Below are 144179 nucleotides of genomic sequence, written 5' to 3'. Positions count from 1 at the left end.
GGCAACTACAGGATAAAGATTTGAGGTGAAAACATATGGCCCATAAGAAAGTAGTGTTGCCACATGGCTACATTGGGGATGAAAAGGTTAAGAGGTATTTCATGAGTTTTGTCACCTCAGTATATGTTTCGTGGTAAATGTGTGACACTTATTGTGAAATCCATTGGTACCCCTAATTTGATAAGAAACATTCATTTAGTAACCTTCTACGGGCATGGGCAGATAAATGGAAACAATAAAAACAAAATAAATACAAACAACAATAGGGTGTCGGACACTGAGCGCTAAATTAAGAAACCGTGAGGCCAAGCGCTGAGCCACTGTTTTGTCTAAGGACGTCCCGCGGCTTACTTCGAGAACTTTGACGGTCGCTTTTTCAGAACCGCTCCAGTATCTGCGGATAAGTCGGAACACGTGTTCACATATTTTGATTCCTTATCTTCAGAGCGCAAGTCCTTTGAAATGGGGTGATGGCACTAGCCGTTTTCTTCTCGTGAATAAAAAAGTTGGGGAGTGTTGGTGATCCAACACGTTGCTTTACTGACCTGTTCAAAGTAATTTTCGGATGTCTTTCGAACAGTGCACATTACTTATCTGTCTCTACTACTCTCTTCAGTCACTCTAGTCTTCCAGTCTTGATATGGTAAGCTGAAATCTCCACCTAATACTCTAACATGACCGGGAAATCTATCCGAAACTTCTTGAAGTTTTCCCTGAGATGTTCTGCCATTAGTGCTCCTGAAGCAAGGGGTCCATAACAGCACCCGACGAGAATGTTTGACCATCCATTAACGCATATCTTCACCCTGATTAGTTCGGATTCGGAATTTGTGCTAACCTCACTAGGTATTATAGTTAGAGTACAGGAAATGTAATCGAAAGGCAGCGCTAGAGGCCAGATGTTGGTGAGTTTTAAAGAATGAAACATGCGCCTTGGTGCCCGAATACATGCAGTGACTAGCATAGCTGATGGGGGTCGAAGAGCGTATTTAGAATATGAGGAAACCTCATGCCCCATGAAAAGTAGAAAACATGAAAGACAGAAGAGAGGTGACTACAGAGAGCAATACAAACTACTACATTAATATAAATGAAGAAGTACCCATCCATGGTCTTTTTTTTTTTCAACATTCTCATGAACACTACTTAACTCACGAACGAATTGTAGAGATACACGTGTAACTCATTCGTATCTTCTGGTGAGGCTACAAAGATTTCTGTTCAAAATGGTTCAAATGGCTCTGAGCACTATGCGACTTAACTTCTGAGGTCATCAGCCGCCTAGAACTTAGAACTAATTAAACCTAACTAACCTAAGGACATCACACACATCCATGCCCGAGGCAGGATTCGAACCTGCAACCGTAGCGGTCACGCGGTTCCAGACTGTAGTGCCTAGAACCGCTCGGCCAACCCGGCCGGGAAAAGATTTCTGTGAATCTTGTTGTGATGGCTAGGATTTAACTTTTTCAGACATAATGGAAACCGTGTATAGAGAGAGTAAGGTGGAAAAATTGAGGCTAAACATTGTAAGAGTGAAGCTGAAGTGAAATAGAAGATTTCCATAGAGAGACAGCGGCATGACCAAACAGTAAGGCATATCGTATACCCTTTATGCTCATAAAAGTAGCTAACATGTGTTCAAATTATTATTCTTAAAAACGATAGAAAACCAAAGGCCTGTCCCGTTTTACAAGTTTCTACACTTTGCCATCATTTCCAATTTTAGAACAGCTGGACTGTAACGAGCTGCATCGGTTCTATAGATGCAGAAAGAATTTGTTAGCTCCTCTACCGAGGTAAAACTCTTTGACCTCAGCCCTATTGCAAATAACCAGTTCCAGACACTAAAACATACCGAACATATCTAGCACAGTTTGCTGAAAAATAAATAATAGGGACGATATCCACAGATTACTGAATTAAATGGCACCAGGCAGTACAGAGCTCCCGACAACAAATATAATTACTCATTTACCATATCAGTATGCTTCGACACTAGTATCGTCATCTGTGGGATACTGCATAGCAACAAACATAATAAACCAACGGTATTCAACAGACACAGAGTACTTGAATAAGTTTTGACTCATCTCAAACGCACAACCGTCGATCTTTACACATAAAAACATAGTTGTTAAACCCGTCCATAACTATTATTTGTACAGAGGAATATACATAGTCTCAAACAGACATGAACATGGAGGTCATGTTAAGCAGTAGTTCTTCATTTTACCTCGGTGAAACGGTCCTTCCATGATTCGTCGTTGCTTCCATGGCCTCGCACAAAGTCGCACTCGCAGACGGGCCAGATACACGCACCCTTGACGACCAGCGACGCGCGACGCAAATTACTCGGCGTAGAGCTATGCAAATTTACACGTCGACGTTTATTGGCGGAACTGGAGTAATTCTCTGCACTGCTGCTCCTATGAATTCAGTCTAATTAAAGGTCGCTAGACTTGCTTTGACGTGCGACACGGGGTTAAACTTCTAACGAAGCCTAAGTCAATAATTAAAGTCTTGCAGATATCCAACTACTCAGCAAGATTCGCAGATTCCAGCACTGGACTGGAATACGTTCACCTCTGCTTCCCATCAACTGCCGCACATGATCTCTATAACTATAAAACAGTAGTAATGTGTATAATCCATAAGGAAGAAGTCACGAAAAACACAACAATCAAATTTCCATGGAGACAAATGAAATGTATTTGCTTCAATTAAACCTCGCCAAGCCCTTTTCATTCATTTAATGCCACATCCATCAGTCTACTGTATCTCGGTGGCTGGCGGAGCATACAGGGTGGTCCATTGATAGTGACCGGGCCAAATATCTCACGAAATACGCATCAAACGAAAAAACTACAAAGAAGGAAACTTTTCTAGCTTGAAGGGGGAAACCAGATGGCGCTATGGTTGGCCCGCTATATGACGCTGCCATAGGTAAAACGGATATCAACAGCGTTTTTTTAAAAATAGGAACCCCCATTTTTATTACATATTCGTGTAGTACGTAAAGAAATATGAATGTTTTAGTTGGACCAATTTCTTCGCTTTGCGATAGATGGCACTGTAATAGACACAAACATATGAAGACGAACAGCTGGTAACAGGTAGGTTTCTTTAAACTAAAATACAGAACGTAGGTACGTTTGAACATTTTATTTTGGTTGTTCCAATGTGATACATGTAACTTCGTGAACTTATCATTTCTGAGAACGCATGCTGTTACAGCGTGATTACCTATAAATAACACATTAATGCAATAAATGCTCAAAATGATGTCCGTCAACCTCAATGCATTTGGCAATACGTGTAAGAAATTCCTCTCAACAGCGAATAGTTCGCCTTCCGTAATGTTCGCAGATGCATTGACAATACGCTGACGCATGTTGTCAGGCGTTGTCGGTGGATCACGATAGCAACTATCCTTCAACTTTCCCCACAGAAAGAAATCCGGTGACGTCAGATCCGGTGAACGTGCGAACCATGGTATGGTGCTTTGACGACCAAACCACCTGTCATCAAATATGCTATTCAATACCGCTTCAACAGCACGCGAGCTATGTGCCGGACATCCATCATGTTGGAAGTACATCGCCATTCTGTCATGCAGTGAAACATGTTGTAGTAACTTCGGTAGAACATTACATAGGAAATCAGCATACATTGCACCATTTAGATTGCCAACGATAAAATGGGGGCCATTTATCCTTCCTTCCATAATGCCGCATCATACATTAACCCGCCAACGTCGCTGATGTTCCACTTGTCGCAGCCATCGTGGATTTTCCGTAGCCCAATAGTTCATTAATGACGCTTGGTCGCTAAATAGAACGCGTGCGAAAAATGTGTCATCGTCCCGTAATTTTTCTGGTACCCAGTGGCAGAACTGTACACGACGTTCAAAGTCGTTTCGTGTAGTACGCAGGCACGAAGCATACTGATATGGTAAGTATATTTGTTGTCGGGAGCTCTGTACTGCCTGGTGCCATTTAATTCAGTAATCTGTGGATATCGTCCCTATTATTTATTTTTCAGCAAACTGTGCTGGATATGGTCCGTATGTTTTAGTATCTAGAACTGGTTATTTTCAATAGTGACCGGGCCAAATATCTCACGAAATAAGCATCAAACGAAAAAACTACCAAGAAGGAAACTCGTCTAGCTTGAAGGGGGAAACCAGATGGCGCTATGGTTGGCCCGCTAAACATTGAGGGTAAACATTGTACGAGTTAAGCTGAAGTGAAATAGCAGATTTCCATAGAGAGACAGCGGCATGATCAAACAGTAAGGCATATCGTATACCCTTTATGCTCATAAAAGTAGCTAACATGTGTTCAAATTATTATTCTTAAGAACGATAGAAAACCAAAGGCCTGTCCCGTTTTACAAGTTTCTACACTTTGCCATCATTTCCAATTTTAGAACAGCTGGACTGTAACGAGCTGCATCGGTTCTATAGATGCAGAAAGAATTTGTTAGCTCCTCTACCAAGGTAAAACTCTTTGACCTCAGTGGTCAAGGGTGCGTGTATCTGTCCCGTCTGCGAGTGCGACTTTGTGCGAGGCCTTGGAAGCAACGACGAATCATGGAAGGACCGTTTCACCGAGGTAAAATGAAGACCTACTGTACACGACGTTCAGTCATCGCCATGCGATGCCTGGTGTTTAGAAATATGGTACGGGTGCAATCGATGTTGATGTAGCATTCTCAACACCGACGGTTTTGAAATTCCCGTTTCTCGCGCAGTTTGTCTGTTACTGATGTGCGGACTTGGGCATCATCATTTGTTGCAGGTCGTGGTTGACGTTTCACATGTGGCTGAACACTTCCTGTTTCCTTAAATAACGTAATTATCCAGCGAACGGTCCGGACACTTGGATGATGTCGTCCAGGATACCGAGCAGTATACATAGCACACGCCCGTTGGGCATCTTGATCACAATAGCCATATATCAACACGATATCGACCTTTTCCGCAATTGGTAAACGGTCCATTTTAACACGGGTATTGTATCACGAAGAAAATACGGTCCGCACTGGCGGAAAGTTGCGTGATATCACGTACTTATACGTTTGTGACTATTACAGCGCCATCTATCACAAAGCGAAAAAATTGGTCCAACTAAAACATTCATATTTCTTTGCGTACTACAGGAATATGTAATAACAATGGGGATTCGTATTTTAGAAAAACGCAGTTGATATCCGTTTTACCTATGGCAGCGCCATCTAGCGGGCCAACCATAGCGCCATCCGGTTTCCTCCTTCAAGCTAGACGAGTTTCCTTCTTGGTAGTTTTTTCGTTTGATGCTTATTTCGTGAGATATTTGGCCCGGTCACTATCAATGGACCACCCTGTATATGTAGATGTATGTAGATATAAGACCTTTCAAGGTACAGTAGGGAAGCGTCTGTATTTTACAGTGTCCGTATAGTTCGATGCAATATTCTTTCGGATATGCGCCTGTGTCCAAAGAACATTGCATCGAACTATAAAGACGCTGTAAAATACAGATATTCCCCTACCGTATTTCATGCCACAAAAGGAAATCTGACTAGCAAAATCAATGTCCCTCCCTGTACGGGAATCACACGATTGATAATTCTTATTTTCGTGCCTGGTAAGAAAAATTGGATGAGAAGTTCCGCCTTATGCAAAACACTTTTGGAGTTTTATTTAAGCCAGATATGTTTCAGTATTTTTGTGCTATCTCCATTGGGTTACTTTGTTTCCTTTCTATTGAATGTTGGTAGCTGTGAGTCTGCCACCCAACCCACAAGTTGTCATGGCCGTGATGCTGTGGTGTTTGTTTCGTTTACTTGTGGTGCTGTAACGCGCTGATTTCTACCACTTTTGTCATTTCTGCGATTTTTCGAATTTCAGCAGTGTTTGCGCCGTCATTACGTGTCGTAGCTGTGTAGTACTCCGTGTACCACACAACAAAATGGTTCAAATGGCTCTGAGCACTATGGGACTCAACTGCTGAGGTCATTAGTCCCCTAGAACTTAGAACTAGTTAAACCTAACTAACCTAAGGACATCACAAACATCCATGCCCGAGGCAGGATTCGAACCTGCGACCGTAGCGGTCTTGCGGTTCCAGACTGCAGCGCCTTTAACCGCACGGCCACTTCGACCGGCACTACACAACAGCAACACATAATGGAGGCGTTGTTGTAGGTTTTGTAAACCCTCGTAGCGAATTTCGTAAAGCCTCGTCGCTATTGCTGTGAAGGCCGAGTTGCCATCGTTGTTACGGTAGGCCGACTCTGCAGTACACTACTAAGACAGTTTCTGCCTGCCACATTTATACAGTTACGCCCTAGGATCACGTATTAGGATATGAGAACAAAGGTTCTGGAACACTCCAACAAATTAGCAACAAAGCCACACAAATAAGTTAAAGACGTTTACTTATCTCTATGACTTCTCGAATAATTAAGTCTGCAACACTGCGTGTGACATAAAACAAAAAAGGCCCTCAATGGCTAAGTGCAAATAATCGTTGGTAAGTTTCACAGTACCAGCAAATGAAATTAATAACAATTGTCTGTTCACTTCTAAGAGTTCACTAAACGACGTTCCTGTCTAAGTCAGCTCTGCACGGTGCTTTATAAAAAAGTGAGCGAGAGCTGCTCTTCTATCTTCCGAGTAGGCTTCTATCCGCCGTCGTCTGGACATTGACGGATTGTACTCGCCCAGCAATTGGCAGAGGCCAAGTCAATATCTTCACCCTCAGCGCCACCGGTGGCGCTGCTGGAACTCGCTGGAACTCGCACAGTCCCTATGGCACTGGCACCAGCTCACATCTTCGCGCATGTGGTTTTCCATGGCTGTGTCTTGTTCGGACGACACAGCAGTAGGTTGGGTAGCAGATTCACAGTTACCAACATAAACATTCAATAGTTTCACGTAAGAAAGGAAATACGTAACCCACTGAAGATAGCACAAAAAGTGCTGAAACATATCTGGGTAAAATAAAACTCGCAAGGTGTCTCGCATAAGGCAGAATTCCTCATCCAATCATGAGTCAGGTTGCTTTTTTTAATTTTATTTTTATTTTTTGGTGATCCGTCTTCTGACTGGTTTGATGCGGCAAGTCACGAATTCCTCTCCTGTGCTATCCTCTTCATCTCGGAGTAGCACTTGCAACCTATGTCCTCATTTATTTGCTGTATGTATTCCTATCTCTGTCTCCCTTTACAATTTTTGTTCTCTACAGCTCTATCTCTTACCATGGAAGTCATTCCCTCATGTCTTAACAGATATCTTATCATCCTATCCCTTCTCCCAATCGGTGCTTCCCACATATCCCTTTCCTCTCCGATTCTCCTCCTTCCTTACCTTACTTGTCCACCCAATTTTCAACATTCGACTGTAGGACCACATCTCAAATGCTTCGATCCTCTTCTGTTCCGGTTTTCCCACAGTCCATGTTTCACCACATGTTTCATTTATACATTAACTATGCTGTACTCCAGACGTACCTTCTCAGAAATTTCTTCCTCAGATCGATATTTGGCATCAGTAGAGGTCTCTTGGCCAGGGATGCCCTTTTCGCCATTGCTAGTCTGCTTTTGATGTCGTCCTTGCTCCGTTCGTCATCGGTTATTTTACTGCCTAGGTAGCAGAATTCCTTAACTTCATCGACTTCGTAACCATCAATCCTGATGTTAAGTTTCTCGCTGTTCTCATTTCTACTACTTCTCATTACCTTCGTCTTTCTTCGATTTATTGTCAGTCCATAGTGTGTACTCATTAGAGCAGGGCCGCACAAAGTGCATGCACCGGTGCATCGCACAGTGCAGAGTGCAGAAGACGGCTGCGCTATGTTGACGACGGTGCAGACCCCCCACTCCTCGGCTTTGAGCAACAGCGCTGCCTCTCACTTCCTTAGCTTGTGTCGCTCGCGCCGCCTGTCTCGACCTGTTTCAAAGCTTTTACCCTGTTGTCTTCGTCATTGCCAAATACTAATGTACACTAGGCGGAGAGCTTGCTTTGATGTACCGGTACAAAAGAGATTTATATAATAACTGTAATGGTAACAATTTTAAATTTGGTTTCAACACAAATGTATCTTCCTATGTGCTCTTTATTTTATTTGCAATTATGCTACTAAGATCTCGAACGAGAGATTGGCTGACAGCCATTCTGAGAGAATATTTTAAATTAAAATTAGAAATACTCGAAAGTAATCTAGTTTTTCAAGACAAAACAGAAAAAAAACCTTTCACATACACAAGTGGAACCAAACCTAGAAATAATCTACGCTGCTTCTCAGTGTAACTTGGGAAATTCTTCCTTCGGAAAATTCTGGTAGAATTGGAGCAAACCTTTTGTATTGTAAAACACATCCTTTCGGTGAACATCGCTTTGCAAATCTATTAGTTCGAAATGTAAATCTGAAGGTGCACTTTCAATATCCATCGAAAAAAGTTTCACAAAAACATCGAGAATTGGCAGCAGGTAGGTAATATCCTGAAACAATAACAAAGCCAATGTTAATAAATGAAAGTAATGTAAGCCGTTGTTTCGAAGTACTAAAATGCGATAGATTTTAATAAACATGTAATGTGTACTATTGGTTTTAATGTAATATTACACTTGCATATGTAACGCAATCTCCTTTATTTAGCTGTATGTCATATACCGGCACATTACCTGGAATCGGTCGTTAAACGCATTTTCAAGGGATTGTAGCACCTCGACGTAATTTGCAAAGCGCGTTCCTTCCCGCACAGATGCTGTCAAACAAAAATATAGTACCGTTTTGATTAGAGCGGTTGTAAAAATCAGGCTGTTTTAATAAAGGTACAATTTATATCTCGCTTACCTAGCTCAAAAAACTGTTGCCCATTTTTCTCTGAAAGGTTGTTTTTGAGGAGCTTCAGTTTATACAGGAAAGCGTTTATTTTGCTGATCATATCGTTGATGAGATTGTTTTCTTTTTGGAGTTTCAGACTTAAATCACTTAGGAGAGCCATGATGTCTGCTAAAAATCCTAAATCAGCTACCCATTCAGGGTCACGAAAAAGTGGCTCCGGACGTCCTTTGCTCTCCAAAAACTGAGCCACAGTGTGAAGTAGTCGAAAAATTCGGGAAATCACTTTCCCTTTGCTCAGCCAGCGCACTTCAGCGTGGTAGGCAATATCTGGATACTCCTCTTCAAAGGAAATCAAAAATTCTTTGAATTGACGATGAGTGAGTCTATGACAACGAATGTAGTTCACGATACGCACCATTACCTTCATCACATCTTGAAGACCGTTAACTTTCACACAAAGAGCCTCTTGGTGTGCAAAACAATGAACGGAAGGTAAATTCGGCATGTTAAGTTTTTTCCGCAATAGGCCAATGAACCCTTTTGCTTTACCGCACATTGCTGGTGCCCCGTCTGTGGTTACGGAAAACAGCTTTTCCCAAAGGAGGCCTATTCCTTCAGCTGCCATTTCAACAGCTGCTAAAATATCCGCCCCTGTAACAGCGTCCTTCAACGAAATCATATCCAGGGGCTCTTCCGTTACATGTAGGTCGTCGTCCAAGCCATGCAAAAATATTGCTAACTGAGCCGTGTCGTTAACATCCGTAGACTCATCAAGTGCGATGGAGTACGCTAGGAAGTTTTCAATTTTGGCTGCCAGTCGTTCACGCAAATTCTCAGCAATGTCGTTGATTCTCCGATGTATTGTCATTCTGGAAAGTGGTGTTCTGCTGTACGCGGGAGCTAATGTGGGATTCATTGTCTCTACTACGTCCAGCATAATGTTTTTTATTAATGGCCCGTCCATAAATGGCCTCCCAGCTCTTGCTAAACGTAGAGAAACTTTGTAACTAGCTCTGAGAGTTCTTTCGCAACACCCCTCACCTTCTTCACCATAAAGTAGAGAAAAAAAGATATGTTAGAAATAATTTATGCGAAAACGAAAAATAAGGAATCTAAACAAATGTTATTTCGTTTCGCATGACCTTTAACCAAAATATACGATACATGCTAAAGTACTTGCAACAAACCTCGTTTGTAGATACAGAATTCTCTTCTGCAAGAGTTTGCAACCTCCGTAATTCTTTCTCTCTGGCATTCCCTGTTACATCACTATATTTTTCTGAATGCAATTTGCTGTAGTGCCTTTCAATAGACGATTTTCTGAGACACGTAATTAGTGTACCGCAGATTAGACATTTGGCTTTATCGTCACAACGCACAAAAAAGTAGGAGAGTTCCCATTCCGGTTTAAATGGACTTTCAGCAGTTTCCCCTTTTTTAGGAGCAGATGGTTACATTATTCCGGTAATTGTCTTGCGCTTACGTATTCCAATGTTGACTAAGCCGTCTGGCAGCGCATTCGGCAGGGCACAGCGTCGGCCTCAGCCAGCAAGCCGAGTTGAGGCGAAGTACACCGAGTGGAACCGATGCACTGTGCAGGCACTCGCTGCACCTCGCTTTGCCGCGTGCGGTTTTCTGTGTTTGTGCGGCCCTGTATTAGACTGTCCACTCCGTTCTGCAGATCATGTAATTCTTCTTCACTTTCACTCAGGATAGCAATGTCATCAGCGAATCGTATCATTGATATCCTTTCACCTTGAATTTTAATTCCATTCCTGAACCTTTCTTTTATTTCCATCATTGCTTCCTCGATGTACAGATTGAACAGTAGGAGCGAAGGGCTACATCCTTATCTTGCACTCTTCTTACTACCAGCACTTCGTTCTTGGTTGTCCACTTTTATTATTCCGTCTTGGCTGTAGTACATATTGTATATGATCCGTCTCTCCCTATAGCTTACCCCTACTTTTTTCAGAAATTCGAACATCTTGCACCATTTTCCATTGTCGAACTCTTTCTCCCGGTCGACACATCCTATGAATGTGTCTTGATTTTTCTTTAGTCTTGCTTTCATTATTAACGGCAGCGTCAGAATTGCCTCCCTCGTGCCTCTGCTTTTCCTGATCGTCATCTAGCGCATCTTCAATTTTCTTTTCCACTCTGCTGTATATTATTCTTGTAAGCAACTTGGATGCATGATCTGTTAAGCTGACTGTGCAATAATTCTCGCACTTGTCAGCTCTTACTGTCTTCAGAATTATTTGGATGATGCTTTTCCGAAAATCAGACGGAATGTCGCCAGACTAATACATTCTACACACCAACGAGAATAGTCGTTTTGTTACCACTTCCCCAATGATTTTAGGAATTCTGATCGGATGTTATCTGTCCCTTCTGCCTTATTTAACCTAAACTCCTCCGAAACTCCTTTCAATTCTGATTCTAATACTGGATCGCCTATCAATTCTAAATCGACTCTTGTTCCTCCTATCACATCAGAGAAATCTTCCCCCTCATAGAGGCTTTCAATATATTCTTTCCACCTATCTGCTCTCATTTCTGCAATTAACAGTGGAATTCCCGTTGCACTCTTAATGTTACCAACCTTGCTTTTAATCTCCCCGAAGGTTGTTTTGACTTTCCAGTATTCTGAGTCTATCCTTCCGACAATAATTTCTTTTTCGATGTCTTCACATTTTTCCTGCGGCCATTTCGTCTTAGCTTCCCTGCACTTCCTATTTATTTCATTCCTCAGCGACTTGTATTTCTCTGTTTCTAAGTTTCCCGGAACATTTTTCTACTTCCTCTTTTCATCAGTCAACTGAAGTATTTCTTCTGTTACCCAAGGTTTCTTCGCAGTTACCTTCTTTTTATCTATGTTTTCCTTCCAAACTTCCGTGATGGACCTTTTCAGAGATGTCCATTCCTCTTCAACTCTACTGACTACTGAGCTATTCGTTATTGCTGTATCTATAGCCTTAGAGAACTTCAAGGGTACCTCATCATTCGTTAGTACTTCCGTATCCCACTGATTTGCCTATTGATTGTTCCTGAACAATGTATTAAACTTCAGCCTATTTTCCATCATTACTATATTGTGATCTGAGTCTATATCTGCTCCTGCGTACGCCTTACAATCCAGAATCTGATTTCGGAAGCTCTGTCTGACCATGATGTAATCTAACTGAAATCTTCCCGTAGCACCCGGCCTTTTCCAAGTATACCCCTTCTTCCTGTGTTTCTTGAACAGGGTATTCGTTATAACTAGCTGAAACTTGTAACAGAAATCAGTTAGTCTTTTGTTGTATCCTAGCCAGTAATGCCACCCGAGCCCGCTGCCAAAAGGTTGGCAGCATCAAAGTACGGACGCCGTCCGCATAAGCAGCGCCAGCGATACAGGAAATCGCCGCAAGTCTGCGCGCGCCACCGCTGGCTTCTGGCTTCTTAAGCGCTGGAGTCGCGAGCGCTAGGACAGTTCTGTATTCGCCGCTCAGTTGTATACTCGCCTCCGAATTGTGTACTTGGTAGTCAGTTGTGTGTTCATCGCAGCAGAGTTGTTGTTTGTCGTCAGCCGACGCTGACCTAGCCGCTCCGACTCGAACTAGACAGATTTCTGTAGAGACAATGTTCACCACTGTGCTTCTGTATCTTCGTAATAAAGATAAGTACCGACTTTCATTCAGTCCGAGTGTTTGGGTTTTCATCTTTCTGTTCACTGTTCCAGCGGACCGGTCGGCCCGCTATTAAAAGTGTGGCGGTGACTTCGTAAGCCATTTCTACAGCCAAGTGTTTGTCGCTACAAACACCGCCACAAAACTGGCGACGAGGACTTCCGAACTCGTGTGCAGGGCTGGTTCAACTTGTTCTTGTTATACTACTTATAGCGATAAACTTTTGGGGGCTGGTTTCATTTATGTTCACTATGTCTGCCGATTTACAACAGTTGATCTTGTTACAGAGTCAGCAAATACAAAGTCTGGTGGAAGCAATCGCCAAACAAGCGGCTAATCCTCCAACACAAAAGGAACAAGCACAGGCAGCACCACCGTTCCGGGCTTTTGATGAATCCAGAGAAGAATGGCGAGAATATTTCGCGCAGTTGCAGGCGCATATGACAGTCTACAAAATCACAGGTACTGAGCGGCAGCTTTATTTAATTTCCACTGCAGGCGTGGAAATCTATCGACTCCTTTGTAAGTTGTTCCCGGAATCCCAGCCAGAAGCTTTAGACTATGCCATTGTTGTTAACAAGCTTGCTGAGTATTTCGAGTCGCGAGTTCATGTGGCAGCAGCCAGATTCAAGTTCTTCAGATTAAAGAAACTGCCACATCAATCTAATAAACAGTGGTTAACAGATTTACGGGGCCTCACCCGTCAGTGCCGATTTAATTGTGTGTGTGGAGCTTCCTACAGTGATGTCATGTTACGAGACGCTATTACGCAAAACGTTGCAGATTCTCGTATTCGTGCTGCTATCTTAAAGTTGCCTGACCCGTCATTAGAGACTGTGATGAACATCATTGAAGCCCAAGATACTTTTGACTATGCTGAGTGTGAGTTAGATCAGCCATGTATTTCTAAAATTGCCTGTGCTAAGCAAGTTCTGTCACGCCCGCGGCCCCACCGGCAGAGTCAGACTGTAAACACTAGCCGGCCGCGGCCTGTTAAACACATTCGTCGGCCGCGTGTGCAAAATAATAGAGTTAAGTCTTGCCCTAAGTGTGTTCTGGCTCATCCTCGTGAACGTTGCCCGTTAAGAAACGCGGTTTGTCACTTTTGTCAAAGGAAAGGACACATCCAGACTGTTTGTTTGCGTAAACGCAAGAACAATTCTAGTGCTGCCCAGCCCATGGCTATTCATGTTCTTCAAAGCCAGCCCGCCCAGAACGTCGCGTTTAAAGACTCTTCCACGGTTCGTGTGGGTAATAAACTTGTTCGCAATAAGCCACCCACCCAGCCCTCTGCTATGCGACCCAGGCGTAATTCAAACGCTGTAAAAAGTAATGTACAGATTGCAAGTGAAGCGGGAGTTGTTGTTCCACCCGCCCAACCCACGAGATGTCGTAAGCAGCGAACACGCGCTAAACGCGCTGATTTTGTGTCTTCCGCCTCCACTGCACCGATCCAGAGACAGTGTAATAAACTATTTGTGAAGCTACGCATCCAGGATAAGACCTTCAATTTTCAATTAGACACTGGTGCGTCTGTGACTCTCATAAATAGTGCTACGTATGCGGCTATCGGCCGCCCTAAACTTTCAGCGGCAAAACATTCTTTGGCTACTTATAGTGGAGAACAAATTCCTGTGTTAGGTGTATGTAGCGTGCCAGCCACATTCCGTGGCAATACAAAAACAGTTTCATTCACAGTGCTCCGCGCTACGGACAGTGTAAACATTTTCGGATTAGACTGTTTTGACTTGTTTGGCCTGTCTATCCAAGACAATGTGTTGCAAATTAATTCTGTTGTTGTTCCTCAAGACAGCATAACCGATTTGTGTAAACGATACAGTGACATATTTAAAGACGAACTAGGTTGTGCTGCGAACTTTGCCGCTCATATTACGTTAAAAGATAATGCACAGCCTCGATTTTGTCGTGCTCGTCCAGTGCCTCACGCCCTCCGGGCACGTGTAGAAGATGAACTTCGTCGTTGGCAAAACAACGGTGTTATTCAACCCGTTTCAGCGAGCCAGTGGGCTTCTCCCTTAGTTATTATAAAGAAACCGTCTGGCAAGTTACGTTTGTGTGCTGATTTTAAGTCGACAGTTAATCCTCAGACTGTCATTGATTCTTTTCCTTTGCCTAGACCGGACGAGCTGATGGACAAGTTAGGGGAAGCTCGTTTCTTTTCCAAAATTGATCTCCGGGAAGCATATTTGCAATTGCCCCTCGACGAGCAATCACAACAGTATTTTGTCATAAACACGTCGTTGGGGTTGTTCCGTTTTCTGCGTTTGCCTTTCGGTTGTGCGTCAGCTCCAGCTGTTTTTCAGCGTTTTTTGTCACAACTTCTGGCTAATGTGCCATCGTGTTGCAACTATTTAGACGATATTGTTGTGTCCGGTCGGACGCCTGCTGAACATTTCCGTAATTTGGAGTGTTTGTTTAAAGTGTTGTCTCAGCCAGGCGTACGTTGCAACATCGATAAATGTTCATTTTTCATTACGGAGCTGGAGTATCTGGGACATGTTATTAATGCTCAAGGCATTCATCCCTACCAGTCACATTTAGCAGCTATTCGTGATTTGCCCGCCCCTCGCAATCTGCGTGAATTGCAAGCGGTTCTTGGCAAATTGACGTATTATATTAGGTTTATACCTAATGCATCACAGATTGCTGCACCGTTGCATCGTCTCCGCCGTAAGAATGTTCCGTTCGTGTGGTCAGCTGATTGCCAATCAGCCTTTCAGCAGCTTAAAGAGGCTTTATTGAATGATCGTTGTCTGGTCCATTACGACCCTAACAAGCCTCTGGTGTTAGCTTGTGATGCCTCTTCTTACGGCCTCGGTGCTGTGTTGTCTCACCGAGTCGGTAACACCGAACGTCCTATTGCGTTCGCATCTAAATTACTCAACAAAGCTCAGTGTAATTATAGCCAATTGGACAAGGAAGCGTTGGCTATTGTGTTCGGTGTCACAAAATTCCATCACTACCTCTATGGTAGACCATTCTATTTAGTAACAGATCACAAGCCCCTGACGTCACTGTTTCATCCGTCTAAACCAGTTCCTCAGCGGACAGCTCAGAGACTACAACGTTGGGCTCTTTTGTTATCACAATACCAGTATGAGATACTGTATCGCCCTACAGCTCAGCATGCAAACGCTGACGCGCTTTCTAGATTGCCGATTGCTGCGGATGATGTCTTCGATTCCTCTGAAGATTCTTGCCATCAGATTGACGCCGATGAGCATCAATCCCTCCGAGATTTTCCGATTGATTATCGTCAGGTGGCACGTGAGACAGCTACGGATCCTCATCTGAGTTTACTATTACGTTTTGTTCAACGTGGTTGGCCGTCCAAGGCAAAGGACATATCGGATCCTGTGGTTCGTCGCTATTATCCGCAACGTCATCTGTTGTCTGTTTCGCACGGAGTTTTGCTGTTACGCACCGAGAATGACCAGCTTCGTGTAGTGGTTCCCCAAGTGCTCCAATCAAAGGTCCTCGACTTGTTGCATCAAGGTCACTGGGGAGTGGTCCGCACCAAGCAGCTTGCCCGCCGTCATTGTACATGGATCGGCATTGATAAGCAGATTACGCAGATGTCTACAGATTGTTCGACGTGTGCCGAACACCAAGCTGCTCCACCTCAACGCTATTTTGAGTGGGCACGCCCTGCCGGTCTCTGGCAGCGAGTACATATAGATTTCGCTGGTCCATATTGGAATTCTCGTTGGCTCATCGTGATAGATGCATTTAGTAATTTTCCGTTTGTTGTGCCCATGCAGTTTACAACGTCTGCACAAACTATACAGGCGTTGACTTCAATTTTTTGTATTGAGGGTCTTCCAGAACTTTTAGTGTCTGACAATGGTCCACAATTTACCTCTGCTGAATTTGAAAGTTTTTGTTCTGCCAATGGCATTCGCCATGTTCTTACTCCGCCGTTCCACCCTCAATCGAATGGTGCAGCGGAACGTTTTGTACGCACATTCAAGGATCATATGGACCGCCTTCGTGCTACGCACTCTCGTCAGCAGGCCCTCATCACGTTCCTGTCGTCGTACCGGACCACGCCACGCGACGGCCCTTCGCCTGCGGAGCTTCTCCACGGCCGTCGTCATCGCACCCTACTACGGTTGTTGCACCCCCCGGATCGACCCGCCGCTTCTGAGCATCGCACGCGTTTTCAGCGCAACGACGCCGTTTTTTTCAGAGTTTATCACGTTCGCCGTCGTTGGGAACGTGGTACCGTGATAAGTGTCCAGGGTCGCGGTTTTTATACTGTTCAAGGTGCTACTGGGGTGCACAGGAGGCATCAGAACCAGTTGCGCCGCGCTGGCCGCCCGGATTCTGCCGCTCGTTCTTTGTCCACAGATTTGGTCGCGGCGGGTTCCAGCCGCGCCTTCCGACTTCGCTGCCGCCCTCAGGGCAGCAGCAGCAGCAGCAGCAGCCGTCGCCGCTACCACGCCGACAGCCCGTCCCGTTGATGCCTCCCGCGCAGCTTCATTCGGGAGCGCCCCAGGTGGTCGCCCCGGCGCCTGCGGTCCCTCTTCAGTCGCCACCGCCTTCGGAGCTGATGGACGTCGACCCCTCAGCCGGGCCGCCTTCCCAAGCTGTGCAGCCTGTCCTGCAGCCGCTTTCCTTGGGCACCCCCAAGGAGTCTGACACCGCAGCGCCTTGTCCGGCGCCCGCTCAGCAGCCGTCGACGCAGCGTCAGGAGACGCTGCCTCTCTTCGTGGGTCCCGACGCCCCGTCGCGTCCAGTACCAGAAGCTGCGCCCGTGGTCACAGGCGTGCACCCTGACCTCGGTTTTCAGTCGGTGTTTCCCGGGGCCCCGCGCAGCCAATGCTGGGGTGCGGACCGGGGACTGCCACCGACAACAGTCTCCGCCCCGGTCTCTTCTGCTACGCCTGCGGCCGGACCCCTCCCCCGCCGTCGACGCTCGCCACGTCATTATTCAACGACGGTGCGGCGATTTGGGGGGGGGGAGGAGTGTTGTATCCTAGCCAGTAATGCCAACCGAGCCCGCTGCCAAAAGGTTGGCAGCATCAAAGTACGGACGCCGTCCGCATAAGCAGCGCCAGCGATACAGGAAATCGCCGCAAGTCTGCGCGCGCCACCGCTGGCTTCTGGCTTCTTAAGCGCTGGAGTCGCGAGCGCTAGGACAGTTCTGTATTCGCCGCTCAGTTGTATACTCGCCTCCGAATTGTGTACTTGGCAGTCAGTTGTGTGTTCATCGCAGCAGAGTTGTTGTTTGTCGTCAGCCGACGCTGACCTAGCCGCTCCGACTCGAACTAGACAGATTTCTGTAGAGACAATGTTCACCACTGTGCTTCTGTATCTTCGTAATAAAGATAAGTACCGACTTTCATTCAATCCGAGTGTTTGGGTTTTCATCTTTCTGTTCACTGTTCCAGCGGACCGGTCGGCCCGCTATTAAAAGTGTGGCGGTGACTTCGTAAGCCATTTCTACAGCCAAGTGTTTGTCGCTACAAACACCGCCACAAAATCTTTCTCCTTTCTCATTCCTTGTCCCAAGCCCATATTCTACTGTAACCTTTTCTTCTACTCCTTCCGCTACAGCTGCATTCCCCCTTTATATACTGTACTACACTTTCAATATCCTCATAAACTTTCTCTATTTCTTCATCTTCAGCTTGCGACGTCACCATGTATACCCGAGCTATCGTCATCGGTGTTGGTTTGCTATCGATTCTGGTAAGAACACCCCTATCACTGAACTCTTCACAGTAAGACACTCTCAGCCGTACCTTCCTATTCATAACGAATCTTAATCCTGTTATAACATTTTCTACTGCTGTTGATATTAGCCTGTACTCACCTGAACAGAAATCCTTGTCCTCTTTCCACTTCGCTTCACTAAGATTGAGCCTTTGCATTTCCCTTTTCAGATTTTTTAGTCCCCTAACACGTTCAAGCTTCTGACATTCCACTCCACTACTCGTAGGACGTTATCCTTCCGTTGAGATTTCAATCTGTGTCTCACGGTAACCTACTCCTTGGCAGTCCCCTCCCGGAGATCCGAATGGGGGACTACTCCAGAATCTTTTGCCAATGGAGAGATCATCATGCCACTTCTTCAATTAGAGACCACATGTCGTAGAATGCAGTGGTTTCCACTGCCTTCTGCAATCATTGCTCATTCTTCCGTCTTTAAGGGTAGTTTCCCACCTCTAGGACAAGAGTGCCCTCTGTCCGCTCCTCCGCCCTCTACGACAAGGCCTTTGGCAGAATGAGGGTGACTTGTTATGCCGGAAGTCTTCGGCCGCCAATGCTGATTATTAATCAAAATTTAAGCAGCGGAGGGATTCGAACCCAGGACCAAAGACGTTTTTATTATGATTCAAAAACGTTACCCCTTTTTTTGCATTTTTTTCGTTGTTGATCGTTATGTTTGGTCGTTGTGGACGTCACATGACATCCATTAAAGTTAGTTTTTTGATCCTTCCACTCATCTTTTTTTTTAAATTAAGCGACATGCTACGTTCTGTCTGCAAGGTAGTCTTGTATCCAGTCGCAAATCTCCGATAGTTGGTAATCTTTTTTTTATTTTTTTATCTGAATGACTTTGTACTATCATGACACTTCAGTAGACCACAGTCGAATCATCATGGGAGAAAAAATTAATTATGATAACAGAATAATAAATGAAAGGAGAAAGGAAAAAAAACGAGAACGTAGCCGACAAACCACCACCAAGCTCATACGATATGTATCAAGAAATATTTTTATATTTTCTTAGTAATTTTTTAGTTTTTTTAATTTTGTGTTTTTTATATATTTTTATATTTTGTAATAGAATATAAAATTACAAGAAAAAACGAAACCTGATTACATTCGAAATAGCAAACTAAGAAAAATCTCAATTTGATTGCAAGTATGTGTATCTATACTTCATCCATACACATTCTAAAATAGAACTGAAGCGATGCCAAGACGAAACACAAAACAAAACAAACAGGGAAACCGGGATAGGACAAGCCGAATCAATCAGATGGGATTATACATAACAAAGAAAAACACTCATCATCAGAAAAATTAAATTAACCAACACTTTGCCGACGAAAAACGAGATTCAACATGTTGCCGAAGAGGTCTAGATTTCGAGACATTCGCAAGCATGTCCAGTAGGCAGTGATTATGTACTGCATGAAGTTCATGTGATCTTCCCCCTCGCCTTCTCCAACATAATGAACTAAGTGTCCCAGCAACCACATGACGGTATGGATTTTCGACCGTGGAAAGAAAGAAGAATTTGGGCGCAATATGATGTCCGTAGTGTATGCAGTCTTAGAAGATAGAGTAAGGAAGGTCAATTGTGTCTTTATCCAAGACCTCCACATGTAAGGCGATGTCGTATCGTATCTGAAGACATACAACGACTACATAAATCCCTGTCACTAACCCCAATACGGAAAATCGCTCGTTCGTTGGAATCAAGTTATTTACTACCCCATACCACGAGGACGCTATGCGCATCGGCAAAATAGGAAGACTGATATTGAACCAAACTGTTGTCCAAGTCGTTTGCAGCGATTCTCTTTCAACGAGGTTCGGGCAGTGACTGCTTTCCAACCAGTCTATAGGAATTTCATGGTGAGGTCAGGTCTCCATGAGATGTCAGCCCATAAATACACTATTGACCATTAAAATTGCAACACCAAAAATAAATCAAGATGATAAACGGGTATTCATTGGACAAATATATTATACTAGAACTGATATGTGATTACATTTTCACGCAATTTGGGTGCATAGATCCTGAGAAATCAGGACCCAGAACAACCACCTCTGGCCGTATATAACGGCCTTGATACACCTGGGTATTGAGTCAAAAAGAGCTCGGATGGCGTACACAAGTACAGCTGCCCATGCAGCTTCAACACGATACCACAGTTCATCAAGAGTAGTGACAGGTGTATCGTGACGAGCCAGTTGCTCGCCCACCATTGACCAGACGTTTTCAGTTGGTGAGAGATCTGGAGAATGTGCTGGCCAGGGCAGCACTCGAACATTTTCTGTATCCAGAAAGGTCCGTACAGGACCTGCAACACGAGGTCGTGCATTGTCATGCTGAAATGTAGGGTTTCGCAGGGATCGAATGAAGGGTAGAGCCGCGGATCGTAACACATCTGAAACGTAACATCCACTGTTCAAAGTGCGGTAAATGCGAACAAGAGGTGACCAAGACGTGTAACCAATGGCACCCCATACCATCACGCCGGGTGATTCGCCAGTATGGCGATGACGGATACATGCTTCCAATGTGCGTTCATCGCGATATCGCCAATTACGGATGCGGCCACCATGATGCTGTAAACAGAACCTGGATTCATCCGAAAAAAATGACGTTTTGCCATTCGTGCACCCAGATTCGTCGTTGAGTACACCATCGCAGGCGCCCCTGTCTGTGATGCAGCGTCAAGGGTAACCAACCGCAGCCATGGTCTGAGAGCTGATAGTCCATGTTGCTGCAAACGTCGTCGAACTGTTCGTGCAGATGGTTGTTGTCTTGCAAACGTCCCCATCTGTTGACTCAGGGATCGAGACGTGGCTGCACGATGCGTTACGCCCATGCGGATAAGATGCCTGTCATCTCGACTGCTAATGATATGAGGCAGTTGGGATCCAGCAGGGCGTTCTGTATTACCCTCCTGAACCCACCGATTCCATATTCTGCTAACAGTCATTGGATCTCGACCAACGCGAGCAGGAATGTCGCGATACGATAAACGGAAATCGCGATAGGCTACAATCCGACCTTAATCAAAGTCGGAAACGTGATGGTACGCATTTCTCCTCCTTACACGAGGCGTCACAACAACGTTTCACCAGGCAACGCTGGTCAACTGCTGTTTGTGTATGAGAAATCGGTTGGAAACTTTCCTCATGTCAGCACGTTGTAGGTGTCGCCACCGGCGCCAACCTTGTGTGAATGCTCTGAAAAGCTAATCATTTGCGTATCACAGCATCTTCTTCCTGTCGGTTAAATTTCGCGTCTGTAGCACGTCATCTTCATGGTGTACCAATTTCAATGGCCAGTAGTGTAGCTCACTGCAATATAGAAGTCACGAATGTGTTTTAACTTATAATTTATGCGACCAACATCAATACGGGGTTCAAGACTACCAGGACGGTGACAGAGAAATAAATGCGTAAGACATATGTATCCAGTATTCGGACTTTCTATAGCAGAGTAAGAGAACGCCTTTTATGCCCTAGTATCGCGCCCTGAAGTTTTTCCGCAACAGACTTCCATTTGAGCGCCGCCATTTTGAGTGGACAACGATCGATGATGACACCGGGAGACGTATGCCGATCCACCGCAGTAGCCCATGAAACAACGGAGTCATCAAAACCTCGTATGGGAAGAAGTTTGCATTTACCTTCATTAAGGGGACAGGGTGGCAGTCTTGTACTGATATTTTTGTAAATCCATATCTTTCTCATTTTTGTTCAATCTCATTGAAGTTTTGCACATTTTTGTATAGAGACCTAATATGATTTTTTTTTTAAATCAGAATTTTTAATAAAAATCTCATGCAGTGAGATAATTTTGAATTTTTTATTGCATTATTATTTTAAGGTACACTTTTTCATAATTTCGAGGCAAATTTGGCAATTTTTAAATGGTAAAATAATCTACACTAATAGAGGTACAATTACGTGCAGTAACTTTTTGGTAAATCAATGCTATTATTTTCTGTGATATTTTGGATTCGAAAATTTTTTAAAAGCAAACTTTTCAATAATTATCAACCACAAAACTCTTATAATTTCTCGATTAAAATTTTGTTCCACTTAAATATTGCTTCAAAGTAAAAGAATAGGTGTGCCAAATTTCATTGCAATCCCTCAAGTAGTTTCTGATATATGTGTTCCTGAAAGCAGGAAACCTTAAGTTACAGAAAAATCATTCTAAATTTTGGATGAAATGTAAAAAAAATATCTATTATACCTTAGCTAAAACTGCCCATATCCTTATTCCATTTCTTCCTCATCATCCTCAACAGTTTTTTTAGCTTCTCTGCTTCTTTGCCTAGCAATTTTTTGTATGTTCTTGACTGAAGTCTTCTTTGCTTATCGATGATCTGCAGTATCTGCTCAGTGAAGACTCCAGGTGTAAAGCCCAATTTGATGAGGATGTGAAGTCTTGCCACATTCCCATCATTAAACACTGCTGCACCTTCCAAAGCAGAAGTCTTCACCACCAAATTGGAAACAAACACAGTCTTTGGACATATTTTCCAAATAAGAACATTGGAACTTTCATTTGGGTCCTGTGTTTTCCCATGCAGACATTTTTCTAGCAGTTCTGGTGAAGCCAGTGCTCTAAAAGTTGGTGTAATTGCTATTGAAACCTCATAAGAAAGGTTATGTTTATGGGTATAAGCTTCCCCACTTTCCTTACTTTTCAAAAATTTGCACCATTCATTAGAACAGAGGCCATGTTGAGGTGTAATGTCTGTCAACGAGTAATGAAACCAAATAGCCCATACTGCTTTCCTCATACTGTCCGAGCTTGTGACGTTACTTCTAAGTGCAGCACCATAATAGACTTGTAGGCTGTCAATTCTCTTCTTTGTTAGTCTGTTTTTACCTCTCAGTGGCTTCCCATCCTCTAGTAGCTTGCCTTTATTGTCTGCAACTAGTCTTCGGAGTCGTCCACCCATCCTCTTCTGAATATGGCCTAAGCACTCCAGTTTCTCAATAGTGCAATCTTTTCCATAAGGCTGACTTTCAACTACATGTTTGAAAGCACTAGAGTCTCCACCTCCTAAGTACTGTACGTATCTTACTCCATACTTTTGCGAAGATCTATGGAAAATGAATTTCGTACCTGCAGCTTCCATGCTACAAACAGCTTTATGGGCTTGTTGCCATTTTGTTTCTTTACCTGCATCAATATATTTCTTGTGCAAGGAACATGTAAAACAATATTTAGACACCACCTCTAAGTCTAACGCTTTTCCAGCGTCGACACTAATGATTGTTGAACCTCCATGCATTGAAGTATGCCCCCTCTCCATCCAGGAACTGTCACAGGAAACTGCTATATCGTTGCTATTAGGTGCTTCACAATTTTCTTGAATTGCCCCCAGGACTGCCATTTTCATGCTCTCTTCACTTACTTCTGCAACTGCATTGAGGAGAGCAGTATTCATTGCAGAAAACTTTAGGGGAGGACCAGGCATGTTCATAATACCACATAAAAGGTTTCCACCATCTCTTCCAATCCTTATACATCTTAGTCCATAAGCAAATCTCATATTGGCTTCATAGATTCTATTACAGATCTTTGATGTCTTGAATGGTCTGTCAGCATCACAATCTTGACACAAAATGTGCAATGTGCAAACCAAACCTTCTCTCTTTCCATCATCAACCAAATCCACATTTCCTCCACAAACACAGCAATTGCAGGCTTTTCTAAGTGCTTCTGCTACCATTTCCAGATCCACAATTCTGAAACCTGTATTTCTGTCATGATTTCTTTCTTCTGACACAATCCCTGTACCAAGTTTTATTTTAGATGCACTTGGATACAAGCTAATGTTTGCATTTGCAGGCCCAACCCTAACCTCAATGTCAGTTTTTCGCTTTATATTGGCATTGTAAAAAGGGATCAACAGATTCAAACTCGCACAAAGAATGGCACAATAAATCAAGCGTCACTCGAATTCCACTGAACTGCACAAAACCTGTTTACAACACTCTACAGCCTTCTATACCACACTGATTGAACCAGAAAATGGCTCTACAGCCTTCTTTACAACACTGCTGTTATGTATACAAAAAATCACAGCCTTCTAAAGCTATATTTTCTAGGTTCACAGGCCAAATTCTGCAATAAAATTTTTGCTCCATTTGGTGCACTGAAAAGCGGGCTTCGCGCATTACACTGCTTAGGGTTTTAATTTTTTATGCCATTTGTAGTTTGAATTTCAAGGAAAAAATTTGGGATAATAATCTCAATTATATTTACTATCAAATAAGCAAATAAAAATAATTTGTAAGTTTTTCATTATTTCTGCCACCGTCTCCCCTTAAGTTTTGCACTTGAACTCCGACAAGAATCATCGATTACAGCATTTAGTAGACGTATCTCAGCAGGATTGCGAAGAAGAACCATAACGTCATTAGCGTATGCATGAACAGCTATAGTCCCAAAGGAAAGCGTCCAACCTGTCAGCTGGGATGCTAGCATCCGAAGTAGGGGCTCCAGGAACAACACAAACAAAGTCATTGACATCGGGCTTCCTTTAGGCACTCCTCTACAGATATTCGATGGAGGCGTCAATTGGCCGAAATACCCGTAAACAGATTTGAGAGCATTCGCCATGTGTCAAAAGTAAAACCAACTGCCTCCAGAATTCGAAGCAGAAAGTCGTGATTAACACTATCAAATGCCCTATCGAAGTCTAGAAAAGCAAGGGCACAAGGGACGGACGTTTCAACAGCAACCGAAACCATATCACGACACTCGACTATTGGCGTAAGAACGTTACGACCAGGTACGCAGCTTTGATGTTTTGCAACAATCGTCTCCATCAGAGCCGACATCTTACTATTAACTACCCTCGCCACAGTCTTATAATCAAAGTTTAACAAAATAAGTGGGCGAAAGCTATCAGGGGCAGCCGGTCCACTGAGTTTCGGGATTAAAACAATTTTTCCCACTTTGAACGAGGTCGGCACTACTCTGGTCTGGAACACTTCATTCAAAAGGGAGGTAAAGGTAGCATCCAACAACGGCCAAAAGCGCACGTAAAATTCCTTCTGAAGGCCATCTAGACCCGCGGACGTTTGAGAAGGCGATCCCACAATAAGTAAATCCTCAGGATGAAAGGCAGCTAAGAGCGTTGCATTATGTTGAGACGTAATTGTCGTATCCAAAACGCTGATAAGTGGGTCGTAAAAGCTATCGGTGGACTCATGGATGTCGTTGATGTCTACATAATACTGGTGTAAGATACGCACTATATCAGCTTGCGCCATCGTGATAGGTCCATAATTTGTCGTGATAGAATGAATACAAGCGCGCCGGCGACGGGTCTGATGCCGTAGCAAATCACATAAGGAAGTCAGTTCTTCCATCACCAATGAACGCAGTTTAGATCGGATTTTCAAACCTTCCATTTGTATTCTCTTCAAGGTCAACTGTTTTGCCTTTACTCGCCTAACATTCACAATTCTCAGACGGGCGTGATCCAAATCAGCATAAGTTCACGTAGGATGGAATAATAATATTCGTGAGTTCTCCGAAACTCTCGCCCTTTGGCAGCACAGAAAAGTATCAGAATTTGCTTGAGCCTAGCTAGCTAGCAGAGTCCACCAGTCAAGGGTGGAAGAGTATTTCCCAGTGCGCCGTAGAGCACACTACTCGCGTCACGTCATCGAGAGAGGGGTTAGCAAGGTGAACGATGTTTAACATCCACGGGGGTCGAAACAATTTGACTGGTTGCCGTTCAAAATTGAGAGCTGTGGTCACAGCACAGTGATCCGTAAAGGAATCTGGGATGACTACAACATTAAGAATAATATCTCTCAGGCAGTCTCATAAGTAAACGCTATCTAACCTGCTACTAGAAGTCGCAGTAGGGTGGTAAATTTAACTAACTTCGGGTATTTACATATCAAGACGTCTTTCAGGCGTAAGCAGCGGACCAGTTCATGTAATTCATGAGATTAATTAAAATTTGGAGACTGATCAGCAGGACGCAATACACAGTAAAGCCACCACCCAACAAAATACCCGGAAGACTCTTACGCAACAGATAAACAATATTCTCTTTATAAAAAAGTGAACGATCCACTGCGGGACCAGTGCCAGAAGGGTCATATAAAAGGACGAAGGTACGATTAAGAAGCTGACAACCTATGCCCCTGCCAGAATCCAACATATCCATATCACCAATAGGAAAACCTTCACGAAAGAATAAGGCGGTCCCTGTAGAGTATTCGGGTGCTACATGAAAGATCATACGAAAACCAGGTAAGGAGAAATTACTATATAAAACCTCCTCTAAGAAGACTATATCCGCATATGAATCATAAATGAACTGACGCAGCTAAGCCGATTGCAATTCTGATTTCACACGATGAACATTTAAGGAAAGGAACGTGTTAGCTTAGGTCATTGATCACAGCTATACAGGGATGTACGGAAGGTATTGAGCAGACTTAGGTAGACAGCTGAACATCAAGGTCCATTGCGGAGTCAACAGATGAGTAAGACATCTGGGAACAGAATCCCATTATCACAAGCTTTTTTCTTAGATTTCTTACATGCCACCACACGGTCAGGTTGTATACACAGCTTCTGTCGACTATGTGGCATGGCGGTCTCGAGGTGTGGGAGGGGTTTTATAGGCACAGCCTCCTGCTCCTCAGAACAAGGGTTCAGGTCCAGCTACTAAGGCGGAAGCATTCTATGGAACCACCAATACAACGGGTGATACTTGGTCGGGTGATACTCAGTGCAGCTTACTCCCTTTGAAGCACCATGAAATTTTCGCATAACTCGACATTCAACACTGAAGTTCGGTTTTAAGACCAAGTATGTGCGACGAAATGAATCGGAAATTGACTAATTTTTATGAGATCATCATGAAGTAACAGGGATTCAGCCCTCCACCATGAGTAGCGTAGTCTACGTGAAACTAGTGGATGATGCGCGGATTCTCAATAAGACAAGCGACCTTCGGTTCAGACATTCAGATGGACACACTGACACTGTAAAACTGGTGCAGGTCTCGGCCAGAGAAAAGTCCGTGTGTTCGAAGTTGCCGTTTGCGATGGCAACTTCGAACATGGTGATCACAGCCTTGAGACCCTACGGCAGTTTGATAAGCCATAACGCAAAAAAAATAGCACAATTTCTCATGTACCCAGATCTGAATGGGGTGCACCAGGTTCCATCTGATCAGCTGTCGATTGAAGCGTCGTCCTTCAGTCGAGTCTCAGCAGCCTTCGACGTGGGGGCAGGGCACTACAAACAGACACTCTCCACTGCCCCCCCCCCCCCTACCCTATGGCATTGTTCTTGCAATGCAAAGGGGGAACAGCCCCGTGGGAGAGGTTGTCCACTGCAGACTTGGTGGTGAGAACCAGTGTCCTTGGGGCAACGACCCCTAGTTGTTGTTGGATACCGACACTCGTCTCCAAAACAAGGGGCTCCAAAGCGATGGAAGAAACGTCCACTGGCTCCACTCTATACCTGCAGGATGGTGCCTTAAGAAGCCAAAGATCTCGACAATGGCGACCATCCCTAGCAGGATGGTATGATCATTGGTTCCCCTTATGGGATTGGACCAGCAACGGATTCGAAGGAGATTTCTGACAGCGACTCCCTTCTCGATAATCGACAGCGGATGAATATAGTGTCTGCCCCAGCTCAGACGTGCTGCAACATTCAGCCAACCCGTTAACTCTGAGGGATGATCGCAGCACAAGTCTGCATGGGCCGACCAAGACGAGCACGTACGCCTGCAGCAGCAGCTAAAGCGGTTGCAATTGCTTCACATCATGACAGCTGAATGCTCTTGAACACAGGAGGGGACCTTTTGTTGACGGTGTGACCCTCTTGAGGTCTCCAACCTCCACCTCTCCCAAACAAGCGCTAACAGTAACGCCTCCCTGTGCCTGCCCTACCGGATAATGGATGCGACATGGCCATTCTTGCGAAGAAGGTATCGCGGTCCATTCTGTGATCTACCTCCCATCAGCACGAGGACTTTGTATCACATAGGGGGCAACAGGATTGTGAATGTGTACGGGCCTTTGATACGAATAACCAGAGAGACCATTCGAGGTTTTATACGGAAGAGGTCGCGCCCTTATTCTCCTACTACTATCATGTCATCCTAGGGAGCGACTTCGTTTCCTGCCATCGCATCGTCAAATATCACACTTTAGCACGTCATTGACACCTGGCAGAGTATTCACGCTACTGACAGGGATACACATATGTCATCGGACATTAAGCTAGTCGCATTGACAGGGTCTGTGTCTCCCAGGGACTTACAGCAATGACATTTGACGCTGACGTGTGGCGGACGACATATTTTTTTCTTTGAATCATCAGTTTTCTGACTGGTTTGATGCGGCCCGCAACGAATTCCTCTCATGTGCCAACCTCTTCATCTCACAGTAACACTGGCAACCTACGTCCTCAATTATTTGGTGGATGTATTCCAATCTCCGTCTTCCTCTACAGTTTTTGCCCTATACAGCTCCGTCTACTGTCATTCCCTCATGTTTTAACGGGTGTCATACCATCCTGTCCCTTCTCCTTGTCAGTGCTTTCCATGTATTCCTTTCCTCTCCGATTCTGCTCAGAACCTCTTCATTTCTTACGTTATCAGTCCACCTACTTTTCAGCATTCGTCTGTAGCACCTAATCTCAAATGCTTCGATTCTCTTCTGCTCCGGTTTTCCCACAGTCCACGTTTCACTACCTTACAATGCTGGTTCCAAATGTACATTTTCAGAAATTTCTTTCTCAAATTAAGGTTTGATACTAGCAGACTTTTCTTGGCCAGGAATGCCCTATTTGTCTGTGATAGTCTGCTTTCAATATCCTTCTTGCTCCATCCGTCACTGGTTACCTTGTTGCCTAAGAACTAAAATTCCTTAACTTCGTCTGCTTCGTGACAATCAATCCTGATGTTAAGTTTCTCGCTATTCTCATTTGAGCTGCTTCTTATTACATTCTTCTTCCTTCGATTTATTCTCAATCCATATTCCGCACTCATTAGACTGTTCACTCCACTCAGCAGATCATGTAATTCTTGAAACTTCCTGGCAGATTAAAACTCTGTGCCAAACCGAGACTCAAACTCGAGACCTCTGCCTTTCGCGAGCAAGTGCTCTACCATCTAAGCTACTCAAGCACGACTCATGACCAGTCCTCACAGCTTTAATTCTGGTAGTACCTCGTCACCTACCATCCAAACTTTACAGAAGCTCTTCGGCAGACCTTACACAACTAGCACCCCTGGAAGAAAGGATATTGCGGAGACATGGATTAGCCATAGCGTGGGAGGATGTTTCCAGAATGAAATTTTCACTCTGCAGCCGAGTACTGGCTGAATTAAAGTTGTGAATCGTGCTTGGGTAGCTCAGATGGTGTAGCACTTGCCCACGAAAGGCAAAGGACCTGAGTTCGAGTCTCAGTTGGGCACACAGTTTTAATTGGCAGGAAGTTTCACATCAGCGCACATTCTGCTGCAAAGTGAAAAATTCATTTTGGCATATAATTCTCCGTTCCTTTCACTCGGGATAGTAATGTCATCAGCAAACCGTATCACTGACAATCTTCATCACTGCTTCTTCAATGCATAGATTGAACAGTAGGGACGACATACTATTTCCCTGTACTACACCCTCTTCAGTCCGAGAACTTCGTTTTTAATCGTCCACTCGTACTATTCCCTCTTGACTCTTGTACATATTGTACACTACGCTTCTCACTATAGGTTACCCCTACATTTCGGAGCATTTCGAACATCTTGCGCCATTTTACATTGTCAAACGCTTTGTCCAGGTCAACAGTACCTATGAACGTACCATGATTTTTCTTTAGTCTTGCTTCCTTTATCAACCGCAGCGTCAGAATTGCCTCTCTGGTTCCTTTACCTATCCTGAAGCCAAACTGATCGTCTAAAATAGTTTTCTCTTCCATTGCTTTGTATATTATTCTTGTAAGCAACACGGATGCATGAGCTGTTAAGCTGACTGTGTGATAATTCTCGCACTTGTCAGCTCTAGCAGTCTTCTGAATTGTGTGGATGATATTTTTCCGAAGGCAAGCTGGTATGACGCCAGACCCATACATTCTACTCACCAACATGAATAGTCTTCTGGTGCCATTTCCCCCATGATTTTAGAAATTCTGATGGAATTTTATCAATCCCTTTGATACGCCCTGCTAAACAAACAGGACAGGACAGGTAGTTTAAATTCTAGAAAGGGGTCAAAATAAGCGGCTGTCAGTTACACTTGAACATACAGCTTTATTCATTTGACCAAACGTTACAAGAGCCAAGAAAATGTTTTTAAAAAACACAGCACTAATTTTTGGAACTTAATTACCGGCTGAATGCGCCATTCAATCTCACGCCTTAAGGGCAAGACCACTTTAATTTAAAATCGGCTGAAGGCCAATAACTTAAGACTCAAACTGAAATCAGAAATTTAATAGGCAGAAGGCCTTATATTAAATCAGTTCTTTCAATTAGGCTGAAGGCCCAAACAATCTCACACCTTAAGAGGAAAACAACTTTAATTTAAAAAAAAAATCGGCTGACAGCCCATCTCTTAAGTCTCAAACAAAATAAGTTTTTAAAAGGCCAAAGGCCTTACGTTAAAACAGTTCTTTAATTAGGCTGAAGGCCCAAACAATCGTAGCCTTAAGGGCAAAACAACCTTAATTTGTAAAAAATCGGCTGGAAGCCATACAAATACAAACAACAAGAACAAATAATAAAAGGCAGTACACCCTATGGCGCTCAGGAGTTTCCGAGGGTCGGCATGGAATTCAAAAACTAATGCTCGCTTAGGTGAGACAAGCAGTCAGCCTAACCACTCTCGATCCGACGACAACCCAACTGACAGACAGGCAACATACCCACTGACGAGATAACTTCCACTCCACCCGATCAGCACACAACAGGGAGTTCAATGGAACAACGTAGAAAGTATTGGCGCCTACAACTAATAATACATTGTGCTGTCAAACTACACACCATGCTGGACAGCCACAACATGATGAGGAAAATACACTGCCTGAATTTACGTCAATGGCCAGGACAGATAACCGGAAAGTTAACGGCCACAAAGCAGAAGATTCCGCTGGTGCACTTCAATTCCAAATAACCAAGCACAGTTAAACTCCCCCGGAGGGTGGCTAAATTTTGCCAACCTGAAAACACACGTTGTGCTCGCGGGAATGTCCCAACAGCCGACAACGAAACCGGAAAGACACAATGTGAACAGTCATGACTTGCTGGTAGATTAAGTCAAAACTCAACTTTCGTGTCCAGGATCGGTGTGCCACGGACGTCGTAGCAATGAGAACAGCACACACTCTGACTGTGCGTAGACACCGCCAGTCGTCCCGGCCAAACTACGCGCTTCAAAGATTTCCTCGCTGCTCCACGCCAACTGACCAACTGCCCAGGCCCAGAAACGATGAAAGGACGAAGTATACGTTGGCTGATGAGACGACCAATCGAACGACCAACCAACGGTCGTCCTGCTGCAATTCCCCCCTCCCCCCCCTCATCGGACAGTTCATGTGTGACGCCAGCGGTCAGCGAGCACTGGCTGTCGGCGCCTCACCAGCGCTCCATTCCCCATCTTTACTGCTGCTTCGTCCCGACTGCACTGCTAGTCCGTCCCGAACAAAGTAGTCAGACACATGGCGACTGGAAATACTATCGGTCGCTCCAAAGATAGTACGACAGTGTGCTTATCAAAACGTGCTGCTGCTGCCGCTCGTGGGCAAGTAAAGCAGAAAGTTGGTGATGCCAGTAAATGGAATAAGAAAACGAGGCGGCAGTACTGCAAATGAAGATGACAAACAATAAATGGCACGGACACGAGCCGTGCACGGCTCACCCTTCTGCCTAATTTCATCTTAAATGCTCCAAAGCTCTTTTAAATTCCGATTCTAGTACTGAATCCCCTTACTATTCTGAAACGTCTCCTGTTTCTTCTTCTATCACATCAGACAGATCTTCCCCTTCATAGAGGCCTTCATTGTACTCTTCCCACCTATCCGCTCTAGTCTCTGCATTCAACAGTGGAATTCCCATTGCACTCTCAATGTTACCACCCTTGCTTTTAATTTCGCCGAAAGTCGTTTCGACTTTCCTGTATGCTGAGTCAGTCCTTCCGACAATCATTTCTTTTTCGATGTCTTCACATTTTTCCTGCGCCCATCTCGTCTTATCTTCCTTGCAGTTCCTATTTATTTCATACCTCAGTGTCTTGTATTTCTGTATTCCTGAATTCCCTTGAAAATTTTTATAGTTCCTTCTTTAATCGATCAGCTGAAGTGTTTCTCCTGTTACCCATGGTTTCTGCGCAGTTACCTTCTTTGTACATATGTTTTTCTTTCAACTTTCGTGACTACCCTTTTTTGAGGTGTCCATTCCAACTGTACTGCCTACTGAGCTATTCCTCATTGCTCTATCTATATTCTTAGAGAACTTCAATCGTATTTCGTCATACCTTAATACTTAAGTATCCCACTTCTTTGCGTATTGAGTCTCCCTGATTATTCTCTTGAACTTCAGCCTACTCCTCGTCACTACAACATTGTAATCTTAGTCTGTCTCGGCCCCTGGGTAAGCCTTGCACTCCAGTATCTGATTTTAATGGTTCAAATGGATCTGAGCACTATGGGACTTAACATCTGAGGTCATCAGTCTCCTAGAGCTTAGGACTACTTAAACCTAACCAACCTAAGAACATCACACACATCCATGGCCGAGGCAGGATTCTAACCTGCGACTGTAGCGGTCGCACGGTTCCAGACTGAAGCGCTTAGAACTGCTCAGCCACACCGGCCGGCTTACCTGATTTTAAAATCTCTGTCTGGCCACGATGTGATCTAATTAAAATCTTCCCATATCACCCATATCAAACATAACCCCTGCTCTTGTAATTCTTCAGCAGAGTATTCCCTATTACTTGCTGAAATTTATTACAGAACTCTGTTAGTCTTTCTCCTCTCTCATTCCTTCTCCAATTCCATATTCTTCTGTAACCTTTTCTTTTACTGCTTCCCGTACAACTGCATTCCAGGCCCAATGACTATTAGATTTTCATCTTCCTTTACATTTTAGTATCCTCACACGCTTTCTCTATATCTTCATCTTCATCTTGCGACTGCAACACGTATATCTGATCTATCGTTGCCGCTTTGCTGTCTATTCCTACAAGAACAACCGTATCACAAAACTGTTCACAGTAACACACTCTCTGCCCCACCTTACTATTTTTCCACTCACAACAAATCCTTCTACCGTTGTACCATTTTTTTCGCTGTTGAAATTATCCTTTATTCATCTGACCAGAATTCCTTTTCTTCTTTCTATTTCACTTCACTGACCCCTACTATATCTAGATTGAGCCTTTGCATTTCCCATTTCAGATTTTCTAGCTTCCTACCACGTCAACCATCTGACATTCCACTCCCCGACTCGTAAAATTGGTGTGTAGAATTCGTTGGTAATGCAGTCTTTCTCTCATGGTCACCTTCCCCTTGACACTCACTTTCCGGCGATCTGAATATGGGACCATTCCAATTTTATTTTTAAATAGAGAGATCATCATGACATTTTCCAATTACAGGCCACGAGTCCTATGGATACCCCTAATGCAGTGTGTTCCATTGCCTTCCGCATCCTCGTGCCGTTAATCATTGCTGATTCTTCCACCTTTAGTGGCAGTTTCCCACCCTAAGGACAAGAGAGTGTCCTGAACCTTTGTCTGTTCCTCCGCCCTCTTTGACAAGTCGTTGGCAGAATGAGGGTGACTTTTGCCGAAAGCCTTCGGCTGCCAAGGCTGATTATTAATCAAAATTTAAGCAGTGGCGGATTTAGAATCTGGGACCAAGAACGTTTTAATTACTAATCAAAGAGGCTACCCCTAGACCACAGCCTCTACCAGTTATAATGCCTACCTCTACACTACCTCCGTCCCATGACAGAGGGTTGTGGAGGAGCAGGAGATGGTGGAAAAAGAATGTTGCAATCCTTTGGGATACAGACTGTCGGCAGTGGATAGTGGAGATCTGGAGGAACTGTGAGAGGCGGCATTTGACGTTTCCTTCCATGATCCGGTGGTGGCTCTATTGCATTAAGCATGCACTGCGGCATGTGATGATGCATTGCGGTCGAGAGGCTATGTACTGGCAATGGCGCACCATGGAATATCTCTTTATGTTACAGCAACCAACACCAGGACGTCAGGCTGAAATTCGCCGACTAAATTCAGAGAAAAACCACTTTGTTTACATGACGCCATCCTCAAGGCGCCCTTGTGTATGCACATACTAAAGACCGAATCAGGGCCATACGCTGCATTATCTAAGAAGGTCGCAGGTGTCTAAGAATTTTGATCCTCGTGCTGGATATAGCAGATGGCCCAAATGGATATCGCCAACACATTCTTTGATCATTCAGGTGGTTCTACGCCACAGAAGACCATGATGTTACTCAGACAGATGAAATCCTCCACTTGCTGCCTCAGACCCTCGATGGGATACAGTGGCGACCCTCACGATCTCCATAACAATGGAGGACGTCGCCGACGTCCTCGGTAAATGGACGACCAACGAATCGGTGGGCCTAGATGGTCTGCTGATAGCGTTTTATCGTATGTTCCACGATGTTATGGTGCCGTGGTAGGTTATGATGTGCCAAGAGTTGTTGAACCTTGCAGTGCAGATGCTACCTGCCTTTGTTGACAGCATTCTTATATTGGCTCCCAAGGTGACTGCTGAAAAGGGATTTCAGCATTACCAGCCTCTTACGCTGTTTACTGGCGATTTCAAGATGTTTACGAGAATTCTGGCAGCACCAATTCGTCTCTACGGCCAGAAATGTCTCGGCTGTAACAGCAACATCCAAACAGCACTCAGTGATTACCACAACGGCATCGCACTGGCAGAGGCATGTCGTGTGTGTATGGCCTTAGTGTCAGTGGACTTCGACCATGCTTTCGATAGGGTATGTCACGATTATCTTGAGAAAGTACTGCAGCAGCTGTCCTTCCCCCACTCCTTCACAAACGCCATCAAGCACCTTCTGCATGACATGGCTCCACAGGTTACAATCAGAGGATGCACAGTGGGCAAGAGCACTCTTTCCCAAGGTTGATCCCTGTCGCTAGTTATATATGCCATTGCTGTGGAGCCATTTTTACACAGACTACAATGCCGGTTACAGGGACTTATGTTGAAAAACTGTACCTTTGTCCGCCACATGTATGTGGGTGATCTGCTGTTTTGGTGCATATGCCAGATGGATTGAGCTGCTCAGTATGGTGCAGTCGCCAGAAGCCGCTTGACAAAGCGTACTAGTAACGTGAAGTGAAAAATTTTATAGCAAAGACTAAGTTAAAAAGCAGATTATCTCTCAATAAACGGTTTTACATGTGAAATGTACGCAGAGTTTCAACTTCAATGCAATTATCATGTGGTATACGTCGGATTCTGTAAGGTCCATTGTACATCAGAAAGAATTTGTGACTCAAGTGTTTCTTCTTATGTGACAATGAATGAGCTTTAATGAGATCTTTCTGACCACTATATAATTTCATTGCATTTGCTTTACCGTGTAGTTTTCTCCTTTTGTCTGCTGCAGATTTTATATTTTTAATAGCCATATCAATTATGTATTTGTGTCGAAGTTTATGTGTATTTGGAAAAGGTACAAGCTCTCTGATTCTGTTCGGTGGTTCTTCATTCTTCAGTACAACAATGGGTGGTAAAGCAGTGGAGTCATAAGGCATTTCATTCAGCACATTTTGAAATAATTGTAAATATCTGTCCCAATACTGATGCTTTCTGTGACAATAAAGTCGGCAAAGCTTATTGATTTCTTTCGTAATCCTTTCAGACGGGTTACAATGTGGTGAGTACAATGAAATAAAAACAGGTTTGAATGTATGATTCCGAAGCATGTGTGACCAAGTAGCAGATCTGAATTGCGGTCCGTTATTTGAAATGACTTTACTAACGTGTCCAACTTAACGTAAGAACCGAGCGAGGTGGCGCAGTGGTTAGCACACTGGACTCGCATTCGGGAGGACGACGGTTCAATCCCGTCTCCAGCCATCCTGATTTAGGTTTTCCGTGATTTCCCTAAATCGTTTCAGGCAAATGCCGGGATGGTTCCTTTGAAAGGGCACGGCCGATTTCCTTCCCCATCCTTCCCTAACCCGAGCTTGCGCTCCGTCTCTAATGACCTCGTTGTCGAAAGGACGTTAAAACAACACTAACCTAACCTTAACGTAAGAAATTTTTAACAAAGGCGTTGCATACAGACCGTCCAGTGGCTTTATGTAAAGGTGTGAAAGAAACAAATTTTGAAGTAAGTTCAACAGCGAGTAGAACGTACGAAAATCCATTCAATGTTCTGACAAAGGGTCCCAAGAGATCACCAGAAGCAAATTCTTTTAATTTAGAAGGAATGATAGGAAACAACGGAGCACGATATGAGATTGTAGTTAGTTTAGCTTTTTGACGAAGTTTACAAATAGACAGGATTCTACGAATTCTCTTTTCCATATTGTTAAAATAACAAGTCGTCCGAAAATATGAAAACATTTTCTTGGACCAAAATGTGCGTAGCTGAAATTAATGTACCAGATGAGCTTATTAACAAAGTCGTCAGGAATGCAAATTACACGTAGCTTGTCACCAACAGTGCAGCGTTTGAAGAGTACGTTGTTTCTAGCCAGATAATAATGCCGAATCTCTGTGTGTGTCTTTTCATGCCATTTACTTTTGATGTCTTTCCAAATCGGATCTTTATCTTGTTTATGAGCAATGTCCTTTAAAGATGTGGTGATGAAGTTTTGAAAGGCGACTTTCTGAATGTAAAGAATACTGAAATTTTCTCGAGGTTGCCTTCTGTGTTACTTTTTGCCCAGCCGGTGCGCGTGACAGTGCGTCGGCAACAATGTTATCCTTTCCGGGAATGTAGACTATTGTGAAGTGTAATTCTTGCAGAAACAGTGCCCAACGTTTTAACCTGTCATGATTTAATTTTGAAGACATAAGAAATTGTAATGCACGATGATCACTGTATACTTTTACGTGCTTACCAGAAAGAAAGAAACGGAATTAGTTAAATGCCCAAACGATAGCTAAAGCTTCTAATTCAGTAACGGAATAATTTTTTTCAGATTTTATTAGCACTCGGCTAGCAAAAGCAATGGTTTTCTGAACAGTTGTATCATTTTCTATGGCTTCTTGAAATAAACGGGCACCAAGACCGATCCGTGCTAAGGCAGAAATCTTGTGACAGATTTGGATGAGCTAGTATTGGCGCGTTAAGTAGTACTTCTTTCAAAGAATTGAATTCCAACTGTGCCAGTTCGTCCCAGTTAAAAATAGTATTTTTTCCAGTGAGAGAATAAAGTTTTGGTGTAACTAGAATTTGCATATTCAGAAAACGACGATAAAAATTTACGAGACCTAGAAAACTGCGGATGGAACTGGAATGGCTCTGATTGTTTCTAACTTTTCAGGATCCGGCTGAATGCCTTCAGCAGAAATAATATGTCCCAGAAATTTCACCTTTGACCTACCGAATTCAGACTTTTCCAAGTTAACTTAATTCCAGATTCTGCAAAAATACGTAACACACTGTTGAGAATTCGATTATGTTGTTCCCATGACGCTTCTGCTATTAGAATATCGTCCACATATAAGGTGATGTGAAGTTTTGAGAACTCAGGTTATATGGAATTTAGCCCACGAATGAATGCTGCGGAAGAAATGTTCAAACCAAAAGGAAGTTTCTGAAATCGATAACAAACGCCGAAACAAAGAAAAGCTGCGTATTTTCTACATTCTGGACGAAGTTCGATCTGATAAAAGCTGGATCTGAGATCAATAGATGACAACACTTTTACACCTTTAAAATTTTGAAGAGGTTCTTCGAACGTTTGCGGCCTGTCTGTTTCAAGAATGATGATAGTATTGATTTGTCTCGAATCTAAGACAAGCCTGATAGATCCATTTTTCTTCTCAACAACATGTAATGGATTGTTGTATGGGCTTACTGCAGGCTCAATAATGCCCTCGTCAAGCATGAATGTATTTCTGTTCTAACACAGTCCCTATAATGTGCCGGAACTACGTATGGTCTAAGACAAAATTTAATATGCTCACGAACACAAAATTGGTGTTGAAATCCATTGATTGTTCCTGTTTTGTGAGTAAAAATTGTGGAACGTGCTTGTAAAATCTCAAAAAGGTCCTGCCTATCAGTGTCATTACAATTCTCAATTGTTTGAATTTTATTCTGAATTAACTCATTAGTATCAAATACGCCGTCGATATCATCCCTCTCAGTACTTACGGAGTGATCGTTAGTATCAAGTTCCGTCGAAAATTCCGAACTGTTGTCTAACAGGAGGTAAAGCCGATTAATTTCCTCGTCATGGTTTGAGAGCCAATCTTCAAATTTCGAAGCTATTGACTTACCTTCTTTCTCTAAACTTATTTCAGCATCGTGAAAGTTTAAGATTGCTTCGTATTCACTCAAAAAGTCTACTCACAATATAATTTCTGTTGACAATAATGGAACGATAATGGAGTTCATAGAGAAACTGTGGCTTTGACAAAAGAATTCTAAGTTGGTTTGTTGGCATACATCTACGCTTTTACCGAAGATTGCACCTTGTAATTTAATCTTACGTAACGGAAGTGTGGGGCAATCATTCGATTTGTTGCATTTGCTAAAGACTGTTTCACTAATTACTGATATTGGAGTACCGCCGTAAATTTTACATCATTTACTGTAATGTGAATTACGGGATATGCAATGTTATTATGTTTTACATCGTGTTCCTGGAGTAAGACGTCCCTAATGTCTTCCATTTTTACGTAATTACTAGCCACAGCAGCTACATCGTCAGCTTCATAAGTGCGTTTTGTGGCTGCCAGCGGTGTGAGTCATTGCCTACTTTCTCTTTGTTGGCGCGCGTCGTTATTGGGATTAGGAGACCTAACTTCTATAAATTCACCTTGCCGAGAGGGCCCTGCCCTGTTTGAATCCCGCCAGTTCTGATGAAATTCCGATCTGTCGTTGTGATTATATCGTCTGTCGTCATGTCAGTAGTTTCCATAGTTTCTTTTTTGTCGGTCATGTAGTGGAGAATTTCTCCCGGAATCGTAACTGCGTGGTGGACAGTTGCGCCTGAAGTTATTCTGTCTCCCTTGATACTAATTATTTTAGCTCCCGTATTGTCTGTTTCTCTGATTGTCTCTGTTACAGTCATTACTGCGGGGAGGTGATCTTTCCCTGTAATTATTATTACTCTGCCAACGGTTGTCATATGGGTGGTGTTTGTTTTTGTCACGATTTGCATTGTAAGAATAGCCTTGTCATGTCCAGTTATTATGTCTGTCATCGTGGAATTGTGATGGATGTGACCTGTAATTGTTGTGTTCCTGTTTTCGCGTCCAGCGATTGTCAGTGTCAATTTCCAATTATTGTAACAGTCTCTGAAAAGCTTCGATGTCGTCTTTGGAACGTCCTGCCAAAATAATATGTCGTAAATGTTAAGGCAATTTGATTAAGCAAATGCGAATAAGTTCTGAGGGGCTGTATGGGTTTGACAGATACTGATTCTTGTGCAATATTTCTTCAAAATATTTGACAAGACGAAAATTCAGTATCTTCTAAATGTTTCATCATTATGATGCTATGTTTTATGCGATCTTGAGTAGCTTGAGACCAGTATGCTGAGAGGAAGGCATGATAAAATTCTCCTTCACTGTGACAATCGTGAATGACCGATCACATTCTTACAGCTGGTTCGTTCTCTAACGAGCCACACATAAATTCTAGTCTGTGCTCTAATGACCAGTTGGGAGGAAAACAATGAGAGAATTGATGAAGCCATGCTTGTGGATGAATGTCGTTGCCAGAGTTCTTAAATGTTTTGAATTTACGTGTAGTAATAAACAGCTTATAGTCAAAAACATCATGTCAGCGAGTCGCATATCGGTCATTGTTCCGTCGTTTCGGGGGTTCCATCTCAAAATTCGGTGTACCTTGCCAATTTCTTTCATAATTTCAGAAGTGCCCTGCGTTGTGGGTGTTCCGTATTTTTATATGCCTCTTCCGTATTGGAGCACGAATCTCCTCTGAAATATGTAAATCTTGTATTAATTGTGCCAACTGATCCTGTACTTCCCGGATTTCTCTTTTGTGTTGTGTATTAATATGATTTTGATTTTGTTTAAATTTCTTAATTTGTTCATACTCTTTTGTGTCAGTGAAGCCTACGGGTCTTGTGTCATTCAGATCATCATCTACCTTTGTAGATAAGTTAGTGAACTGATCCGAAAGTTAGGCTATTTTCTCCGATAATGAACTGATTTACTCTGTGTGTTTTTCTGAACCAAGGTGCAGAGTGTCCATTTGTGTTGAAAGCGTATCTACTGGGTCCTTTAAGTTTTCCTGAGTTTTTGCAAGTTGCGTAACCTAATCGGTAGATGCAAGTGAGTCAATTTTAGCTTGCAAGGTGTCGTGATTTTGATGAACAATAGTTTTCAGCTCTTTTATGGCTGCTTCGTGATCCTGTAATGCATTTTCATGACGCGAAAAAATAGGTTGAAAATGCTCACAAGTTTGTGTTTTTACGTCATTAGAGACTTTGTGACATTTCGATTCGATGTTATGTAGTTAAATCTTCACGTGTTTGTTGAAGTGTTTCTTTAATTTGTTTCTGATTTTTGTCCATTTGTTGCTGTGTTTGTCTCTGATTTTGTTCCATTTGTTTATGATTTTGTTTCATTTGTTGCATTAATTGCGATAATAATGTGTTAGTGTCTGCAATCTGTGCATTTGCACTGGCAACATTGGTATTTTGAAAAGCAGAAAATGTGTCTTCACTTAACTGAGAAAAAGGTGAGGCCGCAAAACCTGAATCTACGGTATTTTCAAGATTGTGTCCAGTCATTTCGGGTTCCTGAGGTGAGCTGTTGCCGACCGATCGATCGACAATACTACCATGTTCATTAGCTGTTTCACTGTCTACACGATTATTTATTGCCTGATCCATTCCCCTACATACAACTACCAAATTACTATGTTGAACATTAGTTAATTCATTACACGGTGGCGCTAACACACTACTCTCGTCTTCACTGTCATTTCTCAATTTACTTTGGAGCCTAGTATTATGTTTTTCACACGCCATAATTGTCACAATATTTCACATGATAAAACAGATAAGCACAATTTGAAGAGCAAAATAAGAAAACACATTAACATAGCACTGAAAATAATATCTAGTTAATTGCAAGCGCAGCTGCGAAATACTTGATGCAAATCTACAAGCACGCCACAAGTGTTTTACAGTACAACAATGAGAAACTACAACTTCAAAGGAAATTCTCTCTACAATTACGCGCTAGCAATAAACAATAGCTACACTAATTACACAAACTACAAGAAAAAATCAAAAGATTCCAGTGAGGTATCCTCGGCTAAGGGTCGACATATGAAACGTCCTCTTTTGACAATTTATGAATGACTGTACGTTATTTGATTTTCAAACAGCCGAGCAAAACTGAACGTACTCAGACATTTCTCTCTTTACTTATTCTGATCAACAGTAAACTGATACACAATATATTTTTTATCGCAACGCAATCTGACTTACAATAATCCCTATAAAAGAATGGCCCTGAATAACAATAACCTATACCTTTCATGAATCTCTTACCACGCAAAAATCTTCGTTACTCGAACTACTGCAATACAGCGAGCGCCAATACTGCCAGCTAAATAAAAGATTCTAACTACGGAAGGCACTAACTACTGATAGGCATAGTCATCAAATGAAACATTTTGATAGAGAATAGACAACAAACAATGTAGTTACCAATATATATATATATATATATATATATATATATATATATATATATAAATATATAAAAAGGAAATTTGTAAGACTGGACATCATGAACTGATATATATATGTGTCCAGATATATATATATATATATCTGCACACACACACATATATATATATATATCTGGACACACACATATATATATATATATATATATATATATATATATATATATATATATATATATATATATATATCTCTGGACACATATATATATCAGTTCATGACGTCCAGTCTTACAAATTTCCTTTTTCTATATATATATATGGACCCCCCCTATGAACCATGGACCTTGCCATTGGTGGGGAGGCTTGCGTGCCTCAGCGATACAGATGGCCGTACCGTAGGTGCAACCACAACGGAGGGGTATCTGTTGAGAGGCCAGACAAACATGTGGTTCCAGAAGACGGGCAGCAGCCTTTTCAGTAGTTGCAGGGGCAACAGTCTGGATGATTGACTGATCTGGCCTTGTAACATTAACCAAAACGGCCTTGCTGTGCTGGTACTGCGAACGGCTGAAAGCAAGGGGAAACTACAGCCGTAATATTTCCCGAGGACATGCAGCTTTACTGTATGATTAAATGATGATCGCGTCCTCTTGGGTAAAATATTCCAGAGGTAAAATAGTCCCCCATTCGGATCCCCGGGCGGGGACTACTCAAGAGGACGTCGTTATCAGGAGAAAGAAAACTGGCGTTCTACGGATCGGAGCGTGGAATGTAAGATCCCTTAATCGGGCAGGTAGGTTAGAAAATTTAAAAAGGGAAATGGATAAGTTAAAGTTAGATATAGTGGGAATTAGTGAAGTTCGGTGGCAGGAGGAACAAGACTTTTGGTCAGGTGATTACAGGGTTATAAATACAAAATCAAATAGGGGTAATGCATGAGTTTAATAATGAATAAAAAAATAGGTGTGAGGGTTATCTACTACAAACAGCGTAGTGAACGCATTATTGTGCCCAAGATAGACACAAAGCTCATACCTACTACAGTAGTACAAGTTTATATGCCAACTAGCTCTGCAGATGATGAAGAAATAGATGAAATGTATGACGAGATAAAAGAAATTATTCAGGTAGTGAAGGGAGACGAAAATTTAATAGTCATGGGTGACTGGAATTCGTCAGTAGGAAAAGGGAGAGAAGGAAACATAGTAGGTGAATATGGGTTGGGGGGAAGAAATCAAAGAGGAAGCCGCCATGTAGAATTTTGCACAGAGCATAACTTAATCATAGCTAACACTTAGTTCAAGAATCACGAAAGAAGGTTGTATGCATGGAAGAATCCTGGAGATACCTTTTAGTATCAGATAGATTATATTATGGTAAGACAGATATTTAGGAACCAGGTTTTAAATTGTAAGACATTTCCAGGGGCAGATGTGGATTCTGACCACAATCTATTTGTTATGAACTGCAGACTGAAACTGAAGAAACTGCAAAAAGGTGGGAATCTAAGGAGATGGGACCTGGATAAACTGAAAGAACCAGAGGTTGTAGAGAGTTTCAGGGAGAGCATAAGGGAACAATTGACAGGAATGGGGGAAAGAAATACAGTAGAAGAAGAATGGGTAGCTTTGAGGGATGAAGTAGTGAAGGCAGCAGAGGATCAAGTAGGTAAAAAGACGAGGGCTAGTAGAAATCCTTGGGTAACAGAAGAAATATTGAATTTAATTGATGAAAGGAGAAAATATAAAAATGCAGTAGATGAAGCAGGCAAAAAGGAATACAAACGTCTCAAAAATGAGATCGACAGGAAGTGCAAAATGGCTAAGCAGGGATGGCTAGAGGACAAATGTAAGGATGTAGAGGCTTGTCTCACTAGAGGTAAGATAGATACAGCCTACAGGAAAATTAAAGAGACCCTTGGAGAGAAGAGAACCACTTGTATGAATATCAAGAGCTCAGATGGCAACCCAGTTCTAAGCAAAGAAGGGAAGGCAGAAAGGTGGAAGGAGTATATAGAGGGTTTATACAAGGGCGATGTACTTGAGGACAATATTGTGGAAATGGAAGAGGATGTAGATGAAGACGAAATGGGAGATACGATACTGCGTGAAGAGTTTGACAGAGCACTGAAAGACCTGAGTCGAAACAAGGCCCCGGGAGTAGACAACATTCCATTAGAACTTCTGATGGCCTTGGGAGAGCCAGTCATGACAGAACTCTACCATCTGGTGAGCAAGATGTATGAGACAGGCGAAATACCCTCAGACTTCAAGAAGAATATAATAATTCCAATCCCAAAGAAAGCAGGTGTTGACAGATGCGAAAATTATCGAACTATCAGTTTAATAAGTCACAGCTGCAAAATACTAGCGCGAATTCTTTACAGACGAATGGAAGAACTGGTAGAAGCGGACCTCGGGGAAGATCAGTTTGGATTCCGTAGAAATGTTGGAACACGTGGGGCAATACTAACCTTACGACTTATCTTAGAAGAAAGATTAAGAAAAGGCAAACCTACGTTTCTAGCATTTGCAGACTTAGAGAAAGCTTTTGACAATGTTAACTGGAATACTCTCTTTCAAATTCTGAAGGTGGCAGGTATAAAATACAGGGAGCGAAAGGCTATTTACAATTTGTACAGAAATCAGATGGCAGTTATAAGAGTCGAGGGGCATAAAAGGGAAGCAGTGGTTGGGAAAGGAGTGAGACAGGGTTGTAGCCTCTCCCCGATGTTATTCAATCTGTATATTGAGCAAGCAGTAAAGGAAACAAAAGAAAAATTCTTAGTAGGTATTAAAATTCATGGAGAAGAAGTAAAAACTTTGAGGTTCGCCGATGACATTGTAATTCTGTCAGAGACAGCAAAGGACTTGGAAGAGCAGTTGAACGGAATGGACAGTGTCTTGAAAGGAGGATAGAAGATGAACATCAACAAAAGCAAAACGAGGATAATGGAATGTAGTCAAATTAAATCGGGTGATGCTGAGGGAATTAGATTAGGAAATGAGACACTTAAAGTAGTAAAGGAGTTTTGCTATTTAGGGAGTAAAATAACTGATGATGGTCGAAGTAGAGAGGATATAAAATGTAGACTGGCAATGGCAAGGAAAGCGTTTCTGAAGAAGAAAAATTTGTTAACATCGAGTATAGATTTAAGTGTCAGGAAGTCGTTTCTGAAAGTATTTGTATGGAAGTGAAACATGGACGATAACTAGTTTGGACAAGAAGAGAATAGAAGCTTTCGAAATGTGGTGCTGCAGAAGAATGCTGAAGATAAGGTGGATAGATCACGTAACTAATGAGGAGGTATTGAATAAGATTGGGGAGAAGAGAAGTTTGTGGCACAACTTGACTAGAAGAAGGGATCGGTTGGTAGGACATGTTCTGAGGCATCAAGGGATCACCAATTTAGTATTGGAGGGCAGCGTGGAGGGTAAAAATCGTAGAGGGAGACCGAGAGATGAATACACTAAACAGATTCAGAAGGATGTAGGTTGCAGTAGGTACTGGGAGATGAAGAAGCTTGCACAGGATAGAGTAGAATGGAGAGCTGCATCAAACCAGTCTCAGGACTGAAGACCACAACAGCAACAACATATATCTGGACACACGTCCAGATCGCCCGACAGCGCTTAACTTCGGTGATCTCAACGGGAACCAGTGTATCCACTGCGGCAAGGCCACAGCCTATACATTTATAGAAAATAGTAATTATCCACTCTTGTGTTTGAGGTTCCGCGTAAAATGACAGCAATGACTATTGAAACCGGCAACCTTAAATAAAGAATTTTTTTGTACGATCTTGGCTTTTGAATGGTTTTTAACAATTAAAACAGATAGTCCTTCTGTACTCTGAAAATGAGAAAATTGGACAAGTTGCTTTATGTTTTTAAATATTTTAGCGATGACAAAACGTTTATAATGGACAGAGTTTTATCCACTTGATATCTTGCACGTGAGGTTCAGCGTAAAATAATCAGTTTGCAACAAAAGGATGTTAACGACCTGGAGATGACAGCAATAATGGTTGAAAATGGGCGTCTTTAATTAAAAAAGATTTATACGATCTTAGTTTTTGAATGGATTTTTTTAAATAGTATAACCGTTGTACAATCGTACTTGCAAGTTGCAAATACATTTGACAGCCTAGTAAGATTTCTGCTAATTTTTAAAAATGGGTTACATGTGAGAGTAAGTCCGAGTATACCTTGAATCAGACTAATAACGCAATCTAACTGCAAACAGTTTGTGAACAATCACCTAGGCTGTGAACAGCACCAATTTGCGCAACGATTTACAATGGACGTAACAAAACCTAACAGAATACAAGTGAAACAGAAAAATCCCAAAAGACATCTCACCTTACGTGAAACATGCATAAGTGCTTGCTATAACCACGTTCAGCGCTGGAGACACGGGGACCCAGTCGGTTAAAATAGCTTACAATTACAAGACGCCACATGATCTTACTTTACGTCGAACGAAGAACTGACACTCTCTCAGTTGCGTCATCTTCAACATCTACCCCTTCAAAATGGTTCAAATGGCTCTGAGTACTATGGGAGTTAACATCTGAGGTCATCAGTCCCCTAGAACTTAGAACTACTTAAACCTGACTAACCTAAGGACGTTACACACATCCATGCCCGAGGCAGGATTCGAACCTGCGACCGTAGCGGTCGCGCGGTTCCAGACTGAAGCGCCTAGAACCGTTCGGCTTCAACAGCCGGCTCTACCCCTTCGATAACCTCAGTCCACCTGTGTTCATGGAGCAGTTACTCATAAAAAGCACTTATAATTCACATGGAAATAGTTCAGCGCACAAAACCCTTTCCAGACAAGATATTGGAATGAGAGTTGCCAGTAAGCATCAATCAATACACAGTTCGGCGCTACTGTCGAGCACTTATTTATATCACTAGTTTCTCATTTTCCTTTTTATTATTCCGTCCTCCACTTCTTTCAGTACTGGTGATATTTCTTCAGTTTCCGATGATCCACAACGTACTGCCATGCAGAACAAAGGAAACAACTTCCTTTCCAAGACAAATTTCCTTAGAGAGGACAAATATGACCCTTGGAAAAACAGCCAATGTTTCTGGAGGGGCAGAGCTGACGTCACAGTGCAACGGTCGGCACCCTAGCAATGGCTGCCGCGTCTGCGACGACAGATAACCAGGAGGCAGTGACAATCTGAAGCGAGCACAGCCGGATCGTCGCTAAGGTCAGTACCAACTGCGTTCTGTGCTTGTAGTAAGCTGATACAGTGCTGACGGACACTGGGTATTTTCTTTTATACAGGCACTAAGGGCGAGAATACGTTCTTACATCCTGATTAAGTGTAAAATGGGAGAAACTCATTCTACTCAGGGAACCGCCAAGGACAAGTGATGTTATTAGACTAATAGCCGATGCACATGTGTACACGGCATCAATGGGGAAACGGGATAAGTTTTACTCAGAAACATCAACCATAGAGAAATCTAATGGCTGAAATTGCACGAAAGATTTTGTTTCCATATACAAATAATCATTTCTAGTCTCCACAGTCTGTATTATTTACATTGTAGACATCACCCTTGCTTTAATAAGTACAGTGGCGAACTATTTGCAATTAAAAACATTAAAATACTCTCTGCCTGACTGCCAGTTTGGGTTCCTCGATTAGGACAGAAACGCTTAGCAAATTCATGAACATGAATCTAAAGCACACAACGAGAAAACGCATCCGGCGCGATTCCGTTATTTTCGTTATGTACTAATAACCTATTGCGTACCGAAGTTTTATCTTGGAGTTATGCTGTATTTACACTGATACGCTACAGCATATAGCAGCAAATACAACTAGAGGGTTATATCTTTCGAGAGAGCGTCATAGAACTACACCCTGCTCATGAATGTGGCTCTACGTGTTTTTATTGCTTAGTTGTTGTACGCTGTTCGAAGAAAGAAACGTTTTCCTGTAAGAAAATGTTCTGTACATTCCCCCTTGACAAATTGTAAAAATGTTATATGTCCCTCCGAGAACAAATAGCTTTAATTTGTTGACAAGATTGATTTTGAACAAAATCCTTTCGGACATACCGCTGCGTCATTTTCATACATCTGCTCTCCACAAGCCACGGAACACTGGGTGACTGAGTTTACCTACACGATACTGTTAATCCTGATTCCTAATGCCCTAAACTATTTTATTCATATTGATATTGGCAGCAAACCAAGCGGCACATACACGAAGAGTTAGTCGCTTAGAACACTTGTCCCACAGTATACAGTTATCATATGTTTCTTTTTTTTTTAAATTTCCAAACACGTTCACAGGGATAGATGTAGTTATAGTAGCACCGAAAATCGACAGGAAATCATTCCGTCAAAGTGACAAAACTAGTTTAAAACCCATGCGAACAATTTCAGAGGAAACCCAACTCTGCAGCTCCAGAACGTAGAGAAACGTACTTTACTTGTAGTAGATGACGCCACGCAGCTCGCCTCAGTCGGCGCTTAAGGTCAGAGGTTATCAAGAGCTACTTCTCGCGTCCCCAACCTCAGGAGGCGAACCCCCTCTCGGTTGGCAGAGGCTTTAATTACCGCCTGGAGCGTCAAGGTGGATTACTGATTAGAAACCAATGCGGCAAAGGGCTCTCCTGTTCGACACTCATCTATTCATTCAGGAGATGAATGTTCACAGTGACTTGATCTATCGGTATTGTTTAGCCCCGTAGACTGTAACGTTCTTCTTCTTCCTCATCAGCTTCTTTGCCTTTTTCCCGTTTCTCTGTGGCGTCGACATGAGATGCAGAAATATTACATTTGATGGCCAGATGCCCTGACGTCAGCACTGCCCCACCCATCACCGCCCCCACACCAACCCTTCCCCACGACAGAACCTGTGTAACCCGCCTGTTTGCGTCCAGTGCAAATCTCACGTACAAGTTGTAAGTAGGCTGTTTAGGTTTTATATTGGTAACGCCACATAACGCTCTATATGAAAATCACTGGCTGTGCTGTGGGCAGTCTGTGGCTGGTTGGCATTATTGTAATATTCGCCACTATAGTGTTGGGCAGTAGGCTGTTACCAGCGCGTAGCGTTGCGCAGTTGGAGGTGAGCCGCCAGCAGTGGTGGATGTGGGGAGAGAAATGGTGGAGTTTTGAGAGCGGATGATCTGGACGTGTGTCCATCAGAAACAGTAAATTTGTAAGACTGGATGTCATGAACTGCTATATATATTATGACTTTTGAACACTAATAAGGTAAATACATTGTTTGTTCTTTATCAAAATCTTTCATTCGCTAACTACGCCTATCAGTAGTTAGTCCCTTCAGTAGTTAGAATCTTTTATTTAGCTGGCATTAGTGGCGCTCGCTGTATTGCAGTAGTTCGAGAAACGAAGATTTTTGTGAGGTAAGTGATTTGTGAAAGGTATAGGTTAGTGTTAGTCAGGGCCATTCTTTTGTAGGGATTATTGAAAGTAAGAATGCGTTGCGCTAACATATATTGTATGTCAGTTTACTGTTGATCAGAATAGGTAAAGAGCGAAATGTCTGAGTACGTTCAGTTTTGCTCAGCTGTTTGAAAATCAAATAGCGTAAGAGTTTTATCAACAGAGTAATTCATTAATTTTTCTAAGAAGATGTTTCAAAGTGTGAGAACGTTTTCTAAATATTTGCATAGAGAGTATCTGAGGCGGGACGTGTCATCGAGGTATTCACCTAGATACATTAGGAATCCACCTGTATACGACATCCAGACTGGCTGGCTCGCCAGCTATTACCATTAACCCGTGAGGTTAATTCGATTCGTGTCATGCTCGCCTTCCGAATTTCGAACGCTTTCGGGTATCTGAGCGGATTAAACCTGCAACTTCAGAGAGGGTAACAAATAGCAGATTTTAACTTATTGTGTGTGTGCAGTATTGTAGAAAGAACGCATGAATAAATTTTTACGTGATTTGGGCGTTTGCACATGCGAAATTAAGGACTCACAGCTGCCACCTCTGGCAACACCAACGGTTCTAACATGGCAGGGCATCGAGTCGAACTGGGTCTGGCTGACATATACGAGTCTGTCCTCATATGGTGCTTCAAAACTACTCATGAGCTGTGCAGTGCCTATGTATGATTGCAGGTGCAAATATTCATCCACCAAATAATTGTTACAAATTCAAGGTGAAACCTTCGGCTGTCTTTTATTTCGCACAATTCGCTACTAGTATCGGTCAATGACCATTGTCAGGCATAGCTGGCATAAACGACAGCAAATTTACACCATAGTTTGAAAAAAAAAGTAATTTTCTCTTTTGAGCCAACCATAGTACGTAAAAAATTGTCACTATCATAACTGTGTAGGATTATTTTCGTCAAAGCTTCTTGATTTTTTTCGTCACAGCTTCTTGAGAAAATTATCGTACACAGTTATTGTGAAATTTTTTTTACGTACTATGGGGGGCTTAGATTAGATTTTAGATTAGATTAGATTAGATTAATACTAGTTCGAAGGATCATGAATATGATATTTCGTAATGATGTGGAATGAGTCGAATTTTCCAATACATGACATAATTAGGTTAATTTAACAACATACTTAAGTTAATATAACAACTTTATTTTTTTGTGTTTTTTTGGTTTTCTTTATTTTTTATTTTTATTTTTTTTATTTTTTTAATATTTTTGTTTTGGTTTTTTTTCTTTTTTTCTTAATTTATATCTAAAAATTCCTCTATGGAGTAGAAGGAGTTGTCATTCAGAAATTCTTTTAATTTCTTCTTAAATACTTGTTGGTTATCTGTCAGACTTTTGATACTATTTGGTAAGTGACCAAAGACTTTAGTGCCAGTATAATTCACCCCTTTCTGTGCCAAAGTTAGATTTAATCTTGAATAGTGAAGATCGTCCTTTCTCCTAGTATTGTAGTTATGCACACTGCTATTACTTTTGAATTGGGTTTGGTTGTTAATAACAAATTTCATAAGAGAGTATATATACTGAGGAGCTACTGTGAATATCCCTAGATCCTTAAATAAATGTCTGCAGGATGATCTTGGGTGGACTCCAGCTATTATTCTGATTACACGCTTTTGTTCAATAAATACTTTATTCCTCAGTGATGAATTACCCCAAAATATGATGCCATATGAAAGCAATGAGTGAAAATATGCGTAGTAAGCTAATTTACTAAGATTTTTATCACCAAAATCTGCAATGACCCTTATTGCATAAGTAGCTGAACTCAAACGTTTCAGCAGATCATCAATGTGTTTCTTCCAATTTAATCTCTCATCAATGGACACACCTAAAAATTTGGAATATTCTACCTTAACTATATGCTTCTGATTAAGGTCTATATTTATTAATGGCGTCATACCATTCACTGTACGGAACTGTATGTACTGTGTCTTATCAAAATTCAGTGAGAGTCCTTTTACAAGGAACCACTTAGTAATTTTCTGAAAGACAGTATTGACAATTTCATCAGTTAATTCTTGTTTCTCAGGTGTGATTACTATACTTGTATCATCAGCAAAGAGAACTAACTTTGCCTCTTCATGAATATAGAATGGCAAGTCATTAATATATAATAAGAACAACAAAGGACCCAAGACTGACCCTTGTGGAACCCCATTCTTGATAGTTCCCCAGTTTGAGGAATGTGCTGATCTTTGCATGTTATGAGAACTACTTATTTCAACTTTCTGCACTCTTCCAGTTAGGTACGAATTAAACCATTTGTGCACTGTCCCACTCATGCCACAATACTTGAGCTTGTCTAGCAGAATTTCATGATTTACACAATCAAAAGCCTTTGAGAGATCACAAAAAATCCCAATGGGTGGTGTTCGGTTATTCAGATCATTCAAAATTTGACTGGTGAAAGCATATATGGCATTTCCTGTTGAAAAACCTTTCTGGAAACCAAACTGACATTTTGTTAGTACTTCATTTTTACAGATATGTGGAGCTACTCTTGAATACATTACTTTCTCAAAAATTTTGGATAAAGCTGTTAGAAGGGAGATTGGACAGTAATTGTTGACATCAGATCTATCCCCCTTTTTATGCAATGGTATAACAATAGCATATTTCAGTCTATCAGGGAATATGCCCTGTTCCAGAGAGCCATTACACAGGTGGCTGAAAATCTTACTTATCTGTTGAGAACAAGCTTTTAGTATTTTGCTGGAAATGCCATCAATTCCATGTGAGTTTTTGCTTTTAAGCAAGTTTATTATTTTCCTAATTTCAGAGGGAGATGTGGGTGAGATTTCAATTGTATCAAACTGCATAGGTATGGCCTCTTCCATTAACAACCTAGCATCTTCTAATGAACACCTGGATCCTACTATATCCACAACATTTAGAAAATGATTATTAAAAATATTTTCAACTTCTGACTTTTTGTTCGTAAAGTTTTCATTCAATTTGATGGTAATACGGTCTTCCTCTGCTCTTGGTTGACCTGTTTCTCTTTTAATAATATTCCAAATTGTTTTAATTTTATTATCAGAGTTGCTGATTTCAGACATGATACACATACTCCTGGATTTTTTAATAACTCTTCTTAATATAACACAGTAGTTTTTATAATTTTTGATAGTTTCTGGGTCACTACTCTTTCTTGCTGTCAGATACATTTCCCTTTTCCGGTTACAAGATATTTTTATACCCTTAGTAAGCCATGGTTTGTTACAAGGTTTCTTACGAGTATATTTAACTATTTTCTTGGGGAAGCAGTTTTCAAATGCATTTACAAAAATGTCATGAAATAAATTATATTTTAAATTGGCATCAGGTTCACGGTACACCTCATCGCAGTCTAACTGCTGTAGGCTTTCCCTGAAATTTGCAATTGTTAAATCGTTGACTGAACGTACTACTTTGGAGGACTGTTTAGTATTGCTGAATGGAGCTATGTCATATATTGTAACTAGCTGTGCACCATGATCAGAAAGACCATTCTCAACAGGCTGAGCATTTATCTGGTTAAACTTATCTTGGTCTATAAAGAAGTTATCTATCAGTGAGCTGCTATCCTTTACCACCCGAGTAGGAAAATCAATAACGGGTGTCAAATTGAAAGAACCTAGTAATACTTCAAGGTCATTTTTCCTATTACCCTCTTTCAGAGAATCTACATTGAAGTCCCCACACATAATAATTTGCTTCCCCCTGTCTGACAGATAGTGTAACACTACCTTCCTTAACGGACGTAGGTTAGCTATATAAAGTCTGTACTGTAATAAGTTCACGGGCTTCACATTAGTTGACCGCGTGTACCAAATAGAAGCAAGATCAGACTTATCTTCAGTCAATAACTGCAGTGATGCATCAAGCAAATGTAAAGTATAATTGCTCTTTCGCATGGACAAGAAGTACACACAGTAGGTGCTACCTATAATTAACAATTCGGTCGCCAGCCTACTTAGGCAATTAGTGAGTTTTTCCTTGTACAAGTGGGTGCATGTACAAGCATAGTAACACGTAGTAATGATGCGTTATATGGCAAAGTTTGGAACTCGAAAAATCCACTGAACTAAAGTTTTCTCTTTTTGTACTAATTTGGACGAACTACATTTACACAACACCACACAGTAATGATTACTACTAACTGCATTTTGTATGTTGAGCAGACTGAAATCGGGCATAGATTACCCTATAATTAGCGGTTTTGAAAGCACATATACAATGTCACTATTAAAGATGGAAAAACACTAATACACTTAGGTATAATATAGAATTTAGCTTTACTGGTCAAATCTGAGCAGTACACATCAAGGTTTGAACGAATGGATAAGAGAAAAAGGGGGGGGGGGCCTGAAACTGTTATGGTCGTTATACTGACACTGTTAAGTACTGAAGGCAAATTAACGCTCAAGATTACCAATCTATGGATAACTACTCTTTTGTCTTACTTCTGAATAATTTAACTGTCATTCTTTCTGTCTCAAATTAATTAAATAACATCGCAAACTCAATTAAAAAAAAACTCTTTTGTTCTTTACCAACATTTGCAACAACACACAGAACTTTAGATCCCTTTATGGCATAGATTACTCTGCTGATAATTTTCAATAACACAAACATTAAACTTTCAGTTTAGGACACTCGGATTGCACAATACGAGGTAAGGATCCTGTCTAGGTCAGTGATCAGGATAAGTCATGGCTAAAGCAATTCTGGTAAAAGTCACGTTATTATTGAACCATTAGAAACAGTTTCAACACTGGTCCACACAGATACACTTCTAAAGATGAAATAAATGTTTGACCTGTGCAAGTCGGTGCGGCGGTTGGCGGGCAGCGAGATAGCGGGCAGCACGGCACACATACAAGCACGGCTAAGGCTCACACACCATCGGCACTTTCCATCTTCTTAGCGTCGTAATTTTTCCAATTTTGTGCCTCAGAATATAACCATGCCAAGTGGTTGTCGGAATCGGTTCATCCGAGGCTCAATGGAATCCACTTTTCCTGGGTAGCCTCCTCGGTACAGTACGTGTACTTCCGACTGTTGCTCGCCTCCGACTGTGTTACTGAGCCCGTTGTGCCGAACCGCGCCAGTGTGCGTTTTTCCGCCTCGCTGCCTCCACCTTTTCCCGCTCCCCTACAGGTAGGGTATTCACCAAAGGTTTTCTACTACACATATCCTAATGCATTACCTACGTATGGACCAAGTGTATAAATTACAATTTTCACATCTTACAATAGTTTTAACATTAAATACACTTTCCTTTGATTACCACATTATTTGAAATCTAACATAAATAATAATATTCGTTTCAAAAGTTACTCACAGTTTCTTTAACATGACATTAAAAGAATCGAAAAAGAAACTCAACACATTGCTATTATTAATTTATCTAAATTCATACAGAAAAAAATTATTATATGTATAATTCTCGTTACACATGCCCCTGTTTCCAGAAAATTTTCTTAAGTCCAAATTTTATGGGAACACTAAATCTTACAATTATACAGTGATTCCGAATCTTTACTTAATTATCCAAAAAGATTTACACTACATATTTCCTTTTGCTCACTGTATATAAGTTTACACTTTTTAAACACTTCAAGAATAACTACTTGTCATTTATTCAAGTGCCTTTTTGCACAGTCCAACTTCCCATCATAACCTCACTAAAATAGCAATTTACTCATTTTTTCTAAATTTCTCAAAGAAATAATTTAAAATTCTGGAATACAAACATTTAACTACAAAAACAATTTCATATTTTGTATACACTATAAGATAATTTGTCGCTGCTTGCTTTGCATAGCAGTCCATTTTCTTAATTACTAAACAAAACACACACACATATATTCAGAAAATTAATTACACATATTTGCTGCCTATTATGCGGATTTAGGCAGTACTTCTCACTTCATATTGGGACATCTCCTGGATCACATTTACAATTTTCCATCGATTATTTATCTGCCCTCATTGGTATTTGGCAGTCCTTCATATTATGGATCATACAGTGCCCATTTTCACTTTGACAGTCCCATCTTTTATCTGGCTGATAGCATTTATCCTTTCTTTTCAGTCCTTTTCTCCATACATTTTTATAGTTACAGTTCAATTGGTAATCTGAAACTCACATAACTACATTAGCACACTTTCAAGGGTATACAGACATTTACAAAGATTAGTTACATTTAGAATAATTTGGGTTCAGCATAAGATACAGCACATTTACTCGTTCCTAGGAACATACAGTTTCAGGTCCACAATATTTCTTACACCTAAAGGTCTTTTGGATTTTGGGTAGATCAGGTAGTAAGCATTGTCGTGTGGAATATTCTGTATTATATATGGTCCATTATAAATATATTTAAATTTTGAAATTTCATGGTTTAGTTCACTAGACTTTTTGTGGGTTTTTAAAAGAACATAATCTCCAATTTTAAATTTTGAAACTTTTAAATTTTTGTTGTGTCTTTTACATCTAGATTCAGCTTTTTGCTTTGCCCTTTTTATCACCAATTCTTTCTTTTGATCCAATCCCAAACTTGTACAAGGTGGAAACTCTAGTTTTTCTTCAATTAAACTTTTACTACTTCTGCCTAACAAAATTTCTTCTGGTGGGAATCCTGTAGTTTCATGATGTAATGTGTTCATGACATTCTCAAAATCCGATATAAACCTGCCCCAGGCTCTATGATTGTGACTGCAGTATGTTCTACACAATCTCCCGATTTCTCGCATGTACCTTTCAACCGGGTTGCTAGCAGGATGATAAGCTGAGATATATTTAACCTCCACACCATTTCTCTCCATTCCTTCTTTCCAAATTTTGGATATGAACTGGGGTCCATTGTCAGATAGTACTGCTTTGGGTTTCCCGATGGTCCTAAAGTATTCGACCATCCTATTAAATAAAGCTTTTGCTGATGCTTTTTTCAAGGGGTATAATTTCACAAATTTTGAAAATACTTCCAATATCACCAAAATATATGCACAATTCCCCGAAGTTTTTGGGAGGGGACCATATAAATCTACCGATAATAAGTCTAGGGTGTCTTCAGGCAACGTACTTTGCATTGGTCCCCTACTAGTTTTGTTCGGCACTTTGGCTTTTTGACAGACATCACATGACTTAATTCGTTCCTTTACCTTCTTACTGACACTACCAATAATCACTACTACATTATTCAATTTATCCAAACACTTCTTTGGCCCACTATTCCCCAATGCTAAATGAAAATAATCTATGACCTCGGTATCAAACTGGTGTGGCCAACATACTCTCCGTTCCTCAGTGGCTAAATCTTTCCTCCTATATAAAATGCCTTTATAAATTTTATAATATTTCTTAATTTGAGGATACTGTACACTGTCAAAATTTACCTTCACTGATTTCCAGGTTGAATCCTCATTCTGATGGTATCTCATATTTTTACATATCTGCTCCATTTTTCTCTTTCCTGAAACCTCTTTCATATACCTTATCTGAAAAGTACCCTCTTCACCATTTTCATTTGGCACTTCACTCATACCATTAGGCAATCGAGATAAAGCATCTGCCACATAATTTTCAGTACCTTTAACATAGTAAATATCGTAATCAAATTGTTGTAGGTACAAAGCCCAACGAGTCAGCCTACCATTAAGTAACCGGCAATCTTTAAGAAAAGTTAAAGCTTTGTGGTCAGTATGTATGATGAGCTTATGGCCCCACAGATAATTTCTAAATTTCTTTAGCCCCCATATAATGGCTAAAGCTTCCTTTTCCGAAATAGTGTAGTTCCTCTCGTATTTTGTTAGAGTTCTACTTGCAAATGCGATAGTCCTGTGTTCGATTTCTTTGTCATTACAGATTTCTTGAAAAACTTCTATACCAATTCCATAAGCACTGCTGTCAGTACTCATATGGAAAGGTTCTGATAGTATGGGGTGATGCAAAATATTGTCATTCAAAAGTTCGTTCTTCAATTTTTCAAAATCTCTCATGCACCCTTCAGTCCACACAAAAGCACTATTTTTCTTAAGTAAATTATTCAGATGAGGACTATTAAAAACTTGCCCCTTGACGAACTTTCTATAGAACCCACATAAACCTAAAAAGGCTTTCAACTGTTTTCTATTTCTAGGAGCCGGACATCCTGATATTGCACTTAACTTTTCCGGATCCTTGCCAATGCCGTTTGCAGTAATAATGTGCCCCAGAAACTTTATTTCCGATTTCACAAATTCACATTTCTTCCACTTAAGCGTCATGCCCCCTGTTTGTAGAGCACCAAAAACTTTCCGCAACAACTCGCAATGCTCTTGCCATGCTTCTGTAGCAATCAGTAAATCGTCGACATAAATGGTTAGCTGGGAACTCAGTTCTCTCCCTAACACCAAGTCCAGTGCCCTAATAAATACTGCCACAGAAGTGCTAAGCCCAAACGGCACTACTTTATACTGATAGCATTTCCCAGCGAATAGAAAAGCGGTATATTTACGGGATTCTTTACTTAATGGGATTTGCCAGTATCCGGCTGTCATATCCAGACTGGTTAAATACTTCACGTTATAAAATTTTTGGAGCATTTCGTCCAGATTTTCAGGTCTGTCTATTTCCTTCTCTACAATTTTGTTCAAAGTTCTGGCGTCGATAACTACTCTCACTCCCCCATCCCTTTTGTTCACTATGATAAGGGGACTATTATACTCGCTACTACTTCGTTCAATTACCCCCCACTCTATCATTTTATCTATTTCCGCTTGAACAGCCTGCCTCTTTGATATGGGTATCGAAAACGGTCTTGCGAAGAAAGGTTTATGCTCTGTGGTCTCAATCTGATATTCAAAATTCTTAACTAGGCCAGGTTTGTCCGAAAATACGGGGCGGTTACTATCTAAAATTTCAAGTAATTCTGCTTTCTGTTCGGGGGATATTTCCTCTAAATTTTCCACCATTCCCTTAAATTCCTGCCCCTGCTCGTCACTCTCATTTAATATTCTCTGGACATGGTACACCTCGTACTTGCTTGTCAACCCATCCTTCCCTTGGTCGATCTCCAACAACAAAGAATCGATTTCTGAATCAAACACTTCCCCACTTTCCTCAAAAATTAATTCCAAATTCCTAAATGTACTATTTATTTTGATCACTCCCTGGCTACAGTCAATAATAACCTTTTCTTTATCCAACCAATCTATCCCCAAAATCATTTGAGTACTCAAGTCTGGCACAACCAAAAAATCGTGTTCAAAGTTTTGTCCTTTTATACTAAATTCAACCAAAATCTGGTTCTTTACCGGCTTGCTAGCCTTACCAGTTGCACCAACAATTTTTACACCTGTCACTGACATAATTACTATCCCAGGCTTATCACAAATATGTTCGAAAAATGACTGAGAAATTGCACTTATCTGAGACCCAGTATCAAGAAGTACTTGCAATTCCACGTTATAAATTTCAATTGGTATTATAGTTTGTTTAACCGTCGAATGTTTTTCATTACCGTGGTCTTCCTTGAGCAAATCCGGGTCGACAATAACATCGTCCCAAGATATGCTTTTAACATTCATTTCACATATATCTGGCGGTTTCTTGGGTTCCGGAAGTTCAAAGTTATCAATTACCAGAACTCTTCGCGAAATAAACCCTGAGTCGTCCGGTGGCTCTTTCTTTCTTTGTTCGGTCTCAACGTCTGGATTTTGCTTTGAAGTTTCTTCATCATTAGGTACAATGCCACAATTAACTGCATCCCTATTATTTTCACTGATTTTCTCATACCCTCTTTCAGTAAAAGTATATTCATTTTCCTTTACACCTGAAAATTCATCTTCACTAGATTCATCACTACTCTCTTCCTCTACATCAGATTCACTTAAGCACGCTACTTTTGCACAATAGGGAGCGTTAGTACATTCATTTTCGTCTGTATTTGCGTATCTTTCATCATCTGAACTATCGTCGGAATCCGACCATTCCGGATCGCTTTCAGGTTCTAACATAAAAGCTTTTCTGAGACAGGCACTAAGTTCTTCCTCTGTATTGTCGTCAGGCTTAGATTTTAATTCAATCTCCTCTTTTGGCAAAACGGCCTCATCCTCAGCTTTATTCACATCCACTGTGACTTCATATTCAGTGTAATCCTCGTGGACTTTAATTACTTTCAGGTAATCATCTACCCCTTCTCCACGGTGCCTCTCGGTAGCAGCTTGTACTATTGGCGGACTGTTAGCAGAAGTTATTTCTTCATCAATGCGGAGGATTTCATCCTCCAAATCCTTCCTATCATTAACCTTCATCCTATTGGCAGCACGCGTACTTTGCGCGGCGCTATTTATTCTCCCCTCTTCAAATTTGGGCCACGTCACTTTATGGACGTCCCTACTATCTCTCTTTCCACCAACTAATTTCTTCGCCTCATACTCCCTTTTAAAATCCTCCCACTCACATTGCTTTAGGCCCTTGTACAGATCATCGATCTGCACACGCCAATCAGTTACTTCTGCTAATTCATCCTCGCCTTTTATCTCATTGCAAACACTGCTAACCGCACCTCTCTGTGTATTCACAGTTTCATTTATTGTTTCCTTTGCCACGGAATTGTCACTCGTAAAATTTTCATTAGCTCTGACTGCTACGTTCGTACCTACTGCTGCCGTATTGCTAGCGGCTTCTTTCCGAACAGATGTTCCGCTAGGCTGGGCCGTTGCCCTCTGATGCTCCACTCGCCTGTTAACATGTATCGCTCTGTGCGGCAGCGATGATTCATTCTGGCTCGCACCTGACGCTTGTTTCGCCACAACACGTCGCGGCGTTCCATGCTCGTCCCTAGCCTGTCTCATTACATTACGGTCGGTCCGATATCTTTTCTTGAATCGGGGCCGGTATGTATTGTCCGCTTCCGTTTGGCCCGCAACGTTCGCGGAAATTAGTTTCCCGCGTCGTTATTATTTTGCGCGGTATACCCTCTACCGCGACCTGGATTATTTCCTCTGCCTCTTCCTCTTTGTATTACATTGACGCGAAATCCATCGCCATCGTTTCGTTCGTCATTACGTCGGTTATTATGGTTACCAAAATTTTGATAATTGGCACGACTTTCGCGCCAATGGTCTTCATCTTCGACCCTTTCTAGAAATGCTTGGAAGCTACGATGATTGCTTCCTACATACCTCTTGGAATCCTCCGGAAGCTTTTTATATAGCTCCCAGATAATTTCTGAATCTGATCTTCTACCTCTTAAATGCGTCAATTTCCGGTACCAATGCTCGCAGAAATCTTCCAAAGAGTTCCTGCCCCTGTTATCATGCTGTTTGGCCATGATGAACTCCCGCCATAAATGGTCCTGCTTTTGTTCAGACCAATATTCTTCCGTAAATCTCTGCCTAAATTCCTCGAACGTCATTTGTTCGGTATTTAAATTTATTCCCCAGCGCTTAGCATCACCCGCTAAGGCGCTAATTACAACATTTATCTTTTCCTGATCAGACAAGTACTCAGGAAATACTCTCTCGCAATTTTTGATAAAATCTAACGGATGCCACCCGTTATGTTTCTTGGCTGGATCGAAGCGTTCCTCGCCTTCTAACAGCTTCGTAATTGGTGTGCCATTACAGACAACACCAGGCCTATCTTTAATTTTGCTCTCCAGATCGAAAATTCTGCCTTGAATTTTCGTAGTATTTTGTTCACAATTTTGAACACATCCGCATACTTTTTTACTTAAATCCCTTTCAGTGTCTGAAACTACCTTTTTCAATTGCGATATCCCATGTTGACATTTGTTTACGACCTCAGTTTTAAGACCGAAAACTTTTTCGTCTACCTTAGTTTCAACCGGAGGTTCTACTTTCTCTTGGATGTTGAGAATTTCAACCTCGAATCTACTATTAATGTTTCCAATTTCCTTCTGCATAGTATCCATATTTTTGTTAATGGTATCAATTTCACGTTTCAGTGTATTTACCACCCAATTTTTGTTCTACCTGTTCTATCTGTTTACTAATTTTAATTCCCTGTCCTTCGACCTGTGCTTTAATTTGATCCACCTGTGTTTTGAGTTGCTCGTTAACGTGTGTTTTGAGCTGTTCATTCTGTGTTTTGAGCCGCTCGTCAACGTGTGTTTTGAGCTGATTAACCTGACTACCGACTTGTTTTTGAAGCTGATCATTCTGTCCTGCAATTTGTTTGGTTAATTGTTCAAATAAGTCGTTCATACTTAAAATTTTTATACTGTTTTGTTCTACAGGATCGATGTGTTCCGATTCTACTTCAGAAGTTTCTTTCGGTTCTTTCTTTATCTGTGGAGAATCAAACATGTCAGTGGATTCATTCACATACCCACTATCATCTACAAAGTCACCCTCTGCTTCCTGTTTTGTCCCTTGCTGTGTTCGAGGCGATCTCAACCTTTCAATCTGTTCATTGACATGTTCGTGGTATTGTATGTACGCCAACTGTCTTTCGCTAACGCCATCTGTTATCTGGCCGCGTAAACTCCGGCTACTGCCAGCCGCATTCTCCATTTCGCTTGGCGCACCTACCCCGTCTACGTTTCTGTCCATACTCAATGCCAACTACACCACACTATTATACTTGGCTCACACTGCAGTTTCTTTTACTGACTTTTATTGCAATTCGTGCCACTGAACATCCACTGTTCAATCTTTACGTTAATTTGTAACCGACAACAACTGGATGTCCTGTCACCGGGAAGCCACTTGTAACACTACCTTCCTTAACGGACGTAGGTTAGCTATATAAAGCCTGTACTGTAATAAGTTCACGGGCTTCACCTTATAAACAAGGATTTTAGTACATTAGTTGACCGCGTGTACCTAATAGAAGCAAGATCGGACTTATCTTCAGTCAATAACTACAGTGATGCATCAAGCAAATGTAAAGTATAATTGCTCTTTCGCATGGACAAGAAGTACACACAGTAGGTGCTACCTATAATTAACAATTCGGTCGCCAGCCTACTTAGGCAATTAGTGAGTTTTTCCTTGTCCAAGTGGGTGTATGTACAAGCATAGTAACACGTAGTAATGATGCGTTATATGGCAAAGTTTGGAACTCGAAAAATCCACTGAACTAAAGTTTTCTCTTTTTGTACTAATTTGGACGAACTACATTTACACAACACCACACAGTAATGATTACTACTAACTGCATTTTGTATGTTGAGCAGACTGAAATCGGGCATAGATTACCCTATAATTAGCGGTTTTGAAAGCACATATACAATGTCACTATTAAAGATGGAAAAACACTAATACACTTAGGTATAATATAGAATTTAGCTTTACTGGTCAAATCTGAGCAGTACACATCAAGGTTTGAACGAATGGATAAGAGAAAAAGGGGGGGGCCCTGAAACTGTTATGGTCGTTATACTGACACTGTTAAGTACTGAAGGCAAATTAACCCTCAAGATTACCAATCTATGGATAACTACTCTTTTGTCTTACTTCTGAATAATTTAACTGTCATTCTTTCTGTCTCAAATTAATTAAATAACATCGCAAACTCAATTCAAAAAAAACTCTTTTGTTCTTTACCAACATTTGCAACAACACACAGAACTTTAGATCCCTTTATGGCATAGATTACTCTGCTGATAATTTTCAATAACACAAACATTAAACTTTCAGTTTAGGACACTCGGATTGCACAATACGAGGTAAGGATCCTGTCTAGGTCAGTGATCAGGATAAGTCATGGCTAAAGCAATTCTGGTAAAAGTCACGTTATTATTGAACCATTAGAAACAGTTTCAACACTGGTCCACACAGATACACTTCTAAAGATGAAATAAATGTTTGACCTGTGCAAGTCGGTGCGGCGGATGGCGGGCAGCGAGATAGCGGGCAGCACGGCACACATACAAGCACGGCTAAGGCTCACACACCATCGGCACTTTCCATCTTCTTAGCGTCGTAATTTTTCCAATTTTGTGCCTCAGAATATAGCCATGCCAAGTGGTTGTCGGAATCGGTTCATCCGAGGCTCAATGGAATCCACTTTTCCTGGGTAGCCTCCTCGGTACAGTACGTGTACTTCCGACTGTTGCTCGCCTCCGACTGTGTTACTGAGCCCGTTGTGCCGAACCGCGCCAGTGTGCGTTTTTCCGCCTCGCCTGCCTCCACCTTTTCCCGCTCCCCTACAGGTAGGGTATTCACCAAAGGTTTTCTACTACACATATCCTAATGCATTACCTACGTATGGACCAAGTGTATAAATTACAATTTTCACATCTTACAATAGTTTTAACATTAAATACACTTTCCTTTGATTACCACATTATTTGAAATCTAACATAAATAATAATATTCGTTTCAAAAGTTACTCACAGTTTCTTTAACATGACATTAAAAGAATCGAAAAAGAAACTCAACACATTGCTATTATTAATTTATCTAAATTCATAAAGAAAAAAATTATTATATGTATAATTCTCGTTACAATAGCACAACAAGGAGTCCAAATTTTTCAGAAATAGATGAAAATTTCCTGATGGGGACCTGTATACAGTTACAATTATAAATGTGCCTTTATTTAATTCAAGCTCACAGGCACATGCTTCTATATGTTTCTCTACACAAAACTTTTTTGTTTCTATACTTTTTGCACAATGATAACTTTTGACATATATGGCAACTCCTCCTTTCTCCATATTTTCCCTCATTACATGTGCAGAGAGCTTATAACCACTTACATTTACCTTATCCATATCAGTAACAATGTGATGCTCAGACAGGCATAGTATATCTATTTCATTCTCAGCTTCTAAATCTTCTAAACAAACCAGAAGCTCATCTACTTTATTCTTTAAACTCCCAATATTTTGATGAAATATACTTACATTATTTTTAATTATACTTTTATGAGAACCTTTCCTTATTCTAACATTTGCAGTACTCTCCTGTCTGAGTTTCTCATTGTGCTTAGGCCTAGTTCCTACACCAGTGGTCACATGGTGTTCAGACAGGCAGATTATGTCAACTGGGTTGGGTGACTTTAATTCATCAATGCAATTACCTAGGACTGAGATACAACTTGGTGGAGATAAAATTTCTGGTGATTGGTGAAAATTTATAATTGATAGCTGTGATTGGTGATCCAATGTGCTAGAATTGTGCTGTTTAATTTCTTTCCTAAACTGAAGATTTGTTTCAAACCTGACCTCTCGTATAACTTGACATCTTTCTGTCTTACCTATCCTAAAAAAGGTGCTGCTCCAACACCTGTAACCACTGGTATTTTACCATTCATGGCAGTGCCTCCCCCCCTTAAATTTCCTGCTATTACCCCAGCCAGTTTCCCCTTCCCTTTCCTGTTGAGATGTAGGCCGTGCCTGGTATAGTCCCACCTACTGAGATAATCAACAGGAACCACACCAATATGAGCCCCCGCACCCGACCCAAGTAGCCGTTCCAACTCCAAATTAACTCTCCCAACAGAAGAGTTCAAATTAGGCCGGTGATGGCGTCTCAGGACAGATACAAATTCAACATTGGTGTGTCTCGATGCCGACGCAATCTTTACCAGGTCACACTCTATACTGTACTCAGGATCTCTGTCGATGCTGTTCCCTGGCCCTCCCACAATAACCACGATGTCTTCCCTGGTAAATCCTTTACAGAGTGAACCTAAATCCTCTGTCACCTGATCCAGACTAGCACTTGGTTTGAAAAAATTTGTGACCTGGTATTCTGGTCCTAATCCCTCCTGCAGAAGTTGGCCTACACCTCTGGCATGAGAACTGCCTAACAACAAAACTTTCTTCCTTTTCGATGACTTTCCTACATTCTTTTTCAATTTCCTATTGAAAGTTTGTTGTGTCCTGTCTACACCTACCTCTGCTTGAGGCTCATCAGTTTCTAACTGAAGCTTAAAAGAGCAAATTACTTTTGTTCAGATTATGATATAACTTCCTTGCTGTTTATGTCAGCTATGCTTAACAATGGTCGTTGACCGACACTAGTTGGACATTGTGCTAAATAAATTACGTCTGAAGGTTTCATCGTGAATTTGTAACAACTGTGTAGCGCCGGTTCTTCGTCAGTCTCATAGTAATCAATGATCGCTTGTTTTAAGTGGTTCTGAGATATGAATAGCGTTCTGCAAATTACAACAGTCGGACACCTTCTGTGTCGGAGTACGTCAGCACAGCAAAAAAAACATGGCGTCTTGCGATATGTAGTTGGAAGACGACGCCACGGAGATGAATGCAGGCATATCCAGCAGCTGTAACACGTCAGAAACCTTATGGCTGGTATCCGAATTACCACCCATGGAACTAGTTGTCTGGGGGAAAAATTATACCAGCGGATGAAGAAAACAGGATAAAGAAAAGGAGACTTATAGAAACCAGAATATAGTTACAGACTGGAAGAGATTTCTCAGGCTCGAAATATAGAATGACGTGGACCAATAAATAAGGATAGAATGGAAGAAAATTTTCGTAAGTAAATGGAATCTAATAGTTTCAGTCGGTGATTTAAGAGTAAGGTATACACTGAGGTGAAAAATGTCATCGGATCCCCCACAATATGGTGTCAGACCACCTTTAGACCGGCATAGTGCAACAACTCGACGCGGCAAGGACCCCGCAAGTCGTCGTAAGTCCGCTACAGAAATACTGAACCACGCTGCCTTTATAGCCACCCATAATTGTGAGTGTTGCCGGGCATGAATTTGTGCACGAGCTGACCTCTCGATTAGGTCTGATGTCGGACAATATGTGTGGCCAAATCATTCCCTCGAACTGTTCACAATGTTCCTCAGTCCAGTCGCGAACAGTTGTGAGCTGGTAACAAGGTGCATTGTCATCCAGAAAAATTCCGTCGACGCCTATGAAATAGCGACAAATCGTCTCCAAGTAGCCGAACATAACCATTCCCTGTCAATGATCGTTTCAGCTGGATCAGAGGCCCCAGTACATGCCATGCAAACGCAGCCCAAACCATTATGGAACCACCACCAGCTTGCGCAGTTCCTTGTTGACAGCTTGGGTCCGCGGCTTCGTGGGGTCTGCGCCACACTCGAACTCTACCATCAGCTCTTGACGAACTGTAATCGGAGCTCTTCAGAACGGTCACGTTTTTCCAACCGACGCGGTCACGAGTCCAGGAGAAACGCTGCAGGCGATGTCCTCGTGTTTAGCAAGGCCACTTTTCTTGGCAGTCTGCTGCCATAGCTCATTAACATCACATTTCGCCGCACTGTCCGAATGAATACGTTCGTCGTAAGTTCCACATTGATTCCTATGGTTATTTTACGCAGTGCTGCTTGTCTGTTACCACTGACAACTATACGCAAACGATACCGCTCTCGGTTATTAACGGAAGGCCGTCGGCCACCGCATTGTCCGTGGTGACAGGTAAAGACAGAAATTTGGTATTCTCGGTACACTGTTGACACTGTGAATCTCGGAATATTTAATTCCCTATACGTAGGTTTGTAGCATTTGTAGACTTAGAAAAAGCTTTAGACAAATTGACTGGAATACTCTGTTTCGAATTCTGAAGGCGGCAGGGGTCAAATACAGGGAGCGAAAGGCTGTTTACAAATTGCACAGAAACCAGATGGCAGTTATAAGAGTTAATGGACATTAAATGGAAGCATTGGTTGGGAAGGGAGCCTATCCCCGATGTTATTCAATCTGTGTATTGAGCAAGCAGTAAAGGAAACAAAAGAAAAAATTGAGTAGGAATTAAAATCCATGGCGAGGAAATAAAAATATAACATTGTAATCCTGTCGGAGACAGAAAAGGGCCTGGAAGAGCAGTTGAATGGAATGTACAGTGTCTTGAAAGGAGGATATAAGATGAACATCATCAAAAGCAAAACGAGGATAATGGAATGTAGTCAAATTAAATCAGGTGATGCTGAGGGAATTACATTAGGAAATGAGACGCTTGGAATAGTAAGTTGCTATTTGGGAAGCAAAATAACTGATGATGGTCGAAGTAGAGAGGATACAAAATGTAGACGGGCAATGGCAAGGAAAGCATTTCTGGAGACGAGAAATTTGTTAACATTGAGTATAGATTTAAATATAAGGAAGTCTTTCCTGAAAGTATTTGTATGGGGTGCAGCCATCTATGGAAGTGAAACATGGACGACAAATAGTTTAGACAAGAAGAGAATAGAAGCTTTCGAAATGTGATGTAGATCAGATGGGTAGATCACGTAACTAATGGGGAGGTTCTGAACAGAACTGGGGAGAAGAGGAATTTGTGGCACAACTTGACTAGAAGGAGGGGTCGGTTGGTAGGACATGTTCTGAGGCGTCAAGGGATCACTGATTTAGTATTGGAGGGAAGCGTGCAGGGTAAAAATCGTGGAAGGAGACCAAGAGAAGAATATACTAAGCAGTTTCAGAAGGATGTAGGTTGCAGTAGTTACCTGGAGATAAAGAGGCTTACACAGGATATAGTAGCATGGATAGCTGCATCAAGCCAGTCACTGGACTCAAGACCACAACAACACCAACGATTTCCGAAATGGAATGTCCAATTCACCTAGCTACAACCATCATTAAGCTTTCAAGATCTGTTAATTCCCATTGTGCGGCCATAAAGACGTAGGACACCTTTTCACGTGAAGCACTCGAGTACAAATGATAGCTCCGCCAATTCACTGCCCTCTTATATCTTTTATACGCCATACTACCGCCATCTGTACACGTGCATATCGCTATCCCATGACTTTTGTCACCTTGGTGTATGTGTCTGACATATTACTTTTGAAGTACTCATTGTGAGTAGTAACGTTCACATACTTACAAGGCTGTGGTTGAAGAAGCTGTGAACTCTCCAAGGGTGTAAAAATTAAATCAACGACAAGAAACAAATAATTGTATGCCTTGAGAGTCCAGTTAATTGATCATTTGTAAAAGGACGGAGACATTTACTTATGTCATAAGATGACACTGAACTCGTCAGTAGCGAACTTGAAATCCTAACTTCTTCAGATAAAGTTCTTAACTCTGCTGTCTTTATTTCTATAATTTTCACCACAGGACTCTGCTCGGAAGTTTTGTTACTGAAGGCACCCTAGCTGTTGAACTGTTCGACGTAGATGACATGAGGAAGTGTAATTCTACACTCCTGGAAATTGAAATAAGAACACCGTGAATTCATTGTCCCAGGAAGGGGAAACTTTATTGACACATTCCTGGGGTCAGATACATCACATGATCACACTGACAGAACCACAGGCACATAGACACAGGCAACAGAGCATGCACAATGTCGCCACTAGTACAGTGTATATCCACCTTTCGCAGCAATGCAGGCTGCTATTCTCCCATGGAGACGATCGTAGAGATGCTGGATGTAGTCCTGTGGAACGGCTTGCCATGCCATTTCCACCTGGCGCCTCAGTTGGACAAGCGTTCGTGCTGGACGTGCAGACCGCGTGAGACGACGATTCATCCAGTCCCAAACATGCTCAATGGGGGACAGATCCGGAGGTCTTGCTGGCCAGGGTAGTTGACTTACACATTGTAGAGCACGTTGGGTGGCACGGGATACATGCGGACGTGCATTGTCCTGTTGGAACAGCAAGTTCCCTTGCCGGTCTAGGAATGGTAGAACGATGGGTTCGATGACGGTTTGGATGTACCATGCACTATTCAGTGTCCCCTCGACGATCACCAGTGGTGTCCGGCCAGTATAGGAGATCGCTCCCCACACCATGATGCCGGGTGTTGGCCCTGTGTGCCTCGGTCGTATGCAGTCCTGATTGTGGCGCTCACCTGCACGGCGCCAAACACGCATACGACCATCATTGGCACCAAGGCAGAAGCGACTCTCATCGCTGAAGACGACACGTCTCCATTCGTCCCTCCATTCACGCCTGTCGCGACACCACTGGAGGCGGGCTGCACGATGTTGGGGCGTGAGCGGAAGACGGCCTAACGGTGTGCGGGACCGTAGCCCAGCTTCATGGAGACGGTTGCGAATGGTCCTCGCCGATACCCCAGGAGCAACAGTGTCCCTAATTTGCTGGGAAGTGGCGGTGCGGTCCCCTACGGCACTGCGTAGGATCCTACGGTCTTGGCGTGCATCCGTGCGTCGCTGCGGTCCGGTCCCAGGTCGACGGGCACGTGCACCTTCCGCCGACCACTGGCGACAACATCGATGGTCTGTGGAGACCTCACGCCCCACGTGTTGAGCAATTCGGCGGTACGTCCACCCGGCCTCCCGCATGCCCACTATACGCCCTCGCTCAAAGTCCGTCAACTGCACATACGGTTCACGTCCACGCTGTCGCGGCATGCTACCAGTGTTAAAGACTGCGATGGAGCTCCGTATGCCACGGCAAACTGGCTGACACTGACGGCGGCGGCGCACAAATGCTCCGCAGCTAGCGCCATTCGACGGCCAACACTGCGGTTCCTGGTGTGTCCGCTGTGCCGTGCGTGTGATCATTGCTTGTACAGCCCTCTCGCAGTGTCCGGAGCAAGTATGGTGGGTCTGACACACCGGAGTCAATGTGTTCTTTTTTCCATTTCCAGGAGTGTATATCTGAACTCCGTCGACTCTCGTGGGCGCCATAAGAGTGAGGGTAACCGACAATATGTGCTACTTTTCTTTACTCGCTTAGACTTTGTCCACCGTTATTTTCCATAAGTGCTGACATTTTATTGTGGCTGCCAGAACCGGGAGTTACGCAACCGTCCATTCGGCTGCGACGCTACCCCGACACTCCTCACGTACGGCTGGAAATTCTGCTAACTTGCTAGGCGCCCTGAAGCGTACATGCTTTCATGAACTTGGGATGCAGCGTAACATTAACCACCCGCGTGCTACGTGCACCGTATAACTCCCATTTAACTTACCCTGCGTCACACTGTGGTTTTTAATAATATACCATCACCCTCCTTATTCGTCGTTTCCTCTTCATTCTTTTTTTAGGAGGGCGTGCTAAAAAGTAATGTCCATAAATTTCTTATGGGGAAACTCTTAAAGCTTTTGAAATGAAACAAACATTATTAACATTATACATATTTGTTCTTCATAACAGCCGCTAGACGGCTCCGAATTGTAGCGTGTAACCAGCTGATGTGTAACGTAACTGTATCGGTGAGTGAGAAACAGCTTGCTGTAATAGAGTTTCGAATTCGAAGAATTTGGCCACAAATGGAAAACCATCTCCTTCATCATGACAATGCCAGTCAGCAAACGAGCGCTGCAACATCGTCCACACGGGCCTGACTCGCCCCCCATACTATTTTCATCTGTTTGCAAACTTTAAAGAACACCTTCGAGGACTTCACATTGGTAGTGATGCAGCGGTGCTAGCAGAGCAGAACTTGTGGCTTCGTCAAGTAAGACAAGTAAGTTTTAGAGTGACGGCATCAACACACTGCTCTCTCGTTATGAGAAATGCGTTCGTCGCCAGGACTGTTAAGAAAGCAATATTCAGCTATGAAGAATGAAGATATGTAATAGAATGTCAATAACGTTTCTTTTTTTATTTAAAAAAGCGGTTCTAGGCGCTTCAGTCTGGAACTGCGCGACCGCTACGGTCGCAGGTTCGAATCCTGCCTCGGGCATGGATGTGTGTGATGTCCGTAGGTTAGTTAGGTTTAAGTAGTTCTAAGTTCTAGGGGACTGATGACCTCAGATGTTAAGTCCCATAGTGCTCAGAGCCATTTCAATTTTGTTACAGTGCAGGGGGAGCTTAAATATCCAAAACATCGTCCCAAAGAAGACCACCCGTTGCTGATACTCGTTGTTGGATATTTGTACGCAAATAAGGACACAAGGCTTTAAAAGAAAAGTCCCATATTCTCACATGAGATAGGACTGGACGAACCTAGAGACATGACCACTTTACTTTTGCCTATAATTCTGAGGGTTCAAGGTTTAGCCTCTCTCCTTGTTAACATATATTGCTTATTTCTTTCTGGTTACTTTTTTTCAGTGCTTCTTCCATCGACTATTGCACCGATGTCACTCATAAAGGTTACAAATGTTTCCTGTACAATCGAGTCGCTATGCACCATGTCAAGGTTGTGCAGGTTGCAAAACAAGATTAATCATTCTGCATAGTGCAAATGACGCAGCCATTGAAATTAACCACAATTATATGACGCAGAAAAGGACAATCTTGGTATTCTGTTATGATTTAGGCAACGGTGTCAATAGGCAAACCCATACGATACCCGCAACGTCGCAAATATATTTCTGGAAGCAATAAGCAAAATCAGTTGTTCAGTGCTACGAAAGGCACGCTGTGTGTCTTTCCTGTTTCGCATCTATAGTCTTCATCAGTTCTGCTTGCGTAATTTTAAAGTGGAGGTAGCTTCTTCTAGATAAGCTTAAGTATTGTGTGAACCGCGAATTTACTTTCAAAATATTTTCTTAAAGAATTTACTTTATTTACTAGCGATTCATCAAGAAGATTAACACATTTAATCACATTATGTGAGCGTGGAAGTAGTTGCCAGTGGGTAACTGATGAAAACAAATTAAATTTCAACAAATGGAAATTTCATCCCTAAAAACTCTTACTTAAAAAAAAAAGAACAGATTTAAAGACTATAATCAGGAAGCACCCTCTAAATATCAAGTTACAATTTATTCAGAGACAGAAATAACTATTTTTTTTTTTTTTTTTTTTGACAGTATGAGCTTTCGGGCTGAGAAGCTTGCCCCTCCCTTTCAACACGGCCGTAGTCACGACCGCTCACAACAACCTCTGAAAGACTACATCGGTGCACATCTGCAACACACCAGATTACTTTAAACTAAAAATTTTAACAACTCACACAAACACATAAACTATGCACCCCATAGGAGGGATGGCAATGGTACAAAACACTCACATTAAAAATATACTTGCCACCGAAAGTGCAACTCGTTTATAAAAGAAAACTCTTACGGTGGAAGGGTGGCAACTTTATATACTAAAATGATCATTTAAATAAAAACCCATGAAATTCAGTATTACATAAAATGTACAAACAAGCTCTACATTACACATATACCGCCTCTCGAGATGATAGGCAAGATAAAAACATATTTCAGGAATTTGGCCTGTACACCATAAGCAATAAATTCGTTAACACCGAATCCGACAAACATGACAGAGGCAGCTATTAACGTACGGCAGACCGTCAGACAGATAGACAGTAACTGCCTAACAAATGCGGACGAGAGACAGACGAGCAAGCTGGGGACGAGAGACTGATCAAGAACACACGTAGAATTTAACAAATAAATGAAACAACATATCACGAATCACTTAACTTCTAATAAACTGCGATGTCTGGCGAAGACCTGGCGCAGCATGCCCAAAACGCTCTCCCGAACCCTCCGCTGCCAGCCGCTTCAACGGACTCAGGAAGGTGAGCCGATCTCTCGTCTGACTGCGTCGCAGCTCGCCCCGGCCAGACCGACGTCGTGGGTTGACTCCTGTTGCTCTCGTGTCGACCACTACCCCTCGCTATACGGGCTGGACTGACATGGCGACTTCACATGCGCCGACGCTCAAGACGGACAAGTAATCTCGTGTCCCAGTGTGCGACCGACCAACCAATCGATCCAACCGCCAATGTCCATTGCCTGAACAAACTCGAGCAGACTGGCGGCCTAACACATACTAGCACTCCGGACGACAGACAGACACTGACTGCCCCACACTGACCCGGCTGACCAACTGATCAGACTCCCCTTAGCGAGCTCATAGCGCCCCTTAAATGCACGTGAACAGTCTACCTTACCCCTATCCCACCGGAGGGAGACACCAAAGCTGCGATTGCCACAGTGGCGCCACCGCCAGAAACGGAGGGCGACTGCTTCACACTGCGCGCTGTGGCGCGCTCTTAAAAACAGCGAATTTTACCACGGCTCATTATGGTATGAGTGGGGCAGCACAAACGATTTAATTCATATTTAACAGGAAGAATGCAGAAGTACAGTACAGATAGCCTGCAAAAATAAGCTGAGTCCCCTAACTGGGGAAGTATTAAGAATGGTGTCCCAGAGAGGTCTTGGGTCCCTTATTGTTCTTAATATATATTAGTGACTTGCCCCTCTATATTCATGAAAATGTAAAGCTAGTTCTTTTTGCTTATGATACAACTATAGTAATCACACCCAACAAGCAAGAATGAGCTGAGGAAGTTGTAAATAACGTCGTTCAGAAAATTATTTAGCGGTTCTCTGCAAATGGACTCTCACTAAATTTTGAGAAAACACAGTTTATAAAATTCTGTACAGTAAATGGCATAACACCATTGATAAATATAGAATATGAACAGAAGTCTGTTGCTACGGTAGAATATTCAAAATTTCTGGGTGTCTGCATTGATGAGAAATTGAATTGGAAGAAACATATCGATGACCCGCTCAAACAATTAGTAAACATATCAGTTAGTAAAAATATGAGTAAATTAGCCTACTACGCCTATTTTCATTCACTGCTTTCATGTGGCGTCATATTTGGGGACAATTCGTCATTCAGACAGAAACTATTCATCGCACAAAAGCGTGTAATCAGAATAATAGCTGGATCACCTTGCACATATTTATGTAAGGAACTCGGGATACAGTAACATCGCAACACATATATCCACTTATGAATTTTGTCATTAATAACGCATCCAGATTCAAAAATAACAGCGAAATGCATAGCTACGACAATAGAAGAAGGGATGATCTTCACTATTCTGGATTAACTGTCACTTTGGCACAGAAAGGGGCGAATTATGTTGCCACTAAAATCTTTGGTCATTTGCCAAAGTGTGAAAGATAGTCAACCAACATTTAAAAGCAAATTAAAAGAACTTCTGAATGAAAACTCCTTCTATTCAATAGATGCATTTTTAGATATGTGGTGGTAACTGTAAAAAAAGGGAAAAAAGAAAAAATTATTAATTTATTATTTTGTGTAAAGAAAACTTATGTTAAAGTGACATGTTCCACATCATTACGAAGTGTCGTATTCACGATCTATCGAACAACGATTAATGAATGAATGAATGAATGAATGAATGCTCGCTTCAGACAAAGACTGGTCGCAAGATATTTCATTCTACATCCAGTGTCGATGATAAATAATACTTTGATTTTTAACAAAAACAAAATGTCTAAATTACATTTTATGTGCCCTTTGGATAAAGAATCTTCCAATTAAACTGGTTTGGTATTCATTCCAATGATGTAACAGAAAAACACGCTTAACTGTCAGTATTTCTATCTGCGATTGTCTATGGATATTATTGCTCACTTTTTTTTTGTAAGAGCGCTCTGTCTAATTAGTTCACTCACTTCGACATCTTGTGACACGTTTTAGTCACTAAAGATTCTGTTAAGGCGGCTAGTTAATTAAAAGTTGTTTACGAAGCAGTTATAGGGAGAAACAAAAATGTTTTTCAGCGTTACACTCGAATTTTGTTCCAATCTGACGGGAATGCATTTGTTACAGGGATAATACGTTTTAAATCATTCGGATGAATATAATACAGACAATAAGACATGTTCATAGGGTGCCTCCTAATCCACCTGTATAATTTCCAGATTGAATCAGTTCAGCCATGTGGGCCACGTGGAAGAAACCTATTCTGAATCAGTGCTGCTGCGGCTGCTCTCTCAAGAAGGGAAGCATCATTATTGGAATCCTGGGTATAGTAAGTACAACCTATTTGCGACTCATATTCGCAAGGAAAAAAGTTAAAGACTGCGTTCTCCTGTTCGTGTGCCTAAATTCGTTTGCCTTTGACCGTACATGATACACAAGAACAGTCCTTGGAGGGTTGACGTCAGTGATGTGAAACTAAAGGAGTGAAAAGAGTTGTAAGTAGGCTGTATAGGTTTGTTTTTTTTATTGGTAACGCCACGTAGCGCTCTGTATGAAAATCAGTGGCTGTGCTGTGTGCAGTCTGTGGCTGGTTTGCATTGTTGTTGGCTATTGTAGTGTTGGGCAGTTGGATGTCAACAGCGCGTAGTATTGCGCAGTTGGAGGTGAGCCGCCAGCAGTGGTGGAAGTGGGGAGAGAGATGGCGGAGTTTTGAGAGTGGATGATCTGGACGTTTGTCCATCAGAGGCAGTAAATTTGTAAGACTGGATGCCATGAACTGATATATATATATATATATATATATATATATATATATATATATATATATATATATATATATATATATATATATATATATATATCCGATAAAGCTTTGCACAGATGTGTTGGGTAGTGTCTCTAGTATAACCCCAGTTAGCATCACGTCGCTCTTCTCATTTCTGAGCTGGCAGTGAGTGCGTAAAGATGTCTAGAAAATAGTGTCTGCCGCCAAGTACGAGGGCCTGGTGAGAAATTTCGCCTGAAGCTATGCAGCCAACATTACATAACTGTCGTGCTGTTTCGTCTTCACGACAATTCTCAGCCGCATTCTGCAGGGGCAATGAAGATGCTCCTGCATCGTTTTCAAATGGAAATGTTAGATTACCCACAATACAGTCCGCAATTGTCTCCCCCTGAGTTTCATCTCTGGTCACATGAACCGCTGTCTTTGAAGACAACATTTTGACACAGACAACGAGGTGTAGGCCAGCGTGGAGAATTGGCGGAAAGCACTGGCGGCTGCCTTCTATGATGAGGCTATTGAAAAGTTGGTACAACGCTATGACAAAAGTCTAAGTCAGAACGGCGACTACGTAGAGAAGTAGCTGAAAGGTGTAGCTAATTGTTACAAGTAAGACATTTCTGATGTTCGCTGTGGTTTCAATTTGGCAATCAATCGGACCTTACTTTTGGAATAACCCTCGTATATATATATATATATATATATATATATATATATATATATATATAATGACTTTTGAACACTATTAAGGTAAATACATTGTTTGTTCTTTATCAAAACCTTTCATTTGCTAACTATGCCGATCAGTAGTTAGTCCCTTCAGTAGTTAGAATCTTTTATTTAGCTGGCAGTAGTGGCGCTCGCTGTATTGCAGTAGTTCGAGTAACGAAGATTTTTGTGAGGTAAGTGATTCATGAAAGGTATAGGTTATTGTTAGTCAGGGCCATTCTATTGTAGGGATTTTTGAAAGTCAGATTGCGTTGCGCTAAAAATATTGTGTGTCAGTTTAAGCACAGTCATTGATAATTTTTCTAAGGGGACGTTTCAGAGTACACAGGCTTAGGTACAAAGAGTAGCTCGTTGGATTTGCTCTGAATTAGAATGTGATATAACTGTAGGTAACTACAAAATTATCTTTGTCATCTCCTAGGACTAGGCGTGCTGTCTGTGGTTCGCATCTTCTATTCTTCGCTTCAGACAAAGATTGGTCGCAAGATATTTCATTGTACATCCAGTGTTGATGATAAACAATACTTTCGTCGTAACTCGGAGTCACATCATTGAACTAAATTCACAGTAGAGTTCTCCAGGGGAGGAGTGAGACAAAATCGATTACGATGTGGATCTCTAGCCATCAGCCGTACTAGCAGAGACAGGCAATACTGCCAAAACGACAACATTGAGCATGCTTCATGTGACACCAGATGAAGACGTCGAGTTACGACGAAGAAACATCGTTTTTCGAGACGCGAACCACAGGCAATACACCCAGTTATACGAGATGACAACGGATGGCCTGGGAAGTTTAAGAAAAGAAAAAACTATTTTTCTATCTTAAAAATTGTTTCGTGTTGCTCTGCAGTTTATATTATGTTGCATTTTCATTACACAAATATCGATGATAGTCATCCTTCCATTATCCGTTATAAACTGTTGAGGTGCATATTTCAGTGACTGTTAATGAAAGAAATGTGCTTCTGATGAAGTCAGTATATTACAAAGACTGTTTCATGGGATACAGGCAATATTTCTGGAACTGTTAGTACGAAGAACTTAGTGATAAACTTTCTAATAGTTAAGGAGGTTCAGCCAAGTGGTCATACGAGAGGAAAAAGACCTTCGAATAATTAGCAACACATGCAGCTACTCTAGGGTTTGGTGGGTGACGATACTGCTCAACGTTGTCGTGTTGGCAGTACTGCTTGTATCCGCTAGTACGGCTGATGGCTCGAGATCCACATCGCAATCGATTTTGTGCTCACTCCGCCTCTGGAGAGCTCTACTGTGAATTTAGTTCAATGATGATAATCTCAAGCAGACTCACACATACGTCGCTATTACTACATACTTTACAGTTTTCTTTCATGCGTAATGTTGCATGTTTGTTCTGTGATACATTCGAACATTGTTATTTGTACCCATATATCAAGACAGTCCTTAAACGCAAAACGCCTTCGTATTCCTGGTGTATTTTTTGCGTCTGATCTTGTACAGTGATTAATTAAGTCGTCATAACTTCAGCAAACATTAGGCGTATTTGTTTTAATACAGAACTACTCTCGTGCACAAACAACACTGTACTTAGTTTTGAACGGCAGTATAGTGGAGTATAATCTGATGAAATGTTCACTGTTCGCGATCACCTCTTTTGACTGGTCATTCTGAGATTATTATATTTAGGTGACGTATCGCTAAAGATTGCGTTCTGGCCCTGATAGATCAGAAAGTAACGCACCGTCTTGTAAGCAAACAATGCGCTCAAATAAGAGCAGAAGGTCTCTTTTAGATTGTCTGTGCGTTTGAACCTTACAAGATGGTTTCGGGGAAACAAATTTTCTGCAGTACATGCAGGTAAATATACATTCAGTTACAGAACTCAACAAAGATCAGATGCGTAAGTTTATTGTTATGCGGATGAAAAGATCTGTACGTATGTGTGAAGCACTAATTTCAAGTACATGATAAGCAAATGTAATTTTATAAAGCGATTAATTTGATGAGAAATTTGTCTTTATTTTACAGGTACACGGCATAGCGACTATCACCGAGACAGTTCTCCGTAAGTTTGACGTTTCATTCATTCTTCTTTATTGTCTCAATGTATTAGTACCTTTAATGAATCTTATACGCAGTTGCAATTTCCACGTCGTGGTGTAACATTACTAAAGTTTTTGCATTCACAGCTGCGGATTCTACGTGGTGTCTGTTCCTTCGGACAGACACCTCTCATTCATATATTTTTGTTTTTATTTTTTTTTTTCTGAGAGTGTGCAAGATTCTGTTGTTCCTGTGTGTGTATTTTTCGACTAACGTGTGTGTGTGTGTGTGTGTGTGTGTGTGTGTGTGTGTGTGTGAGTGAGTGTGTGTGTGTGTGTTTGTGTGTGTGTATACATACTAGTACATATCTCTTTCTTAAGTAAGGTATAGTGGGTGGAGTGATAAGCCTTAACTTGTGTGAGAGTGTAGTGCTTTTTTAATTATTTTTTTTATTTTTTAGCAGGGGAATGAAATGTCCGATGGCGTGCACACGGAGACGGTAAAGAATATGCCCTGTTCGGAATTGTGTGCGTGTGTGTGTGGAGGGAAGAGGGGGTGGAGGGGCGCGAGTATAGGAGATATCTGTCCTAACTTACATATGCACAAATTTTTACTTCGTTGAAGCTATTTCATTACGACACTGTTGGGATGATAATGAGAGGGAATGTTGGTTCTTTTAATTGATACTGTTTTCTTGGTTGCCAGAGGTCACTGTCCTTTATCTGCCGTATGTTTTATTAATGTAAATAACATTGACTTGCTGATGTTTGTTTGGTAGCTTATTAAGAAGTTCTTGTTGTGACTGCCAAATTAATTTTGAAGTTTTCTTTAAGGAGATGATTTTTCTTACTGAATATGGTTATTTTCATATTTGTTTCTATTGTGGTTGGCTAGCAGTTTTCTTACCGGAGGTTTCCTGCAAATGTTGAATGGGATGTGCCATACTTCCGCGGTGTTTTATGTTCTCCATATCTTACAAGTGAATCCTGCAATTCTTCGCAAATGCAAATATGTATGGGAACTTTCTCTCGCTCTTCTCCTCTGCTCTCTCTTTGGACAATTCTTCCAGTCACCCCTCTGTGCGTCACCTCCTCCCCCTCTCTCTGTTCAGCTCCACCTTCTCACTCTCTTTGTTCATTTCCTCCCCCTCCTCCCTTATCTTGAGCCTTGATTATTGTTACTGTAAACGAATCATTCATTGCTAACTGAAGTCGTTTAAGATGAATGGGTAAATCGGTTTGGATCATTGGTAAATGTAGTACGAGAGACACCTCTCTAGCTACTGTATCTGTCAGTATAGTACCTTTAATGACAGTATTTTACATAGTTTTAATCTGTGAACGGATAGGATAAAAAAATTCAGATGATTCAAATCACGTGATAGCATTCTAATCACAAGCTAATAAGGCATAAACACAACTTCCCTCTTTTCTGCAAAACTGATGGTGAAGAACAAAACAAAATAGCCCGTTACTGTGCATACAATTTTTGTTTCAAAATATGGATAAGGAGAAACAATCTGTATGGGAGAAACAGCCATGAAGCTGAAACCAACTGCGCAAAAAAAAAGAAAAAAAATCGAAACTACACATTTTCACAGCGTAGAACATTATTTTCTTTCTCGTAGTCATTTTTAACAATAAACCTGTACATTGTCGTTTAGAAAAATATATAACTCTGTCTGTATGTCTGTACGGTACTTTGAAAAAATTTGAGGTAAATCAGCCAAGAACTTTTCGATATTTTTGCAAATACCATTTCCTCTTTCTGTATTTAATATGTATCTACGTATTAGACATATCAGAAAATATATAGCCTATATCTTTCCGACTGCCCATCATGTATGAGGTCTGTTCAAAAACTTACGGAACTTTCGTAATTTCGCGCCAATGGTGTATTGGAGCAAAGTGCAGTTGGCATCCCTGCACATGATTGTGTTTAATCTATAATTGCCAGTAGTTTCACTGTTGTAATTTCGTTAGTTATTGTTCAGTGCTGTACTGAGTGGAACGTTGTGTTACACTGTTTGTGAATTTCGAGATGGGAGAGTTAAAGAAGCAACGGGTCTGCATTAAAATTCCCGTAACGCTCACGAAAACCTTTACAGAGATATACCAAATGATGCAGGAAACCTACAATGATGAGCGCTTACGCCCCACTCGGTGTTACGAATGGTCCACACTCTTTAAAACTGGTCAGACGGAAGTTAAATGTGACATTCGTTCAGGATGCTCTTCCACTCTGCCAACGACGTTCATGTCAGGAACGTCAATGAAATTGTGCATGCCCATCGAAGACTGACTGTCCGAGAGATTGCATAGGAACGTAACTTTTCATTGGTTCATGTCACAATATCCTGACACAGCTTCTTGGAACGGATCGTGTTGCCGCCAACTTCGTCCCACGGCTCAATAGCCAAGACCAGTGAGACCTTCACCTCGCAGTCTATGAAGAGCTTTTGGATCGCGCAAATGAGAACGAGGTGTTCCTTAAGTGAATCATATGGTCCCTGCGGTCTTTTCTTTATTTCCAAAGTTGAAAATCCCGTTGAAAGCACGAAGATTTGCAACGACAGACGAGATAAAAAAACTTTGCAGGCAGCACTTCACGCGATGCGGCAAGAGGTGTACCAAGACTGCTTCCGGAGGTGGGAACGGCGTTGGGAGCGGTGTATCAATTGTAGAGGTGTCTATTTCGAAGGAGACCGCGCACAATAAGTAAAAGGTAAGTACAGAAAAATTTTATGGACAAAGTTCCGCGGTTTTTTGAACAGACCTCCTATATTAAAAATATATAGCCTTCGTCCGTGGCTGTGTTTATAGTATCGTACGGAAATCTGAAGTAAATTTGTCAAGATATTTTGGAGAATTTTGATAACGTTAATGTACTGTATATATTAAAAACATATAGCATGTTCAAAATGGCTCTGAGCACTATGGGACTTAACTGCTGAGGTCATCAGTCCCCCAGAACTTAGAATTACTTAAGCCTAAACATCACACACATCCAAGCCCGAGGCAGGATTCGAACCTGCCACCGTAGCAGTCGCGCGGTTCCAGACTGTAGCGACTAGAACCGCTCGGCCACTCAGGCCGGCTCATAGCCTGTGTACTTCCCAAAGTTCACTAGAACATCAAGTAAAAATTTGAAGTAAACTGAAACATTCCCCTTTATATATTACATACACATTTATACATTGTGTATATTAAAAAATACGTTGCCTATATCAGTCTGAAGGTCCATTGGAGTATTTATTATGTAATAAATTTGAAGTAAATTGTTCAATCACTGTTCGAGAATTTTGCTAACAAAGTTAAATAATGACTTGTCTGAAACATTTAAAGACTTTTCGAAACTACATTCCCCTTTATATATTACATACACATTTATACATTGTGTATATTAAAAAATACGTTGCCTATATCAGTCTGAAGGTCCATTAGAGTATTTATTATGTAAGAAATTTGAAGTAAATTGTTCAATGACTTTTCTAGAATTTTGCTAACAAAGTTAAATAATGACTTGTCTTTATGTAGTAACATAGACATCAAATGTTCTGCTCGGCTGTCCGAAGTATAGACGACCACATCTGTAGGTAAGGGTAGATTTGCTATTTTTATCACTGTCTTCCTCGTCCTTCAAACCTTTCAGTACTGAATCATTACTTAAGTAAGTTATTTTCATTTCTTGTTTCATAAAGATATTATCAGTGCTGTATGTCAGCTAGTTTCTGTATGTGTCTACCAGCTTGACTATTGAGGTTTTGGGCTGTGTGCTTGTGAGGCTGTTCTGTTGTTACCGTGTGTGATTGTGGTGAGTTTTGTGGGTTCCTGGATGTGTGTCTTATTTTGCCCTACTTGTTTAACTTGTTTGATTTTCTTGTCTTACTGAATTTATTATTTAATTTGGTGACAAGAGATTATTTGCATCCACTGCTGTTTGCTGCTCAAGATATTATATCTAACTCACTATTGTAATTGTGTTTGTTTAGTGGCACTGCACTGTGAATAATATGTATCTGATTAATGCTTCTCTTTGGGATTGTGGTTTGGTGTAGCATTTTGTCGGTTGTGGCGTTTTTTCAGTATGTAATAAAAGAGTTTTTATTTTTTCATTTGTGTTAGAATTATCTTGGAAATTTATTTTCCCTCTCGAAAGTGAACTCCTTGATTCTGTGTAGTGTGTTTATGTCTGTGTGTAGCTGTTCTATCGCTGTTATTAGTGTTTGTGGTTCATCTGCCAAACATGGAATGTAATCCATGTATTTCTACCAGTGTGGTAGATCACATTTTTCTCTAAATACTTATTCTTTTATTTTGCTCCTGAAGATATTTCCTAACTTCCCTGAACTGGGTGACCGCTTTGGCAGGCCTTTCTCGTGAAAGTAGAATTTTTAAAAGTTTCAGGAATTACTGCGACCAATCGCCGTTTTTTCTTCAATTTTTATTTATTCATGGCCGGTTTCGAATCACCTGGCGATTCATCATCAGATGATACAAGTTAGTTTGGAGTATTGTGGGGCTCGTGCATCGGTATCGTTAAATACCAAGTAAAACAGGCACTTTTCCACCGATGGCGACTCCCACATCGTCAAGGGAGTCATTTCCCTTGTAGATCCTGCACTACGCTACACAATTTTTTCCTCTGCAATTCACATATCGTGCTTGTATTTCGAAATGCCTGTCACGCTTTGTCTCTCTTGTTTCAGAATGTGATTCGTGCCTGACAACGTACAAATTCAACACTGGAGAAAGTAAGTACCGTAGAATCTTACTTACTACTTATAATCAGTTTCTTACATCAATTTTTTTTTTGTTTGAACTGAACATGTTTGTTCGCAGGTGTAAGGGCATCTGCATGTTCTGACATTTCAGTCACATACTGAAAATAAGTGCTTCTCTTAGCTTAAAATAAGAAGCAAACATGTATCAGCAACTTAGTGCAGTTGCTAAATTTAAATTTGACCATTATAGTTCTTCGCTCATAAAAAAATTATAAACACACACACACACACACACACACACACACACACACACACACACACACACTGGGCTATACTCTCATCTGAAGCTTTCGTTAACATCCTGAAGACTACAACGCCACGAACGACACGTTATTTTTATAGACATCCGTCCTAATATGGGTTAGATGCAGCTCTCCATCCTAGTCTCTCTGTTCAAGCCTCTTCTTTTCTGTATACCTACAGCGCCTTAGACTCATTTCAGTCCGTTTGGTACATTCAAACCTTGATCACTCACTATAGTTTTTATGACCTCACACATCCCTACCGTTAGTATGTTAACTATTCTTTGGTGCTTCATGGCGTGTCGTATCAACCATGACATTTTACGCTATAATGCACTTTTATCTCCTCTTAGACTGAATAGCTCTTCATTAGATATTTAATCTACACATCAAATTCACTACTTTATTACGTAATATTACTATACAAACCGTCTAATCTGTTTATCATCCAGGTTTCATTCCATACAAAGTTACTCTACAGAAGAGACCTCCTAACACTTACATTTATTAAAATTTTGTATTTGAGGAGATCCACAGCCTCCACATACATAATATATGTAAGCATGGTCCATAGTATGCTATAGTATGATTTTTATCTACGCAAGATTAAATAAAACTCAATTAACCCCAACTGCAGACCATATTTACGTTTATACTTAAATTTATATTCTATTTTAACATATTTGTCTTTTTCAGAAATGATTCTTTTACGGTTGCTGGTCTACTCTTAATGTCTTGTTGGACTGTCGATAGTCATTTTGTTAAACCCATAACAGAGCGCGTCTATTACTTTGAGCGTCTCCTTTCCTAAACTATACATAGTTCTTTCAGCATCAACTGACTTAATTTAGCTACACTCTATTGGCCTTCTTCTACCCATATTTATGTTTAGCTAATAACCTCTTTTTTGCAAACTTCTATCCCGTCTAAGGAGCTGAGCCTTACAATACAGGGGGACTAAAATAGAATCATAACAGTATGTCTACTACACAAACGAAGATAGAAACTTGAGGTGGATTTCAACTTTCATATAGTCCAAAAAAGTTTTTATTTTCAAAAGAACTGTGCAATCTTGCAGGGGTATATATTGCACTTTCATACACATAAAACATTTGGATACTATTTACAATTATGCTAGGATCGCAGGTTTCATTTACCTCTTACGTATGTTCAAGGTGAGCATCTGACATACGATTAACATTCAGACGATAATGAGACTCATCTCTGTTGCGAGTATGTCTAGACTTACTGCACTCACAGTTGTTGTGGCCCTTCGCATTTCCTCAAAAGTTGTTGGAAGGGCAGGTGTACAAATGGAATCTTTCACAACCACCCACAAAAAAACCACAATCCGTGAGATCAGGCGACCTTGGAGGCTAATAGCGCAATGAAAAGTCCGTACACACCTACACATCATTTGAACTGTCCTCTCGACGAAACGCAGACTACACAGTTGTAGGTGAATTGTATCTGTAGAAACAGAGAGAGCTAAATGTCTTTTGTTGCTGTGGTATTGCCATCTCGGCTGGATGCATACTGAGTACTGAACAAGCATCATGAAGGGCCCCTACTGGCAACCACATGAATCATCAAATAAGAAACCACAGAAGTGATAAAAACATGCAAAGTAATGTACATCTTACATCTTTATGCAGAGCACTCGCTCGAAGCAATGAGAAAATACTAAGCACAGAGAGCTGTGCTGTTAATGATTGAAATCTACTAGTGCTTTCAGTGTCTTCCACTGAACTGACCGAGCGAGGTGGCGCAGTGGTTAGCGCACTGGACTCGCATTCAGAAGGACGACGGTTCAATCCCGTGTCCGGCCATCCTGATTTAGGTTTTCCGCGATTTCCCTAAATCGCTTCTTTGAAAGGGTACGGCCGACTTCCCTCCCCATCCTTCCCTAATCCAATGAGACCGATGACCTCGCTGTTTGGTCTCTTTCCCAAACAACCCAACCCCGCAACCTAACCACCACTGATATGACATCATACCTATATCACTGATGAAACTCGAGGATAGTTGAGGGTAAGAGGGTCTGAAGTAGCAGGAAACAGTGCCGGGATGAATGTCCATGGTTTACGTACAGCATGCCTAAACTATGTTTCAGCGATCGCGTGATATAATTGTCTTCATCTTCTGTGAGTCGGCTTAAAACACTTTTTGCGTGATTACATTTACTTGATTTTATCCAAACTACAGCTTCGCTAAGTTTACTGAGACTACCAGTCTCCTAAATGCTCTGAGGACATAATATAAGACGTCGAAATGTTCCTCCTACATAAACTGAACTGGACGAGGTACAAGTATGCTTGCCCAGTTGTATTGGTGAGTGTGTGGTAGCGAGAGAGGGCCCTACCTTCAAGTGGCATGCAATGATCCTGACTTATTTGCACCCTTAACTATCCTCACATATGTGTGATGACATACCGGTGAAGACACTGAAAGTACTGGCAGTACAGCACAGCTCTCTGTGATTAACATTTTCTCATTGAAAATGGAGCGGTGGTGGGCCTATCACAGCAGGTGGCATATCTCCACCGGCGGCAGGCTGCCTAGTGGTGCAAGCTCATCAAATGGAGCAGTGGTGAGTCTGTCGCAGCATGCGGCGCATCCGTACTGGCGCCGGACTGACTAGCGCAGTGAGTTCAATGAACGGAGCGGTGGTCAGTGAACCGCAGCATGTGATGTATCTGCACCGTCAGCGGACTGACTAGTGGGGCGAGTATAGCAAACAGAGCAGTGGTGGGTCTATCGCAGCATGCCGTCATACCAAACCTCTGGTGGTGCCAACCCAATGAGACAAGTTTGGACAACGTTAGATATACATAAACAAAACAGGCACCATCCTTGCATAAGCGGAGCCCACTGGACTCCCCCTCCCCCTTCTAGGAGTCACTAATCTTAACACTTTACGTGTGCTCTTGACAAAAGAACTGTCTGTATTGGACAGCACTTTTTATATTTAAACTCACTGGAAACGAACACAAAATACACTACTACCTTTTTGTATTTTCTTGAATATATGAAATGCATTTGTGCTAGTGCTCGCCCTAGGTCAGAACTGTATCTTTCATCAGAAATTTCATTAGTTACGACAGGTTGTGTCCGGCAAAGAAGCGAACGTAAAGCTCAGCACAGCTCTCATCTATTATCAACACGATGGTACAGGGAAGCTCACACTTCTGTTCATCTTCTGTGAGTCGGCTTAAATCACATTTTGCATAATAATATCCACTTGCGTCTCTTGAAACTCCGACTTCGCTAAGTTCACTGTGACTCTCAGTCTCCAAAATGCTCTGAGGACAAGATGTAAGATGTCGAAATGATCCTCCTACGTCGATTAACCAAATTAAGTAACATATACATCGGCTACAATGGGCTTAACTATTTTATGCCGCGATACCTGATAAGCGCTCTTATAAAGGTGATGGATGATACATTCAAAAAATGTTCTCCTTTGAAATTGATAGCTCCGATCATTGTGCAGAAACTCAGTGCAGCAGGACATGCCAGTTACTGCTTGTGAAGTCAAACTATTCAGATACTTTACACCATTAAATGACTGTAATCGCGTCTAGAAATTTTCGGGTTGCTCCCTTTGCAGAAGAATGATGCTCTAGCCTCTAATACAATCCTTCCAACTCCGTTTCACTTCAGCACTCCATGGATGAGACTGCTGTACTCTCTCTTTAATCGCTTGATGATTTCCGTATCTAGAATCCTCTGAATCTCTTCATCAACGGCAAGCTTCTTAGTTGATGGCACACAGGAAAATTTGATGCAAGATACGAGGTTTCGTTTTTAATTTGCTAACACATCTTTTCATTAGTCTGGTCAGGAACGAAAATATATCTTGTTAGTAGCGCAATACCTCGCCAAACTTTTCCTTTTTATGCTCGTCAGGTCCTGTTAACATATTCTGTTTCGCTTGAGTACCTGCGGCAGCATGATTCACACATTCCACGCCATCACGTCGTTATCTTTCCGGCTAAACTGCGGAGTCCCAACTCCCGTGTCTCGTTTTATGCTAAAAAAAGAGCTAAGGTTCACGCTCGCAGTCCTTCACAATCTTCATCTACAATTACTTCAAAGAAAATCTTCATTTCTTCTGCCTGATTCTTCTACAACATCTAATTGGCAACATCATTCCGTCATGCAGTCAGTATCGAATACGATTCTAAAGTTAAAAAACGAAATAACAATAATAGCCTGCACAAAATCTTCTAACAAAATTTTGTATATTTTTTTTAGAACTCGATCTCAAAATGGCTTGCTTCGATTCCAGAAAGCGCTTACAATTCTTAGTCCAGTTAACGGAAAAACTGACGTCCCCGCGCTTTGAGCTCTTGAAATAATTTTTCTGTTACTGCACTAGCCTCCAGGCTAGAACCTAATTCTTTCACCTTAACATCTGTTTGAATTCGTCCTTGGTATATTGCTCATCTTCACTTAATTACGCTTCCGTAATGTCACGTCCGTTGTGCGTAATCTATCCTGCTATATGTGACGTCACGTCCGTGTATTCAGTTTCAGAGGGGGATCACGCCTGAAACTGAAATCAGTTTTCCTGCGAATTCCGGAGTGGAATCGAGTCATTTTTCTTCTGCGCTGTGGCAATCGGTCGTCGTTCCTCTCGAATTCGCGACGATAGCCCTGTCGCCTTTCACACTGCTGCCTGCGGTCGTCTTGTCTTCTTGTTTCCCTGAGATCAGTCAGTCGATTTGAAGCGAAAGCCCGTTCATTGCTATATTCATTTCACGATGCATCATTGACTCGATTTAGCACATCGCAATGATTATTCTCATGCCGTCTTCTTCCGGTGTCAAGGGCTTCACTCTCATTGACATACGTTTCGATATTTTTGTATCCTACGAGGGCTAATCTATCACGAAGAGTCAATGTGATCACTGTAAAATAATGTTATGAGTTCCGTATCCTTGATGGGCTGATCCAAATATACTTCAAGGAGCTGATACGTATGCAAAAATTCAGCAATGGCACTGCCACTGCAGCTGCAGCTACAATGTGGCGACGTCAATGATTTTGGCTTGACTGCCCACTGTTGTTCGGCAGACCAAAATACATTCGAAAAGGCAGCCTGAAATTTACTCAAATTATGCTGTAAGCCAGTCCAATCACCAACGTGTATCGATGTCTTTCAAACTGATCATAGACAGATCTGATTTTTGTTTCTCAGAATGCGGTTTGCGAACGCATGTCTGAATTGACACACAAAAGCAACAGATGCAGCCCTTGAGCGTTGTGAACCTGTGAAACGTGTGTGTTCGCAAGACCAGTACCAACAATGAAATTTGGTGCTGCACTCAGCGTCCCCCAAGGTGTGTCCTGTATTTCTAACATGCGAGTTGTTGCATGTGTTCTAATTTAGCGGCCAGGTTCGTGTGTTATGCCTGTACGTCAGCTACAATGATAAAGAATGATTCTTTATGTTGCGAACTTCAACTCTTTACTAACGAGATCTCCGTGCTGTGTTTAGTGATTTTATCTTCCACCTGATCGGTCGCGGTTTTATTGTGCATACGATCTACGTCTTCCTCAGAGTTTAGTGCCTCATCTGAGTTTTCCTCCATCATAACTTCGTTATGTGATTCTTCGTGTTCTCTAGTGATGTGTTGATGAGTTCCTTTCGCGACTTACCAAATTCTTCTCGAAATTCTTGTGTATTCTCTTTGAACTGATCCTTCACCCTATAAAATTTCCGTTTGAATTCCTGTAGGAGACCATCAGTTTCCTTTTTAGTCTGCTGTCGGCAGTTTGTTGTTTAAGATCATTACCTTATTTTTAATGTCGGCAGTTCATTCGGGATCCGAGTTCGAAGCTCGGTCCAGTACACAGTTTTAAGCTGCCAGGAAGTGTCGTATCAGCGTCCACTCGACAGCAGAGTGAAAATTTCATTCTGGATTATTCATATTCTTGATGTACTTAAACAATTAACTTAGTCCAACCGTTAATGGTTCATGGGTAATCTGCATTCCTCTTAAGAACAATCTCTTTTCGCCGTTGTAAACAGCACTCATCTGAAACAAAGCTTTCTAATCAGGGCGCTTATATTAACTAGTTATTTAAACTGATTAATTAGAATACAGTAGAAGTGGCTGGTATGGGTGTGTGCGATTTTCGGATGTCCAGGAAAAGCTCTCTGCCCCGACTGTTGATGCACAGTGAGTAGCAATCAAACTCAGCGTCTTCAGTTATATTTTGTATATATTCCCATCTCTGTCTTCTCCTCATGGAGTTTTTACCTCTACAGCTTCCTCAAGAAGTATAGAAACTATTCTTTGATGTCTTGATAAATGTTCCATTATCTCGTTCCATCTTCTGATCAATATTTTCCACATGTTCCTTTCCACGCCACCTCTTTGGAGAACCTCCCCTTTTCTTGCCATATCACTCCACCTAATTTTCATCATTCTTTCATAGGATCACGTCTCAAACGTTTCGATTTTCTTCCGTTATTTTTTTTAATTGACGTGTCTACCATCTCGGTATCACTATCCTATGGCGTATCAACCAAGATCAACTCAACATCACTATTTGGCGGGGAGATAAAATGTCACTGAACTCAAACGAAATGAGAAAATTTTATGAGCATCTTAGTCTACCGTTAAACGTGTGGCTATTCAGTTATATCAGACCTTTTTTTCCTCTCTACAATTTGCCAACAATCTGTTAGGCGCCCCATTAGAAATTCATTCATCCCCGAGTAATACGCACTAACACCATAGCTCTTAGGCGATAGTATACACACACAGGTATTGAATTGCATTGTGGTAGTCAGATTAAATTGAAAACGACAACTTGAAACGCGATATACGCCTGAACGCAAAGACAGACAGGCTATGGCCAGATCTTTCACAATATTTTCCATGGGGTATGGTTTCGAAGGTAGCTAACTACACATGTCATATAGCAGATTAAAGTTTTTGTGAATTACTTGGATGTAAATATTAAATAATGTGCATACAATAAGAAAGGAGCCGGAGGCTGTAAAAGGAAAGCCGGCAGAAAGAGGGACGGTCCCTGGAAGAGCGCTTAAGACCCAAGCTTACCCGCTGGAGGGACATGTGCGCACACCCACGTGGCGAGAGAGCTAGTAAGCGCAAGCTCCGACCGGCCACTGCAGTTTGCTGAAATCACTGAAAATTATGCTTCAAAAGGAGTGCAAGAGTTCGTGTAAGGTGTCAGCGACACTGCGTGCTTCCCCTGGAGGCTGCCGTTCTGACTCGAGTTGCAGTGATGACCACATGTCTCGTCTCCACTGATCATTCGTTACACTTCCTTCCTTGGCATAACGCTGCAGATGTTCGAGAGAGTGCCATTCTGTGCATGCTTCCCGTGCTGGTTGGAGACTGTGTGGCGCCCATTGGGTGCAACATTTTATGAAATTTCAATCCGTCCTTAATGATGGTGTGAATACTTCCGACGCTCAGTCCGACCTTTGCGGCAATGGCTGCTACCGTAACTCCCCAGTCTCGAATAAGGCCATTCACCAGATGAACTGCGGCGCCGGTAGTGCGACGTGGCGTTCCAGACCGTGCTTCATCGGCCAACGACATTCAATGAATTTCTGCTCCGTACACTCCTTTCGGTGTCAGGGAATGCGCTACACCCCTTTGCTCTTCCTTTGGAGCCCCTATTTCAATTCATTCTGCCGCGCGGAGTGACCGCGCGGTTTGAAGCGCCATGTCCCGGACTGCGCGGCCCCTCCCGCCGCAGGTTCGAGTCTTCCCACGGGCATGGGTGTGTCTGTTGTTCTCAACGTAAGTTAGTTTAAGTAGTGCGTAAGTTTAAGGACCAATGACCGCAACAGTTTGGTCCCTTAGGAATTCACACACATTTTCACTCCATTCAGCGCGACAAAGTGCAGTGGCCCGTCGACGCATGCGCTTGCTCGTTCTGTCGCCATGTTGGTGTGCACCTCTGTCTCCTTAGAGGATAGTTTTGGACCTAAGCGCTCATACTGTGACACGACTTCTTACGCTGCAGTGGTTTCCATTTTACAGCATCTGGCTTGTTTCTTTTCGAATATCCCTGATATACACTGACATAATGGCGAATTTGTTTCTGCATTGTTCACTTTATGATGTTCACTGCTTTTTCGGGCAATGGTATGAGTACAGTGTTATTTTGTGTGCCCGACTACCAGGTACGAGGTTGGAACTGGTGCCGGTGGCCGAGGTCATCCACGGCTGCGTTCTCGTCCTGTTCGGTGCAGCGCTTGTACTCGGCAGCATTATGGTGAGTCCACGTCGCTAAAAAACGTCTTTCAAATGCGGCACTGCAGAAAGATACTTTGCAGATTTTTCATCGAGCATACATTATGTTCAGTCTGTCACACTTAGTTGCAGTAAGTTGTCAGCGATAGCGTGCGCTTTGCCCGCTTGTAATAGTGACCGAAACGTCGGTAGTTTTACGTATTGACAATGCGGCCACAAACCCAGAAAACTTTTACTGACCGTGACAATGGCTGCAGAAGTCTACGTTTATATAGAACAATATTGTTGCAAGATATCGAATTTTACAACTGTAGTCAACAATAAACATGGATGACCACGCGGTCTGCCGAGCGCTGTTGGCAAGCGGTGTGCACTCAGCCCTTGGCAGGTAAACTGAGGAGCTACTTGATTGGGAAGTAGCGGCTCCGATCTCGGAAACTGACATACGGCCGGGAGAGCGGTGTGCTGACCACACGCCCCTCCATCTCTGCATCCAGTGACGCCTGTGACCTGAGCATGACACGGCGGCCGGGCGGTACCTTTGGGCCTTTTTAGTCAACAATGAATCCAGATCGAGTGTACTGCAGTCTGAGAGCAGTGAACGAATTTGCGATGCATTTGCAGTCGAATATTCGAGCAGGAACTGTACTCTGAGCTGCACGGTGCGGGTGTTTTCATAAGAGCGTGCGAAAATTTAACAGGACATAGAGGGTGCTCCACTGAACAGTTTGAGGTAGGGAACTTGGTTTCGGAGAAGCCAACTTAAGGAGATAACACGAATAAAATCACATTACTGTGTACTTTTTTTTATTTACGTTAGTTACCTGAAAATATCACCATTGACACAACGAGGGTACCATTTGTACTGTATCTTACAAAATGTGCTGAAACTCACAGTCATCGACCTCAATGCAAACTTGACATCGTCGAACAAAATTCTGACGCACGCTCATGAATATCAATTGTGTGTTTCGAATCACATCACAGGCAGTGCCAATTCTGGCAATTAATTCCATCTCCTTATCCATTGAGGTTTCATACACAAGTGACTATAGATATTCCCATAGGAAATAATCAAGCGGAATCAGGTTATGTGACCTCACAAGCCTTGGCATAGGACCTCTCCTTCCAATCTAGCGACCAGGAAATTTTGTACGGTACTGCTCCGTACTGTACGTCTCTGAATAGCACTGAATAGTAAATGGGTACGTCGTTGATTCATAGAGCGTTCTGTCATGGGACAATGTAAATACGATACAACGGAGCCCCCTTATGGCCAATTAATGTAAATAAAACCTGCGTCATGACTTCCTGGTAATCAGCCGGCCGGAGTGGCCGTGCGGTTCTAAGCGCTACAGTTTGAAATCGCGAGACCGCTACGGTCGCAGGTTCGAATTCTGCCTCGGGCGTGGATGTGTGTGATGTCCTTAGGTTAGTTAGGTTTAATTAGTTCTAAGTTCTAGGCGACTGATGACCTCAGAAGTTAAGTCGCATAGTGCTCAGAGCCATTTGAACCATTTGAACCCGGTAATCAGGCTCGTTGTGCTTGTTTCCTTCAAGGAAATAAAGAATGTATACGTAAATAAACAGCATAGTATGTGCAAAATTGGACGCATGTTAGTTGTAAATCTGCTGGAAAGCAGTAATGCTAGCCAAAGCGGCGGACAAGTTTGCTTCCATATCTCCTTAAGCGGGCTTCACCGACCCCAGGTTCCCTACCACAAATTGTTCAGTGGTGCATTATCTATGTCCTGTTACATTTTTGCACGCTCTCACGGAAAAAGCACTATGTACCTCCCGAGTAATATAGCACAGCTAGTGAAGTGACGAAATTCTACAAAGCAATTCGAGAGGTTTGCGGATGAGAAAAAGGTTGGAAGAGCGTAGCGGAATTCACGCTGCGTGTGTAGATGAGAGACCATACACAGAAACACACACACACAACACACATACACACATAGAGAGAGTGTGCACAGCTGCGTGTGCGGTGACATGTATCGAGACACCACGTACCTACTCATACGAGTTACATTCTTTTGTTTCTAATTTTCGATCATAGCATTATCGTAGATTTATTACGCTGCTTATCGCCTTTTTCGACGGTTACATTGAGCGAAAAGATAACTTTTATTAATAATACACTACTGGCCATTAAAATTGCTACACCAAGAAGAAATGATAAACGGGTATTCATTGGACAAATATATTATACGAGAATTGACATGTGATTACATTTTCACGCAGTTTGGGTGCATAGATCCTGAGAAATCAGTACCCAGAACAACCACCTCTGACCACAATAACGGCCTTGATACGCACGGGCATTCAGTCAAACAGAGCTTGGATGGCGTGTACAGGTACAGCTGCCCATGCAGCTTCAACACGATACCACACTTCATCGAGAGTAGTGACTGGCGTATTGTGACGAGCCAGTTGCTCGGCCACCATTGACCAGACGTTTTCAATTGATGAGAGATCTGGAGAATGTGCTGGCCAGGTCAGCAGTCGAACATTTCCTGCATCCAGAAAGACCCGTACAGGACCTGCAACATGCGGTCGTGCATTATCCTGCTTAAATGTCGGGTTTCGCAGGGATCGAATGAAGGGTAGAGCCATGGGTCGTAACACATCTGAAATGTAACGTCCACTGTTCAAAGTGCCGTCAATGCGAACAAGAGGTGACCGGGACGTATAACCAGTAGTGTATTAATTTGGCAGAGGCTTCCAGAGGCCTTGCGGAGGCCCAGGGCTCCACGGAACACACTTTGAGTATCGCTGCTGTAGACAATCTTGGATGTGAATAAGCACTGCCTGTGTCCACGGCAGGCAGTCTGCAACTGCTGCTAATCAGCTCCTCGACTGCCTGGACATTATCGTCTACGGCCCATGTTGGTGGTCTTCCTTCCCCATCAGCATCACCCTAGTCTATGTGGCCTTGGGAAAATTGTTCGCACCATTTCATCACAGATGAACGCATTACTACATTTGTGCTAAAGTATCTGATGGTGAATCCGACTGCATTTTAAATGTTTCTTCCGCAAGAATCGTAGGGAGACACGTGCTTTGGACTAAGTTTCCAGTTCCCAAGCAATTCCACTCGTACACTGTATTTCAGTTGCTGTCCATACTGCAGCAGAACTAAGTCTGTAGGAAACCAGGAACACATACTTTTGTCGGACAATCCGTCAGTGTGTACCGGTCGCACTGTGACACTACATGTGGATCTTGATTTCGGAAGTCCTTTTGTACATATGGAACTGCAAGTGGGCAATTGCAAAAGGCCAATTACAGTTGTACAGGGTGTGGAAAATAAAAGTGGTCCGGGCGAGTGGGTACGATTGGACGTGAATGTACGCACTTAATAATACTCCGTGACGTGGACACCACGTGTATGCGCGCTACGTGATACACGCCGTTTCAGAGCGTTGCGCGGGCTGTGTCAACGAGAGTGGAGCACCGCAAAGGGAAGGATGGTACTCACTGTGGAGCAGCGGGTATTCGTTGTGAAAAGTTACGTGATAACAACGTCATAGAAACGGTGTGGTTACTTGTTTGCTGAGAAGTTTAACGGTGTCAAAGTGCCAGCAAAGACGCTTAGTTCGAAAGTGGTGCCAGATAGGATCTGTTTTGAACAAGTCAAAAGCAGTTCCGAAACGTGCCCGCATTCCAGAAAATGTGGGTACAATTCACCAAAAAATGCTTGAGAGTCCTACCAAATCAACTCGATACCTGTAGCAAGAGACCGACATACCATGTAGATAACGCGAACGAATACTCCACCTGGACCTGCGAATGGATCCTTACCGAGTGTCTGTAGATCATACATTAAAACCAGCGAAAGGTCTTCAGCGCCTGCAGTTTTGTGAGTGACTGTTCATTGAGATAACAATGATTGGCTTGGACGTCGATCTCTGAATAATAGTTTCTGGGCAGCGGAAAATCAGCATGACTTACACGAAACACCATTGTTTGATCAGAAGGTTTGGGTTTGGTGTGCATTGTCGGCATGCCGCATAATTGGACCCATTTTCTTTCATCAGATGCTGTCTTCGGCGCATTACATTGTCAACATTTTGAAACCATTTGTGGCTGCATTAATGAAGGAGGAATAGACCTATAGTTACTTCCACAGGATGGAGCAACTGCTCATACAGCCGGCCGAACCTTGGAGCACATGTAACAATCTTCACGGCTGACAGTTGTTGGCAGAGGTCAGTCTGGTCACTCAGGTCACCTGATCTCTCAAGACTGCGATTACTTTGTATGGGGAACCCGCATGTCAAAGGTGTATCACAACAACACTCATTGTCTTCCAGAACTGTAGCAGAACTTTTTGGATGAGATTGCAGCAATTCCAGCAGTCCAGTTTCGAATCGTCTCCAGCAACTTGCTGACCCGGGCTCAAAAGTGGTAACGTTCAACAGCTGTTATAGTCGGATTGGTACTGTATTTCGTTTTCTTTACTGTATTTCTTTGTACCCTCAAACTCTGTTCTCCGGGTCACTTTTATTTGACCATTCTGTAGTTCCCAATACGGTTTAAGGGCCGCTGACATGGGATAACGAGACGAGTTTTCCGAAAGTTAATTTTTTTTCTGCCCAGCATTCTGTTTGTCAGGAGGCTCTCCTCACTTAAATATGTTTGAAAAGATCTGAATAAAACAGGTACAATTCTTTTGCTGCATTTACATACACGAATGGTACTGTCGTTACCTACCTCACGTAGCTTTATCCACAGATCTTTAAAATCATTTCTTAGGAAGTTTAAAATTTTAAACTGAAGCTATTGTGCCGTCAAACGCTTTCTCCGATCTAATATAAAATCTAAGTGCAAACAGTTTTTTTTTCTGACGTTGCTTTGATTCCAATGGCACTTAACATGTGTTAACATACTTGAAAGGAAATATTTTGTCTTGCTCTTTTTATAAATATAAACGTATATTTGCAGTTTTTGTGAGTGATATTCCTTTATTTGCGTGTTTCGGCAAATTTTATGCACAACTATGTGGTATTTTATAGAATGTAAGACAAGTGTGTCATGTAAGATCCGTCACTAAGCGAGTTCGACTCATCCAGTCGGGAAAGAATAAGTACATTTTCCACTGGAGACCGCAAGAGAGCTTTAAATTTGACAGGTATACTGCGGACTCTTTAACGTGGCAATCGACCACAAGCGTAAAGAAACGACATGACAGTACGGCACATGGACATGAGAGCGGCAGGGGAGGAAGTTCCTCCTCCCTCTCAGAGAGCGGACAGTCTAACTTGTGCTTCCTGCTTATTAGCATGTTTACTAAATTGAAAATAAGAAAAGATTACCACTCACAGCACAAAGCATTTGGTAATGGCTACTGCGCAATCGCTTGTTAAAGTTGACAGTGTCGTAAACGAGACAGAACAGGCCAGTTATTCGACCGATATCTTGCGGAACCATAATTCAAAACACCCCTACCTAAAGCGGCTAAGTTAGAAAGTGTCCAATATGCATTGACTAGAGTCAGAACTCGTCACACTGCAGTATCTAAAAGCCAATATGCGTATTTACTTCCCTTTTTGGGTGGCTTTTTGGGTGTAATATTAAGTGATTTATGAAAACCATCATATTTTTATGTATCCCAAGATTACGTACAAGAGACGCTCATTTCAGATTTCCTCTCGTTTTTAACATTCATTGTCAGATTCCGCTTTAATTTAAAGCATAATTTTTATTGCTAAATTTTTGTAGGAACTTGGTCATTTCAGGTAGCAATAATGTTGGGGTCGACCCTCTTTTGTTACAAATAACAAAGGACTACAGGAGATTCGTAAAATGAAAATTAAAATCTAGTGACAATTTGCTGATTCGAATATTTTGGTTGACTTGTGAGACGCAGAAGAATGTATCTTTCATGACGTGCCGAAATCTACGTTTAAATAATTTGTAATGAGTATAGTATCGCCGACCTACCTAAAGAAACGCAGATCCCCTTGGATGAAGCAGACGCTTCCTCGATAACGACAAATGTCAGCAAAGAATTCACCCATAATTACATCACAATGAGACATAATCTGTGCTATGTCTTCCTTGCACGCTGTGTGGTTCTTTAGTGGATACAGGAGCGAGGGACACAGGCTGTTCGTGAACAGAGAATTAAGATAATAATTTATTCTACATCTAATATCAAAGGGCAAAGATGACGAAAAACATTTTTCTAGCGTCTGTCGCTAACAGTAGATCTGAATGTAGAAATACGGAGAGATACAAAAGGTTTAATCATCTGTTACACTTCAGTACAATACCTATTCAGAACATGTCGAGACCTGGCCACTATGAAAGTTTGTAAATGTCATTCAACTGGCAAACACACAATATGGGATCAGCGCACGATTGTTCGAACTAATATACACCCACCGCTGGAGCTCCTGAGAGGGCATGCTTGCATCTCATTGGCAGTGGCGTAATCGTTTCGTGGCAGCGCCCTCGTACCGGGGTGGTGGCTGTGGAAATCGCGCCGGCGCAACTGGCGGCGCGCGTATTTGAAAGAGGGGTGCGACTGGACAGCGGGCGAAACTGCGATCTGAAGGTAATGTAGAGCTTCAAGTGTGCACGACGGTAAGGCGGTGTATTTGCGGTGAATCGGCAGGAGGTGTCGCACGTGGTGTGGGGGTGGCTGCTGGCGCGCACCCTCCTGTCGCTGCTCACCCTCTTCCTGGTGCCCGTCAGCGTCGGCTTTCGGGTCGCTGCGAAGGACAGCAGCGCACCCATCCTGCTCGCCGCCGGCGTCGTCGAAATAGGTAATCCACAGTTAGCTAGTTACTCCGTTAGTTTCATGTACCATGGATCATTTTGTACGATAAATCGTAAAGATGTAGATAGAGCCATTGTACATTCAATTCACAAATTAATTTGTAAATGTGACTACATGCTGAACTTTTATAAACTGCTTTCTTACTTTAATTTTTTATTTAAAAAAACATGCAGATGTAATGTTAGGAAGAATTTCATTGGTAAAACAGATTATTGAAATACAACAGGTTTTGCCGTGTATCATCAATTGCAACAGTTCTTCTTTTGGTGATGATATACCTTCTACACTCCTGGAAATTGAAATAAGAAGACCGTGAATTCATTGTCCCAGGAAGGGGAAACTTTATTGACACATTCCTGGGGTCAGATACATCACATGATCACACTGACAGAACCACAGGCACATAGACACAGGCAACAGAGCATGCACAATGTCGGCACTAGTACCGTGTATATCCACCTTTCGCAGCAATGCAGGCTGCTATTCTCCCATGGAGACGATCGTAGAGATCCTGGATGTAGTCCTGTGGAACGGCTTGCCATGCCATTTCCACCTGGCGCCTCAGTTGGACCAGCGTTCGTGCTGGACGCGCAGACCGCGTGAGACGACGCTTCATCCAGTCCCAAACATGCTCAATGGGGGACAGATCCGGAGATCTTGCTGGCCAGGGTAGTTGACTTACACCTTGTAGAGCACGTTGGGTGGCACGGGATACATGCGGACGTGCATTGTCCTGTTGGAACAGCAAGTTCCCTTGCCGGTCTAGGAATGGTAGAACGATGGGTTCGATGACGGTTTGGATGTACCGTGCACTGTTCAGTGTCCCCTCGACGATCACCAGTGGTGTACGGCCAGTGTAGGAGATCGCTCCCCACACCATGATGCCGGGTGTTGGCCCTGTGTGCCTCGGTCGTATGCAGTCCTGATTGTGGCGCTCACCTGCACGGCGCCAAACACGCATACGACCGTCATTGGCACCAAGGCAGAAGCGACTCTCATCGCTGAAGACGACACGTCTCCATTCGTCCCTCCATTCACGCCTGTCGCGACACCACTGGAGGCGGGCTGCACGATGTTGGGGCGTGAGCGGAAGACGGCCTAACAGTGTGTGGGACCGTAGCCCAGCTTCATGGAGACGGTTGCGAATGGTCCTCGCCGATACCCCAGGAGCAACAGTGTCCCTAATTTGCTGGGAAGTGGCGGTGCGGTCCCCTACGGTACTGCGTAGGATCCTACGGTCTTGGCGTGCATCCGTGCGTCGCTGCGGTCCGGTCCCAGGTCGACGGGCACGTGCACCTTCCGCCGACCACTGGCGACAACATCGATGTACTGTGGAGACCTCACGCCCCACGTGTTGAGCAATTCAGCGGTACGTCCACCCGGCCTCCCGCATGCCCACTATACGCTCTCGCTCAAAGTCCGTCAACTGCACATACGGTTCACGTTCACGCTGTCGCTGCATGCTACCAGTGTTAAAGACTGCGATGGAGCTCCGTATGCACGGCAAACTGGCTGACACTGACGGCGGCGGTGCACAAATGCTGCGCAGCTAGCGCCATTCGACGGCCAACACCGCGGTTCCTGGTGTGTCCGCTGTGCCGTGCGTGTGATCATTGCTTGTACAGCCCTCTCGCAGTGTCCGGAGCAAGTATGGTGGGTCTGACACACCGGTGTCAATGTGTTCTTTTTTCCATTTCCAGGAGTGTATATTCATCGATATGATGGTTAACTGTGGTCCTGAAAAGGATCAAGATGATGTTTCTGGTGTGAAAGGATCAGCCGCCAGAGAAACCTGACGCCCAGGGTACGGTCGATTGCAGGGACAACGCGGTCGCTGGAGAGGGCAGAAAAATTGTCTACCTCAGGGAAGCGTCTTGGTTCCACTTCTCTTCAAGATCTATACCAACGACCAGCCACCGACCCCAGGCACAAGGAGATTCTTATATGCAGATGACCTAGCCCTTGCTACGCAAAGCTCATGCTTTGAAAGAGTGGAAAGAAACCTGGCAACAGCACTTAGAACACTGTCAAGCTACTACAATCGGAACCAACTCAGACCAAACCCTTCGAAGACACAAGTGTGAGCCTTTTATTTAACGAACAGGGAAGCTAACCGTGAGCTACATATTGCATGGTCAGGCATCCAACTCCAGCATCATCACGCACCTAAATACTTGGGAGTCACTCTCGATAGAACTCTGACATTCAAAACTCACTACAAGAACACCAAAATGAAAATCTCCGCTCGAAACAACCTAATTCGCAAACTAGTGGGGACACAGTGGGAATCACATCCACAAACTATTCGCTGTTCTGCAGTGGCACTGTGCTTTTCTACTGCTGAATATGCTTCTGCAGTCTGGTACAGGTCATCTCATGCCAGACAAGTAGACATTGCTCTCAACGAAACCTGCAGGTTGATCACAGGTTGCTTAAGACCTACCCCAACTGATAAGCTCTACTGCCTCGCTGGAATAGCGCCACAATGGGTACGCAGAACAGTGGCTCCAACAAGGAGAGACTGGGTTGCAAAATACTGGGCACATGTAATATAAATACAATTTGTATATATATATATATATATATATATATATATATATATATATATATATATATATATATGTATGTATATGTATATGTATATATTAAAGTGAAATTTACCCCAAAAAAATTCTATCCGAAGAAAACACATATGATGAAATTTGACACACGAACAATCAAAGAAACCAATCTGAAGGAGGAGTGGGAAAAGGAACCAGCTGACTCTTGGGAAAAATTTCGAACAAAAATTACAAAGAAGGCAAAAGAACTGATCCCATTGAAAAAGAGCACAAAACACCCCTGGTGGGACTCTGGATGTGAAAAAGCGCTGGAAGAAAGAAAGAAAGCCTTTCTGAAGTATAACAGTAAAAAATCCCCAGAAAATCTAGATTACTTCCACAACACCAGAAGACAAGTGGCAAAAACAATCAGACAAGTCAAGAGGAAGTACCTCAAAGATCAGTGTGAGTCTATTGAAGAAAATTTCCGTAACTATAATGTACGAGACTTCTATAAGACCTTTGCTGGGAGAATCAATGGATACGGCTCACGAAATCTATGTTTCAGAAAACCAGATGGAAAACTAGCGCTCACAAATCGGGAAAATTGTGAGGAGCTGGCAAGATACTTTCCCTCAAGAAACTGCTATCTACACAAATCCAGAATCCCCACCACCTACACTAGAGGAGATCCAAAGACATATTCATAGACTGAAAAACAACAAGGCATCCGGCGAAGATAATATCACTGCAGAACTACTTAAAAATCTTGGACCAAATTCCCTCAAAGAACTCACTCAAATCATCACAGACATTTGGCAGACAGAAAAACTACCAGAAGATTGGAAATGCGCCCTAATTCATCCACTGCATAAAAAGGGAGACATGGGAGATACAAACAACTATCGAGGAATCTCCCTTCTCCAAGTCACTTATAAAATCCTCTCAGCTTTTCTTCAACGAACACAAGAACAACTCGAACACAGTATTGGTGAATATCAAGCTGGCTTTCGCCCTCACCGATCCTGTGCAGAACAAATTTTCAATTTGAAGACAACACTAAAATACAAAGCAGTCAGAAACAGTCCGATCATTTGTTCCTTTGTTGATTTCGCAAAGGCTTATGATTCAATCGATAGGCAATCTCTCTTTATTATCCTTGAGGAGCTAGGACTCGATCCGAAAACCCTAAACCTTATCAAAGAAACGCTCACAAACAACTTCTAAGATAAAATTCCTGGGTGAAATATCAGAGCCCTTCCTGATCAAAACCGGCGTCAGACAAGGTGACGGCTTGTCTCCACTCCTCTTCAACCTTGTCTTAGACATAGTCATCCGAGAATGGGAAAAAGAACTGAAGAATCAAAATTACTGGAAGCCTATACAACTAGGAAGATCTAAAGATGGTATTAAAATTTCATGCTTGGCATTTGCAGATGACGTGGCCATTCTAGCAGAAAACGAGACCACAGCAATTAAACAGATAGACATTCTCAAAGAATGCGCCGAAAAAGTTGGGCTACAAATTTCCTTCCAAAAAACCAAATTCATCTGCTCAAAATTTGAAACTCAAAAACTGACTACAAAATATGGACAAATTGAGAGAGTTCCATTCTTTAAATACTTAGGCGAGGTCCTAGAACCCACAGGGGGAGAGAAAACTGCACAAAATGTTCGGCTGCAAAAACTGAAAAGAGCATACTGGAAAACCCACAACATCTACAATAAAAAGTGTCTCTCCATTCACTCAAAAATACGACACCACAATACAGTAATCAAGCCCGAAGCACTATATGCCAGCGAAACACTCACACTCCATAGAAAAGGCGACCTGGAAGGCATCCTGAAAGAGGAACGCAAAATTATCAGAAAGATTCTTGGCCCAAAAAGAACGGAAGATGGATACAGGTTACAGTCTCGGAAAACTACAGAAAAATTATCTAACCTCGCCGCAGACATCCGGAAAAGAAGACTAAAATTTTACGGTCATATCCACAGACTCCCAACACCCAGACTCTTCCACAAAATTTTAATATACATTGAAAAATTGAAAACCATACCCTGGATACAAGAAACCAAAACAGATCTAGCAAATGCACAAATAAATTCTTCAGAAGTTATAAACAGAAATGTATACAGCCAAAAAATCAATAGTTGGAAAGTACAACCCGAGAATGAAGTTTGCAAGAGACAGGGGACAAAATGGACAGAGGAAAGAAAGAGAATTCATGGGGAAAGAATGAGAGAAGTTTGGAGAATTAAAAAATTGAATCGGAAAAGCTTTGCGTGATCCGTATGGGTCCAATCGCACATAATAATATATATATATATATATATATATATATATATATATATATATATATATATCCCAAGTATGGCGTCACTACATTTTGAGGAAATTAACATTAATAAGGGGAAGTCTAAAATACACACACGAATTACAAGGTCACAGGCATACCTATCGCTCCTAATCAAAACTTCCTATTCAGTGAATATTGCCAATACTTTGGCGAGGGAAAGTAACGAAGACATGCTCCATTCATTTAGGACAATTGCTGAGAGTTGAAACTTGCGGTTGCAGAGCCATGAAAAATTTTAAAGGGGCTGGATAGCCGATAAAAATAATAATAGCAATCTTTTAAAGCTAGCGACCCGGTGGTCCTAGTCATGAGTAAATGACGTCACTCTGTCACATGGGTAGCTTCCTTTCCGCTACCCAGCTAGTCGCCCTTTGTCGTTCGATCGGGCCGCTTTGCCCAACACCGCGTCGCCCTGCCGTCACACAGGTAAGACACTCCCACTTGATACACCACACACAATAATTTGCATTGCGCCGTGACTAATCATGTTAACACTGACATTTTTTTTGTCACCAACCTGGCTGTTTTAAAAATGTTAACGTCCTCTCACTATAAAACATTTTTGTTTTTTTCTTTTTAGATGCAGGCAAATTTTAGAGCATGGCTCTTTCACCGTGAGTTTCACCTACCAGCAATTTGTCCTTAATAACTGGAGTACATCTTCGTTAACTTTCGCTCGCCGTAGTATTGACAATATTCAATGAATAGTTAATTTTGATTAGGAACGATGGGCATGCCTATGACCTTTTAACGTTATGAGTATATTTTCGACATTCCTTTACTAATTTGAATATCCACAAAATGTGGAACACCGTACTTTGCTCTTTACCAATAGGTTGTACCTGACGATGGGGCTTTAGGCTACGAAACAGCTTGTGTTTCAATAATCAACAGTTTTACCAGCGTTCAGTACAATTCTTCCTAACAGCATGGCTTTCCGCAGCTGCGGATACCCGGGATATAAAATAGCTTACAGGTGTGAATTAATAATTCCTACCCCGCCACCTTTTATGCATTACAATAATAGAAATTCTCCTACAATATAGCAGTTGCCATGGAGAAAATGTTACAGTTTGTTTTCAAATTTCACTTTGCTATCTGTCAGACATTTCATATCCCCAGGTAAGTGATAAAAAAATTAGTTGCATCATTGTGAACTCCTTGTGCAAAAGACAGCCTTAGTGTGGAGTAACGAATATCATTTTGCATTCTGCTATTATAATTATTTACGTCATTGTTCCCTTTGAACACCAGTGGATTATTTACAGCAAACTTCATGAGGGACTAAATATACTGTGAAGCAAGCTTTCCTTCAAAAGATGAGCTATCCCAGAACATTATTCCATGTGACATTTTTGAATGAACGTATGAAAAATACGTAACCATACTGATTTGTCTCTTCCAAAGATTTTCAGTGATTCTAACTGCAAATGCGGCTGAGCTAAGTTGTTTTAGCACTTCACCAAGCGCTTTTCCCGGTTTAAATTCTTATCAATACGGACACCTAAACTTTTTGAAGTTTCCACCCTATTTACTATTTCTTCATCATTTTTACGTTTATGATTGGTGTAGAACACCTAGATGTGCAGAACTGAATATGTATCTTTTTAAAGCTGAGAGTGATATCATAATACAAAAATATTCAGAAAAGTAGCATAAGATCGCAGGGTGAGCACAACGTTGCCGAAAGGGTTTCTCTCCTTCCATCTTCACCTGAACATAGAAAGAGAGGACATCCTTTCCGAAACGCCGCGTTCACTTTGCGACCTTATCCGACAGGAAACATGCGAAGATTTCATTGAAACGACAAGCCGCGAAACATTCGTGGATATATTAATATGCAGAAGCATCAGTAGGGACCCAGAAGAATAGAACACCAAGGAAAAAGCGTTCAGATTAAAAACGGCGTAAGACATATTTACTTTCTTCACAACAGTTCAAACAGTAGATCAAATAAGCAGCGATGGAAATAAAACAATTATTCAGCAGTAAGGTCAGAATTCGGGGTGAAAAGATATCGGTCATAAGATTCGCTGATAACATTCTTATCAACAATGAATGTAATGAATAACTCCAGGATCTGGTAGATGCAATGAATAGTCTAATGAGCGTACCTGTGGATTGAGGGTAAGTCAAAGAGGAGCAAAGACAATGAAAACTAGCAGAAACGAGCTTATCGATAAACTCACATTCAAAAGTGGGCATCATGGGTTAGAAGAAGGCATTCCGCTGCCTTGGAAACAAAATTAGCCATGATGGGCGAATCAAGGGGGTTGTATGAAATAGACTAGCACAGCCGAAGAGGGCATTACTTGCCAAAATAAGTGTACTGATATCAAACGTAGACCACAGTTCGAGGAATAAGTTTCTAAGAATGTACGGTTTTATAATAGTGAATCAAGGAAAAACAGAAAAGATCATCGAACCGTTTGAGACGTAAAACTTTGAACATAGCTGCTTAGGTTCAGTAACCGTGTCAGAATTATATTAGAACAAATAAGCCCTCGGTCACAAATATTAAGTCAAAATTGACCAAGTTTCGACGTTACTATGAGCGTCGTCTTCAGAATTAAACTAACTGTTCTAAAACATATTAGGTGTATAATACATTAATAAAATTAAAGTTTGTACTGACTTGGAAGAGATGCAGTACTTACAAGTCACATTTTAAAAAATCTAAGCCGGAAAGGCGACGTCATGAATAGTTGTAAATAAGATGGCGAGCCGCTAAGGGCTGCTCGTACTTGAGAGAACAAGGGCTGCAACAAGACTGAGGTGCCCACGTTAGAAAGTGTGGGCAAGTAAACATGGTGTCGCTTTGAGCGCCATCTAGTAGCCGCAGAAACAACTAGGCTACTGTATATTCAAAATTAGACACATGAAATTGTGATGAAGTCGATTCAGGCATAACGTAAGCACTAATAATAATAGGATGAAGTCACATATTTATCTGCTTTAAACAGGGATATATTTTGTAACGTAAAAAAAGTCAGTCATGACATACAAGAAAACAGCAAAGATGTAACAGTAAAACACCATTTCGGCAAACTGCATGAGTAAATCTGAATCAAAGATCAAGCAATGGCTTTATACAGTCGAAAAAGCCTTTATTTCGCAGCTGCAGCTGTTCGTTGAGAATGAGGCCATCATGACGAGAGAGACGTTTGAAAATCTCCAACTCCTCTAAAACATCTAACCTACGCCCCTTCTTTTCGGTATGTAGAATATTGCTATCGTCTATGGATTTAAGCACGTGTCCAGTAATTAAGAGATGGTGAAAGCACGTCCAGTTTGCCCTACATAATAGGAGGAGCAGGTATCACATATGATACGTTTGGGGCATGTTGCTGTAGGAGGACATTGACAATACAAATAGGTATTATAATAAATGAGGATGTTTGCTTCAGGATCGGCAAGGAAAGGAAATATGGAAACATCGACAAGAGGAAGGGACAGGATAACAGGACATGTGTTAAGACATAACCGGATAACTACCATGTACTAGATAGAGCTGTAGAGGGTACAAATTGTAGTGTAAGCCAGATAGTGGAATATTGCACGTCCAACAAATAATTCCGAACGGTAGGTGTACTCTGAGATGGAGTGATTGGCACAAGAGATGTGTCGCATCTGCATCAAATCAGAGAGGACTGAGAGAAAAAAAGGAAAGTTAAGCAAAGAGAATGGATGAGTACTTGGGAAATCTACAGCACCCTTCTGTACCGTACGCAGCACTGACGCAGCGGGCCTCCCGCAGTCTGCCTACGTAACAGTCTTGCAATTGTTACGCATCACCGTTACGTCAGACACATCGATATTGCTTCCAAGTGCTTGATACATCAATTGAGATTAGTTTTCTTGCGATTATTTCTGCATAGGTTCTGCTGCTGAACGGTATTCTTTACGAACATCGAATCTTATGGTTCAGACGTTTGGAGACAATACAAAAGCGCCTTTGCTCACCAGACAACTTTATCTTACGTTACGAAGGTGCTTACCCACCACCATGCAGTAAACACCACCAATCACACTAGGGATATATAAAAACAAATCTCATGGATTTGGCGATAACTCGCAGACGATGGAAACATTCCAGTATTAACACACAAAAATTCAGGCATTTACGCTTTAAATTGTGCAATGTGCGGAGTGATAAAGCATATTCATTCATATACAGACTTGTTAACCGAGAGAGGTGGCGCAGTGGTTAGCACACTGGACTCTCATTCGGGAGGACGACGGTTCAATCCCGCTACTGGCCATCCTGATTTAGGTTCTCCGTGATTTCCCTAAATCTCTTCAGGCAAAGGCCAGGATGGTACCTTCGAAAGGACACGGCCGACTTCCTTTCCTAATAGGATGAGACCGATGACATCGCAGTTTGGTCTCTTCCCCCAAATAACCCAACCCAAGAGACTTATCTTACATTTTATGTTTCTTGTCTGAGAAGGGACCAAGTGGAAATTATAGTATGAGCAGAGATCTTGTTCACGGCTGCGATCTTACATCGATTCTTACCAAACTACAAGATATTCAGTATCTACAATCGTAAACATTTCAGAATAGGTAGTTCATACATCGCCATTGATTCAATCAATAGGGTAATAGCACCACAAACTCTGTATCCTTTATGCTGTAATCTGAGCTTATAATGAATATGCAGTAAACATACTGTTATTTACACTACTGACCATTAAAATTGCTACACCAAGAAGAAATACAGATGATAAACGGGTATTCATTGGACAAATATATTATACTAGAACCGACACGTGATTACATTTCACGCAATTTGGGTGCATAGATCCTGAGAAATCAGTACCCAGAACAACCACCTCTGGCCGTAATAACGGCCTTGAGACGCCTGGGCATTGAGTCAAACAGAGCTTGGATGGCGTGTACAGGTACAGCTGCCCATGCAGCTCCAACACGATACCACAGTTCATCAAGAGTAGTGACTGGCATATTGTGATGAGCCAGTTGCTCGGCCACCATTGACAAGACGTTTTCAGTTGGTGAGAGATCTGGAGAATGTGCTAGCCAGGGCAGCAGTCAAACATTTTCTGTATCCAGAAAGGTCAGTACAGGACCTGCAACATGCGGTCGTGCATTATCCTGCTGAAATGTAGGGTTTCGCAGGGATAGAATGAAGGGTAGAGCCATGGGTCGTAACACATTTGAAATGTAACGTCCACTGTTCAAAGTGCCGTCAATGCGAGCAAGAGGTGACCGAGACGTGTAACCAATGGCACCCCATACCATCACGGCGGGTGGTACACCAGTATGGCGATGACGAATACACGATTCCAATGTGCGTTCACCGCGATGTCGCCAAACTTGGATGCGACCATCATGATCCTGTAAACAGAACCTTGATTCATCCGAAAAAAATGACGTTTTGCCATTCGTGCACAGAGGTTCGTCGTTGAGTACACCATCGCAGGCGCTCCTGTCTGTGATGCAGCGTCAAGGGTAACCACAGCCATGGTCTGCGAGCTGATAGTCCATGCTGCAACAAACGGCGTCGAACTGTTCGTGCAGATGGTTGTTGTCTTTCAAACGTCCCCATCTGTTGACTCAGGGATCGAGACGTGGCTGCACGATCCGTTACAGCCATGCGGATAAGATGCCTGTCAGCTCGACTGTTAGTGATATGGGGCCGTTGGGATCCAGCACGGCGTTCCTTATTTACCTCCTGAACCCTCAGATTCCATAGTCTGCTACAGTCATTGGATCTCGACCAACGCGAGCAGCAATGTCGCGATACGATAAACCGCAATCGCGATAGGCTACAATCCGAACTTTATCAAAGTCGGAAACGTGATGGTACGCATTTCTCCTGCAACGCCGGTCAACTGCTGTTTGTGTATGAGAAATCGGTTGGGAAGTTTCCTCATGTCAGCACTTTGTAGGTGTCGCCACCGGCGCCAACCTTGTGTGAATGCTCTGGAAAGCTAATCATTTGCATATCACAGCATCTTCTTCCTGTCGGTTAAATTTCGCGTCTGTAGCACGTCATCTTTGTGGTGTAGCAATTTTAATGGCCAGTAGTGTAATATGACAGAGTATTCTTTGAAATAATTGCTGCATTCGAACCAAATAGATTAGGAATATGTATGGAGTTAAAGCTATTCTTGTTGCAAGATATATTTCTTTTCCAATCGTTTATAATTGAACATATGTTTAACCATTCTGTTGTACCCCATTCTATTGACACATTGTTTCCATTTTATACTTCCTTGCTTTACTTTTTGTCATTCACATAGCGTATATTAAGTAGAAGGAGGTGAAGCGCCGCGCTCTGGTCTTATATGGGCCAATCGGGACCGACCGACCGCCGTGTTATCCTGTGCCAATGGTATCACTGGATGCGGTACGGAAGAGCATGCGGTAGCACAACGGTCTCCCTTCGTTATCGGGTTTCTTGACCATAGAACAGCTGCTAGTCCGTCTAGCGGCTTCTCAGTCCGCCTCACGAGTCTGAGTCTACCCCGTAGCAGTCCCACTACTAAGTAAAATCCCTGGCACTACCTGGATTCGAATCCGAGTCCGCGTATTTGATCTCTCAGTTTGTAGTCCGTTACTTTCCCCAAATATTGCTTTCACTCGACTGTATTCTTTTTATATCGTTCCTAGTCATTGTTCAGTATTCACTTCCCCTAGGTAATTATAGCGGAGGCAATTACTTTACAAAATTGAGCGTCAAATGGTAAAGTGCTTTTCATGGTGAGCAAAATAATTTTATTTTTCATCTTATGACACGTTTCTGAAGAACCCGCCTGTCAATCACTGGCGTGGAACATGGATTATAAGTCAAGATATTAAAAGGAGTAAGATGCAAAAACGTAGTAACAGCGGAGAACACGCCTATTAAAATCAATACAGAGTATCTTGTCACGTACTATTCCATAACATCATCAGTGGCAACTGCCAGGCAGGTGAACATAGTACAAGAAAAACGATTTCACCAGTGCCATCGGTGAAGTGATGCATATGACACCAGGCAGATAACTTCTACAAGATATATATTTTTAGAGATTGTGTATATTATTTGGAATTTATATGTAAAAATTGTTAATAATTGGATAAATTTTGTACCAACATGGTCGTAGCTGTTAATTATATATAGGCCCATACACTGATGCAACGATATGTTATGCACACAGGTTTGGACGCCTACTTTCTGCTGGTGGTGTACAGCTTCTATCAACTAATAGCAGGCAAGGACCCAGAGCTTGCGGACTTCTGACGATCGACATCTTGCGGCTTAAAATAGGAGACTAACTGACATCTCTGATGCCCAAGGCAGCTCTGTAGTTCGTGTGTGTGTGTGTGTGTGTGTGTGTGTGTGTGTGTGTGTGCGCGCGCGCGCGCGCGCGCGCGTAACAGCTTGACCACAGCTGGGCCTCAAGAATCAAAAGATTCTATGATGTATGTGTATATCTTCTTGTATTGTCACTGAGAACTTTCCTAAAGAAAACAAAAAACGCTCAGCACAAATATTATGTTATATTTTTCTGTTCCTTCTCTTTCCATTCTCTTGATAACAATGTGATGAATGCGAAACACGTAATTTAATTTTATGGTTTACAAAGCGTCGGTAGATATTTTCCTTGTACGAACTTTACCCATGGGCACTGTCCACATAGCCTAACGTTAATATCCACGATCTGAATGTGATGAATCATATTACAGAGTCATATTTTAAAGTAACATATTGAGATATTCTCGTTTCTCAAAGATTTTTTGCTTTTGCGTGATAGTAAATTTATCTGTTGAACCATAATCAGAGTCTCACTTGGGTCAGGGCGTGTGACGAGAATATCGTAGTAAGAGCGGCGATAAAGCTGCTCGTTTAGAGCACAGAATAGTCTCTCGTAGCAGGTGGTGTTGAATTTAAAAAAAAACCTCAGAAGTTAAGTCGCATAGCGCTCAGAGCCATTTTTTGATAGTGTTTGAGGGCAAACGATTTATGAACTTTTCTATGACAGATGGGTCCGATATGTATTCATTTGGGAAGTTCTAGACTTACTGAGTGATTCATTAAGCTGAATTTAAAGTTATAGGTGACTAACATAATTAAAAATTGGCGTGCAGTACGCAAAAAATTGACTGTGTCAGTGAGAGCAGCAGGCAAACATAGGGTAGTATTATGTGACACACCTATTCATTATACTATATTTTACCGTTTTCTGTACCATGGTGTAATTCTGTAAATTGAAGGATTTTAGATAATATTTTTAATCGTAAACGTGTGATGGAAATAACATTTCTAACGACGTATCAGTAGTAAACCAATGAGACTGTTACTAACGAATGTTTCTAGATTCATTTTATTATATTATTATTCAGGTATTGACAGGCATTGAGGCGGATACATTAGCAACAGAAATGGTTGAGAATCGCTACAAACGACGTGAGAGAATTTAGTACAAAGAGATACTTGGACTGTTGCAGACTACCCTCGTTATGTACACTTTGAAGGGATTATAAGCTCTATAAGATTTACACGCTACACAGTTCGCGTTATAATAAAGCACGTATTAACAATTCAACACTCTAATTGTTACTAACACTTAACCTTCTTAATTATTATATACTGACCACTTACTTTTAATGAAAATCGGGTTATTTCTGTTCAAACATACTTCTTTTGTGTTTTGGCCACACACGTGAATTGTTGTGGCGAAGGGCTACGCAATTCAGCTAAAGGTCGAGTTTCTTTCCAACAATGACACTTTTTTTGTTCGTCGCACGGAAAAACGCTTCTAGGCAGTCCAAACAATGCACAAATTGCGCAGTATTAAATCTATGTCACTTTATTACTACTTTCTCGAAAGTTTAGTGAACACCGTTGGACATACTGGTACTGCAACATCTGAAAGTGCAGAAAGTACATAATCCGAAGCGCTTGTTGCTAAACAATAAGGAAGGATAGCTTGTAAAATTGTTCTTCGTTTATCTTTCATAATTATGTTCAGCTTATGTTCAATATAAAGGAAGCTATAGTTACACCTTTTCTTGAAAAAGGAAGGTGTTTGTCAAGTACCATTAGGAACAGCGAATCGAAGTACGAAGCTTGGGCATGTGTGGGAAAGTACGACTTAGGTACGAAAAATACAGTACCACGTAGTAACCATCAATAAAGAATGAAGTAAAGACATAAGATGATGTGATGAAATATATGGAGAAATTGGTTGCCAAGTATTAGTATTGTGTAACTGCTGCTACCACAAATTGGAATTTCAACGAACAGGCTGAGAGTGTGTCCTTGAGCATGGCATTAAGTAAATACTGTGTTACCACTCACAGAGCATATGATAGCTAGTATCGGATCGTAATAACGCAATATGTTGATTAATTAAAAATACAATTCTTTCCAACTATTGAAAAAGGAAGAGTAAGTATTAGTGTAAATAAATTCTTCTTCTTCCGTATCCGGATGCACCAATTATATCTTCCCTTCCCAGTAATTAGCAACATAGTTTGCTTTGTCATTGAGTTTCAAAATATCATCTTTAGTGCATGTTATAGACATATCTGGGCAAATCAGTAGGTGGTCCAAGTCCTGTATTGCTCCGCATTCACACCTATCGCTATCACTGTAACCCCATTTAAATAGGTTTGATTTGCACCCAGTTACTCCAGTGCGCGGCCGGTTTAATGATCTCCAAGTTGTAAAAGGTAGTTGAAATCCTGCAGATCCCTCCTCAAGTAGTTCCATTGTGGAGTGTGGCACCATCTCTTCCCAAAGAGATAGCCGCCTTGCGACGGGCTTGGTGGCGAGCTCTTCAGTAGTTTCAATGAAACTCCTGCGGGATTTCAGCCGGACACGTTGTTATTGGTGCATATGCATCGGGTGTCGAGGATCATTCTTTTGTTTTGATCTTTCGATCTCGGCGGCTACTTGTCTGCAGATAGTGGGTGGTGCTATGCCTATGATGGGATAAATGATGTCTGTGGGAGTTGGTTTGAGGCATCCTGTGGCAATACGTACAGTTTCGTTTACGGTGACGTCAACTTGCTTAGTGTGAGCAGAGTTCCTCCAAACTGCGGCCGCATATTCCGCTGCTGAGATACTCAGCACCAGACCCGTGGTGCGCAAAACATGTGGTTGAGCTCCCCACGATAAACCTGTTAGCTTCTGCAGTATGTTGTTCCTGGCACAGACCTTTTTTTTAGTGTTGTGACAGTTCTGCTTAAAAGTAAGTGCTCTGTCCAATGTTACTCCCAGGTATTTTGGGCTGTTTGTATGTTTCAGCTCTTCCCCTTGCCATATGACTCGGAGTTTCCGTTTGGCTTGTTTGTTCCTAAGATGGAAGGCGGATACTTGAGATTTACTAGGGTTTGGTTTGAGATTATTGCCGTTTTACTAGGTAGCAAGTTCTGTTAAGGCTCCTGTGAGATTCTCCTCCACTTGTTCAGAGATTTTATCCTGTGTGGCCACTGCTGCATCGTCAGCATATATGAACATTCGTGTCTGGTGGCTGATGGGAAGATCATTGGTATAGATGTTAAATAATATTGGAGCCAAGACACTACCCTGTGCAAGTCCATTTTTCTGTGTCCTCCATCGGCTGTTTTTAGATTGTAAGGTTACATAGTAGCGTCTGTTCTGTAGCGTGCATTGCACGAACATAGAAAGGGTGTAGTCCTTAGTGACATTATACACTTTCTGGGTAAGCAACTTATGGTTAACTGTGTCATATGCAGCACTGAGATCCAGGAATGCGACCCCAGTTACTTCTCCTCTCTGATAGCCGTCTTCGATGTACTGTGTGAGATTAAGGATTTCGCCACAGCATGATTTTCCTAGTCGAAATACAGCTTGTTCGTTAATAAGGGCTTTGTCCGCATAATCAGCTATGCGTTTGAGGATCATTCGCTCCAGCACTTTAAATAAATGACAAAGCAGTGAGACAGGCCGGAAATTTTTAGCTTCAGCTGGGTCTTTCTGTAAATAAATGAAACAACTACATATTCTTCTGGTTTTGCAATGGTTTCCGTAACGTAATAATTAAACAATATCAATATATATTATGACAATGAATGGGTGTGTGTATGTATGTGTGTGTGTGTGTGTGTGTGTGTGTGTGTGTGTGTGTGTGCGTGTGTATGTGTTTACCACATCTCCTCCTAAACCACCAGGCCAATCAACCAAACTTAGTACACGTATACCTCACTGTTACGCCGTAATCGCTGTTGGGGAAAGAGCCACCTGACCATCAGAGTGGTGTCGGTGAAAAAGGCGCGCAGCCCGCGAACACTTAGCGAGTTAGAACAAACTTCACACACCATGTCAAAGCTTTACAATTTTTTTTCTCGCTTTCGAACTGATGAAAGGAAAAATGTTTATCGCTCTCTACTTTTACGCTGTTCGTGCTGTAAAATTACTGCATGAGACATGACGCTATAACTTACTACTTCTTTAATACTAACTGTATTCATGGCACTTTTGCGGATAGTATGCACATATACCACTGAATGCATCAGCAAAGTTATGTCACTGTACGACACATAGTTCAGGACGGGGCCAACGAGATACACGGGCCCTGCAACGAACTTGTGACGTCACACTGATCGACTTGTCACAGTTCGCGAACGCTCGCCTCCGTACAGGGCGCAAGGGAAATAAATACTGTATGTGATAAAAAGTATCCGTAAACCCCCCCAAAACATACGTTTTTCATATTAGGTGCATTGTGCTGCGACCTACTGCCAGGTACTCCATATCAGCGACCTCAGTAGTCATTAGACATCGTGAGAGAGCAGAATGGGGCGCTCCGTGGAACTCACGGACTTCAAACGTGGTCAGGTGATTTTGTGTCACTTGTGTCATACGTCTGTACGCGACATTTCCACACCCCTAAACATTCCTAGGTCGACTGTTTCCGATGTGATTCTGAAGTGGAAACGTGAAGGGACACGTACAGCACAATAGCGTACGGGCCGACCTCATCTGCTGACTGACAGAGATCTCGGACAGTTGAAGACGGTCGTAATGTGCAATAGGCAGACATCTATCCAGACCATCACACAGGAATTCCAAACTGCATCAAGATCCACTGCAAGTACTATGACAGATAAGCGGGTGGTGAGAGAACTTGGATTTCATGGTCGAGCGGCTCCCCAAAAGACACACATCGCGCAGGTAAATGGCAAACTACGCCTCGCTTGGTGTAAGGAGCGTAAACATTGGACGATTGAACAGTGGAAAAACATTGTGTGGAGTGACGAATCACAGAACACAACGTGCGATCCGATGGCAGAATGCGGGTATGGCGAATGACCGGTGAACCTCACCTGCCAGCGTGTGTATTGCCAACAGTAACATTCGGAGGCGGTGGGGTTATGGTGTGGTCGTGTTTTTAATGGAGGGGGCTTGCACCCCTTGTTGTTTTGCGTGGCACTATCACAGCACACGACTACATTGATGTTTTAAGCACCTTCTTGCTTCCCACTGTTGAACAACAGTTCGGGGATGGCGACTGCATCTTAGCACACGATCGAGCACCTGTTCACAATGCGTGGCCCGTGGCGACAATAACATCCCTGTAATGGACTGGCCTGCACAGTGTTGACCTGAATCCTATAGAACACCTTTGGGATGTTTGCAACTCCGACTTCGTGCTGGGCCTCAACAACCGACATAGATACCTCCGCGCAACACTCCGTGAAGAATGGGCTGCCATTCCCCAAGAAGCCTTCCAGCATCTGATTTAAGTATACCTGTGGGAGTGTAAGCTGTAATTAAGGCTAAGGGTGGGCCAACACCATATTTAATTCCAGCATTACCGATAGAAGGCGCCACGAACTTGTAAGTCATTTTTGGTCAGGTGTCCGTATACTTTTGATCACATACTGTATTTAATTGAAAAGGTACCAAGTAAAGGTCTTAATTTTCTATTGCATCAGAAACGGTTTTGGAATGATTCTTGACGTGATCAAAATCGCTTTTCCCATTTTTTTGTTTTGTGTGGTGGAACAAAAAGTTGTCGTTAGGCTATTAATCAGGTCAACTGAGGAATGCGCTGTTAATTCCACGTTTTTGTCCGTCAGATTATTAACTGTGTACAAGTGATGTCTGATGGCTACAAATGAAGACTGATGCGAGGAAGGATGATACATGTTATATACATGTTATACACTCTTCAGTATTATCTGTTCTTCGTTTCTATGGTCAATAATAGTGACATATTGTAGTAACACAGTCAATTCAAGTCATTAATATACAATTAAGCCACACTTTTTCAAGAATGATACATGTTATACACTCTTCAGTATTATCTGTTCTTCGTTTTATGATCAATAATAGTGACATATTGTAGTAACACAGTTAATTCAAGTCATTAAGATACAATTAAGCCACACTTTTTCAAAATATAAAGACACAGCATGATATCATTCGTTTTATCATATTTACTTAATATGAAACATCCCCTTAGAAAAATTAGTGAATTACTGTGCTGATAAACCTCTTACGTTATTTGATTTTCAAACAGCTGAGCAGAACTGAACATACTCAGACATTTCTCTCTTTATTTATTCTGATCAACAGTAAACTGACACACAATATTTTTAGCACAACGCAATCTGACTTTCAATAATCCCTACAAAAGAATGGCCCTGACTAACAATAACCTATACCTTTCATGAATCACTTACCTTACAAAAATCTTCGTTACTCGAACTACTGCAATACAGCGAGTGCCAATACTGCCAGCTAAATAAAAGATTCTAACTACTGAAGGCACTAACTACTGACAGGCATAGTTAGAAAATGAAAGATTTTGATAGAGAACAAACAATGCATTTACCTTAATAATATTCAAAAGTTATATATACCGGTTCATGATATACAGTATTAAAAATTTACTCTTTCTGATGGACACACGTCTAGATCGTCCTCTCTCAGAATTCTGTCATCTCTCTCCCCACATCCACCACTGCTGGCGGCTCACCTCCAACTGCGCAACGCTACGCGCTGTTCGCATCCGATTGCTCAACACTGCAATAGCAAAAATTCCAACAATGCAAACCAGCCACAGACTGCACACAGTACAGTCAGTGATTTTCATACAGAGCGCTACGTGGCGTTACCAACATAAAAACCTAAACAGCCTACTTACAAATAACTCAGTTTGAGTTGATGCAGTGTATGTGCAAATGTTCTGTAAATGTAACAAATAATGTCATCTGTTAGTGGCGCAGATAACTACTTACGTAGAGATGTTTTTGTATTTTTGTCTGTGAAAAATAATGTACTTTGTTTCAGTACATTCATTATGGGTGACGAACTACAACTTGATTTAAACTGGTGATTTATTGGAGCATAAATTTGCAACCAGTCGCATTGATATGATTTATAGTGCCATAAACATGTTTTCTAGCTACTGCAGGCTCGTCATAGCTTGGAACTGTTACAGGAACATCATATCGTGTACCAAGTATAGCTAGACGCTATCGTGATGATGAGTACACTACAGCGTAGTAGCCATAGATAATCCGTTCTAATAATGTACATTACAGGACTGAAAATCTCTTTTGAAAAGACAGAGTACCTAACCAATGTAAAAGAGGCACCGAACAATATGATTACAAAGTATGGCCAGATAAAGAAGGTTTCTAATTTCAAATATTTAGGGGAAATCATCCAGCCCAATGCTTCAGATAAAGAAGGAAATAAAACAAGAACAAGAAAAATGGAAATGGCATTCCAGCTAACAAAGAATGTGTACAACAAGAAGTCAGCATCAATTAACGCAAAAATAAGGCACTACAACACTGTGATTAAGCCAGAGTGTCTGTATGCATCTGAATGTTTAGCAATGAACACTAACAAGGAAATGGAAGCTATAGCAAAAAAGGAGCGAAAAATCATTAGAAGAGTACTTGGGCCGAGGTTTGAGAATGGGACTTGGAAGCTTAGAAGTAATAGAGAAGTGTATGACAAAATTGAGAAAGTGGGAGATACTATGAGGAAGAGAAGAGTAAGCTTTTACGCCCATTTGAAAAGAATGAATGATGAAAGGCTGACAAAGAAAATATTCATGTTTTTTGACAAGAACCCCAGAACCCAAATTACCTGGTTCAAAGAAGTCAAAGCAGACTTAGAGGAAATGGGTATAGGAGAAGATGATATAACCAACAGAGACTTAATGAGAGACAAAATTCAACATTTTGAAGGATTTGAAGTGAAGAAGAGAAGAACTGGAGGAACAGTTGGGACAGAAGACCGAAGGGAGCAGCACAGAGAGAGGATGAAGACATATCGGCAGAAGAGAAAAGAGGAGGAGCGCAATAGGAGAAATGTACATTGAAAAATAGTTGTTTAACGCGGTCCCTAGACGGCCAAAATCGGAAAAAAATGTACATTACCACGTGTACACACTGATCAGACACAACATTATGACCAAAGACCTACTATCGACGTAAACCTCTCCCCGTGATAGCAGAGTAAACTCGCAAGGAATGACTGCTGGTCAGAAACAAGCACGGTGCATGTAGTAACAGTGAGGGTGCGGTCCGTGTGTAAAATGGGAAATACTCGCGATCTGTTTGACTTTGACAGGGGTCAGATTATGATGGCCCGGAGGATCAGCACGAGCATTTCGGAAACGGCATGACTAATCCGGTTACCGAGGAGTGCTGTGGTGAGTGTCTTCAACACTTGGCGGGACCAGGGTGGAACCACGTCCACACGTCGTGGGGTTCTGAGGCCACCGCTCATTGCATACGTTGGACCTCGTAGGCTGTACAAGCTGGTAAAACCTTCTTCATCATGCCTACCGGAGGGCGCGAGTCCGTCCAGTGGATCAGTTTCTTGACACCCGTACTGCGGGGCAGAGACAAGCCGGTGGCGACTCCGTTGTGCTTTGGGAACATTCACGTGGGCATCCATGGGTCCACTGGACCTCTTACAAGACACCACAACTTCCTGACCAAGTCCTCTCCTTCATAACTATCATATTTCACGATGGCTGTGGCACTTTTCAGAAGGTAATGCGCTGTGGCATAAAGCCAAGAGTGTGATGGCGTGGTTCGAGGAACACAGTGGCGAGTTCCTATTGAGGTGCTAACCCCCAACTTGCCAGATCAGAACAACATCTGGGATGTGATCGAACGTGGCGTCAGAGCTCGTTTGCTCCCCTCTCCGAAATTTACTGGAATTAGGTGACTTGTGTCTGCACTCCCTCCAGCGGCCTACCAAGGTCTAATTGCTTTCATGCCACGATGCTTAGCCAATGCTACCCGTGCCAAAGGTTGACATACCGCCTATTAGTTAGATGGTCTTAATGTTCTGGCTCATCAATGTATACAGTGTTTAGCTGTAGACTTACTTAGTTTTGCGCTTAGTCGCAAGAGTGAAATCAAGGGCATCTTAATACTGCGTATATTTGTGTGTACACTTGACATGTACATTATAAGAACGGATTTACTATGGATACCACGATGTAGTGCAGGCACCATCACCACATTGTCTAGCTATACTTGGTCCACGGTATAAGTTTCCTGTAACACATCCATCTGCTGATGATCCTGCAGTGACTAGAAAACTTGTTAATGGTATAATAAATCATATAAAAGATCCAAAAACGTTATTAGTTGCATATTTATTTCTATATAAATCGTTAAAGCGCACTTCGTTTCCTATCATTTTGGAAAATCTGGTTTTTCTGCTGTTAACACGCGTCCTACTTGCACGATTTTTCGATCGCGTAACTCGCAATCTTCATCAGTTGTTCCCTGAGGCTCAAGGATGAAGATTTCGAGATACGAGTTCGAAATGTCCTGCAAGTACGACGCGGGTTACCGACAGGTAACCTGATTTTCCAACACGATAACGCCTCGCCGGGAAAGCTTGAAGACCTGCTCTATTTCTTGTTTCTTGTATGTTTCACTTTATTAAAATCCCAAAAATGTATATACAAATTATTTGACAGATAACAAAGTGCACAGGCACTGAAAAAATTCTTTAGCATATTCAGAACAAATAAACAGACTGGCAAAAAATATTATGTTGACAAGTGACATGAGTGCACATGCACTGCAGTTGAGAACATATCAACAAATGATGAAATGTATATACAATTAGTAACAAATGACATAAGTGCATACGCATTGAAGTATTGAATATATAGAATAGTACAAATCATATTGAAAAATGAGAAAAGTGTACAGGCACTGAAGTTCAGTAGAAAACATATTAACACCTAACAGAAGTGCACATGCACTGTAGTTCAGAACATATCATAAAAATAAATATGTATATACAATATAAAAGACAAGAGTGTACATACGTATACTGTACTTCAGAACAAATCGAAAAATGTCTTTAGCATTTTCGCAATAAATAAACATAATGGCAAAAAATCATGTCCAAAGTGCACACGCACTGAAAAAATGTCTTTAGCATTTTCACAACAAATAAACATAATGGCAAAACATCATGTCGACCAGTGCCATAAGTGTACTCGCACTGGAGTTCAGCGAATCGAAAAAAGTGTATAGCCATGAACATAAATAATGTTAGCAAAAAAAAATGATTTTCACTATGTGACAAGAATTAGGATAGGAAAGGGAAGGATTGCATCATGGTTGTAGCACTTTAGATTGCACACAGCTGCTCTGAAAGTCCATATCTTTCCACAGAAGTACAACACCAAGTGACACAACTTGAAGTTCTTTTCCCATCAGAATTTATCAGTGTAGCCAAGACACTGAACTGTCGTAGTAATGTTCCATGTTTTCATTTTGGCAGTACATTAGGTACACCAAACAGTGGGACCATAATAACGTCTTCATCGCTCACGGTGGTGGACAGCATGTCGTGTCAACACCACGCTCTTACAAGGCACACCAACGTAGAATTAGTGCAAAACCAAATATAGTGCTCCATGATCACTAGGATAAACAGGACAAATGGACATTGCAGTAATTCAGGGTAGTTAGCTCATGAGGTGAAGGACATCAAGTCACATAATATTGACAATTACAGACTTAATTAGTAGTTTGTGGCATTCATAGCCCAGTTATTGAACATTTCTGTACCAAGTATGTAGTATTACAGAAAAATGTTCATTAATTGTTTTACATAGAATCAGTAGTCTTCTTTTCCTAGTTACAAAGTATAGCATGGTTAATTAATCATTTGTCATTCCAATATAGTAAGAATCATTAGCCTTCTCCTAATTACAAAGCATTATTAAACAGTTACATTCCTTTCCAGTTACAAAGTATAATTAAGAATCATCAACCTTCTAATTACAGTTAATTAATCATTTGTCATTCCAATATAGTAAGAATCATTAGCCTTTTCCTAATTACAAAGTATTATTAAACAGTCACATTCTTTTCTAGTTACATAGTATCAACATTGAAAACAAGAGCTAATCAATGGCATAATTAATAACAATTCTTCAAGTGACATTAATTATTGGCACTCAGTGGCCAGCAAGTATTGAATAGAATAAAACATAGTTCATCATTCAGTATTATTCAGATCATTACAAAATCAATATTAAAATCAGTTAATTACAGTCATACCATTAATAATCATGGGCATTATAAGTAGTCTCATTACAATAAACAGTGTTCCTCATTCAGTAGTATTCAGATCATTACAAAGTCATTATTAAAATCAGTTAATTACAGTCATAGCATTAATAATCATGCGCATTATAAATAGTCTCATTACTATAAACAGTGGCAGTTATTAGCTAGTGACAAAGCATTATTAAATATATTTTTTTTTGTCTCATTAAGAAGTCATTACTCAAGTGACATACTATTCAGAGCTAATCAGTATTATTTGCTTTTGACCTATTGCTGCAAATGAGGATAGGTAACGTCATTCGTCATGAGTCAGCTGTAGCAAGATTATGGAACAAGGCATTATATGTGATCACATTTATAAATGATAAACACAAATGGGTAAAAAATAAAAATGCAAGTACTAGAACAGGTATAATAACTAACAGGTTTAGTAAGTATCATGAAAAGCTTCTCCTGGAAAAAATACAAAATGGATTATTGACCTGAAAGAAGAAACGCACACTATGCTGAAAAGTAGTGAACTTCGAATTAACAGGTAGTGAAATGTGTATAAAATGTGTTCCATAGCTGTCCTTTCCAAAACTTTCTGTCATCCTACTATGCAATGTAACACCTGCTGTCAAAGCAAACTGCAACAAATACTTAAATAACTACGTGGTCTAAATACATAACTTCAACATTATCCTCATCTGTAAAGAAAACTTCATTATCCATCACTTCATTATCCATATTATCATAACTTCAATATTATCATCACCTGTAAAGAAAAACTTCATTATTCATAATACCATTTCCCTCATCATTATTCATCAGTATTCACTATCATCTGCAAAAAATCACTTCATTACTCATTATACAACTATTCCTTATCTCTAGCATATTTCATCACTAAAACTAAGATGTGTAGTTCAGTCTGACAGCCTGCATCAATCACCTTGTATTCTGAAAGAAAAAATTAGTTAAGACTGCTATTCTGTGATGAGTATAGTATATTCTTTTTAATGCTTGTTAATCCTGATCCATTTACTCTTCCTCATAAAGCTATTGCATCTTCTTTCGTTTATTCCGTAGGTGAAATTCCCATTTATGTTAAATTTATTTCTTAGAATCATCATTCCTTTCTGAAATTGATGAACAAAGATTAATGTCCTGCATTTAAATCATATACCCACTAAATAATGACTGGTTTATGGTGACACAATTAAGCATACAGCATAACATGACAGAAAACGTAATATGTCAAAGACATTGACAGTGTTCAGATGCAAAAATGTACACAGAATAATACAATGCAGCAGCAAAAATGTAAAACAGTCACGATGTTGAGATGTCATAAGGCAAAAATATGTCAAAGTCACTGGTGTGTTATATCTTAACTATTTCACAGTGCATATAAACAAAACATGAAAACAATCGTACATAAAAAGACAAAATGTGACGTTCGTTGTGTTCAGCTTGTATAGAGTGTAGTTAATAGAGACGAGAATTAAAGCCTTTAATAAAAAAAAAAATGTAATGAAATTAACATGTCATTAGCTAACATTGCGTAATTAGTCATAAAATACGTAAGTTCGTCTGGAAAAGTATACACGGTCTGATGTGTAACGACAAGAAAAGCGACCTGCTAACCTTACCTTGCCGGGCACTTGCCAAGAAAAAATACGATAATCATCAGTAATTAGTCAGGTGAAATAATTGCATTAGTAAATGGCATCATAGTGTGTTGAATCATAAAGTGTCTTCACTCAATAAACGGTTTAATGTTTGAGATATGGTGATTGCCTTTCGATTTTTTGGTTCTCAAAGTTTCGACGTGTACAACATTGGGGTGAGGGATGCTGCGAATCCGATATGGACCTGCGTATAGAAGTTCAAATTTACTGCACTTACCTTTTAATTTACTGGATAAATAGTGTGTACGTATCAATATCTTCTGTCCAACTTGAAAGTCGCGGCGTCTACAAACCTGTTTTTGCTGTCTTCTCCGGCGCTCTGCGGCACGTTTGATGTTGTTCAGCGCAATGTTAATCATCTCGTGGTGTCGTAGGCGACGACTTTTGGGAAATTTTACTAATTCTTTAATTTTGTTTGGTGGTTCAACGTTTTTCAGTATAACAGACGGAGATAGCATAGTGGATTCATTTGGAATGGAATTAATTACATCTTGGAATGAGAGTATGTGTGTATTCCAATCAATATGTCTTTTGTGGCAGTATATTCGGCACAGCTTACCAATTTCTTTCATTAACCGTTCACAGGGGTTCGAAGAAGCGTGGTACTTGGATATATAAATCGGAGAAATGTTTCTGGCTCGTAACACGCGTGTCCATACGCCACATCGAAATTGTGATCCATTGTCAGAAATTACTTTCATCACATGCCCTACATGAGATAGAAAATGTTTTACAAATGCTTTCGAAACAATTTTAGCAGTAGCTTTGCGTAACGGAGTGAAAGTAACAAATTTTGAAGTGAGCTCAACAGCGACAAAGATGTAGCAAAAACCTCTGTTAGTTCTCGGAATCGGACCAAAAATGGCTACTGCAGCCATGTGTCTTAATTTAACAGGTATAATGGGATATAATGGAGGAATATGTGAAGTGGTGTCAGATTTAGCTTTCTGGCAAATTTTACAAGACGCTAAAACTCGTCGTATACGTTTCTCCATGTTGGTAAAATAACAGTTCTGTCTCAGTATAAGAAAACATTTTCGTGCTCCGTAATGTGCGTAACTTAAATGAGTGTACCAAATTAATTTGTTAACCAGTTCGTCAGGAATGCATAATAACCAATTGTTGCTGTCAGGATGAGAGCGGCGAAACAGAATGTCATTGCGTACAGTGTAATGGTTTCTAATCGTAACATTATTCCTATCTTGCCAAAGGTGTTTAATTTCTTTCCATACATTGTCTTTCTTTGCTCCTTTGCTATGTCCTGTAATGATGATGAAATAAAGTTTTCAAATGCAACTTGCTGAATGTACATGACACTGAAATTTGTTTTGCAGAAGTTGGTTGCTACGTCTTGCTGATTGTTGCTGAGAGAACGCGATAGTGCGTGTGTTATAACATTTTGCGTGCCGGGAATGTGAACTATTGTAAAATTAAACTCCTGTAAATACAGTTTCCATCTACTTAGTCTATCGTGAGTAAATTTAGCCGAAAGTAAAAATTGTATCGCTCTGTGGTCTGTGTAAACGGTGGTATGTCTGCCATAAAGAAAGTGCCTAAATCTCGTGAAAGCCCATACAACACATAATGTTTCAAGTTCTGTAACAGAATAATTTCGTTCAGCAGGTGACAGAATGCGGCTTGCAAATGCGATGTTTTTAATTACTGTAGAGCCATCTTCTTCAATTTCCTGGAAAATATGTACGCCTAAGGCGGTGTTGGAACTGTCGGTGGCAATAGAAAAATTTCTAGTAAGATCTGGGTGCGATAAAAGTGGAGCATTCAACAAAGCATGTTTCAGGTTCACAAATTCAGAATGTGCTTGCTTATCCCAAGACCAAATACTGTTTTTACCTGTTAATTGGCATAATCTGGGTGTGTCTAATGCAGAGTGATGAATAAATTTACGAAAAAAGTTAATTAAGCCCAAAAAACTGCGTAATTGTTTCTTCGTCGTAGGAACGGTAATGTCACGTAGAGCCTGAAGTTTTTCCGGATCAGGTGCAATGCCTTCTGCTGAAATCACGTGTCCAAGAAATTTTATGGAAGTTTTGCCAAAATGCGATTTACTGAGGTTAACTGTAAGTCCTTGTGCATGGAAAGTTTGTAACAGTTGTTCAAGAATCAGATTGTGTTCAGACCAGTTAGCTTCTGCGATAAGAATATCGTCTACGTACGTCGTAATTCTGTCTTTAAGTTCTGTCGGAAGTATAGTGTTCAAACCGCGAATAAAAGCTGCAGAAGAAATAGTTAAGCCGAACGGTAATTTGCAAAATTGATAACAGTCGCCGAAACAGAGAAAAGCTGTATATTTTCTGCAATTTGGGTGAAGTTGAATTTGCCAAAATCCCGATTTCAAATCTAGTGTAGAATAAATAGCTGTACCGTGAAATTTCTGTAAAAGTTCCTCTAATGTCTGTGGCCGATCTGTTTCATTAATAATAATGTCATTAATGTGACGTGAATCTAGTACAAGGCGAAGTGAGCCATCTTTCTTCTTAACAATATGTAGCGGGTTTATGTACGGACTAACTGCTGGTTCAATAATTCCTTGATCAAGCATATCCTGCAATTCTTTTTTAACTTGTTCTCTATGAATATACGGAATAGGATAATGCTTAGCTTTAAATGTGTCGTGCTGTTTCACTTGAAATTCATACATAAAGCCGGACATAGTACCAGGAATGTTGTCAAAAACTGGAGCTTGCTGTAAAAGAATTTTGTGTAATTGCGTTCGTTCGTCGTCTGTAGTTGCACTGCTTTGTCTAACTTTATCGGAAATCATTTGCATTACGTCGTAGTCAACTTCGTCTGGAGTATTATAGTTGTGTACGTACGTATCCGTGAACAATGTGGGATTACAGTCTATGTTACGTGTTGCGGAAATGACCTCTGTGCGGTTAATTGTTTGTTCTTCCGCAGATAAAGAGTGCTGAAATTCTAAAGCCAATTGTACATTTTCATCCTTTAACATTAAATAAGAATTCTGAAAATCAATAACTGCGTCGTGTTGTACCAGAAAATTCGTGCCTAAAATAATGTCTGTTGTCAATAAAGGAACAATCCAAAAATTAGAGTGAAAAGTATGACCTCCAATACAAAATGATAAATGCGTCTGTAATTTAACGTCTACACCTTTACTCGATACTGCTCCTTTCACTTTTGTTTTGCCTAAAGGTAATGTCGGATAGGTATTCTCTTTGTTGCACTCATTAAAAGTCTCCTCATTTATTACTGATATTGGTGATCCGGAATCAATTACTGCTGAGAATTTCGATGAACCAATTTTAATTTCGATAACAGGATGTGAAATGGTTTTCTGAATAACTGGTCTTTCCTGTAAACGAGTGTCTCTGATGTCGTCAAAAGTAATTACATTTTCGTGAACAACATTTTGCGTGTCTAAGGCAGTGCTTGTATTATTGGAAGATGCGTCCTGTACATTATCTAGTCAGATTCTATCTGGCGTGTTATTATTATTAGGAGGATTCTGTGGCATTTCGACTATTTGAACTGTCCTATTACTTCTTCCAGACGTGTTACGCTCTGGATGGTACCTACTGTCGGGTTCATTCATGAGAATATGTTCTTGCGTATGATTTTGCTGTTGGTACGACCGACTGTTGTTAGATGTTCGCTGAAAGTTGTTCTCATTATTTTTACGTCTGTCGTAATAGTCATTCCTATACGGTGTATTACGATAGGAATTGAAATACTGCCTTCTTTGTACGTAGTTGTTTCCTTGCTGCCGTACGTTACTATTTCTTGCATCAGGGACTATACGTCCACGCGGCGAAACATTAAAGCCTGGTTGACCTTGTGTATTCCATTGTTGGTTAGGTATGCTAACCGGTTGACTTTCATGCTGTTGTGGTGGAAAACGTCTATTGTTACCAAAATGTGCTTCCTGTTGCTGAAAATTTTGACGATATTGATAATCTGAATTTTGTCTGTGATTTAGGTTCTGGTAGTTGTCGTTCCTAAAGCGTCTGTTACTTTTCCTATTGAAATTACGTGTCTGATCATAACTGCTGTACTTTTGTTGACCTTGGTTATTATAAGAAAAGTTTTTGTTTACAAAAGAATAATCAGATTGCTGTACTTCCAAGAGCTGTAAAAGATCTCTGAACGCTGAAATATTTTTTTTTGCTGACCTGTTAGAAGCGACACTCGTAATGACCGTGGTAATTTGGAAATGCATAATTGTATAAGTGCGGATTCACTGTACGGCTCACTCAGGTATTGGTTTTGTTGTACCATGTGCTCAAAAAATTGCGTCACACTGGGAAAAATGAGTTCTCGTAATTCGGCAAACTAATTAACTGATCTTTAATTCCGCGCTGTGTCGTCTTCGACCAGTACGCTGACAGAAAAGCATTCTGAAATTCCTCTACTGAATAGCATTGCCTCGCGATCGGTCTCATACGAGTTGCCGGTTCGCCTTCCAAAAAACTGCAAATAAATCCAAGTTTATGTGTTACAGGCCAAGTCGGTGGAAGAGCAAAGCTAAATTGTTGAATCCAATCCAGTGGGTGAATCTGCGTTCTATCGTTTTTGAAAACCTTAAACTTTCTCACTGACAGAAAATGTTTGTAGTCGAAGTTATCATCTCTGTATGATGGAACAGGTTCAGGATCGTAAGAGAATCTATTGAACTGTGGTTGATCGGAATCTAAGTCTCGTACTCTCTGTAGATTACCCAAATTATACGCGCTGCGTGAGTCTGACACATGTTCATAAAGTGGCGTCTGTTGTGGTATGTTATTAACTGAAATGTTTTTCATCTCTGTTACTTCTTGACGTAAATTTGATAACTTCCTACGTAACGTGTTGTTAGATGAATCGATCTCATTAATCATCTGCTGTAAATTTTGAAATTCAGGTGTTTGGATAAATGAAACCGGTGCAGTATCGTCTGATTTATTGTCATTAGTATTTTCGATAGCATCAATACGACTGGCCAATTCATCATATTTTTCAGTCAGTATTTTTGCCTGATCATCGGTTTTAGAATCGGATGCATTAATCTGTTTTTGCAACTTACGCGTAGTTTCGCTCAGTTTTTTAACATCAGCTTTGATGACATCGCAATCCTGTGTTAGATCTAATTGTTCGAATCTGTCTGTCACTGTTTGAATATTTACTGTGTGTGTATCTGTTTTTGATTTAAGGTCAGAAATTTCATCCCGTAATTCCGCGTTCAATTGTTCTATGGTATTAATTTTGTCGGACACTGTAGTAATATTATTGTCTACATACGTCTTCGCTTTCGCGAACATTTTACGTTTGTCTTCTTGTCTTTGTGCAGTGATTGTTTCCATGACTTGTCGTTTTACTTTGTTTTGATCCTGAATAAATCTGCGGAAACGCGTATCACTGTTCTGTATGTGCTGATTAAAGCGCTCGTTAATCTGAGTGTTTTGCTGTTCAAATTTCGCGTCTATCTTTGCGTCCATTGTGCGCGAAAGTTCTACCGTCATTGCTTTAAACTCATCCCGTAATTGTGTAGCTTTTTCAGAGCATTGTTTAGCGACTCCGCTAATTTCGTCTCTGAGTGTATCTGTTGCGGCTGTTTGCATTTCTCTTAATTCCTGCGCAACAGACTTAATTTCTTCGCTATTTTTTCGTGAACAAGCCTCAATTTCCACGCGCAACTGTTCCTTAGTGTCATGGCACTGCGCAGCAACGGCTCTAATTTGTTCACTAAGCTGTCTCGAATTGTCGTCTAATTTTTCATTTAAGTATTGTTTGAGTTTTTCGTTATCTTGTTTGTTGTCTTCCCTAAGTTGTCTGAAATCTTCACTCTGTTGTTTGACCTGCTCATTAATTTGTTTGAGATTTTCGTCATTATTGTCAAGTTTCTCATTTAAGTGTTTGTTATCTTCCCTAAGTTGTTTGACCTGTTCATTATTTTGTAGCAATATTGCCATAATTTGACCCAATGTAACATTATCTACTCCATTCTCTGTACTATTTGACGGTGTATTTGCAATTGCCCCGCTTTGTGTGACCATTTGGTCATTTTGCAACTTACAAAAAGGATTATCAGTCGGATGTACACTGTCAGACATTATTTCGGAATTAAATGAATCTGTCCTACTTTGTGTGATCTGTTCATTTTCATTAGACAAATTTGTCTGTACATTACTTGAGTTTTCCGAATCGGGTGTGTTAAGCTGGGCAGCGCTCTTTACAATAGAGCGTTCTGCGTCATCAATTGTCGTCAAATTAACAGACGAGACAATTGAGTTCGTTTGTTCATTATCAGGGTAAAAGTCATCACTAGTGGTTGGTGTAGTGTCGGTAGCTGGACCGACACCGTGATGTGGATTGCTGAAAAGGAATGCTAAACTAACGCTGTGGCCGATAGTGCACGCTCGGCATAACGCAGACGGGCGTGAAGTCTGGAACATGAGAACTTATGAATGAATAAGAAGAAAAGTATGTAGATGCTTTTTACTTAACTTTTATTGATTCCTTGGAATACATCTCTCTTGAATACTCGTACGCTATAGGCACTGATACAAATGGCTCCTTGCTAGTTCGTAGCCATTAACTTAGCTGATGGCTATTCTGTCTCTCGGCTAATGAGAGAGAAAGGCTTCGTACAACTGGGCGATAGCTAGGTTCGCGTACAACTGGGCGGTAGCTTGGTTCTCGTACAACTGGGCGATAGCTAGGTTCGCGTACAACTGGGCGGTAGCTTGGTTCTCGTACAACTGGGGTCGAGTCCACTCTCGTATCACGAGACCTGCCTTGGTGGTGGCGCTAGGTCTGCGATCACAGTGGCGACACGCGGGTCCGACATGTACTACATGGACCGCGGCCGATTTAAACTACCACCTAGCAAGTGTGGTGTCTGGCGGTGACACCACATTCCTCCCCCGCAAATCGGCGAACGGTCGTGTAATAAGGCTTCCGCCCGCCGTGGGGAGGACCACAAGTTGACGTATGCGATGAGGTGGGGAGCCTAACAACAGGCGAGGCTGTGCCACCCGCACCCGGCCATCCGGTCCGAGGGGAGCTAGGAAACGCCTGCAAAACTAGTCCAGGGTGCACGTCAACATGCGGCGTATGCGCCCGTAAAGAGACAGGAGGTCCTAAAGGGTCGACCTCCATTGCGTCGGGGTAGCCGACGCGCGATGACGTCATGTGGTCCGGAGCGGGCGGGCGTTCCATGGCGGAGGACAGCTGGTCACGGGAAGCGATCGGCGGCGCGTGACCCTGGGAGGCGCTTGGCGGCTGCAACGAAGCGTCGAATGCGGTCGGCGGCGGCGGCGGCTGCTGCTGCTGCTGCTGCCGCGGCGGCGGCGCGTCGCCATGGGGCAAAATGGAAGGCATCGTCGGTAACACCTGGGGATGAGGCGAGCCAGTAGATGGGTCCCCAGGGCGCTGACCGGACGGCACCGTCGCTGAAAGCAGACGGGGAGCGGCAGAACCCGAGCGACGACAGAGGCGCAGCTGATTGAGATGCCGACGCACCTCACCAGAGGCCCCCAAAACCAAATACATCGCGCGGCCGAGGCAGCGAAGAATGCGCCCTGCGAGCCAACGCCGTGAACCTCGATAGTTGCGATAAAATACAACGTCGCCTGGAGCAAAAGCAGGAGTCTGCCGCTGCGCAGGAACCTGATGCGGCGGATGCAGCAAAGACATTAAGGTGCGATGAGGACGACCGTGGAGCAACTCAGCCGGCGAGCGACCATCTCGGGGCTGAGAGCGATACGAAGACAAAAAGAGCAACAATGCGTCCTCCCGAGAATGCGACTCTTTCAATTTCAACATCTGTGACTTGAAAGTCCGGACCAACCGTTCAGCGGCACCGTTGGACTGAGGCGAAAACGGCGCGGATGTCAGATGTTGAATACCATTGGCCTGGCAGAAAGACTGGAATTCTGCGGACATGAATTGTGGGCCATTGTCGGAAACAATAGTCTGCGGAAGACCTTCAATGCAAAAGATAGCAGACAACGCTTGGATGGTGGCGGAGGACGTCGTGGAAGACATCCGGACAACAAAAGGAAAATTACTGAAGGCGTCGACCAGAACCAACCATCGAGCATTCCAGAATGGACCAGCAAAATCAATGTGCAAGCGTTGCCAAGGGGAAGTGGCTTTTGGCCACGCAAAGACTTTCCGCGGCGGTGCGGACCGTTGTTCGGCACACGCCGGGCACGAAGAACACATATTCGTAATCGCAGCATCGATTCCGAACCAAGTACAGTGCTGACGAGCAAGTTGTTTCGTTCGCACTATACCCCAATGTCCTTGATGAAGAAGCCGTAACACAGAGGACTGTAACGAACGTGGGACCACGACTCTGGACTGATCATTATCAGAACGCAACAACAAAACACCACGTCGAACAAAAAGTCTCTCCTTGTGAGCAAAAAATCGGCGAACCAACGGATCCTCGATCCGAGACTTTGACAAAGGCCATTGCGTAGCAACAAAACGTAAAACAGTAGCAAGGACAGGGTCAGCAGCTGTGGCTGTAGCGACACGACGAAAAGCAATCGGAAACGATTCGACCACTTCATCGGTTTCCGAATCAATGAACATGCAAGCAAGTTCGGAAGAATCGAATGCTTTATCCTCAGCAACAGGCAAACGGGACAACGCATCGGCGTTTCCGTGCTTAGCAGTGGACCGATACAAGATATCGTAGCGGTACTGCGAGAGGAAAATAGACCAGCGAATGAATTTCTGCGCTGTACGTGGAGGTACAGGCCTGTTCGGATGAAAAAGCGACGTCAAAGGTTTGTGGTCTGTGATGATGGTAAAGTGACGACCATACAAGAAATCATGGAACTTAGTAACACCAAACACGAGAGCCAAAGCTTCTTTCTCTATCTGTGAATAATTTCTTTGCGCAGACGAGAGCAATTTGGTGGCAAAGGCAATAGGGCGATCATGTGAGCCAACTTTGTGCGCAAGCACAGCACCGATCCCGAAATCCGATGCATCTACCATCAACAAAAGGGGTTTCTGGGGATCGAAAAGCGTAAGGCAAGTATTAGAAAGCAACGCCGATTGCAACTGGCGAAAGGCGCGTTCGCATTCCGTCGTCCAGAGAAACGGAACACCTGCACGGCGTAAGCGATGAAGCGGAGCTGAAATGAAAGAGGCATTGCGCACATTCACTCACACCTTGTGATTGGACATTGTTCAATGTTCTTGCGACCTCATCACGCAATGCGTGGGGAACATTGCGCGCCCTGAAAAATTTCGGTTGCGCGTTTACCTTCAGTTCTAAATGTGCTTCATAGTTTTTAGCGCAACCTAAGCCCGGTGCAAAAATGTCTGCAAATTCGTCACACAGCCGAGAAACACTGTCTGTAGGCACAGTCTGATTCACTGATAGGACCTGATTTACAATAGACATGTTAAACAACTTAAATAAATCTAGACCAAACAAGTTCACTGCAGAAGAAGAACGAAGAACGTAAAATGACACAAGTTTTGTTTGTCCCTCGTATGTTGCAAGAAGGCTGCACTGTCCTAACACAGGAATTTTCTGTCCGGAATATGTAGTTAGCTTAACATTTGCGGCACGCAACGGAGGTTTGCCCAGTTGTTGGTATGTGTCATGATTGAGCAATGAAACTGCAGCTCCGGTATCGAGCTGGAATGGTATCACTTTGCCTTCAAAGTCTAAGTCCACAAAAAGTTTATTGTCCTGCTGACGACAAGAGCGACTGTTTTGTGCAATTGGAACAGACACTGGTGCAGAATCACTGGCTAATTGACGTGATTTCCGGCGACTTCGACGCACAGTTTTTGTGGGACGATCACTGTTACTGTCAGAGAAAGTGTCACTGGACGAAGTGGAATTAACGACATGAATGTCCATAGGCGAAGGTCCACGAGCCTGAGTGTCCTTGGTTCGATTCCGGCGCGAAGCAAAGGGCCTGGAATGATTGTGATTGTCTGATCTGAGCTTTTTCTGGCAAACACTTTGAACATGTCCTTTCTTATTGCAGAAAAAGCAAATAGCTTGGCGTGACGGGCAATGTTCACGCGAATGTCTAGTAGCACACCGCGGGCATGATTTCACTGCATTTGTGGGCTGGCGCGGCACACCTGGCTTAGCACGCGGCTGTCGCTGTGTCGCCGTGCGCGAGGCCCGGTTACCGGGCCGCGCAGTGCGTCCAGCGGGCCGGTTAATGTTACACACGGCTGGCGAAGTTTCAAAAGATTCCTGAGCACAGTCCAGTGTGTCCTGTCTATCCAATATGTCTATCACTTGTTGAAGGGAGGGATTAACTAGTTTCAAAATTTGCTCCCGTATGCGAACATCAGAAACGTTCTGTGCAATTGCATCACGCACCATTGTATCTGAATAAGAAAGACCACAGTCACATTCAAAGGCACAGTCCCTAGTAAGTCCTTGCAATGTAGCTACCCACTCCCTATTAGTTTGACCGGCCGTACGTTTTGTACGAAAAAACGTATACCGTTTTGCAACCACATTAACTGTTTCTTTGAAATAGGCATCTAATGCAGACAAAATTTCCTCGTATGACAAAGTTGCTACGTCGCGGCGGGGAAACAATTTCACTATCACACGGTATGTGGACACACCGACACAAGAAAGCAAAAACGGCTGCCGCTCATTACCTTGAATTCTGTAGGCAGCCAGGTGGAAGGCGAACTGACGAGACCACTCTTGCCAGGTCTCGTGGTTCGGGTCGTAGTGCCTAAAAGGCGGTGCAACGGCAGGTTGTGGCTGCGGTAGCGGTGAAGCGGCTGCGGCCGCATCGGTGTGCAGCGCACGTTGACCCTGGACGAGCTGTCCAAGGGCATCCAGTAACGCCTGCGTCTGCTGATTCTGCAAGCGATAAAATTCGGACAGTACATCTGGAGAATGTGGCGAAGCCATGACACAATTAAATGTAAGCAATCAGAAAAAGTTCACTTTTCCCTCGTCGCCAATAATTGTAGTGTCGGTAGCTGGACCGACACCGTGATGTGGATTGCTGAAAAGGAATGCTAAACTAACGCTGTGGCCGATAGTGCACGCTCGGCATAACGCAGACGGGCGTGAAGTCTGGAACATGAGAACTTATGAATGAATAAGAAGAAAAGTATGTAGATGCTTTTTACTTAACTTTTATTGATTCCTTGGAATACATCTCTCTTGAATACTCGTACGCTATAGGCACTGATACAAATGGCTCCTTGCTAGTTCGTAGCCATTAACTTAGCTGATGGCTATTCTGTCTCTCGGCTAATGAGAGAGAAAGGCTTCGTACAACTGGGCGATAGCTAGGTTCGCGTACAACTGGGCGGTAGCTTGGTTCTCGTACAACTGGGCGATAGCTAGGTTCGCGTACAACTGGGCGGTAGCTTGGTTCTCGTACAACTGGGGTCGAGTCCACTCTCGTATCACGAGACCTGCCTTGGTGGTGGCGCTAGGTCTGCGATCACAGTGGCGACACGCGGGTCCGACATGTACTACATGGACCGCGGCCGATTTAAACTACCACCTAGCAAGTGTGGTGTCTGGCGGTGACACCACAGTTGGAATGCATTGATTGTCAGTGAACGCAGGATTGTCATCATTACACTGCATGTCACAATTACTATTGGTCACGTTCTTTAAGTCGGTAATTTCGTTCATAATACCTCGCGATACACTATTCACAGTCTTTCGCGGCATTTTAACAATAGTCAAAATTATTCACAAACAAATAAGCACAAATGCGAAAGCAACACACAAATACAATAGAGCAACGAATTGCCGTTGACCTGTAGAAAGAAAGTCACAAGTTAATAAAAGCGTTGCGCCAAATCCTAATTATATCTAAGCAAATAAGAGCAGATATCTGACTGTCGCTCAAAAGACTCTCAACGAAATACGATCCTGGACTGGGTGTCGCCAAGTGTAACCTCCCCACAAAAATTTAAAAGGAATGTAATGACAATACTTAATAGAAATGGGAGCCAAACGTAACCTCCCTAGCAATTAAATTGTTGTTGTTGTTGTGGTCTTCAGTCCTGAGACTGGTTTGATGCAGTTCTCCATGCTACTCTATCCTGTGCAAGCTTTTTCATCTCCCAGTACCTACTGCAACCTACATCCTTCTGAATCTGCTTAGTGTATTCATCTCTTGGTCTCCCTCTACGATTTTTACCCTCCACGCTGCCCTCCAATACTAAATTGGTGATCCCTTGATGCCTCAGAACATGTCCTACCAACCGATCCCTTCTTCTGGTCAAGTTGTGCCACAAACTTCTCTTCTCCCCAATCCTATTCAATACTTCCTCATTAGTTATGTGATCTACCCATCTAATCTTCAGCATTCTTCTGTAGCACCACATTTCGAAAGCTTCTATTCTCTTCTTGTCCAAACTATTTATCGTCCATGCTTCACTTCCATACATGGCTACACTCCATACGAATACTTTCAGAAATGACTTCCTGACACTTAAATCAATACTGGATGTTAACAAATTTCTCTTCTTCAGAAACGCTTTCCTTGCCATTGCCAGCCTACATTTTATATCCTCTCTACTTCGACCATCATCAGTTATTTTGCTCCCCAAATAGCAAAACTCCTTTACTACTTTAAGTGCCTCATTTCCTAATCTAATTCCCTCAGCATCACCTGACTTAATTAGACTACATTCCATTATCCTTGTTTTGCTTTTGTTGATGTTCATCTTATATCCTCCTTTCAAGACACTGTCCATTCCATTCAACTGCTCTTCCAAGTCCTTTGCTGTCTCTGACAGAATTACAATGTCATCGGCGAACCTCAAAGTTTTTATTTCTTCTCCATGAATTTTAATACCTACTCCGAATATTTCTTTTGTTTCCTTTACTGCTTGCTCAATATACAGATTGAACAACATCGGGGAGAGGCTACAACCCTGTCTTACTCCCTGCCCAACCACTGCTTCCCTTTCATGTCCCTCGACTCTTATAACTGCCATCTGGTTTCTGTACAAATTGTAAATAGCTTTTCGCTCCCTGTATTTTACCCCTGCCACCTTTAGAATTTGAAAGAGAGTATTCCAGTCAACATTGTCAAAAGCTTTCTCTAAGTCTACAAATGCTAGAAACGTAGGTTTGCCTTTCCTTAATCTTTCTTCTAAGATAACTCGTAAGGTCAGTATTGCCTCACGTGTTCCAGTGTTTCTACGGAATCCAAACTGATCTTCCCCGAGGTTGGCTTCTACTAGTTTTTCCATTCGTCTGTAAAGAATTCGTGTTAGTATTTTGCAGCTGTGACTTATTAAGCTGATAGTTCGGTAATTTTCACATCTGTCAACACCTGCTTTCTTTGGGATTGGAATTATTATATTCTTCTTGAAGTCTGAGGGTATTTCGCCTGTTTCATACATCTTGCTCACCAGATGGTAGAGTTTTGTCAGGACTGGCTCTCCCACGGCCGTCAGTAGTTCCAATGGAATATTGTCTACTCCGGGGGCCTTGTTTCGACTCAGGTCTTTCAGTGCTCTGTCAAACTCTTCACGCAGTATCATATCTCCCATTTCATCTTCATCTACATCCTCTTCCATTTCCATAATATTGTCCTCAAGTACATCGCCCTTGTATAGACCCTCTATATACTCCTTCCACCTTTCTGCTTTCCCTTATTTGCTTAGAACTGGGTTTCCATCTGAGCTCTTGATATTCATACAAGTCGTTCTCTTATCTCCAAAGGTCTCTTTAATTTTCCTGTAGGCGGTATCTATCTTACCCCTAGTGAGATAGGCCTCTACATCCTTACATTTGTCCTCTAGCCATCCCTGCTTAGCCATTTTGCACTTCCTGACGATCTCATTTTTGAGACGTTTGTATTCCTTTTTGCCTGTTTCACTTACTGCATTTTTATATTTTCTCCTTTCATCAATTAAATTCAATATTTCTTCTGTTACCCAAGGATTTCTACTAGCCCTCGTCTTTTTACCTACTTGATCCTCTGCTGCCTTCACTACTTCATCCCTCAAAGCTACCCATTCTTCTTCTACTGTATTTATTTCCCCCATTCCTGTCAATTGCTCCCTTATGCTCTCCCTGAATCTCTGTACAACCTCTGGTTCTTTTAGTTTATCCAGGTCCCATCTCCTTAAATTCCCACCTTTTTGCAGTTTCTTCAGTTTTAATCTACAGGTCATAACCAATAGATTGTGGTCAGAGTCCACATCTGCCCCTGGAAATGTCTTACAATTTAAAACCTGGTTCCTAAATCTCTGTCTTACCATTATATAATCTATCTGATACCTTTTAGTATCTCCAGGGTTCTTCCATGTATACAACCTTCTTTCATGATTCTTAAACCAAGTGTTAGTTATGATTATGTTGTGCTCTGTGCAAAATTCGACCAGGCGGCTTCCTCTTTCATTTCTGTCCCCCAATCCATATTCACCTACTATGTTTCCTTCTCTCCCTTTTCCTACACTCGAATTCCAGTCACCCATGACTATTAAATTTTCGTCTCCCTTCACAATCTGAATAATTTCTTTTATTTCATCATACATTTCTTCAATTTTTTCGTCATCTGCAGAGCTAGTTGGCATATAAACTTGTACTACTGTAGTAGGCGTGGGCTTCGTATCTATCTTGGCCACAATAATGCGTTCACTATGCTGTTTGTAGTAGCTTACCCGCATTCCTATTTTCCTATTCATTATTAAACCTACTCCTGCATTACCCCTATTTGATTTTGTGTTTATAACCCTGTAGTCACCTGACCAGAAGTCTTGTTCCTCCTGCCACCGAACTTCACTAATTCCCACTATATCTAACTTCAACCTATCCATTTCCCTTTTTAAATTTTCTAACCTACCTGCCCGATTAAGGGATCTGACATTCCACGCTCCGATCCGTAGAACGCCAGTTTTCTTTCTCCTGATAACGACATCCTCTTGAGTAGTCCCCGCCCGGAGATCCGAATGGGGGACTATTTTACCTCCGGAATATTTTACCCAAGAGGACGCCATCATCATGTAATCATACAGTAAAGCTGCATGCCCTCGGGAAAAATTACGGCTGTAGTTTCCCCTTGCTTTCAGCCGTTCGCAGTACCAGCACAGCAAGGCCGTTTTGGTTATTGTTACAAGGCCAGATCAGTCAATCATCCAGACTGTTGCCCTTGCAACTACTGAAGAGGCTGCTGCCCCTCTTCAGGAACCACACGTTTGTCTGGCCTCTCAACAGATACCCCTCCGTTGTGGTTGCACCTACGGTACGGCTATCTGTATCGCTGAGGCACGCAAGCCTCCCCACCAACGGCAAGGTCCATGGTCCATGGTTCCATTAAATTTAATGACAATAAAAGTGAGAATCGCAATCTGAGTCATGTATAAGTTCTTCATAAAAAAATTAAGGTCCATTCAGTGATAATGATTATTCAATTAAACCGAAATATCGGTCTTTGGCCCTATGCAAAAAAATCAAAATTAAATTCTTACCTCATTGCATCACCTAGTCAAATTTCTGCTCTTGTTGTTGCGCACCGCTTGGAGGAACTGCATTGCAAATAATAATATTCTCTTTTTTTGTGATTTTAGTGAAATTTTTCTTCAAAAGAAGTGGAATGAAATGGGAAGTGCAACGAAATCTTTAGTTCAATAAAAAATTAAATTTTTGAGAAAATGCTTTTGAAATAAAAATTATTATTGGGGGACTTGTTGGAGAATAATTACAATAAATAAATTTTTACATTATCTAATGATTATATTAATTAATAGTATACCTCATTCAGCATCTTGACCAGTATTGCCGACCGCCTACATCACCCGCACTGGACTGCTATCACTGACCGACCGCTCTGCATGACGACTACTAGCGTACTGCACGCCACTGAACAGAGCTACTGCTCGCGACCACTACTGACAGAGTACTGCTCTCAACTAGACAGAGCTACAGACTCGCAACGACTGACTGACAGACTGAGAACCGCTCGCAACACTCGCGCGGTCAAGCGCATACTCTCTGGTCACAGATGCTACAATGCCTCGCCATCGCTGCTATGTTACATACGTGTTTCAGTACAAAAAATTTTGTGGACATGTGAAGGAATACTCAAATGGTTAGGTTTTTATTGTTAAAAGAGTAGCGTATGTTCTCCTTGGCTGAGAGTCAATGTGCGAGGCAGTGTGCGTGAATGTGGACGTGTACATTACGGTGCTCGGAGGAAAGAACGTGATCAACACGTTTGTAGCCGCTATTTCTTGCGGTATCAGAAGAAGAAGTTTGCCGCTATGAATTACCTATCACCCGTCACAGAAAGACTAATGGAGAAGACGAGAAAATGTCTATCCGCTATTAAAATCACGACGTCCACAGCATCAATCCAGGTAAATTCGACATCTTGTTGTTTGTGTGTAAATGCCTATTTCCATATTTTTTCGACATAATTTCAAGTGGCTCTGAGCACTATGGGACTTAACATCTATGGTCATCAGTCCGACATAATTTCATTAAAAGACTTTTAACGAATTAGCATTTTTATTAATAATTGTGCAATGTACCACCATAAAAAGCTGTGTTGGTCATTACTTGAAGTTTGGCACTGTTAAGTCGTTTAAAGTCACTTCACTTAAATCTTCTTATAATTCCTAAACGTCGTTGCAATAATATAGTGATTTCGTTAGTTGCACGCTATCATTTGTATTAATATCAGTGTTGGTTAATGCATAATTAATAGTGAAGTTTGTGTGAATGATGGTAAGCGTGAGCACTATTAACGTTATTATGTCGTATCGTCATTATATGAATAAGTTCTAGAGTATAATACATCATTAGCAACACCCACATCAACCTTATACTATCGTCAATAGTTTTCTTTTTTCGTTTTGATTTCGATTTCTCATTTTTGTGCACATAAAAATAAAATACTTGACGATTCATCAAGTTCACTGACCCTTTCGATGCTCCTTGGTAGCACAACATAATTATCAGTGAAAGGTACAATATTGTATATTTCCTACGGGATTAACTTATTTAGCTAACAGTCTTCCTGCTTAAAGCGTCCCAACTAGTTAATAATGTTGGTAAACAACACTGGAAAAGACGTTACTCATCTAGACTAAGCACGAACCATCCCCTGATATATGATTTATCCTAACTGGGGCAGCAACTTGGTACGACACCACCTCTTCTCGAGCGCAAGAGTTAAAGCACTTAAAAATAACTCACAATTGTGCAATGGGTGGGATTTTTTGTGACCGGGAGAATAAGGGCCTTCAATAATTTTGCACTCTTTGTTACCTATTAGCTAATAACATTTGCTCTTGTGTAACATAAAAATAAATATAGGAAACACACAACCAGTGCAGCCAACAGGCAAGCAAGACAGTACACATTTCTCCAATCCTTAGTTTTTTTCTCTCTAACCTTGCTTCAGTTATACATGGCGTGCTTTCCCTTCTGCGAAAGAATCTATTAGCTCATCAAAATTCGTCTCATACGTAGTTTTACTTCCAATGATTAGGATCGTGAGGTCAGACAGACGTTGCTGACTCATTGTTGAACGCAGATAGCTTTTATTTAGTTTCAGTCTGCTAAAGATCTGCTCACAGGTTGCAGATGTCGTCGGTAAGGTGCAGTATATCCTTAAAGCTATGCTACATTAAGAAACGCTTCTTGTGCAGATGCTATAACATGTCGAATTGACTTGGTTATTCATTAATTTAAGTTACCAGCTTTTTGAATACGGTGATTTCCTGGAAAAAATCAACTGCATTCAAGTCTTTCGAATATTTTCGTGCTATATCGGCTCCATTTTCTGCAGATCCTCAGTCGACAAACTTAAAAACTCGTGGCCACTGAGGAAGCCGAAATTTTCAAGTAGACTCTTCGTGGTCTCTACCCTTGTCTCAACTCGACTTAAAATTTGTCAATTACTACCATTATGTCTACGGAAAATAGCTCAGTCGAATCTAGTGCTTGATTAGACTTCGCAGATTTCATACGTTGCCTTTTCCTTTTAGAAGTTCGCTTGGTTTTGATGACTGGCAGGATTTTCAAGCTTTTTGATACATGTGTAACTATTGGTTTTCCTCTCGTTTCTTGCATGATCTTAACAAGACCTTGTATTAGCGCCACAGGACGCAAAATGATGATGTTCTCTTTCTGTATTTCGACCTTCACTCTATTAATCTCTCGAAGAATGTGAGTCCAGATTGTTGAGGATAAATATCATCTCTGTCACCACGTATAGGGCATGACCAGATTCATACTTAGGTTGTGCAGCGAGATATGAGTCTTCAATTTCTTCCAGAGCTTTGACTATTTCCGATAAATTATTTAATAAAGCTTTCACAACCAGGGGTTTAGCCGATAATCTTCTTTGACCATTTCCTTGTGTGTTGGTTTGTGTACACTTTTGCATTATTTCCCACTGCGTGGTAGACCCAAAGAAAAATAATGTTTTTATACAAGCCCTAATAGGCTAACTGATTCGAGACATCATGAAGCTGAGTGGACGCCCACAAGATTCAAAGAGTGTCCTAGACATTGAACAAATCCTGTCTGTTCGTTTATTTCCATACCTCTGGATTGGAGTTCTCTATATATGCCAGCCATATCTGTTACTGTTAAGATCTTCCACCCCTTTTTTGCACATCGAAACCGTCGGCTCCTTGTTTTTATAGAATTGGTTGTGTGATATATAGGATGTACACAATTAAGATTACCTTTTAAAATGCTGTGGAAAGACAACAGCATATTATTGACGCAGGGGAAACGTCATGGAACAAAAAAAAAGTAACGAAAATTCTACCAGCAGTTTATATGACATTTTTTAGCGTCTTTATGTAAATGGGATCGGCTACAAACGGCAGATGAATCACAATACGACCACCATGGTCTGAGATGTACATTACCTCCTCTGCACTGTTCAGTGTTCACGACTGCACAAATTTGGCAGTCAACGGTTGTGACACGGTTGGTTAGGTAAGTCCATCCACCACGGCAAGGTAGTGCACACTGGATGGGAAAAACCCGTTTTCAGTTGTCTTGAGGCCAAAAATCGCGTAAAAAGCAAAATGGCATCGTTTTTTGTCCTGCAGACAAAAACCACATAAAAAGGAAAGTGATATCGGTTTCTGGTTATCCTTGGCCCAAAATCGGAATAAAAAGCAAAATGACATCGGTTTATAACTTTCGTGAGACTGGCGTATTGCATTTTTAATATGCTGTCCACCGTTTTCTTCCGCAAGCTGAAATCGAGAAACAGCATATTCGACAACATATTGAAGTGTCTACAGGGTCACGATCAGGAAGAGTTGTGCAATGAGCGCCTTCAGGTCAATTACATTTCTAAGTGGGACACTGGACACATCTTTTAGACAATCCCACAACCAGAAGTCACGTGGGTTAGCTCAGGTGGTCTGCTCGGACTGGCTGAAGGGAAATGACGGCTGATTATTCTAGTGTTTACGAAATGCAACATCCGCTTCACTGGCTATGCAACGTGCAGAGGAGAGCCATCTGGCATAAGAATGATCCTACTCACACATCAACGCTGTTGAAGGTTAGGAATGACGCTGGTGATCAAAAGACTTTCATATGTTTGCGGCGATGGTACGGGTAGCAGGGTCCTCAGTACGCATCTCCTCAAAGAATCACTGGCCTACTATAAACGCTGCCGTCAACTCAATCACATCGCCACCTTAGCAGAGTGAAGTGGTACCGGTTGATGTGCTACGGTCGCAGGTTCGAATCCTGCCTCGGGCATGGATGTGTGTGATGTCCTTAGGTTAGTTAGCTTTAAGTAGTTCTAAGTCTAGGGGACTGATGAGCTCAGATGTCAAGTGCGATAGTGCTTAGAGCCATTTGAACCATTTTGAAACGGTTGAAGTGCGTGCGGCTTTTCCATTGCCCAAAGACTGCAATTCTGCTTATTGACGAGTCCTTGGAGATGGAAATGGCATTCTTCTGCCCATGGAATGTTCCAAATGCATAGTCGACATGTAATACGGTGAACATTTATCTCTGTTGTACACTTCACAAATTTGAAATGTCCGATGAGCGATGACATCACGTGAATTGAAATTATCTAGACCTTTTACTTTATCGACTTTTGGTCCACATTCAAGAGCAACGGTGACCCGGCCGTTACCGTATTCATTCGTATCCTTATTAGGGACAGTTAAGTTCAAAACTCCACCGCCTACGAAATCCTTGGTAGTAATAGAAATGTTGTCTATTGCTTTAAAAACTGTAAGGCGCGAACACCTACTCCTCCTAAAATAACTTCCAGGCAAACAAGAAATTCCGGAGTGAACGTTTGTCTTCCTGGCAGGTCAGCAGGAAGCAACTCCTGAATATGGGTGATTTTATTTGGATAGCAATGCAGGATCTTTATTAGGATTTAATGCACCGTGCTCGCAGACACGTCAAACGTTTTACAGTTCCCCGTGCCCTGTATGCTTGCACACCACACCCTCAACCCCTTCTGCAATGCAGTGGCCACGGTTTCGACAGACGTCGGATCAACTACTTCCCTTGTAAGTAGGCTGTTTAGGTTTTTATGTTGGTAACGCCACGTAGCGCTCTGTGTGAAAATCACTGACTGTGCTGTGTGTAGTCT

The 144179-nt window shown here is 41.9% G+C and overlaps 1 protein-coding gene across 2 annotated transcripts; it reads left to right on the top strand.

The window, feature by feature from the left end:
- Positions 1 to 47316: 47316 nt before the first annotated feature.
- Positions 47317 to 110894, top strand: LOC124799825. Of its 2 annotated transcripts, none has more exons than XM_047262950.1 (7): positions 47317 to 47371; positions 75131 to 75240; positions 78436 to 78472; positions 83159 to 83203; positions 91649 to 91740; positions 98344 to 98491; positions 110572 to 110894. In XM_047262950.1, exons 2-7 carry the CDS (start codon positions 75148 to 75150, stop codon positions 110652 to 110654), a joined length of 498 nt encoding a protein of 165 aa, XP_047118906.1. In that variant the 5' UTR covers positions 47317 to 47371; positions 75131 to 75147; the 3' UTR covers positions 110655 to 110894. The 2 variants fall into 2 exon arrangements, with proteins under 2 accessions (XP_047118906.1, XP_047118905.1); XM_047262949.1 differs by having other exon boundaries at positions 98341 to 98491.
- The last annotated feature ends 33285 nt before the right edge of the window (positions 110895 to 144179 follow it).

The sequence above is a fragment of the Schistocerca piceifrons genome, chromosome 1, assembly GCF_021461385.2.
Source record: "Schistocerca piceifrons isolate TAMUIC-IGC-003096 chromosome 1, iqSchPice1.1, whole genome shotgun sequence".
Classification (NCBI taxonomy): domain Eukaryota; kingdom Metazoa; phylum Arthropoda; class Insecta; order Orthoptera; family Acrididae; genus Schistocerca; species Schistocerca piceifrons.
The sequence above is the reverse complement of the archived record's forward strand: the minus strand, read 5'-3'. Positions and strand labels throughout refer to the sequence as shown.

What these genes read in the sequence shown, in the direction of transcription:
- LOC124799825 (XM_047262949.1), top strand. Translation starts at nt 75,148, where the DNA reads ATGTGGGCCACGTGGAAGAAACCTATTCTGAATCAGTGCTGCTGCGGC. An exon ending in TTATTGGAATCCTGGGTATA is followed by an intron (nt 75,241 to 78,435) that starts GTAAGTACAACC and finishes TTTATTTTACAG; the next exon opens with GTACACGGCATAGCGACTAT. An exon ending in TATCACCGAGACAGTTCTCC is followed by an intron (nt 78,473 to 83,158) that starts GTAAGTTTGACG and finishes CTCTTGTTTCAG; the next exon opens with AATGTGATTCGTGCCTGACA.